This window comes from Eschrichtius robustus, chromosome X (assembly GCF_028021215.1).
Source record: "Eschrichtius robustus isolate mEscRob2 chromosome X, mEscRob2.pri, whole genome shotgun sequence".
In the NCBI taxonomy this organism is placed as follows: Eukaryota; Metazoa; Chordata; class Mammalia; order Artiodactyla; family Eschrichtiidae; genus Eschrichtius; species Eschrichtius robustus.
Genome location: NC_090845.1, coordinates 28,631,479 through 28,775,657, shown reverse-complemented (window position 1 = coordinate 28,775,657; position 144,179 = coordinate 28,631,479). Strand labels below are relative to the sequence as shown.

Genomic DNA, 144,179 nt, shown 5'->3' with positions numbered 1-144,179 from the left:
AATCATTTCATTGCTCATGATTCTGTGGGCAAAGCAAAGCACATGGCCAAACCCTGAGCCCGTGCACGTAGGGACCAGTTAAAGGTGTGGATACAAACCAGGGACCATCGCTGCAGCCATCTACTGCAGAGGGGTTCATTATTTCATCTGTGAGTTCCTTCAAAACTTGTGGATGGATTTTCTATGGCCCTGGTGATTTTTTTTTTTAACGTGAGAGATGATGAGGCTTTAAACAAGGTTCATGAGAAGGGTAATCAGGGGACAGGAAAGTATGTATGTTCTGTTTTGATTTCTATTTAAGTCTAAATTGACTTCAATGTATGCTCATTTTTCCACTGGGAAGAGTTTCGCGTTTTACAAACCAAGAGAATTCATCCTGTAGACTTAATATTTCTATAAAGTAATCATGATCACAATGTATGATCCCCTAGAACCTCACGCTGTTTATAGATCTACAACCAGAGAAGTACCCATTTAAATTTATTTTTTGGTTTACAAGTTAGTTCTCTATTTACATTAAGGAGGCCACTTAATCAATTATTTCAAGTATAAAAGAAACAAATTCTTGTTCTTTTGGTCAATATTTTTATCTCTTCAAAGTGCTCTAATTAGATTACTCGTTCATCCCAAAAATAGTTACTTAGCTTATTATGTGCAAGGAACACAGTGCCATGTAAGATATGGTTTTCCCATTTGCTATCCCCTCCCTATCCCAGGCTTATTCATTCATTCCTTATTCATTCAGCAAATATCTGAGTATATTTTATATGCCAAACGCAATTATAACTCTACATATCAAACTCATACATTCAATCAACAAATATGTACTGAGTGTCAGTTTTGTGCCAGGCACTATGCTAGACAGAGCTCCAAGGGTGAGCAAAGCTCAGCACTCTTTACTTTCTGTAGTTTACAGTGGACTTGGGAATACAGACATTAATCTGAAAAATCACACAAACATGAGTATATTCAATCACAAAATGACATAAGAAAAGCACAATAAAGGAAAAGAATAGCCTGCACTAGGGAGCCACAAAAGCTTTCCTAAGTGATGCCTGAGCTGGGATTAGAGGTCTGGGAAGAGCCAGTGGGGGAACAAGAGAAGAAGAATCCATGGCAAAAGCCACAGCACACAAAAACGCTCAGCGGCTGGAGAAGCACAGCCCGTGACCAGTACTGAAGGAAGGGAGGGGTAGAGAGACGGAGGTGAGAAGTTGTGGAGATGAGACTGGAGGTGGGTGATGGGAGATGGCTCATGCTGTTGAAACTGAGAAGGATCCTGTGGGACCCTCTTGGGTACAAAAAGCTTTTCTGTGTCCCCCATTTCTTATTTGCAGGAAAAGGGCTTCAGCCCCCTAGACCTTCCCCGCGTTTCAAAGGGCAGGTGCAAACAGTTGCTAATCAGGGAAGGGAGGGAACGCAGAAACAAAGGAGCAGCAGCTAAGAAACAATAATGACAAATGCAAGACATGCAGCCACCATTATGGTGTCATACAGAATAGTTTCATCACCCCCACGATTTCCTGTGCTTCATCTTTTCATCCTCCTCTACCCTCCCCCCAAACCTCACTCACCCCATATAAGGAACCAACTTACCACCCCCCAACCCGGGAGCAAGCAAGGGCACCTGTTACTTGTTTTCCCTCCCTCCTTGAGTCCCAATTAAGCCTTGCCTGAAAAAAAGAAAGAAACAATAGTGCAGAGATGGGGCAGTGTCCTTGGTTCCTCCTCAAGGAATACACTTAACAGTATATCTTTCAGTTCTTCTACTGTAACTAAGGCCCCCCTTCCACGTGGAGGATGGTAACCTCAGGCTGAGCACAAGAGTCCTGAAACACCACACCGTTACCTCACCACCAACCAATCAGAAGAAAGTCACACACTCTGCAGCTCTCACCCCAAATACTGCCTATAAAAACTTCTCCCCAAAAACCATCGGCTAGTTCGTGCATTTTTGAGGATGAGCCCCCCGTTCTCCTTGCAGAGCCCTGCAGTAAACCTTTCTCTGCTCCCAACTTCGACAGTTTGGTTTGTTTGGCCTCACTGTGCGTTGGGCACACAAACTTGCGTTTGGTAACACCGTGAAGGGATGTGGGTCACGGTAACTACATGGGCTTTTATCTTAAGATAAATGAGAGAAGCTGAAGGACTTTAAGTGGGAGGGGGACACTGTCAGATTTGTTTTTAAAGTGACTGCTCCGAGTGCCACGTTGGAGCAGAGATTGATGTGGGGCTGGGTGGGTGCAGGAAAATGAGGAGAAGGAATCCCTGTTTCGTAGTCCAGGTGGGAGCCTTGACGAGGGTGGTGCCAGTGTAAATGGAGAAAAGGAGATGGATTTCTGAATTATAGTTGGTAAGAACAGACTCTGGTGATGGGTGTGGTCGGGCTGAAGGAGAGGGAGGTATCAAAGCTGACTCCAAGGTCCCCAAACGGTTCAATAATACCTTTAGTAAGGTTTCTGCCTATATCTATACCCAATTCCAATCTGTGTCTTTTGCCCGCACCAGAAATCATTCTCTGACACCAGCTGGGTACCCTATAAGTCAACTCAATTCTGACACTATCTACCCGGAGACAGCGTTAAGATGCCACAGGTTAAGGGCTCAGTCCCACAAAACTGCTCCCCTTCAGACACCAATCACAAGTCCAGGTTGTTACCTGTGCTTCTGACCCCACTGGCTATAGATCAGATCATGACCCCCTCCTCAGGTTTGATTAACTTACTAGAGCAGCTCACAGCACTCAGAGAAACATTTTACTTACTTGGTCACGGGTATACGACAGAAGAACATAACTCAGGAAGAGCCGGAGAGAAGAGGGTTGTAGGGCATGTGGAAAGGGGTGCAGAGCGTCCATGCCTTCTCCAGGTGCGCCACTCTACTCAATCTTCACCAACCTGAAGGCTGTCCGAACCCAGTCCCTTTGGATTTTTCTGGAGGCTTCATTACATTGGCCACTAGTGATAGAACTCAACCTCCAGCGCCCCTCTCCCCCAGCAATCTGGGGATGGGACTGAAAGTTCCAACCCTCTAATCACGTGGTTGGTTCCCCTGGCAACCAGCCCCCTGCTTAGGTGCTTTCCAAATGAATTCATTAACGTAACAAAAGACACCTTGATTACTCTCCTCACAGGAAATTCCAAGGGCTTTAGGAGCTCTGTGCCAGAAATAGGGACAAAGACCAAACATATATATACTGTATTTCTTATTATAAATCACAGTATCACATTACCAACTTGTTAGAGATGGAAACAACACACTTTCTTTTGCGTAAGAATTGCAGAGGCAATCCATGAGGTCGTCTACAAGATATATCAGTTTCTACTGTGTCATAAACCACTCCCAAAATGTAATGGCTTAAAACAACAATCATTTACTCACAATTTTGAGGTTTGGCAATTCGAGCTGTGCTCATGAGTGGTTCCTTTACTGCTGGCCTCTGGGCTCAGGCTGGTGAATGCAGTCAGCTGGAAGTTTAGCTGACTAAGAGCTCTCAGCTGAGATGACCTATTGGCTGTTCCACCTGATCTCATCTTCCAGAAGGCAAGCCTGGCTTCTTTACATGGTGGTCTCTGGGCTCCAAAGAATAACAAGAGAAGCTATTCCCAAAGGGCTATCACTTTTCAAGCTTTTGCTTGCACTTCATTTACTTTTGACCCATTGGATAATACAAGTCACATAGTGAAGCCCAGAGTCATTGTACAAGAGGATCACTAAGGGGCATGGATATAGGGAGATGTGACCAAATGGGGGAAAATTACTGAAACAATCTGCCACACACGGTTTCATTGTTTTAACGATGAATGACTTGAAAACTGGGAGGATTTTCTATGATCGCAGGGATTTATTTACATTTATGTAGAACCAATACAATGTTACTGCCAACTAAAGAATGTCACTCGTGTGGTGCTCCAAGGACAATGGTGCTTCAAGGACAAAGGACGACCCTGCCTCAAAAAGTTTCAGCGTTACACCCCCTACGGGACTCTTAATCGCCCTCCCTGCCATGTTGCGATGGTTAAGAAATTCCTAAGCCCACCTGGGCTATGGGACCTGTCCCAAATGAGGAAAGGCATCTGGCCTGTCGCACTCCCACCCTATAGAAGGAAGGTGTATGTGCCTCGACCAATCAGTAAACGAAATTTTCACCTCAGACCATTCCTTTGTTTTCTGGCTATAAAAACTGATCAATAGCATATGTTCGGGGTCGACTCTCCCAGACTACTAGGAAGTCGGCCCGCTGTTCTGGAAGCGACCCTTCCCTCTAATAAATTCTATCTTCTTTACATTCTGCCTTGTGTCTGGAAATTCTTTTCCAACCCGCGCTCGGACCACGACAACTCGCCATCTGGCTCTGCAAGGATTCAGTCATTCGCCACTACAGTCGCTGACCTTCAACACACCCTGAAAGGAGTTCAGGGCGGAGATCAGGAATGAGGCACTCTGTGCTCTGGGAAAACTGGCAGAAAAGGACTTCAAACAGATATTTTCAGGAGAAATTTTTATGAAACCAATTTCTTGCATCTTCCCATACTTAGAAAAGCACTAAAATCATTAACTCAGGTGCCTGTTCTTCAGGACTAGCAGTTACTTTCTACCAAGATGTGTGCGTGATTGCACGTAGCCCTTCTCCAAAATCAACATAATCACAAAATCCTGCTCCTTGGAGCAATTCCCCAGAGCTATCTGAACAGCTGTCTCCTGGGCTACAGTCCTCAGTAAGTCCCCAAATAAAACTGAAGCTCACAGCTCCCATGTTGTATGTTTTTATTTCATTCAACATTATCTAGGTACAACTACTACTTGACCCGGTGTTCTTGATCTAGCATCACATACACAGGTGTATCAAGTAAATAGTTTGCTTAGTCAAACACCCCTTATCCCCTGCTAAATCTCATACTTTGCATGTCTATTATTGCCCTGCTATACCCTCAAAACAAGGCAAAATATATAAAATATACAAGATTCAACTAAATCACCTAACAAACATTACCCTTATTTCACCAGACCAAAGTTGGTATTATCAAAAACTAGCCTCCTAACTGTATCAATGCATTACTTAGATATGTAAAGCTCATATAGACAGACATCCCCCTAGATCTGCCATTTACCTCCAACAAAATCAAGATTAAAGTACATTTTAATAATCTCCAAAAGAAAAAAAAATTTCCATACTAATTTTAACACACAATCCAAACTACCATACCGAATACCAATATATCATTTAAATACTTAATTCTTATATATATAAAATCCAACTCAACCTGTTAATGTAGCTTAATAATTAAAGCAAGGCACTGAAAAATGCCTAGATGAAGTTTACTAACTCCGAAAACACATAGGTATGGTCCCAGCCTTTCTATTAATTTCTAATAAAATTACACATCCAAGTAGCTGCATCCCAGTGAGAATGCCCTCTAAATCATAAAAGATTAAAAGGATCAGGTATCAAGCACACTAAAAAGTAGCTCACAACATCTTGCTTAATCATACCCCCATGGGAAACAGCAGTGATAAAAAGTAAGCTGTAAGCGAAAGTTTGACTAAGTTACATTAACTAAACAGGGTTGGTAAATTCACGCCAGCCACGGCAGTCATACAAGTAAACCAAATTAATAGAAATCCAGTGTAAAGCGTGTCAAAGAGTACCCCAAAATAAAGTCCTAGCTAAGCTGCCATAAGCCATAGCTAAAATAAAAATAAGCTACAAAAGTGACTTTAACATTTTTGATTACACAACAGCTAAGATCCAAACTGGGGTTAGATATCCCACTATGTTTAGCCCTAAACCCAAATAATTCTAAAAACAAAATTATTCACCAGAGTACTACTGGCAATGGGCTAAAACTCAAAGGACTTAGCAGTGCTTCACACCCCTCTAGACGATCCTGTTCTATAATCAATAAACCCTGATAAACCTCACCAACCTTTGTTAATGCAGTCTATATGCTGCCGTCTTCAACAAACCCTAAAAAGGAATAATAGTAAGCATAATGATCAGTCATAAAAATATTAGGTCAAGCTGTAACCTATAGGGTGGGAAGAAATGGGCCACACCTTCTACCTCAAGAACATAAAATATTTTATAAGAAAGTTTTTATGAAATTAAAAGCCAAAGGAGGATTTAGTAGTAAATTAAGAATCAAATGCTTAATTGAATCAGGCCTGGAAGCACACAGGCACCGCCCTTCACCACCCTCCCCAAATATCGAAAACTTCTTATAACCTATTAACAAGTACCAAACATGTGTTTGGATGAATCAAAAAGTGTGGCTTAAACAAAAGCACCTAGTTTACACCCAGGAGATCTCAGACTGTATGAACATTTGGAACTAAAACTAGCCCAAACTTCCCACCAAGCTCAACTATTAAAAGTAAATTAAATGAAGCATTGAAAGCAGCAAAAAGCAAAGCTTACCCCTTTTACCTTTTGTATAATGATTTAACTAGAAAACTTTAACAAAGAGAACTTAAGTTAAACACCCCGAAACCAGACGAGCTACTTATGAACAGTTTATAAGAACAAACTCACCTAATGGGCAAAATAGTGAGAAGATACATAAGTACAGGTGGCAAGCCTAAAAACCTGGTGCTAGCTGTGGTGACATAATGTGTGTTCTCAGTAGTCAAGATCAGAGCATAGAATTAATTGACGCTCATCCCAGGGATGTTCTCCTCCTGGATCACCACAGCTCTAATGCACTGATTCCCAGCAAGCTCTCCAGCCCCTGCAGTATCAGCCCCTGTTGGTTTTGTGCTTCTAATGAGGAAACTTGGAATTATTTTTTGGTCTCCATTCTCTTGTATTTGACTTAAAGTGCTTCTGGGATCGCTATACATTTGCTTATGTTAGCTTTCCATTTCCTAACAGACATAATGATTGTATCAGTCAGCTATTAGGATGTAATTGACAAAACAAAATCTGTTGCATACAATAAACACTGATTTTGCTCACATGTCTGTGGACCAGCTGGGGAGTCTGCTGATCTCAGCTCATCTGAGTCAGCTCCACGTATATCTTATTGTCCTTAATCCGCAGGGTTAGCTAATAAGGATTTTTCAGTAATGACTTATCTTTTAAATCTACTGGCCACACTGAGTTCCCCAGTTGGTTGCTTTGCTTATTTTCTAATTTGCCTCTCTCTCCCCTTCTGTCTCCCTCTCCCTCTCCCCTCACCCCACTCATCCGTGTTTAAAATGTGGCTTTTAAAAGGTTTTAAGACACAGTAGCTGGTTTCTTTGACTTTTTATTTCCAATTTTTTTTCCAGTTTTTAAAGTGATTTTTAAAAAGATGCCTTTTCTTTGATCCACTTTATTTATGAAGTTTATAGAGACATTTTAGTTTGTCTATTGTTTCTACACCTGTCAATTGCCAGAACAGGAGGGTAAGAAATTTGTTCACTAAACTAAGATATCAAGTGTATCACTCACTGTGCCCTTTTTATTCCAACTATATCAAGACATTCTTTCCTTTTCTGGTATTATTCACAGAGGAAGGATCATTTTCTGTCCTTAACTTTAAATGAAAGTTCTAGCTAGACATTTATCAAACACCTAGCACTTTCAGAGGCTTCTCAGGCTATTTTGCCAGTTATCGGAGAAGCAATGGCCATGAAAAGAAGCTCTGAAATCTCCCTCAGAGAATCAGTGATGAAAAAATAAATTACTCCTAGAATGGATAAATCTTCTGTGGTTGATGGGATAGGAATTTGCTAATTTAGGGTCACCTACTTAGGTACGATTACGTATGCTTTATGGATTAATCATAAATATTAATGGCAGAAGTTACGGAAGTAGAAAATAAAGGCTTGCAAGTAAATACAGCTGCAAATATTCATCATGGTAACTTTACTGAATGACAGTGAGCCACATTTCTAGGAAGCAAGCCCGTGTCAGACTAGAATATGGAATCAAAGCTCACCCAGTAGGATTTCAGGGCATGTGGCTGAATTGCACATGACCATCTACTCTCCCACCATCATTTCTTGGTAACACTTCTGAATGTGTACATCACCCAGATTTTGGCCCCAGAAATGCATATGGCAGGACAACAGTCAATCATGATCAGAAGAGAGTCAGTAGTGCTAAGAAATCTGGTAGTGTGGTTAAGAGCATTGGCTCTGGAGTCTGACATACTTGGGCCTGAATCTCAGTTCTGTTACTCACTTGCTCTTTGACCTTGGGCAAATCACTCAACATCCCTGAGCCACCGCTAGGGATTCAGGGAGCTTGTCTGTCCTGGGGAAGATTCCAGTCCTAAGATCAGCCTCCTTGAGCACCACTCCACCATCTGCCCCTCCCCACCCCTGCCCACCCACGAGGCCTCTAAATTTCCCTCCTGGGGTTTCTGTAGGAAGAAGAACCTGAGTCTCCCCTCTGGTGGAGACATGGGGCTCTGTGTCCTTTCTTTCCTCACTCACTGCCCTTAGAAGCATTTATCTTTGTACCGCCCTACGCCCAGCCAAGCATAAAACCCTCCAATCGCTAAAAGGAAAAAAAAAAGTACAGCAGAAACAAAACACATTCTAATAGCTCAATAAATTATCTAGTCAGAGTGAAATAGTACTAACTAATTTTAAGGGTATTGATGAGAATTCAATGTGATAATATATGATAAAGTATATAAAGCACTTAATGTGGATATATAATAACATCTCAATAAATATTATTACTATTGTCTACCTCACAGGAGCAACATTTCATAAACCAGAGGGTCAACGCTTGATATTGAACTTCTTGGGCATTTCGCCTTGAAGACAGACAGGTCTAAATTCAAATTCTGGCTCCCCCTTTTTAAGGACATGCAATATTTTTCAGGCTTTGGTAACCTCTTCTATCTTCCAAAAGCTTCCGAATTTGAGGTTGTCTACTCTTACTTCCCAAATGTCTACTTTATATGAGTAGCATTATGCTAATTAAGATATGCAACAGGGGCCTGAATTCCCCGATAGCAACAACACAGGGTGTGTGGCCTCTGTTTCTAGAGCTCTGTCTCTCCCTGTTTTCTTTACTTCCTCTCTTCCCTTTTTAAGTTTCCTGTCTGGCCTCTGGGGGCACTTGACATTTTAACATGGGCACAAGGCATAAAGGCCCCAGAAGGAAGCAAAAGGAAGGAGAAGAAACCCAGCAGACCCTCCTCCTTTTGTAACACCTTATCATTACCATTTTTCCTATTAAAAGATAATAATAGTTAACATTTATTGAGCAGTTGCTCTGTGACACCCCTGTTCTAAGCAATTTGTATGTATTATTTCTTTTAACCCTGACAACTCTGAGAGTTGGGGATTGTTACTGTCCTTATTTTCTAGACAAGCGAATGATGCAAACAAACTGAACAACGAGACAAAGGCCACACAACTAATTATTGTGTGTCAAACCCAGGCAGAGAGCCCAAGATCTTAACCACTACATTCTTTTTTCCCTTAGCTTTCCTCTGTTTTAAAAACATATTTTCTTTTCCTTCAGGATTCTTACAAGTTGTGATTTGCTTTCAGTTTGTTATCTATACAATTGCAATTCTTATTAAACCTTTTAAAAAGTCAAACAATACAGATGTCTATACAGTAAAAGGGAAAGTCCCCTTCCCCATACCCCACTAGGAAAGCACCATTAATTGTTCAGTGTAGACCTTTCTTATGAATCTCAAATAGCATTCTCTACTGACATCACAATGGCCATAGTAGGAGAAAACCAGTACCATGGCGTTTCTAATAGCATGACGATAATATGCAGGAACTATGTCCAGAACTGCTTTCTGAGTTCTGATCATTTCTGTTCAACTTTCTTCACTTTACCTCAACCTTTAAGGAGAATTTAGAAGTAGAAAAGTGACTCCAGAGGCAGCTCCTAGGAGATAAAATGGCCCATGAGCCCTCCTTCAGACCAAACTCTGTGGGAAGCTGAACACTCCAGTGACCAATCACCATATACATGATGAAAATCATTATCCAAGCCACCAGGAGTTCCATCATTCATAAAGTGGCATCCTAAAATGGCCATTCCCAAACCACCAGAACAATCTCTTTTGCAGCTAAAGGTAAATTCTTAGAATGCAATTCATTCATTCATTCATTCTACACATATATATTCAGCACCTACCATGTGCTACACACTCCTAGGTACTTAGGATTAAGAAATAGACAAATCAGAAAAAAACTCCCTGTCTTCATGGAGCATACATTCCAGAGGAGGGTAAGAGAAAAAGACAACAGAGCAAAGTCATTTAATAAAATACATAATGTGTCAGAAGGTGGTAAGTATTATGGAGGAAAAATATCAGAGTAAAGAGTGTTGGATAGGCCTGAGATTTTACTCATGTTGCTTATTTCTCATTTAAGATATTTTCTTCTATGGTCTCAGCTGTTTTAAATATTTTGTGAGATGGAATTTACATAGAGAAAAGTACATAAGATGTAAATATGCAATTAAATAGATGATGTATTATTATAAGGTGAACACCCATGTACCCACCACTCCACTCATGAGCTACAATGGCTGTCATCCTACATGCTTCCCACATGTTACTGTCTGCTATACACTGAAGGTTGTGTCCCCCCAAAATTCATATTGTTGAAGCCTAATCCCCAAGGTGATGGTGTTTGGAGTTGAGTCTTTGGAGATGATTAGGTCATGAGGGTGAAGCCCTCATGAATGCCATTACTGGCCTTATAAGAGAGACCCCAAAGAGCTCCCTTGTCCCTTCTACTTTGTGAGGACGGAGTGAGAAGATGGCTGTCTATGTACCAGGAAGCAGGCCCTCTCCTGACACTGAATCTGCTGGTGCCTTGCTCTTGGACTTCCCAGACTCCAGAACTGTGAAAAATAAATATTTGTTGTTTAAGCCACTAGTCGATGGTATTTTTGTTATCGCAACCTGAATGGACTAAGACATGGCCCAACCCCAATACCCTCCACAGACTTCCAGAGGTAACCACGATTCTGACTTGCACATTAATCACTCCCTTGCACTTTAAATAGTTTTACTACCTACATATGCCTCCCTAAAAAAGATAGTATAGCCTTTGGGATTTCCTCTTTGGTGAGGTGCTTGCTCCATTCCTCTAGCCATTTTTCTAAATTGGGCTGTCTCCCATTTTCTTATTGATTTAGAGAAGTTCTTTTCGATTCTGGATACAAGTTCTTGGTCATATATGATGCAAATATTTGTCCCCTGACTAGCGTTTTCACTTCTTACGATGTCTGTGACAGGCACGGAAGGGGCTCTGCTCACCTGCGAGGAGTGTGGTTAGCAGCTGTTGGCTCCTTTGGGTTCCTTCTCGGTTTCTGAACTGGGCTCATGCTTTTTGGGGTGGCTGCTGGCCAACGACTGAGCAGGTGGTGGTACTCAGGTCTGGCCATTTCTGCCCAATGCGGGGCTCCTCTAACAGTCAGTCTTCCCTCCAGAACTCCCTGTTGGGCTGGCAGAGGTTTTCCACTTTTTCTTTCTGTGCTCGTTGCTGGATACTTTGTCCTGAACTATCTTCCAGTTTACTCATTCTCTCTTCCGAGGTGTCCAATCCTCAATACATTCATGGCATTCTTAATTTTGGTTATTGAATTTTTCTTTCCTAGAAGTTCAGACGGATTCTTTTTCAAACCTGCTTTGCGGATGTTTTCGAGTTTGTCACTGATTTCTTTAAACCTGTTTGATAATATCTGAAATTATAAAAATCTCTTTCTGCTGTTATTTCAGCAGGTTCTTTTTCATGATGTCTTCTAGTGGCACCGTGGACTCCATGCTGCTTGATGCCTTAGGAAAATTATTTCTGGTGGCCTCCAAAGGCCTAGGATGGAGAGGCTTTGTGGTTCGACTAGGTCAGACACCTTGCAGCACTTCCTGTTCAGATTGCATCAACTAAGTTCAGGGCTTGAGGGACCCAGCTCATTGAAGCTATGAGTTCTGTGGGTACAAATCTGCATGAGACAGGCATGTGCCAACTTCTCAGGGACTCTTTTCCTTCTCTTTCTTCTTCTCTAGTTGTGCTCAGAGCCAAGGCAGCCTTCTCTGTAGTCTCCTGGGATAGGGAGTAAGGGTTAGGGTGAGGGTTAGTCCTTATCCTGGAGGTGCAATCTTCCCGGGTCCTTCCATAATGCTGCAGAATCACCTGTAAGACTCCCTTTATTTTGAAGTGTCCTGGTCCTGGACATCTGGATCCCAAGTGTAAAGCCAATTCATCTTTGGTGTTCTGATAGCTTATACCTCGGATTACAGGCTATCATCCCCAAATTAAACATTAACCTGGGAGTTCACTATTGTTTTCTTAGCTCTTTAATACATTTAAGGTATTATTTCAACATTTTCAATGAGGAGGTTGATCCAAATAACCTAGTGTGATAGATAAATATGGCCACAAACTATCTGCAGCTCTTTCTATCAAGAGATGGAAACTATTTTCCCTTCCCTTGAATTCAGGCTGGCCTTATGATTTGCTTTGACCAACAGAAAGCAGTGGAAGTGACATTGTAGGACTTCCAAGCCAAGGCCTCAAGAAGCCCTACAACTTCCACTCCTGTCCTCTTGGAACCCAGCCACCACGAGAAGAATTAAGAGCAACTTAGGTGCTCTGGCTGACAGTCTTAGCTAACTGTCAGATGTGTGACTAGGGTCAACTGGGGCCAGCCAGCTCCCAGCCAACTTGTCACCTGACTGCAGGCCCATGAATGATCCAAGCAAGATCAACAGAACTGCCCCTAATGAGCCCAGGCCAAACTGATGGTCCACAGAATTGTGATCAATAAAATTGCCGTTGTTTTAAACCATAAAGTTTTGGGGCAGTCTCTTATGCAGCAATAGATAACTGACACACCAGCTCACAAGTTATTAAAAACTACAACTACCCTAAACTGAAATTTTGATGCTAACAACATCACTAACTTAATTTTATTTATTATTTTGAGATGATATTTATGCAAAATTTGTTAATAATCTAAGTATATTCTACTTTAGTAACCAAACATTTGATGGCAGAATTGGATTTTAATCTTTTTCCTTTTGATTCCAGAAAATCTTTAAGCATACATGATTAGAATGGCCAAGTCCATTTGGATATACTAAAGCCAGTTGATCAATAAAACATGATAAGAAGAACTCTACCTTCCTTTCTCCAATCCCTTCCCCAAGTGAACTAAAATTAGCTCCACTAAAAGCAATTTTATAAACAAAACTCACTGGACCTAGAGATTATCATACTAAGCAAAGTCAGTCAGAAAGAGACAGATAAATACCATATGGTATCACTTATATGTGGAATCTAAAATACGACACAAACGAACCTATCTATGAAACAGAAACAGAATCACAGACATAGAGAACAGACTGGTGGTTGCCAAGGGGGAGGTGGGGGAGGGAAGGATTGGGAGTTTGGGATTAGCAGATGCAAACTAATATATATATAGGATGGATAAACAACAAGGTCCTACTGTATAGCACAGGGAACTATATTCAATATCCTGTAACAGACCATAATGGAAAAGAATATGAAAAAGAATATATATATATATATATATATATATATACGTATATATATATATATATACGTGTATATATATATATATAAATAACTGAATCACTTTGCTGTACAGCAGAAATTAACACATTGTAAATCAACTATACTTCAATAAAATAAAGTAAAATAAAATAAAATAAAGAAACAAAACTCATTCTTTAACCTAGAAACCTGAGTGTAGAGAAGGGAATAATATAACTCTAAGGCCATTCACTTTGTTTCAAGTTAACATCCTACTCACGTGTTTTGGATAAAAGCCTTTTTAATGTCTTTCTACAGCAAAGCTCCGAAAAGAATTTTCGGAGCAAAAGAATCTTTCACTACATCTTCCTGCTTATGTATTTTTAGCATCTATACATCTACAACTAAATTTCTTACTCATAGTACAATGCAAAGCAGAATAGCATTACCTCTCTTAGATAAAAATTAATTTGGATTACTCAGTTCCAAAGTTGTTTATGATTCTTTTCAGAGTGGTGTATTCAACAAAATTTCTTTGAAAAAATGTTTTATTTTATAGAAAAAGAATTCCATTTAAAATACAGTTTACCCAAAAGATACCTAAGGAATAAATTGTTCAAATTGTTGGTTCAACAACTGTTTTATGATGAAAGGAACTTAATCCTATTTGTAGCTTACTAACATTGATGTGAGTGATCGTTTTTTTCAAAGTATACCTTTTATCTCATACAATTGTATGTGGAAAATGTTTACAAATTATTATGTAAATTAGATTATTCACCATTTTCCAGATTAGTTGCGTTTTATATATATATATATATTTTTAAATTAGTTAATTTTTGTCTGCGTTGGGTCTTTGTTGCTGCACGTGAGCTTTCTCTAGGTGCTGTGAGCCGGGGTTACTCTTCATTGCGGTGCGCGGGCTTCTCATTGCAGTGGCTTCTCTTGTTGCGGAGCACGGGCTCTAGAGCGCAGGCTCAGTAGTTGTGGCACACGGGCTTAGTTGCTCTGCGGCATGTGGGATCTTCCCGGACCAGGGCTCGAACCCATGTCTCCTGCATTGGCAGGCGGCTTCTTACCCACTGGGCCACCAGGGAAGTCCCGTGTTTTGTTATATTTGGATGCTAAAGTGCTTACAGTGGATATATGATCAACATGCTGAAGGACTGTAGCAATAAAGAATATTTTCTTAATAACTGTAAAACTCAATATGTAAGAAGCTAATGACAATGATAATAGAGTTTTAAGAAACTTGCTTGGTATTGAGACAATAATGATGGTATCAACATAAGGTACAATTAACACGATTTTGCCTTGATTTGGTCATATTTGTGGATTGTTATAAAGAGGTTATTTCTTTATAATTTTCTAGAACTGCATAGGTGAAGCAGAAACAATAAAATAAGGAAGAACGAAAAATAATTTGGTTGGTATCAGGGAAAATAATGGATGCACAATATTGCCTTGGAATTGGTTGATTCTACTATGTCATCCCAAGAGTCAACTATGAAGAGAGGTATTTTAAAAAGGCTTTTTTAAGAAAATAGGCTAACTATGAAGATCTTTATGACTGAATAAATTTAGGAGAGTATATAATGTGTAATTAGCAGAGATATTTCAGTTTTTAAATTGTTAAATGTTAAATTATAGATGATGAAAAAAATTATCTATAAATCTGAGTTTTTTCATGAGCTGAAAAGTCTAAGAAAAATCAGAGCTGCAGGAAAGTGTAAATGGATTGATGGCTTCACTTAAGCCTTTGGTTTTTATGATCCTAGCATGAAGGCATCCTGGACATCTCCTATTATCACTACGATGCTTTCATGTAATTATGATTACCCAAAACAAGTACCCCAGCCACTTCTGCAGTACACGCTGATGGAAAGGAAGGCTACTTGAGAAGACAGAAAAGCCTGAGTGTTGAAAACAGCACCGCCTAGGAGGTGAATTTGTTTATAACAAGCCAGCTTTTCAAAAGGTAATCAGTCCCTAGATTCTATTCCACATGACCTCTAGGAAGCCGATAAAAGATTTTAGACTACAAGTGATGGACTTTGGAAACATACGGGAATCTTGTATGGTACGCATTGTGATTGGATATCTGAGACTTTTCAGCAGAAATGGCTCCGCATCCATCCATGTTATAATCACTTAATATTGGCATTACAGTGTCCAAAGTATAACTCAATGAAAAAAAAAAACCATTACATTTGAAATCCTGTCTACTATGACCAGATTAAAGAAACCCACGTTAACACTTGTACCTTCACCAGTTCTTCTACCAGTTGTGGGACACAAATCCTTGGCTTGAACTACACAGTTGTTTGGCGCAAGCCAAGAACCTGGGAATGGGGATTTTCTTGCCTTAGTCTTGAAAGGCAACCTTCTTTCTGGGAGGCCCATGCAATTACCAGTGAGTGCAGTTCAATTAGCCAAACACAGTGATCAAAGTTAATTAGGAAACAGTAATAAGCAGCAACAGGCTTCAGAGCATACTAAGCCCTGTGTGTTAGAGGCATGGTCCCAGGTAGGCCTGGCATACATGGGTGCCTCTTTCTGAGAAGGAGGGAAGGGGCACCTGGTGGCTCTCGTGAACACATATACACACTAGAGACATGGCAAAAATTCCCCTCCAATTATTCTTATTATCTATAACCCATAGAAGTCTATAACCCATAGGATGGCTCTGGTTTTGTGAATTATACCTACTTAACAGAAAATCTTAAGAAATTCTCTTATATTCACATGTGATGATGATACTGAAAATATGTACTCTGTGCGTGTGTGTGTGTTTGTGTTGGGAGAGATGAATGTGTATCCCTGCAGGATACACATATACACACATATTTAACAAAGAGAATGAGAGAATTACCCCAACCTGCAGGATGGATATGTAAACATAACACTGAAAAGTCAAGGAAAAATCTAAACAATTTAGTTTTATTCATTAGTCATGACTCTTCCTTTACAAGTCTATTAGACAAAGCAACTAACTAGCAGTCACATCTCCCCGACTGTGAGTAAAGAGAAGTGAAATATCCAGCCATAATGGGGAAAAAGAAATGCAGCACAGGTGAACAGCTCCCACCAACCCACCCTCTCTGCTTTTCTGGGCACCCCGTCCCTCAGTGTGCCACCTCCCTGGTTCCTACTGTGTATGGTTTACTTCTCCAGACAGACACCAGGGTCCTTGAAGGCAGGTTAAGCCCTCTTCTCTTGGGTGCCCTTGAGCTGCTGGCATAGGGCTGGGCACCTGGTAGTAGCTTATCGGTTGACTGATGTCATGGGGCAGGAGGGATGGGCCTGAAGGGAGGGCGACTGATTCCAGCTGAGGAACGAGGGAGGCAGGCGCAGGCCGAGGGCAATGAATGCCGGGAGGGTGGGGGCAGGAGAGTCAGTCGCTCCAAAGGAGTCTGCCCCCCGCCCCGCCCTAGTGGCTCTGACCTAGGAGCTTGGGCTAAAAAGAATAGTTTACAGAAGTAATCCCTTAGAGGGATAAACTCTTAGAGGAAAACATAGGAAGAACACTCTTTGACATAAATCACAGCAAGATCTTTTTTGGCCCACCTCCTAGAGAAATGGAAATAAAAACAAAAATAAACAAATGGGACCTAATGAAACTTAAAAGCTTTTGCACAGCAAAGGAAACCATAAACAAGACCAAAAGACAACCCTCAGAATGGGAGAAAATATTTGCAAATGAAGCAACTGACAAAGGGTTAATCTCCAAGATTTACAAGCAGCTCATGCAGCTCAATATTAAAGAAACAAACAACCCAATCCAAAAATGGGCAGAAGACCTAAATAGACATTTCTCCAAAGAAGATATACAGATTGCCAACAAACACATGAAAGGATGCTCAACATCCCTAATCATTAGACAAATGCAAATGAAAACTACAATGAGGTATCACCTCACACCGGTCAGAATGGGCATCATCAGAAAATCTACAAACAACATATGCTGGAGAGGGTGTGGAGAAAAGGGAACCCTCTTGCACTGTTGGTGGGAACGTAAATTGATACAGCCACTATGGAGAACAGTATGGAGGTTCCTTAAAAAACGAAATATAGAACTACCATGTGACCCAGCGATCCCACTACTGGGCATATACCCAGAGAAAACTATGATTCAAAAAGACACATGCACCCCAATGTTCAATGCAGCACTATTTACAATAGCCGGGTCACGGAAGCAACCTAAATGCCCATCGACAGACGAATGGATAAAGAAGATGTGGCACATATATACAATGGAATATTACTCAGCCATAAAAAGGAATGAAATTGGGTCATTTGTTGAGACGTGGATGGATCTAGAGACTGTCATACAGAGTGAAGTACGTCAGAAAGAGAAAAACAAATATCGTATATTAACCCATATATGTGGAACCTAGAAAAATGGTACAGATGAACCGGTTTGCAGGGCAGAGATAGAGACACAGATGTAGAGAACAAACGTATGGACACCAAGGGGGGAAAGTGGCGGCGGGGGGTGGTGGTGGTGTGATGAATTGGGCGATTGGGATTGACATGTATACACTGATGTGTATAAAATGGATGACTAATAAGAACCTGCTGTATAAAAAAATAAATAAAATTAAATTAAAAAATTAAAAAAAAAAGTTTACGGAAGTAATCCCTCTGAGAGTGATTAAATAAATTACCATAACTCCTGAGACGAAATAGGACAGCCATTAAGAGTTCTTTGAAAATTATGGGGATAATTGTTCAGTTTCAGAGCCCAATTTTCCCTTCCACAGAAGGTGCTAATCATTTTGATTGCCACCCTACCATTTTATTTTACCCATGTCTTTGTGGTCTTTTAAACACGTTTGGAAGGAAACAAATTTCATCCAATTTTATTATTTAGTGCTTTCTTTCAACCGTAATGAACTAGAACCTGGAATAGAATAAAACAGGTCTTGTGCCTGATTTGAAATCCAATATAATGGCAATGATCTTTTCCCCTTGATATTAAACTTAAATCTAGAATTGAGACTTTTCGGCCCAGAAATTTTCTAGCCTTAATATGTAATTATAAATGCGGTGGGCTGTCAGCAGTGCAATTATCTGTTAAAATTTGTGGAAGGTTCTATATTGGAAATAAGACAAGTGTTGAGTCATGGAATTCATAACAGATGTATGGCTAAACAAGGATATAATTTCTAATACACCTTATTTATTCTGAATATTGATGCTTTATATGAGGTGCTTGAAATAATTGTGCCAGAAGATCAATAAGATTTCAGCCCTTTTAATTGGGAAGGGTGTCAGGATAAACAAAATTACAATAATGGACAGTGAGTGGTGGACTTAGATACATACAGTTAGGAGGACGATACACCTTATATTTTTACTATGAAATATTTCAAGCATACAGAAAAGTAGAGAATATAGTAAATACATCCGTACCCCACCGCTCAGTCAAATCTTAAGATTTTGCTATATTTGCTTTAGCTTTTAATTTTTTAAGAAACACAACTTTTCAGGTTCCAGTGAAGTCTCTTGCCCTGATTCCATGCTCTGCCTTCCAGAAGTAACCACCATCCTAAACTTGGTATCTATCATCCCTATGCAAGTTTCATACTTCTAGTTCAACTGTATGTGTCCATACACATGATAACGTCGTTGTATTGTTGTGCAGGTTAAAATTTTTATATAAAGTTTATGAACATTCAAGATCTATGAAAATACCACCTTAAAGTTTGGGGAAAAAAATAAATGATTTTCTACTCTTCTTTGTAACCTCTTATCTTCTAATTTTTCTAAGAGCAGCATTACTCTGATTTCCAAACAAACAATTTGATCAAAAGAATTAAATGGACAGGAATGCTCATTTTACAAAGCGCTCCCTCGGCTGTTGAGAAACCAGTGATGTAGAGTGTGAACTTGCAAACATTCACTGCCATTTGAAGTAGATTTACAATTATTTGAAGAGGTAGATGACAAACAGACCTATTGTTTCCTCCTATAAACAGTAGTAAAGAAAAGGAGGTGGTGGTAAATTAATGAAAGGTTAAAGGTTTAAAATGAGTTTGAGGAGAAAGAAGATGATAAACAGATGAGGCTAAACCTTCAAGAAAATTAGGAAACAGCATAGTTTCGTAACTAGAAGTCAAGTTACTGGTAATTATAGTGATATGACTTGCTTAATACGTTCAGAAGACCACCTCCTCATTTATCAAGTCTTTGGGGAAAACGAGTTAGCTGCATCCTTTTTATCACTATATTCTCTTGGACAGACCATGAAAACGCCTGGGAAACTGAATGGGAGCCCAGATCTTCTACTTCATCATAATCTTTTATGTATCAGTGACTAAAGCATTTTTCTTATTTCCAGTATTAGATACTTAAAAAATAGTTAATGAAAGTGAAATAAAAAGGAGATAAATTTATTAACCTCCATTTTTCAAGGAGCAAATAAAATTTATTTCCTTCAGAGGGCTCATTTCAGGGACTACAAGTTCACATGCCATCAGGGACTGGTCATGTATATTTATTTTACATAAATGCAAATTAAAGTTACATTTTTATTGAAATATAATTCATATACCATAAACGCACTCCTTTAAAGTGTATAATTCAGTTTTTAGTATAGTCACAAAGTTGTGCAATCATCACCCCAAAAGAAACCCTGTCCATTAGCAGTCATGTCCCCTTTCCCCTCCCCCCAGACTCTGGCAGCCACTAATCCACTTTCTGTCTCTATGGATTTGTCTATTTTGGACATTTCATACAACTGGAATCATACAATATGTGGCTTTTTGTATATGACTTCTTTCACTTTGTGCAGTTTTCAAGGTTCATTTATGTTGTAGCATGTATCTGGTACTTTATTCATTTTTATACCTGAATAATATTCCATTGTATGGATATACCAACTTCCACTTATCCATTCATCAGCTGATAGACATGTGGGTTATTTCCTTTTTGGTTGTTATGGATAATGATGTCATGAACACTCATGTACAATGGCCTCTGAATTTAAGTTCAAAAATTTAACATTAGTTTTGCAAATAGTTAATATATTAACATGGTTCAATATTACACACACTAGCAATTAACACGGTTCAAATATATAACTTTTATATGTTTTTCCCTATTCCTGTCTCCCACATGCCTGATCACTGCGTTCTGTTCCAGTACTATTTAACAGCTTCTTTTTTTTCCCCCCCCCACATCTTTAATGGAGTATAACTGCTTTACAATGGTGTGTTAGTTTCTGCTGCATAGCAAAGTGAATCTGCTATGCGTATACATATATCCCGATATCCCCTTCCTCTTGCGTCTCCCTCCCACCCTCCCTATCCCACCCCTCTAGGTGGGCACAAAGCACCGAGCTGATCTCCCTGTGCTATGCAGCTGCTTCCCGGTTTCTTTATGTGTCCATCCGGCATAGGCAAACATCCTAGTTTTTTCTTTTTTTTTTTCTTTTTTTTTTAAATGGAAAGGTAGCACACTTATGCACTCCTCTGCACCTTGCTTTTTCACTTATCTTGGATGTTTCCATGTTTCTAGACAGCGTCCCCATGCTTTTCTAAAGCTACATGTTCTATATTGTGTGGCTGTAGCACAGTTAATTTAACCAGCCTCCTTTTGATGAATGTTTTGGAGATGATTTAAATGATCTGATATTTATGAAATCCACTTGTAAACTAGTCATATCATAATAAGCAACCAATGACATAAATAATATCAGGTTTAATAATGGGGAATAAAAGAAGCTACTTAATTTTAATACTACACAGGAAAACTGAAAAAGGCCTGAGGCTGCTTTTTAAAATAAAATATTGTTATCCTCAACTATTATGCTGTCAGGTAGAACTAGTTACCTGAAATAGGATGAAAACTGGTAAACAGAGATATTGGTCTAGTTGAGCAACTTGTTTTTAAACTATCTTATGCTTCTCAGAATATTTATCTTTATAGTCCCCAAATTTAATTTAATAGGTCATTTTCACTAAATCTGATGACAGGGAAACCTTTGGAAACACTTGCGAGAGTTTTCTGTCTATGATACTTAACACAATTTATACTTTATCATAAGACCAGAACTAAGATATGTACCTATAAAGTATAGACCAAGTAGCAACCAAGTTGGTTTTAAAAAAGCCACTCAGTTTTCCACTAATTGCCTGTTATGTGACCTTACAAATTGTTAGGTTGCTAGAACGGATCAAGTAAACTTCATTATTTAAATATTATTAGTTAAAACAAGTTATTACAAAGTTCTAGTTAAAAAATAATTTTTGGAACACTTGTAACATTGTTGGTGGGAATGTAAAATGGTACAGCCACTGTGGAAAACAGTATGAGGACTCCTCAAAAAAATTAAAAATAGAACTACCGTATGATCCAGCAGTCCCACTTTTGAGTATATATCCAAAAGCATTGGAATCAGGATCTTGAAGAGATATCTACACTCCCATGTTCATTGCAGCATTATTCACAATAGCCAAGATATAGAAATGACCCAAATGTCCATTGACAGATGAATGGTTAAAGAAAATGTGGTATATGCATGCAGTGGAATCTTGATCAGCCTTAAAAAAAGAAGGAAATTCTACTATTGTTAACAACATCGATGGACCTGGAAGATATTATGCTAAGTGAAATAAACCAGACACAGAAAGAAATACTGCATGATCTTACTTCATGTGTGGAATCTTAAAAAGTCAAACTCATAGAAACAGAAAAGAGATTGGTGCCTAGCAGGGGCTGGGGTGAGGGGGAAATGGGGAGTTGTTCAATGGATATGAAGTCAATTACACAAGATGAATAAGTTCTAGAGATCTGTTGTACAACATAGTGCCTAGAGTTAACAATACGGTATTGTGCACTTAAAAATTTAAGAGGGTAGGGCTTCCCTGGTGGCACAGTGGTTAAGAATCCACCTGCCGCTAAAAATAAAATACAGTGTGTGTGTGTGTGTGAAAAAAATAAAAAAATAAAAAAAAAATAAAATAAAATGTATGTGAAAGAGCAAGAAAAAAAAAAAAAAAAAGAATCCACCTGCCAATGCAGGAGACACAGGTTCGAGCCCTGGTCCAGGAAGATCCCACATGCTGTGGAGCACCTAACCGTGCGCCACAACTACTGAGTCTGCGCTCTAGAGCCCGAGAGACACAACTACTGAGCCTGTGCGCCACAAGTACTGAAGCCTGCGTGCCTAGAGCCCATGCTCCACAACAAGATAAGCCACCGCAATGAGAGGCCCGCGCACCGCAATGAAGAGTAGCCCCCGCTCACCACAACTAGAGAAAGCTCGCACGCAGCAACAAAGACCCAATGCAGCCAAAAATAAATAAATAAATATTAAAAAAAATTTAAGAGGGTAGATCTCATGTTAAGCATTCTTAACACACAAACACAACAAGCAAAGGGACATAAGAAAAATTTTGGAGGTGATGGATATGTTTATAACCTTGATTGTGGTAATGGGATAATGGGTGTATGCATATGTCTGAACTCATCAAAGTATATACATTAAATATGTACAGTTTTCTGTATATCAATTATACCTCATTTAAGCTATAAAAATAGTAATTTTTGAACTTCTATTTACGATTAGGTAGACACTGTGAGGTAAATACTACCTACTAGACTTGCCAATACTGTTACAGTTTCTGTGCTATGACATATTTTGATTGGTGGTTCCTCCTAAATAGCTATCATTCTTCATTCCCACATGATACAAAATACCCATAAGCCAAAGAACTGACCTTTAGGCATTTCAAAAGAAACACACTAAAAAATTCTAAGATATTATTACAGAAGCAAAAATGCATTACTTATATTACTGATTACCTGGAGAACAAAAGGTTGAGGTGTTGGCTATTGAGTTCAGAGAACAATGGTGTACTTCACTCCACCAAATCACCCAGGTAGAGAGAAACTGAAGCAGAGAGTGGAACCAGTAGGTCATGGTTAGGCATGACCACAAGACCCTATTGATAATGGCTGCTGACCTCAGCAGGGTATTTTCTGGATGCTGAGATGGGACACTGTAGTCTTTTCTAACAGAACGAGTAAGGTGCTCATCATTCCAGAAACTACTTCTTCGGCTGTAGGTTAATTCTTCAGAGTGTGCCTGATCAAGTGCTAACAGCTGAGCTTCACGTTTCCTGCAATTTCTTTCTCAATTTAACTTTGATCTAAGTTCTAGTCTGTAAATGAGAAATGCAAGTAAGAATGAGGGTTGATTTATTTTAAGCAAATTTATCATTAAATATCAACGTATATAATTTCAAACATTTATAAATATTGCAATTTATAGAAAATTAATGTAATCTTAAAATTATTTGAACAATGATTTTCACAACTATTTACATTAACTCAACCTACCTTTGTAGAAACATAATTATGTTTAAAAGTATCCTTGCTACAAAGTAATAATTTCATAGTACCTTTCTATAATATTTATGTCACTAAAGTGGCAGCTGTATCAATAAAACCCAGCAGATTCAATAATTTAGAAACAGCATAATCAGAACTGCAAATGAAAGCTACCATTAATTCCAAACAAAACAAAACCTTTTATATTAATATATAAATACTTTCCCATTTTCATCACTGATTGAAGAAAATAATTAGAAGGCAGTATCTTCTTGTTTGTAGTAAACAGAAATTAATTTTAAGATATTTTAAAATTGACATTAAGAAGCTAGATTAGGTAAGTTTTTACAACACATAACATTAAATTTTTTGAGAAATTCTTGGTTTTGGGTGGGGGGAGAAAGAAATTCTTGGTTTTACTGGAAGCCATTTCTATCAATAAAACCTTTTTCTTTTTTCAGTTGTAATATGACAATAAGCAGAGATAACTATCTGTCATCTCAAATAGAAATTTTAATTGCTTATCAGCAATTGATAACATACTTGGGTGGAAAGAGATTCTTGGCTTTTTTTTCCCACTTAAGTATTTTAACCTCTTTTGACATCCCCTCAAAAGGATCCTAAATATGTCTAAAATTACATCAAAGGAAAAATAACTTTATATGAACTAGTGCTTGTATTTGAAAACAATATTTGCTGTAGTATTCCAGTTTTTTCTTTTTTTCTTTTTTAGCATATAAAAGTATGGTATAAGAAATTATAGCCACAATAAAGTACATTTTCTTTTATTGACATAGAACATATACTTAAATTTTAAATGTTGGCTCTTTAAGAAAAAGTTTCTCCTGGTAAATAATATGCGTAACCATTGCCCAAAAATGTATACAGCTGTTTTCTCCAAAATATTTATACACATAGAGGTCCACTTAAGACCAGCCCCATTATAACCTACCGAATACAATGTGCTCTTAATTTATAAATGGGCTACCCTCAGTATATAAAATATAAAGGCATGTATGTTACACATACGAAGTAAGAAATATACAAAGGAGAGACAAAAAGAAAAAAAAGAAAGTGTTCTTCCCTATAAGATTCAGACAGAAATTCAGTGTAATTAGTGAGAACACGTACTCTTTTTATAAATGGGCTACCCTCGGTATATAAAATATATAGGCATGTATGTTAGACATACAAAGTAAAAAAATATATAAAAAGGAGAGATGAAAGAAAGAAAAAGGAAAGTGTCCTTCCCTATAAGATCCAGATAGCAATTCAGTGTAATTAGTGAGACCACGTTAAATACAATATATGAAGAATTTTCAGTTTTGGCAAATACTTTTCAGAGAAATACCTAAGCAATGAGGGTACTAAATTTCCATTTTAAGAATTTAGTAGAGGCTTCCATTTAAACATTCAGTGAAGATGTTGTGGTCTCCCTAATATGCAGAAAAGAGGACTTTGGGTAGGGGGGTCTGTTAAAAAGAAGCAAACAAAAGGTCACAAATTTTTAGCCCGTTAGTAACAGCCCCTTAATCAAGCATGTGTAGTGCAGGAATCAAATCCTGGCCCATCAGAGTTTGAATATATGTGATAAAGATTCCAATGGACAGGATCTGAATTCTTCCTAGATCTTAGAGGGAATGAGGCAGGAAATGATGGCAAAGGAGTGGGTCAGCCCCAAAGGTGGCTGGTCCAATCTTAACTACCGATGTTAAAAAACACACCATATGTTTCTATAGCATTCTTTCTGCTGCATTTTCTTTATTTCAAGCCACAGGTCTACTTGGAGGGTCATGCAGCTAGTGGCTTATAAATAAAATCAGAGTCTATGAGTAGTGTCATCACATTAAGAGACAGAATCACTGGATTCTCTCGATAGGTAAAGAGCTCGCATCTTTGGAATCCATGAGTTGGTAGTGTTTATGGCATACCTAAAATGGGGGACAAAAATCATATATGTCAATAATAATATACATGCAATTCAGGAGTTAAAACAATGAAGACAATTAAATAATTTATTGAGCTAGAAATTCCATATGATTCCTAAATATTGCTTCACAAGTAAAAATGCAACAAATATAACTGAGTCAATTCCAAAATTAGCAAATAAACACTATTGCTAACTGTTTACCAAGGCAAGCCATCCCCATTCTTCTCAAATCTCAGCATATGTTACCAAGAGAGATCCTAAAGATGGCAATCATATCTATTTTGGAAGCCTAGGAATTTGGACACTTACTGTATCCTTTAGCTTAGAGATATGCTACATATCCTAATTTTCATAGACCAAGCCTTTTCATTCTGTACTGGTATCAAAGGGGAAACAGAAGGGGAAAAAAAAAAATCAATGAAAACATTCAGCTGCAATGTTATTTTCTTTCCTTTTCCAGACCATCATTATGCAGCCAAAAAAACTCATGGTAAAGAAAAAAAATAGAACTTTCCCTCAAACAGCATTTAAAAAAAAATAAATTTAAGCTACAGTTCTTCTGGGGAATATTTGGACTGTTCCACCAAACATTCCCAAGAAGCAGAAAGAAAATAAGCATCTGCTAATTCTGTATAGATTTATGTATACAGAAGCCCTTTGTAAGGTGTAAAGCACTAATACCAACATAAGGTACGATTATTATGGAAGCAGAAGATTTGAACAAATTTATCGTGAACATGAAGAATATAGAAAAAGGCAATCTAATTTTAAATTCTCATGCAAGTAACCCAAATTTTATCATTAATTAAAAGATAATTTAATGTTCTGCTAATGTAAATAATTTTCATCCCATTTCTGCTGATGTAAATAACTTTTCATTCCATATTTGTATATAGCACTTTGGTGATGATGTCAAGCTGATTAACGCTTGTCAGATTTCTATAAACAGATATTCTCCCATATTAATAAAAAATTTTATATTTTACACCCAGGTCATCTTCTAATTAATTAAGAAAAATAATTTACCTCTTTCCTTAATTAGGAAGATTGTTAAAACGTTTCACTTTCTTGGCAACATATGAAATACATCATTTCCATTTAGGCCATTAATTTGAAGAAAAACTGAGAGCTATCATCAGCAACATCTTCCAAAAATGATTATTATATTTAAATTAATACAGGTTATGCAATGTGTTTTATAAAATACTGAGCAATTTTACTCTTATAAGAATATTCAGAAGTTAATATGCAAAATAATAATTCAGTTTGAATTTCGACCCCAATTTATTTCAATAATAATTTTTTAAAAAGCTTCATTTCACCAAATGTATTCTCTTAACTAAAATAAAAGTGATGGTAAATTTTCCCTAGCTGTAGAGTTTTACAGAAACTCTGCTAACATACTCTGGCTGAAATTCTTACCAGAATTGAAATATTAAGACTTGTGTAGCAGATTTTCATTAAGTATGAAAAACAACTTATGTACATTTGCAAGCCAATTTAATTGATTTCAAATACTATAAATTTCATCTATCACTCTGAACGTCCTTTCATTTAAGCATTGACAGTAGTACTTTCACTTGTGCTTATTGTTGCAGCTGACAGCAGAATGTAGCCCCTCAAAGAAAATCATCATCTACTAAAAAGAGAATAAAAGCAGAGTCACTGCCCCCAAAGATCAATTGGTCTAACTAATTAGACCTTTAATAGATTTTCCAGGTTCCTAAGAATAGGAAGAAGGAAAAACACCGAAAACTTTCTGCTGAGTCATACACAAATACATTAATGCTAACTAATACAATTGTCTAATGTAAAGAGGAACTGACCTGAGCGGTACCTTGCTCCGATTAACATTACCATGCTACTCACTATAAAAAAGCCCAAGGGTAGACTACAGAAGATACTAGGGTCACCTGTGGTCATCCAAGTAGGAGGGAATTCCAGTCAAGCAAACCAAAAGAGAGACACATAATTACAATATTTGTGTTAAGAATCACATGATAGCAAAAAAAAGTTATAAAAATAGTATATTCATAAAAGCTAGCAAAGAGTTATTACTTCAAATCAAAAACAGAATCAATATTGGAGGTTTATGACAGTCAACAAACAATACAGATAGCATGCCACAAGTAGCCAAGAACATAGAACATACAGACCAACATAAACCTTCCACTGGCAAAGCCAAAGCTGATGGAGAACTTTTTGGGAGGCTGTTGATTTTAGCTTTCTTGATTCTTCCCCAAAAGATACTAAATGAGCAATCCAATTCCCCTCAAATTCAAATTATAGATCCTTTGGCTATCAGAGAAGAGTTATATTCGTCTACTGAAAATGAATTTCAAACCCTACTGGTTTCATTTTCTTTTTTAAATAGACTTGGTGTATAAGGAAATGCACCTGAATATTAATGTTAGTATAATTAAAAAACCAAACTGTATTAATCTACATTTTAAAATATTGCCTGAGAATACGATTGTTTTGATATTTTCCAACCTGAATTCTCTTGGAAGCCCTTCCAAGAATAGATAGATAGATAGATGCTTTTCTTGAATATAAAAATTATATATCTAGAATATTTAACACTCTATGAAAAAATATTTTGGTGGGTTTGGAGTACAAAGCCAAGAAGTCATCATTTATGATAAGCTCTCTCCAAAAAATATCAAACCCCCAATCACTTCTACAACATTTTAAACATATTGAATGTATGTTAAAAATTCTGTACAATCCATTCAAATATAGTTATAAACAAGAAAATAAATATGAATGCTTCAAAACTGGCAAAATGCTTTGGAAATTAAGCTAACATAATATTCTTCCCATAAACTAAACCTATTTAAAGAGGACAAGAGACCAGGTAGCAATTCCAATATCCTTTCAAGATCATCAAAATAGGATTCTGTCTGTACTGCTATTATCAGATAGCTTATTGATAAATCATACAGTTACATAGCTTATATTGCTTAAGGAATACAATCAGCATTTCACTAACTGAATATTATTAGCCTGTTTATTATACAGTTTAGAGACTCTCAAAATATTATACATGAGTGCTTTTCATAAATCTACTCAAAAGTTTTTTCAAACTTTGCCTTAAATCCACTACAGCCCAACTGAAACAAAAACAAAGTTTGAAAAATCGAAAGCTCTCAAAAAATCAAATTACTTTATCATCAATGCTGATGGCAGAAACAATAGAATCATGTAATTTTCTTTTATCAACTTTTTCTTGGCATTTTAAATTCACTGACAGGTAAGGTAAGCAAACAGAGAGAAAACGATCAATTGGTTTTGTGGGAACTTTGCAATTAAAATTATATCTTCAACTGCAAGGAAGGAGAAGGATGTGTGGCATTGACGTGGAGGCAGCTGGGGCAGTGGAGTGCGGGAACAGGTAGGATTGTGCCATCTTATTTTATTTGGCCATGCCGCGTGGCATATGGGATCTTAGCTCCCTGACCAGGGATCGAACCCCAGGCCCCTTGCATTGGAAGTACGTAGTCTTAACCACTGGACCATCAGGGAAGTCCCTATGCCGTTTAAAAAAAATCTAACTTGTCAAAGAAATCATATAACTCATTTTCATTAGCCATTAATTAAGGGCAACCAGGAAATAAATCGAGTGCACGTCTATCTTTCAAAGCAACTAGCACTGTGCTACAAAAATACCTATGATTGAGAAGTTTAGCTATAAAGGGTCTCAAAACTGCAAACAGTCTTAGCAAGAAAGGCTTTGCCACTATCTTAGAAAGAAAGGTGAGTCTCAGGACAAAAGATTTAAAGAAAATGGGTATTAAGCTTAAAGCTTATTTAGGAGAATAAACAAAAGCTTCAAGTAGGAACATCCAGGACTGAAAATACAGATCACAGTGATCTGTGGTACTAGATGATCCCAGAAGCTTCTCCTAAAAGCCAGATACATTACAAGTGGTTCTATACTCGCTTTGGGGTTGGAAGGCAGGCTATATTTCATTTATATTCTCTTCTCCATTAAACTATACGCTTCAATATATTATTGACCATTGTTTCATTCATTACGTTCGAAATCTTGCATTTAGCAAAGAATTAAAATATTATGCCATATTAAAGGCATGTTTAAGGCTGTTTCTATATTAAAGGCAGCTCAGGGCTGTTTACAATTAAATGGTTTACTTAAGGCAAATACTTTCCCACCTAAGAGACTGAAAAAAAACAGTCCTCTATGTTCTGCCAAGAGCATTTGCCAATTATGACATTTCTAATTTACTATGTTTGGTACTTTTCTTCCTCTGATTCCAATGAGTTCTCATAACATACACTCACTAAGGGCTTGGAAGCAGTCTAGGAAGTAGTGAAATATATTCTGAAATTAATACAGCTTTCGGTTGGTTCAGGTCATGAAGACAGCCCCCCAGAAAGGCAAAGTCAGACACTAAGAAGAAGAAGAAAAAAAAAGTCTAGTTGATTTTTTTTCATTAAGAAGAGACTAGAAATAATTTTACTTTTAGAAAACTAAGTTATCAATTGAAGTACCAGGAATAAACTAATAAGGAAAGGTATGGCAGGACAGAGTTAAGTATGTATATCAACATGATAATTTACATTTTATGTTTAGAACTTTAAAGTGTTTTCAAAACATTAGAAACTATAAGCTTATAATAATGCTTTTCTTCAGAGCAGCCTTGCTAAGTATAAATGGCCAGATACTTAAAGAAGCGATTTAACATACTAGGGCAAAGTGGCAATAATAATAAAAACATTTTTACCACTTTCTGAAGACTGAGTTGTAACCCAACCCATTGACTTCATCACAGCTTTCTTCCACGTAGAATAACGAATTTCACTTTCTAGACACAGAAGGTAGGAAAACCACACATAAGAAAGGCAGTTTACTGAGATGTTCTAAGTACCACACTTACGTTCACTCAGCGTTCTTTTTTTTTTTTTTGCTGCACTGTTCAGCATGTGGGATCCGACCAGGGATCGAACCTGCGCCCCCTGCATTGGAAGCATGGAGTCTTAACCACTGGACTGCCAGGGAAGTCCCTCACTCAGCATTCTTGACAAATTGTTACACATATTAAACTGATGTTTGTTACATTGTATTAAGCTGACATGGAGTTTTACCAGGACTCAGATTCCGGAGACTATGGTTGCTAGTGACTACCAGTGACTGGGAGAGAAGCTTGCTTGGAAGTTGAAGGGAAATTCAGCCTGGTCTGCACCATGAAGGGAGATGGCGAAACAGGCTACCTGCTAACACCAGGCCATTCACAAGCAAGTGGTGATGAATCAGAAAGGGGAATCCTACTTGACCTATTTTCTCTTTTTTGGGAGGGTGGAGGAGCTTGGGATATCATACAAAATCCACGTTGACGTTATTTTATACATAGGTTTTTAAAAAGGCTTAAAACCAAATTCAATATATAAAACCTTATTTTCATACACAAAGTTTAATACAGGTATTGGTCAGAGCTTGTGGCTTAGCTTTGTTTATTATGACAGTAAGACAAATATTTAATGCTCATTTATTTAAACTGTTGCTGCTTTTGTCAGGCTAGCCCTGCTGTGTTTAAAAGTTATCAGAATATCCCTTACCCCACATAATCCTGCCCTAAAACTGGCCACTGGCACCAAAGATGATCCGATGCAGACATGAGGGGTCGGTGGCCGATATATCTCCCCTGTCACTGTCAGGAAAGGCTACACTAACAAGCTAGAACTGATAGTGTGGCAGTGTTATCCCCCTACATGAAAGGACTGTAAATGCTAGAAGTGAATGGTAGAAAGGTGATTATAGAAGTTTTTTTTTTTAAAATAGGGAACTATTCCTCTCATTCACATTCATTCAGTGTATCCAAATATGCTTAGTAGCCAAACCTGAAACAGTAGCATTTGCTATCTTATTTACTTTCTCAACTTATGAATAAACAGAAAAGCAAACTCTCTCTCACTTTCCACAGTATACCAATCTTCAATCTTTACAAGTACCCTCACCAAAAGGGAACTACTGTATAGCACAGGGAACTATGCTCAATATTTTATAATAACCTGTAAGGGAAAAGAATCTGAAAAAAAAAGATATATATGTATGTATAACTGGATCACTTTGCTGAACATCTGAAACTAACACAACATTGTAAATCAACTATACTTCAATTAAAAAAATGTAAAAAAACAAGTACCCTCAGCGTTGATCTGAGGTTCAAACCGCTCCATTGTGACAGCTGACAAGTCCTCAGGTTCCAGACTCCAAACGCCAACCCCTTCTGCAGCCCCTGCTGCCATGGCAGCTCCCAGGGCAGTTGTTTCGGGCATCGAGGGCTTCACTGAGGGGAGAGAGCTACATCAGTATCTTTGCAGTTACATATGCCTAAAAAAACCAGTTCTTCCAAAGAAACATTAGTCTTGGAGTTTAAAGGAATGAAGGCTTACTAACCTACTGGGATATACAGAATGTCTGCTTGTAGCTGCATCAGAATTTTGTTGTTGGTCATTCCTCCGTCTACCTGCAAATGGCTGAGCGGAATTCCACAGTCGCGGTTCATGGCGTCCAAAATCTTAAATAAACCAATGCAATGAACATAACTAAAGTACTCCATAGTAACATCTCTGAAAATAGTCATCTTCTACTCAAAAACACTCAAAAGCTCCCCAAAGCCTGCAGAATAAAAATTTAGATTTCTTAGGCTGGTCTTCTAGGCCCTCCTTGATCTGGTTACAACCAACCTTTTCTCTCACCACACCTCTGCACTCACCCCTATATCCAGTCAAGCCAAACAGTTCTATTTTGCACCCTGATTTCCTGCCATGGTGCCTATGTTTGTGCTACTATCCCCTTTGCCTAACATGCACCACTCAGCATCCCCTCAACTGTAAAATGCCCAGCGCCTGGCAGCTAACAGGAACTTAGAAAGTAATGACAGCTGGGAAAAGAACAAAAACTTGCAGTTATTACATTAATGTTTAGGCAGACTTAATTTTTGATTAAATATTTAGTAAGCTTATAAATTTTAATAAATTTCTGGCATTAATATATAATTTGTTTAGGAATAATAAAGGTGGATTAAGTACAAGAAAAGGGCCCATATTTATTACCTCTCGAGTTTGGAAACAAACAGCTTCTAATGCAGCAAAAGCAATATGGCATTTATTGGTGAACTGAGTGAGCCCACAGATGATCCTAAAAATACAAAGATTTTTAAGATTAGAGTGGAATAAATGAGTCATCAACTGGAAATGTCCTAAATATGGAAAGACTGAATTTGGTAGGTAGAAATGTACAGGGGGGGGGGAAAATAGGACATCAGAAAAAACAAAACTGGACATAAACATTAAGTAGCTTGGAAAGTCCTTATAGTCTACAATGCTGCATCCACATACGAAAAAGTTCAAGATCTATCCGAATAGATGACAGTAATATAAAACCAAATCAATATTCATCTAGATGATGTCCCTTTGAGACATAACTTGCAGGTGCTTTGAAGATAAAAGATAATAACACTAACATGAATATGGATATGGTGGGGGCTTATTTGTCAGGTGATTTATAACTTCTTGGAGGTTTTTTTTTTTTTTTTTTTGGCCATGCCGCATGGCATGCAGGATCTTAGTTCCGCAACCAGGGATCGAACCCGTGCTCCCTGCAGTGGAAGCTCGGAGTCATAACCACCAGACCACCAGGGAATTCCCAACTTCTTGGAGTTTAAAGGTTCTGAAATTATACTTGCCAAGTGTAAAAGGTTTCCTCAATACTTTAAAATCGTTTGAAAATAGAAAACTATTAACTAATAAGTTATTAGCTAATATAGTAAATAAATCAAGACTGACAAAAGCATACCTTATTTTCAATTCTTACCCTCTTGCACTGGGCTCCCAATAAGGTGCATATAGCCCTGAAAATGCTGGGACGAAATAGCAGCCATAAGAAGTACCTACTTCTTTAGCAAGTTTTTCTAACGTTAAAAACAAACAAACAAACAAAAATCACTCTACTATATGCTACTTATTTTCGTCAATAAACACACGTGTTTAAAAAATTAGGACAGAGCTTTTGGTTTCCTGTTATTTAGTACAGCAAAATGTTCCTAATTACAGCAGAATGTGAGGAACAACAAAAGCAAATTTCTCCACACTGAATACCCCCCAGTAAAATGTAACCCAGCCCAAGAAATAAAGGAACTGGATTAGTTTCGTTAAGGTATTTTAGCTTATTTCCACTATTTTTAAGGTTGCTGACTAGCAGACGAAGAAGTGGCCTTCAGTGTGTCCCTAATCAGAAGTGTGTTCCTGATTGTCTCACCTTCAGGCAAAATTAAACAAGTAGATGGAGAGTGGGTGGGGGGTTCAAAATAATTATCCATTGTCTGAAAATAGCCATATTAATACATAAATTACAGGTACTGGAGAGTTTTAGTTCTCACTCTAATAAGACTTAAAGCTTTTTCTCATCAGATAAATTTAACTGCAGATTCTGGCAATCTTTGGTGTTCAGTTTTACACTTGGGTGATTTTTATGCCCTACCGTGCCAGTTTATTAATAGCCACCACTAAGGATGTCAATTTGTTTTCTAAATCTTCCCAAAATAGTCTTTTATGTGTAAATCAAACTCATAATAGGGGTTCATATAATTTAATGTCACATACGGGGCAAAGCACATGTATTAACAGATTGCAAGGGGAAAATATTGAAAATTCTTATTATTTAGATTCTAGCCCTTCGTTAGAGCATACTCACCAATTTCCTCAGAGGTCTTTATAATTCCAAGATTGTCCCTGAGCCAGCGAATAACAGCACCGGCTATAGCTACGGAACCCTACGGGAAAAAAGGAATCCGAGACAGAATATACGTTATCACAATAAAAAGTTTTGATTGAGCATATTCTCTGTGTATGACACTACCAGATGGATAAAATTCAAAAATTTCAACATTGGGACTTCTACAAATATCATAAACTAGGTCTTTTACTACACACATTGTTTATCTAGGGCATTACAGAAGTTTTTCACGGGACAGAGAAGAGAGCCCTCCAGTACACCCTTGTGCCTGTGCCCGTAGGTGGACACCAGTGTGTTGAGCAGTTTGCTTCTTGTACAGTTGTTCTATCTGTTGCTAAACTACTGAGGTATATTATCACCCAGAGTACATACCCATCTTATCCACAAAGTTATTGGGAAAGGCCACCCTGAGAGTTTTTTCAAGCCCATTTCCCATAGCTAACATTATATTAAATCTAGCAACCACAATAAAAAAGTTAGCAAAGAAGCTAACTACAAAGTAATTGTTCTTTCCAACAAAATCACCAAGGGATGGGGTGGAGGAGGTTGTATGGCTACGACAATAAGGAAGAAAACACACAGTTTGGAGTCAGATGAACTAGTTTGAGTCCGAGTTCTAGTTCTTAACTGCTATGTGATCTTAGGCAAATTAGTTAGGCTTTCTGAGACTCCATTTATTCACCTATATAATGGTGGTGACTATAACAACAGTTACCTAAAGAAATTACGACGAGGCTCAATACAGGAAGTATACAGGAGTACACAGGAAGGTTCTTACTGAATGTAAATATTAGCTTCTTTAATTCTTTAAGTGTTAAAAAAGTATCAGCCAAATTCCACTGACTGATGTATGGGTAAATAAAATGTAGTATATCCACACAATGGAAAATTATTTGGCCATGAAAAGACATGAAATTCTGCTACAACATGGATGAATCTTGAAAACATTATGCTAAGTGAAAGACCATATACTGTATGACTCCATTTATATGAAATGTCCAGAATAAGCAAATCCAGAGAGACAAAGAGTTGGTTAGTGCTTGCCTAGGGTTGAGGTGATGGAGTTATTCTTTGGGGTGATAAAAATGTTCTAAAGTTAGACTGTGGTGATGGCTGCACAACTTCGTGAATATACTAAAGAACGCTGAATTACACACCTTAAAAGAGTGAATCATGTGATATGGGAATTACATCTCAATAAAGATGTTTGTAAAAAGATTCTGGGGGCAAAAGAAGTATCAGCACAAACCATTAGGAATTCCAAAAAAAAAGTTTTTTGGTTCTGATGCTTCATTCATATAGATTATTTTTTTCCTTCTGTTTTTCTTCATATAGATTATTAATGTAAATTACTTCCACAGAGTCACCCCAAACCAAAACATCAGGTAATATTAAGTGTAGGAAGCAGAATGTTTTTTATATGTCGCCTGCCTCCCTGTCCCCAATGAAATTAATTGAATTACAAATGGTTACCCTTTCTTGCCATCAGTTTTCAGGATGTAAACAAACTAGATGCTGAACATGTTGATACATCCTATCATTCATAGCTGCTGTGAGAACAGGTCACTATATGCTACTGAAAAGCTGGCAAAACATCACAGTTGCTCTTTTTATACAGTGAATTTTCAGCTATAAAAAATTATTTGAGGAACAGATTTGACATCCCTGTGCAAATATAACCAGACTTTAAAAATAGGACAAAGACAATTCAGCAAACACCTGACAAGGGACTCTAACCCAATGTCTCTCCCGCCCCAAAAAAGAAAGTTCTTAATACACTTCCTAATTTTGATATATTATATATTTAGGTACAGAGTGGGACCATCAAGGAGAACTAAGTAAATTGTTTGCTTTTGGAGACAGTAGTTCAACTCTCACACATCCTCTGGAAGCAAACAATTCAGAGATAGTAGCTGCCAAAGGCTAGAAAATATATAAGATTTTCTAGAACAGTGCTGTTTAATAGAAATATAATGTGAGCCACGCATGTAATTTAAATTTTCTAGTTACCATATTTAAAAAGGTTAGATTAATTGTAATATATTTTGCTTAACCCAATATATTAAAAATATTATCATTGCAACATGTAATCAATATAAAACTTGAGATCTTTTATTTGTATATATTTCACTAAGTCTTTGATATCAGGTATATCGTTTATGCTTACGGCACATCTCAATTTGGACTAGCCACATTTCAAGTGCTCAGTAGTCAGGTGTTGCTAGTGGCTACCATACTGGACAGCACAGTTCTAGATCTAAATGGAAACACAGATGTTCTATACTCTCAAAAAGACACTGGTCCTACATGGCATCTAACCACGAAATGTGTATATTTCCAATAGTTTTAGGTGAGTAAGCAACGAATTTTAAAAAGCCACTGAGCTAGAAGTCTAGTGGAGTGGTCTTGCAGCTACCAGCTAGTGGAACTTTATATTTTGGGAAATCAAATGCCGATGTACCTCACTTCCACTGAAAAGGGCAGCATGTTACGTGCTCAATTTTTTTTGAGAGGAAGCAATGTGGTTGCAGTAAAAGGAAAATCAAGGTTTTCGTTAAAGGTAACTGGTTGAGGACCAGAGGGCATTATTTTAGATTAAAACAATAGAAAAAAAATACAAAGCTACTGTCAAGGCTCCAAAAGAAAATTATTCTAAATTTGGTCATCAGGAGTACACAGGAGTGTTTTGTTACTGAACAAAGAAGTAGGTTCAATATAAAAAACACTTATCTGAAAGAAGTATATAATTTTGGTATCAGGATATAATACTTGGTATAGCTTTTTAAAAATTAATAAAAATAAGAGAAATCTCCAAATTCACAAAAGATGTAGTCTTCTGAATCCAGAGGCAGGAGATAAAGTGGAAGATGGTATAACGCTTTGAAGATGGGCAGAAAAAAAGAGTACAGGAATGGAAACCTAAAACGATAGATAGAAGGTCTACTTGCTATCAAATAAGTTACTGTCAATTATATCATAAATATAAACATTCAATACTTCAGCTCATCAACTATAAATATGAATCAACCCTTATTCTAAGTCACGATCCACTGGGAAAGCTGCACACAAACCTAATAGTGGCTCTCTAAGAAAAACATAATAGAAATGAGAGGGTAAAAAGAAGAAGTTCTATGATAACTGGACAAGAGAAATAAATTACTCAAAAACTAGACACACAGCCTGGAAAGTGAAAGGCTAAGGAACAGGCTATGCGAAGATTAGATTAAAAATAATCAAGTAGATCTGATATAATGTCATAGCAGGCAAACATACTTTCCCTCAAAAGCTCCTTGACATGAATGCCACTGCCATGAACAGTATCTGTATAAAGCAGATATTTCAGGATGCAGGATGTATATTACAATGCAGTTATGGTTAAAATCAGTAAGTGTGGAGAAAAATTATGTAAAATTAAGATTATCCTTAAATTGCTTAAAATCAACCATTAGGCACAGTAAACATAGTTTTGTGTATGCTACAGTCATATGTAACACTACATATATAACTTATATTGTACTTAACTTCTGTATGATTACAAATGCAAAATCTAACTCTATAGCATTTTTAATTGCAAAGAAAAGAGAACAGGAGCACAGAGTTGAATTGGGGAAGCATTTAGGAAATGTAATCTGTATCATTAATACTTCGATAACCAGTTAGGGAATTAAAATTAAAAGCACTTATTGCTCAGAAAGTACACTTTCCAAGAAAGTACCTTAGAAAAGTCCATAAACAATGTTTATAGGCCCCCATGATCCTCGCCTCCTGCTGTTCATGGCCTTCCATGATCCTTTCCCTTTGAGTGAGGTGGGACTATGACTTGCTTCTAACCAACAGGACATGTCAAAGGTGATGGGACATATGTGATGATATGCATGTGATTACGTTGCATAAGATTATCACACCTGTTTTCTGGACTCTCTCCCTCCCTTGCTGGCGTTAAGTCCTCACATGGGAAGGAACTTCAGGCGGCCTCTAGGAGCTGAGGGCAGCCTCTGGCTGACTCCTAGCAAGAAAGTGAAACCCCCAGTCCTACAATCACAAGGAACTAAATCTGGCCAATAATCTGCATGAACCTAGAAGCAGATGGAGCCTCAGATGAGACTGTAGCCTCAGCCTACACCTTGACTGCAGCCTGGTGAGACCCTGAGCAGAGGATCCAGCTAAGCTTTGCCTGGACTCCTGACCCGTGGAAACTATAAGATAATAAATGGGTATGGTTTTAAGCCGCTTACATCAGTGGTAATATTGTTATGCAGCAACAGTTAACTAATATATGAGACTTATACCTGAAATGGAAAAACCGGCTGAAGAGGGATGAAAAACTCCAAAAACAAAAACTTAACAATATAATCACAAATCATACCAAAGAGAGGAGAAAAAGGACATTCAAAGAAAACAATGGGGGGATATAAGGAATCCTCTTTGAAGCTCATGTTTAAACAGACAAAAATGGCATAACATAGGATTTGGTATATAAACAATATTTATTAAGTGTCTGCTATATGCCAGCCTCTGGGATAGGGTGGTGAACAAGACAGATAAATATTCTGACCTCAGGGAACTTATATCCTAGTGACAGAATACAGAACATGGAAGTCTCAAATCCAAAGTAAGCTCAAGTTCATAATCAGATTAAAGGCCCCCAAAAGAATTTTGTTTTGTGAAATAACATTAAGAAAAAGAAGATGAACAAGGAAGGGAAAAGCACAGCTTAGGGAAGATAGTGCACAGATGGCAGAGGGAAGGCAGAACTACTCATTCTATTTTGGTAATTCTTGCTCTATTTTGCTTCAGTATCTTCCACCACTAAGAAAATTTTCCAACTATTAAGAGTGGGACAAATTTTAGCAGTTTAATACGAGTTTAAAGTCTCAAAACAACTGAAGCATCATGTGTCCCAATTCCTTTTTACTAATAATGAAATAAGGACCCAGAGATGTTAATATTCTTGGTGATAAAAAAGAGGTAAACATCCCTATCAACAGAGATGGATGAGTCTGCACTTTAAAAATCACCTGTCCTGGGTTTCCCTGGTGGCGCAGTGGTTAAGAATCCGCCTGCCAATGCAGGGGACACGGGTTCGAACCCTGGTCCGGGAAGATCCCACATGCCTGCCGTGGAGCAACTAAGCCCGTGAGCCACAACTACTGAGCCTGCGCTCTAGAGCCCGCGAGCCACAACTACTGAAGCCTGCGTGCCTAGAGCCCGTGCTCCGCAACGAGAGAAGCCACTGTAGTGAGAAGCCCGCGCACCGCAATGAAGAGTAGCCCCCGCTTGTGGCAACTAGAGAAAGCCCGCGCGCAGCAACAAAGACCCAATGCAGCCATAAATATAAACAAACAAACAAACTACATTGTTAAAAAAAAAAAATCACCTCTGTCCCTAACAGAGGATAACAGGCAAAACGTAAAAAGAAAAAACCAAAACAACACATGCTAACTCAAATAAGAGACTAGCATCGACGTGGACAGAAACAGAAATGCATGGCTAAGCAGGATTTGAGGCCACAGGCATGATGGATTCCAATTCATTTTTCTGTATGTGTCAGGGAGCAGGAGTGGTGGCCAGAGCTGACTCCTGCAGAGGAAAGGGATTCGAAGTGCTTTGTGTAAGATCAGGAATAGTGTCAGTGCTTGAAGCCAGGGGCTAGGTAGTGCTTTCCTGCTTGTGTAGCGGTACTGGAAGACAAGCAATTGTCTACGTGCTGACTAAGGCTATTGGCTTAATGGAAAATGAGGCTGGAAGGGAAAATTTCAAAATACATGAAGAAATCTATTATTAAAACATCAGCCATGGTGTTGGGAAAATAGAACAGCTACATGCAAGAGAATCAAACTGGACTACTTTCTCACACCATATATAAAAATAAACTCCAAATAGATTAAAAACTTAAACGCAAGACCTGGAACCATAAAACTCGCAGAAGAAAACACAGACAGTATGCTCTCTGACCTCGGGTCTTAGCAATATTTTTTTGGATCTGTCTCCTCAGGCAAGGGAAACAAAAGCGAAAATAAACTAAAAAGCTTTTGCACAGTGAAGGAAGGTATTGACAAAACGAAAAGGCAGCCCACTGAATGGGAGAAGATATTTGCAAATGATATATCTCATAAGGGGTTAATATACAAAATATACAAAGAACTCAACATCAAAAACAAACAAACAATTTGATTAAAAAATTGACAGAGGACCTGAGTAGATATTTTTCCAAAGAAGACATATAGATAGTCAATTAACACATGAAAAGGTGCTCAACATCATTAATCAACAGGGAAATGCAAATCAAAACCACAATGAGATCTCTTCATACCTGTCATAATGGCTATTATCAAAAATACTACAAACAACAAGTTTTGGCGAGGATGTGGAGAAAAGGGAACTCTTGGACGCTGTTAGTGGGAATGTAAGTTGGTGCAGCCACTGTGGAGAACAGTGTGGAGGTTCCTCAGAAAATCAAAAACAGAGCTACCACACGATACAGCAAATCCACTTCTGGGTATTTTTCCAAAGAAAACAAAAACACTAGTTAGAAAAGATATATGCACCCCTACGTTCATTGCAGCACTATTTACAATAGCCAAGATATGAAAGCAACCTAAGCATCTATTAATAGATGGATAAAATGGATAGCTTTATAATATATATAAAATGGAATATTATGACATCTTGCCATTTGTGAAAATATGGATGGATTTGGAGGGTATTGTGCTAAGTGAAATAAATCAGAGAAAGAAAATATAGCATGTGTTCACTTACATGTGGAATCTAAAAAATAAAACAAACGAATAAACATAATAAAACAGACTCATAGAAACAGAGAACAAAATGCTGGTTGCCAGGGGGTAAGGGGGTAGCAGAATGAGTGAAATAGATGAGGGAGATTAAGAGGTACAAACTTCCAGTTATAAGATAAACAAGGCATGGGGATGTAATATACAGCATTGGGAATAGAGTCAATAATATTGTAATAACTTTGTATGGTGACAGGTGCTAACTAGACTTACTGTGGTGATCATTTTGTAATGTACAAAAATACTGAATCACTATGTTACACACCTAAAACTAATGTAATATTGTAAGTCAATTATACTTCTATTAAAAATTGATTAAATTAAAAAAATATATATACTTTGTATATATACTATATAAATTAGACATTACAGCATATCATATGCTAGCTTGCAAGCATCACTTCTAATGAAAATGTATGGAAGGGGAAAAAATGACATCAGTCAACAAAACGTAACATCTGGAATAGAATTCATTCCAATCCAGTGGTTAGGACTCTGCGCTTGTACCGCAGGGGGCACAGGTTCAATCCCTGGTCGGGGAACTAAGACACTGCTTGTCCGCAGCACCGCCAAAAAGAGAAAACAACAACAACAATACAAAACAGTAACAACAAAAAAACACAAAGAGGTAGATTAAGGTATGATTTCCATGGAAAAAAACCCCATGAATTACAAATCAAAAGAAAAGAGAAATAAAACAAAATCAGGTGGACATGAAAAATAACCAGTTAAAGATTCTAGACATGAAATTACTGAGTGAGATTAAAAAATGTAATAGATGAGATAAACTGTAGAATAGACAGAGAAAATAGGCAAAGTCGTGTTCCCACATACTGCTGGTGGTATTTACACATGGTAATGAAAAAGAATGAAACAATAGCTATATCTAACAACACAGATGACTCTCCCAAATAAAATGTTGAGTGAAAGAGGCCAGATCAAAGATTGCATACTGTATTACTCAGTCTCTCTCTTATATTTTTAATATATAAAGTATTAAAAACACGCAAAACTAACTTCCGTGTTTAGGGTTGCACATTTAAGAGTTAGAATTGTAAAGAAAAGTAAGAAAGGGATCATAATAAAAGTCAGGGCAGGGTTAACTTAGGGGAAAGGGAAGAGGATGTGATTGGGAGGGGCACATAGAAGGTTCCTGGTAGTTTTCTGTTTCCTGACCTGGGTGAGGTTACATGGGTCTTCTTCTTATAATAATTTGTTAAGCTGTACATTGATGTTTTATGCATTTTTTCTATACATGTGTTACATTTCACAATTAAAACATTTTTGTTTTGTTTGTTTTAAAGAGAGAATTTGGAAATGTAAGGTAGATACTGAGAAACTCACCAGGGATGCAGCACAGAGAAACAAAGAGATTAAAAATATATAAAAGGGCAGTTAAGAGACATGGAGGGTGGGTTGGAAGGTTCCAATATCCGTATAATAGCAATTCCAGAAGAGGATGGAGGTAATGGTAGAGAAGCAATATTTGAAGAGATAATTGCTGAGAATGTTCCAGAACTGAAGACAGACTTGTATCCAAGTACCTAACAGAATAAGTAAAAATAAATCCAAACTCAGGCACATCATAGTAAAACTATGGAACATCAATGATAAGGATATAACATTTAAAACTTCCAGATTATCTATCTACAAAGGAACCACTTTTAAATCAGAGCAGCGAAGGTCTCATCAGCATCAAAAAATGGCCAGAAGGGATGCAGATAAAACAACTGAGTTTTATATCCACCCCAGAGAGAGAGCAAAATAAAGACAAACCTAAAAAAGAATAGGCTCACCGCCCCAGACTCTATGAACTATGAAAGGCTATCCCTCAGCAAGAAAAAACTGGGGGTGGGGGGGACGATATAAAAGGTCTGGGACCAAAGAAACGATACTGGACACAGAAATTGACAAAATATGTCAATTGATATGATTTATGATTGACTGAAAAGAAAACAGTATGAATTATTGAATATTTAAGAAAAAGGGGAAATGAAAAATTTAAACTCAATAACCTGATTACGGATGGAGGTTGCAGGGGTAAAGCATTCAAGGTCCTCATCATGGTTGGGTGGTTATTAAAAATACTAAACAATTATAAGCACTCTTAGAAAAATATATAGTTATTATTTTGAAGGTACTACCAAAAAACCCCAAAACAACAACAAAAAATGAGAAATGCGTTATGTTGCTTCCAAATCAGCAGAGGGAGAATGAAAGAAGACTAAAAACTAAGAGGGGTAGTTATAGTTTGTTTTCAAAAAGGGTAGAAAGTTACTTTTTGAACACCTCAGATTGCCAAGCCTAACAACAATCTGTCAAATGAAAGAAATGGGTATTAAATATCCGCTCTGTAAGCACTTTACCCAAAAAGGAAGCAGTGTGACCAGGTGGAATTTGCGTGAATTCACTGAGAATAAGTTTTTCCCACCTAGCTTTATTCTCTGCACTCTTTTTTGATTTTCTTAATTTTACAAAATGTTTGTTAACTGAAAAGAATTCGGAAAAGAAAAAAGATTCTATCTATTGCTGTTAACATACTAGTGTGTGTGTGTTGTGGCCAAGTTGCTAGGTTAGTAGAAGGGTGTGACATATGGGAGATGCAGTGAAAAGAACACTGGACTTGGTAGACTGGAGCCCTGAATACTCAGATTTACAAGGAAGGAGATGGCACAGTGGAGCGGCCTAGGCATCTAGACTTTGATGCCCAATAACCGGGATTTGCGTCGAGGATTGGCTACTTACTAGCTGTCAAGCTACCTTGGCCAAATGACTCCAATTTCACTTGTCTTCTTCATGTATAAAACAAGGGGATAGCAGGGTGCAGCAAAGCCTGTTGTCATCTAATCTACTGCCCCTCTCTGCTTTAAAATTCTATGAAACTAAAAAACAAAATTACATGAATCAAAACGAAATCATAAAGCTTATGTGTTAAGTCTCCAGATGAGACAAAACTGGAAGAGGAACAGTGTGAAGAGTGAAAAAGCATTCAGACTGTGTCAGAACAGGCTGAAATTACTATCCTGAAATTTAACAGGAAGAAACAAATACCTCAATTTAGATTAACAAAAGATCATCTGTGCAAATACAAAATGGCATCGACTTGACTTGATAATAATTCATTTGAAAAAGAGCTAGATATTTTAATACATGCTCCTGGAGCCAGTGATATGATGGGGTTATTAGACTAAATTAATGAACACTCAGGCTAGAGTAGCAGAAACAGTGTTTATGGTCACGGAGGCACAAATCCCACAGTGGGGAATACCTCATTTTATTGTGCTTCACAGGTACTGTGTTTTTTACAAATTGAAGGTTTGTGGTAACCCTGCACAGAGCAAGTCTATTGGTGCCGTTTTTCTAACAGCAACTGGTCACTTTGTGTTTCTGTGGCACATTTTGGTAATTCTCACATTTTTTCAAACTTTTATTATTACAGTTGTTTAAGGTGATCTGTGATCAGTGATTTTTGGTGTTGCTATTGTAATTGTTTTGGGGTGCCATAAACTGTGCCTATATAAGACAGCGAACTTAATGATAAATGTGTATGTTCTGACTGCTCCACCAAGTGGCCGTTCCCCATCTCTCTCCCTCTCCTCAGGCCTCCCTATTCCCTGAGACAGAACAATAATGAAATTAGGCCAGGCTTCCCTGGTGGTGCAGTGGTTGAGAGTCCGCCTGCCAATGCAGGGGACGCGGGTTCGAGCCCTGGCCTGGGAGGATCCCACATGCCGCAGAGCAACTGGGCCCGTGAGCCACAACTACTGAGCCTGTGCGTCTGGAGCCCGTGCTCCGCAGCAAGAGAGGCCGCGATAGTTAGAGGCCCGCGCACCGCGATGAAGAGTGGCCCCCGCTCGCCGCAACTAGAGAAAGCCCTGGCACAGAAGCGAAGACCCAACACAGCCAAAAATAAATAAATTAATTAATTAATAAAAAAAAAATTAGGCCAATTAATAACCCTGCACTGGCCTCTAAGTGTTCAAGTGAAAGGAAGAATCACATGTCTCTCACTTTAAATCAAAAGCTAGATAGAAATAATTGAACTTAGTGAGGAAGGAATGTCTAAAGCTGAGATAGGCTGAAAGCTAGGCCTCTTGCCCCAAATGGTTAGCCAAGTTGTGAATGCAAAGGAAAAGCTCCTGAAGTAAATTAAAAGTGCTACTCCAGTGAACACACAAATGATAAAGAAGTGAAACAGCCTTGTTGCTGATATGGAGGAAGTTTGAGTGGTCTGGATAGAAGATCAAACCAGCTACAACATTCCCTTAAGCCAAAGCCTAATCCAGAGCAAGGCCCTAACTCTCTTTAATTCTATGAAGGCTGAGAGACATTAGGAAGCTTCAGAAAAAATGTTTGGAACTAGCAGAGGTTGGGTCATGAAGTTTAAGGAAAGAAACTGTCTCTGTAACATAAAAGTACAAGGTAAAGCAGCAAGTGCTGATGTAGAGGCCACAGGAAGTAATTCAGAAGATCTAGCTAAGACCATTAATGAAGGTGGCCACACTAAACAACAGATTTTCAATGTAGATGAAACAGCCTTATACTGGAAGAAGATATATCTGAAACTTTCATAGCTAGAGAAGGTAAGTCAATGCCTGGCTTCAAAGCTTCAGAGGACAGGCTGACTCTCTTGTTAGGGGCTAACGCAACTGGTGACTTTCAGTTGAAGCCAATGCTCATTTACCATTCTGAAAATCCTAAGAATTATGCTAAATCTACTTTGCCTGTGCTCTATAAATGGAACAAGAAAGCCTGGATGACAGCACATCTGTTCACAACATGATTTATTGAATATTTAAAACTCCCTGTGGAGACCTAATGCTCAGAAGAGGATTCCCTCCAAAATATGACCACTCATTGACAATGCACCTGGTCACACAAGAGCTCTGATGGAGACATACAATGAGACTCGTGTTGTTTTCCTGCCTGCTAATGCAACATACATTCTGTAGCCCATAGATCAAGGAGTAATTTTGAATTTCAAGTCTTATTGTTCAAGAAATACATCTTGTATGGCTAGAGCTGCCATAGACAGTGATTCCTTTGATGGATCTATTCTGGGCAAAGTATACTGAAAACCTACTAGAAAGGATTCACCATTCTAGATGCCATTAAGAACATTTGTGATTCATGGGAAGAGGTCAAAATTACAACATTAACAGGAGTTTAGAAGAAGTTCATTCCAACCCTCATGGATGACTTTGAGAGGTTCAACACTATTTCTAGGAAGTAACTAGAAATAGCAAGAGAACTAGAATTGGAAGTGGAGCCTAAAGATGTGACTGGGGACTCCCCTGGTGGCGCAGTGGTTGAGAATTCACCTGCCAGTGCAGGGGACACGGGTTTGATCCCTGGTCCGGGAAGATCCCACATGCCAGGGAGCAACTAAGCCCGTGCGCCACAACTACTGAGCCCATGTGCCACAACTACTGAGCCCGTGCGCCACAACTACTGAGCCCGTGTGCCACAACTACTGAAGCCCGCGCGCCTAGAGCCCATGCTCCGCAACAAGAGAAGCTACTGCAATGAGAAGCCCGCACACCACAACAAAGAGTAGCCCCCGCTCACTGCAACCAGAGAAAGCCTGCGTGCAGCAAAGAAGACCTGATGCAGCCAAAAATAAATAAATAAATAATAAAAATAAAGATGTGGCTGAATTGTTGCAATGTCATTATAAAATTGTAACAGATGAGTTGCTTCTCATTCTTACAGACAACACTGTGGTTTTCATTAGCTTTGAATGTTTGTCACATTATCTATACTGAATGAAATGTACTTACTTCTAACGCATAATACACTGGTTTGTCTCTGCCGAGTTTGTAAGCCACTGTGGTCAGAAGGCCATGTTCAGAAAATACACACTATAGGAAAGAGAAAAAGATTTCATTAGTCAGGAAAACAAAAAGATAGCATTAGAATATTTTTAAAGCAAAAATGATCTAGTTACAACATAATTCAATAAATATAACAATTTAGAAAATAGATCTTAAAAGTCAAAATTACCAGTATTAAGAACAGTACACTTAAACAGTACAAAAGTTTATCCCTCGTTCCAAATTAGATTTGCATTAAGAATCTGACAAGGTCCTAGTGTAGATATCCCACTAACACAATTAAAAACACACATATAAAATTCAAAGAACCTAAAATGGTTCTTACAAGAACCATTCAAATGTAGTGATTTTCATCATTTTTTACTGAGCTCTAAATTAAACCCTGATAAAAATTAAATAAAAGCTCCTGACTCAAAAGTAACTTAATAGCAAATTATGCTCAAGTATTATTTATATGAAGTTAAAGAAGACTTTCACTAATCTTTTAATTTGAAAAAAACCAACCTTACGGCCTGTATTACATAGTAAGAAACAGCCTGTTCCATACCTATAGTTGGGGGAAGAATGAACAGTAGGACAATTTTATTAAAAGTAAACGATGAAACATTAATAATACAAAACTAACATTTAACTTAGAACAATAAAAGTAATTTATATTAAAGTTTTAGAAAAGTTCTAAAAGCTAACAAACATCACAGACTCCTTGGAATAATGTTTTAAAGAGCAGTCTAGAAGAAAATGTACTTAGTGCAATCCTAATGGAAAAATGCAAGTATAGTATTTGGCACTTAGTCATAGCCCAGGGCCGTGTTTATAAAATAGCACTGAGTTACAATAAATCCTAAATTCTGTCACACTTACATTGCTACTAATCCCCATGGAGTGAAGCATCATGTCTAACAGGCATTCAGCAATGGGGCGGGCCAGCCTAGCTCCATCATTAGCACAGTCATAAACTTCTGGCATGGAGAGGGGGTAGGTCCAGGGTATAGGAAAGTGTAGGTGGACTTTGGGAAAAGGAGGGGCCCAGAGGGAAAAGCTATTGCTGGTCTACTTTCCCCATTCTCTGCGCAGGACAGGGCGTTCTACCAACACTGGTGGGAGAGTCATAGCCAGCACGTAACACAGCTGCCGTGGAAGAACTGAATTTATTTTGTGACAGCCTTATCAGCAAAAGCTTCGGACTCTGCAACAAATCTGGCGCTTGGACATGAGTGAGTGATTTTGACTTGTGCCAGGCAGATAAGCAGCCCAAACTGATATCAGTAAGGGTCACATGGCAACGGTTTTCAAATGAGTTGGCTGTGACTATCATCCTTGGCTCTCCACAGCTATCCTGCCCTGTTTGGGATTCCCTCCCCACGGGCCTTGCTGCTGTGCTCTGCGACATTCATTAGGGTAGCTGGGAGGAGGGGGAGCGCTCAGCCTAGGGGTGGGCAGCGGGATCTCAGCAGATGCTGCTACCGGTCAGTGCTAAGCCAACAGACCCCCTCAGCTGTGTTTGTCCTGTGGAGCAAACAGAAAGCCGGGGCAATTTTTTCTGATAAACATTTTTCCAGGCACCACTGTTGTGAATAAGAATTAGCCCAAGACCGTCTATCTCTTCTGCTTGATTGTCGGCCTGCATGGGATTCATGAATATCTAAGTTTTCAAAGACACCAGTCAAATAACACTAGGTATGGGTAATAATATATTTACGAATTCAAACACATAAATCGCTACGCCTTTTTCCTTCTGTGACGCTGAAAAAGCTACATATTTTTAAGTCAATCTCCTTTAATAAATATTCGTAAAAATGGAAGTTAATTTTCTGTTCCACACTATTTAAAGGAGAAATCTGTACTGATTTAGTCCCCATATAAACACTCTGTATACTGAATGGTAGTGTACAAGTCTTAAAGTATGAAATTGATGCAGAGGCTCAAGGTACTCAATAAAAGTGAATTCTTAAGTTTGTATATACTTGATAAGTAATTAATGAGCATTATCAACATATGAAGAGACCTCCTTGCTACATTTAGGCCACAGCTTTCAAAACAGTGTACAGGCAATTATTTTCCTCTTAAATTTTATTATTTTTTTCTTCCCAGTCATCAAACATATATGGGGTTTTCAGCATTTACATGGTCTACCAATCCTTCCTCAAACATCCCAGAAAGACGTCTGACTTTTCTAAGCTCTGGAAAGGTAAAGGTTGTTTGCTATTCTCCACGGAGAAGTGGGCCAAACAAAGATGGCACACAGGGGGAGCGTGAGTGGCCCTGGCCGAAGCTGTGAAAGAGGCAGAAGGACTCCTCTATGACACTTAGGGCCTCTGGGGGGAGGAGGCACTTAAAACACAAACTTAACTTAAAAACACAAACAAAATTCCCCAAACTTGGCATGATCCTGTTAACCTCACAAACTACGTACTTCACTTCCCGTTCCTGAATAGTTGCCTTTTTGCAAAGCACATTCTGTCTTGCTGTCTCTATTCTCTACCTACCCGCATCTCTTTTGGCCACTTGCAACCTGGCTTCCATCTTGAGCATTCTACTAAAACTTCATTCTTGGAGGTCACCACTGAAGACCTGATTTCTATGTACAATGGCCTGTTCTCATTCTCAACCTCCATGACTTATTTGTACTATTTTGCACTGCTGACCAAGCCCCTCTCTTAAACAGCTCTACACTGGATCTCCACTTTAATGACTGACTACATTCTATCTGTCTGAATTCTACATCCCTTCATCTCTTCCTTCTTCTAAATATCTCTTCTACCTATATACTTTTTCTTGGTAATTTTATCTATTCTTATTGCTTCAAAAATCACCTCTAAATATGGGCCATTCCAAATCCCTTACTTTTATGCTGAATTCATTCCCCATTACCGTATGTGTGTAATGTACAGTCTACCAGTACTGCCAACGTGTCCCAAACAGAAATTCTTCTACTTGGACCCATTCCCTACTTTGGCTGAATCTAACCACTGGGCCCAGGGGACTAGACTCCATACCCGCTTCCTGTCTCTTGTCCCTCTGTAGCGCCATGGACATCCACCCACGCCTCCCTCAGCCCTCATCCTTCTTAGTCCTTGTCCTTGTTACTGAGATACCACGGTGGCCTCCTCCGTGTCCTCTTTGCCTCTAGTCTCTCCCCACTTTAACCCAGGACTGCCATATCATTAATGAACAGCTCCAGTCATCTCTGAACACCAGCCCACAAACCTTCAGAAGTGTCCCACTGCCTTCAAGAAAAAAATCCTCTGTCTCAAGTTTAGGGTTTCACACCGCCACCCTAGCCTTATTTTCCCACAACCACTTCCCTACCCAAATGTTCTCCACATTCTCTAAATAAAGTCTTCCATTTCCCTGTTTGCATCTTGGTTCAGTGTTCCATGCATTCACCAATATTGCTCAGTCTTCAAAACATCTCATTACTAACAATCTTTTGTGATTTTTTCTCCCCTCCCTTTGAAACCCAACAGCAGTACTTCCAAGTTTTTTACTTTCCAAGTTTTTTACTTCCAAGTTCTGATTTATAATATGATGAACTGTATATTTGTGTCCTTTCCCCTCAGGGAGAGAAACATGAGCCCAAAGATCTTACAATTTGCTATTATTCCCCTCTGCCAACCTGCAATGGCTGCAGAGGTACTCAGCAAGCCCCCCCTAACTTAAATTCATCACTTCGGGACTTGGCTGATAATGCTTAAGGGGGAGGGGAGTATAAACAGAGGGAAAATCTGGCAACTTTATTGGGTGCCTCCCATGTGCTCTGTAGTGTTAGGTACTTGACAAAGAGAGATAGCATCTGATTTACTAGCATTAGGGTGTCTGGCAGAGGACGAAAGAAGGGGGCGGAGGGGACAGCTTACTTTTCTATCATTTCTATCGTTTCTCTGACCCCTGACTCAGCTACCTGGGACCCAGAATTCAAAGAATATGTTTCCAGAGGCACGCTGACTCAAACACTCCTTGATGGTAACCTCAGGATACCATGACCTGCAAAGAATTTTCCCATCTTCCCTCCCAAAAAAACTCTCACACAAATAATGTCACACTTTTGCATGAGGACTTCTGACCCGACCAGAGTACAAGAACACTGAATCTAAAGCGTAAAGACATTCTATTATTGACAAAAGAAGAACGTAACCACTGAAGTAAACATTAATGAGAGAATTAGAAAATCCTCAAGAGAAAAACACTTAAACGTAGATAGTCTCCTGCCAGGTCTATGGAACGCTTCCACACGGAGGACAGTACAGTACAGAGGTAAAGCACCCCGGCTAAACTGAATCAGCTGGATCTGGGTGCAAAGACTGCTGCGCTCACTTACTAGCTTAACCTCTCTGAGAATCTTTCTCATCTTAAAGTGGGAGTAATCTTATCATTCTTAAATATGGGGCTTGTCACGGACTGCATGTATGAGTAGTAAGAAGATGAGATTAGGAGAAAAATGCACCAAATCTCTGCTTCCGTCATTCCTTCTGCTTCTTGTCGAAGGAGAAACTCCAGATGATGGGGAGAAAGCACAGTGCCAGGGAAATAACATTGAAAATCCCACAAAAATATGACTTTATAATTAGTGAGAAAGTCTAGGGCAGGAACACCATGTTGAAAATTGGAAGTGGAAGCTAGGAGTCTTAACCGCTGGACCGCCAGGGAAGTCCGGAGGCAAGAATACTTTAAACCAACATTTAGTTTCTGGATGGAAAAGGTACTGAATTTTATAAATTAAGGTGTTCACAAGCCTCATCAGTTTGTTTACATATGGCATAGTGAATTCTATGCGAAGGAGATGAAGAAAAACAAATGGCGAAAAGTATATATATCTGTACTGGAACTCTTAAGCTATTAATTTTCAGCCTGGATGAACTTCAAAAGCATTTCCTCATTCAAAACACCAAAGGGAAAAGCAAACAAAACACCACTGGTTTTCAGGTCTGTTTCTTAAAACTCACGTGTTTTTGGCTTGTCCATCCTGGAAGCACATTTGTCCCACCAGTGCGGCAGATTGGTCCCCCAAACACTGAAAGTAGACATGACAATAAAGAACACTGACTAAGACGATATTGTTCATTTACTTTCTAGGAGAGCCATAAGATTTATTTTCCCCTCTTTATTTATGAAGGAATGAATTGTCTTATGTTCTCTGCATTGCCTCCATTTGGCCATTTTCCCATGTGTTAACACTCCAAACAGGTACAGGAAAGGAGAGTTAGAATTAATTTATTCAAAAAAATATCTCAATAGCCTACACTGTGTCACAGTGAAACAAGAATTAGCCAATTCTGCTGCTCTTACTCATTTTCCATAGTTAAGGAAGGAGGAAGATTGATTAAGGAAAGCCATAACATGGGAGGGGGCGGGTAGCAGGGAGATGTTTGGTGATGAAACTTACCCCAGATATTGGTACACCTTCCAAGGCCCCAGCTTTCTAATAAAATTTTAAAAAAGGATTATGAATAATCACAAATTTGGCTCTACTAACATAACTGCAACAGGAATGAACACGAATAGCAACATGCCAGAGCATGTGGGCAGACAAGACAAAGCAAGTGTTTCAACTACATGAGTGGTTCAGAGAGAGAGATACTAGAAATATTCCTAGAATGACAAGAAGAGACACGGACGTGAAACACTGGACTGAGAGTCAGGAGACGCGGGTTCTACTCCTGGTTAGTTAGTTAGTCACTCAGCAGGCCACTGAAACTTCTCTATGCCTCAATTTATTTATCTACAAAATGGGCCTGGGCTTATACGCATGCCAAAGGCCATTAGCTCTTTGCTATTATTGTTGTTACTAAGAAAAGACTAACACATCCTTTAAAATGAACATATAAATAGCTATTAAACCAGCATGGAACATGTTTGCTTTGGAAGGCTGTATTTTACCAACTGTTCTTCCTACCCAAACTGCTCTGAAGATAAGTAAGAAACAAGAGAGGGTTCAGGTATTGGGTATTATTTGTTCATAGCCAACATCGTTCTTCAAGTTTTGATAAGCAAGAGTTAATTTATGCCATGAATAGTGGTTTTGACTTTGATCAAGTATGGCCAGCATTCTAGGGAAAAAAATGAGATTTAAGTGACTGTCTGTGGACTTTACCAAACTTAATTGTGAAAAAAAACCCACAAACAACTTACACTAATACAAAGCAATTTGTACTGATATTAAGGAATTAGGGGAAAGGAATATGATCCCTGAAGTACCTGTGATGTATTAGGAAGAGCACCAAACTAAAGCTTTTGTCCTACCCCTCAGTCTGCCATTTGTAAGCCCATCTCCTGGCCTCTGGGAGCTCCTGGTTCCCTATCTGTGACAGTGAGGGTAAGAACAGAAGCCACCTCACATGGCTATGATAAGGAAATAATAGCATGTGTGTGGAAACCCTTTACAAAATAAAAAATCCCCTCTAGCTAGTGGATAACATTTTATTTCTTTCATGCTTCTGGGTTAATCCAAGACCTGTCTTTTATTTACTGTATATATTCTTAGAAAATCTGAACCTGGATAATAAGTGAAGGGCTGAAAGTGAATCAGGAAACCTATAGACTAGATATCTTAATGTATTTAAATACTAAAAGAAGTCTTTGCTTATACTATTGAAGTTATTATCAAACTACCAGCAGAATCTACTATGTGCAGTCAGGCACAGAAAGCGCTCTTTTTTCTTCACAGGGAGGGGGGGTCTCTGGAGGATTCCTGGGAATATCCTCTGGTGAAGCATGCAGAAAAAGTGACAGTGCATTTCCAACTAACTGGTCTGAAAGGTTGGGCAAGATATCATTTAAGATAGATGTTTAGGACATCTAAAAACTACACCTAATTTCCCTATTGTGCTAAAGCCCAAAGCACATCACAACTGTACTTTGTAATAGGGAACATCAGAATTTCTCATTCCAGAAAACTACCTTAGTCTTCCTCAGCCTTATGGAAGACTTAAAAATAAATAAGATTACATTTTAAAAATACCTAAAGCTTGACTAGAGCTTATAATAATTTGGAGGGTCATGGAAGGTTCTAGATTAATCTGCTTAGTAAATGGACTTCTGCTTATCTAAAACTAAATGGAAATGCACTGTATCTTTTCCAAATGAATGGGTAGCATAATTGGTGGGCAACCTACTCACCAGACTATGAGAGATTTTCTATAGTCAGCAAGGGGAGAGAGGGGGACAGAAGCATAATATTTTAAATGCAAGAGAAAACTAGGCCAGTTAAATGTTTTTTTAACCATCCTCTGAAACTGTTTCTCAAGAATAGTTTTTTTTTTCCTCTGACCCAAGTCAATTTATAGGTAGCTATGAAATTATCAAAGCACTTTTAAATCGTAGATAAGCAACGACTATGCTTCCCTTAAAAAATTCCATTTTGCCTTAAAGGGCTTTATTATAAATGAAACATTTAAGAATTCTTGCTTAAGGTTTATCCAGAACACTTAGTGTTCTACTCTATTATTATTATTATTAAGTCTATAAGTAGAGTTTCTAATGTTTTTCATGAAATGTCAAAACATTATTTTTTGGCAATTAATCTAAGACTTTTCTTAATCTTTACCATAAATTCTAGTTTTTTGAGCTTAAACACCAGTTCAAATGCTCCTAGAGGTTTTCATCCCTGATGTGCAATCAGAGATACTCAGTGATGCTAACTGTACTTTTTGCTTAGACTACTTTTTCTGTGGGTTTCAATGAAAGCAATAGTAAAAATGTCCATGATGAAAACCAGTTTAATCAGCAATCACAAATCAGAACAGACTCTTTGCTTTCAGTTTCTTTGCTAAAGTTTTGCTCAGGCTGACAAAGAATCTAATATGCGACATGGTTTGGCCACTAAAGGAGATTCAACAGGAAAAAGAACACCACTAAAATGTGAAGAGACCTTCCCATAAATTAAAAGCAGGCATCACAACTACTAAACAGTTATTTGGATTAAAAGAATAAACTGGCTCAAACATTCCCTTACCACCCTCTGTAGTTAGATTATCTCATTAATACTTTAAAATACTCAAAGAAAAGCCAATAAAGTTTATAATAGATAAAGTTTTTATATACAGTTTTATATAAAGTTTATATAAAATATAAACTGGTAAGAAGGACTCAAGAATTTTAAGTTATAAAACTATTTAAACAATACTAAATTCTTATTTTACATACTGCCAACATTCACAAAATGTACAGGTCTCAAAATATAAAACGTAACACAATTGACTTTTGAATTCTGAATAGTAAAGCCTTTTTTAAGATAAAAATTATTATTATTATCATTATTATTATTTTTTACCATTAGGCCGTAGATCTCAGAAGAACTCCGGACATTTGGAAGAATTTTCATTGGAATTTCAAAAAATCTAAAAAACAATAAGATTGGATATATAAAACTATTTTAAATAAACATCTAGAAACATTTATATGAATTTAAAGGCATGTAAACAACAATTAAAAATGAATGTATTGGAGTGTACAATTAAATAGTAACAACTAAATAAGCCAGCAGTATGCGTGGGTATTTAACACTCTAACTTTATACAAACAAATCAATACAAAATAAAAAGCACACAAAAACCAAAGTACTTTTATAGAGGAACCTAATTTTCCTTGAAAAATAATCAAGACAATTACTTAATTTGGCCTATTTATTATATATGCAATAATAGTCTGTTTTAAAAGAATATACAGGGCTTCCCTGGTGGCGCAGTGGTTGAGAGTCTGCCTGCCAATGCAGGGGACACGGGTTCGAGCCCTGGTCTGGGAAGATCCCACATGCCGCGGAGCGGTTAGGCCCGTGAGCCACAACTACTGAGCCTGCGCGTCTGGAGCCTGTGCTCCACAACGAGAGAGGCCGCGATAGTGAGAGGCCCGCGCATCACGATGAAGAGTGGCCCCCGCTTGCCGCAGCTAGGGAGAGCCCTCACACAGAAACGAAGACCCAACACAGCCATAAATAAATAAATAAATAAATAATTAAAAGAATATACAACATGCACTTGTATATTGTAGTTGAAATATCAACAGTCAAAGTTTGGTGCTCCACTGACATCTGAAAATAGTAAGATTTAGGTTATAAATAGGCAACACACTTGGAAAACTATTCTTAGGGCAAAACACAACTCACTCGCAGAGCTCTTTATCCCATTCCAAAGAATGGATGTTGAAAAGCATCGTCCTGCTTGCATTTGTTACATCTGTACAATGGACACCTCCACTGGCTCCTCCTGTCAAGCTCTGGAAAGAATGAAAAGGACATGTTAAATCTGTACTTATTTGCAATTTAATTCACACTTTGTCAAGAGCCATAATCAGTTGCAGAGCACATAAGGCAGGAGAATGGAACACTTCAATTACTTAATTTTTTAGTTTTCAGCAGTGTCCAATAGAAATATAATGTAATTGAACCACACTGAGCCACATATGTACTTGAATATTTTCTAGTACCTACATTTAAAAAATATAAAGAAGCAGGTGAAATTAATAATATTATATATTTTATTTAATCCAATACATCCAAAATATCCTTTCAATATAAAAAATTATTACTGAGACATTTTACCTTCTACTTTTTGTACTAACTCTTTGAAATACAGTGCATATTTTACACTCATGCACATCTCAATTCAGACCCGCCACATTTCAAGTGCTCAATAGCCATATGTGGCGAAGTGGTTACCATACTGGACAGCAGTTCTAGCTAATTGATGGTTAAAGAAAAAATTCAGTTTTTGTTTTCATCCTCTTATCTTTGGAAGATGCAGAGTCTTATTAAATTTGGCAAAGTAAAATACATTGAAATGCCTGCCTCTTAGGATCTTACTGAACCCTGTGCTGCTGTTGCTGTTCTTGTTGCGTGCGTGTGTGTGTGTGTGTGTGCACGCGTCCATGTTTTGGAATAACAATTCTCATTGGGCTGTGCCTGCAGTGACCCAAGCACATATCCTGAAAGCAGAGTTTTAAACTCTCTAATGTTAATACCCTTGTACCTGAACTGCAAGGACTGCTGCTTCCTTTTATGTAGAAGCAATGAGAAGTAAGAAAGGAACAAAAGTGGAGAAACGGCATCATGCAGGGGCTGCAGCCAAATGTGCTCCCTCAAGTCTCCTGCAGCTCACAGTTCCACATCTTGTCCTAGTCTGGCTCCAGGCAATTGTGAGAATTATTGTCAGAATTATTTCGACTGTGACCGACACGTACGAAAACTGCTGGCCATGAGCACAACGCACAGCATGCCCTGGCCAAGCACAGGGAGGGCTGGAGAAGGCGCCACTTCCTGATAGGGGGTTTGAAAGATCTGCTCTGTGGATCTGGCAAGTGAGAATAGGGGCAGTGTTCCCTTGAAGCTCCCCTGAATGTTGGAAAAGATAATCACATACTTAGAGAAGTGTTTACAAATGAAATTATATGTCTGGCATTTGCTTTAAAATTATCCATGGGGAGAAAGAGTGAGCACAGTTGAAACAAGTTTGGCCACAACTGATTATTGTAGCTGACTCATTGTTCTAGAGGTTCATGACACTATTCCCTCCGCTTTTTGGGTGTATTTGAAAATGCCCTTAATAAAAATAACAGAGAAAGAGAGAGAGAGAGGAGAGAGAACGAACATGTACTTTTAAGATATATAGATATCTGGGAAATGTTTGTTTCTACTCATCCATGTTCAGCTTAGGCAAAAAGATTATATATTAGAAATTTCCACTATGATTTTTCATATTGTGACTTAAGTAAAAGTCGGCTGTGTGATGTTGAAAGCAAATGTTCAAACGTAGCCTAGGTGTTTTATCATGTTAAATAGTAGAAAATAGAAGAAATAAATAAATTTCTTCTAAGAAATGGCTAGTGGAAAAGAAGTACAGTTGACCCTTGAGCAACACAGATTTGAATTGTGCAGGTGCACTTATACGTGGATTTTAAAAATAAATAATACAGGACTACATGATCCGCAGATACAGACAGCTAACTATCCACGGCGGGTCCTAAGAACCACGCCCCTGCACATAGCAAGGGACTGTATGATAGGCAGCAGATAAAGGCTACTTAAATTTACTAATTGCTAATTACCTAAATTAGTTATTCTAAAGGTAATAGACATGAGATGTGGTTTTGGTAATCATCCTCCATTTTTGCTGAAATAAGGCAAGAAAAAATCAAGAAGAAGCAGGCAAAAATGCCTCTCAAATCTCGGAGGCTGAACTGTTCTGCTGTTTCTTGAATGGCTTTTCTTAATGATACTGCCAACTAAAAAGTTTGAAACTCTTTGTAGAAAAAAGATAGGCATTTAAAAAATTTTCTCCACACACATGATATTTAAACATACCCAAATAAGCCATGAATCAACGGTCCCAAAAAGAGCTCTATCTTCTTCAACTGCCTTTTGAACTTTTCTCACATTGTCAAGGAGCCAACGAAGTTTCACCGCACTGAAATAAGTGCTAAGTGGAAGGCCTGTCTTGGACTAAAAACAGTTATGAAATTCAGCCAGGAAATTAAATTCATAACAGCTTAAAATAAAACACCAAATCAAAAAACTCAACAAATCACAAAATATTCAATGGCCCTAAAGGCAATCCTACAGTATTATGGATAAAAATACTTTTCCTATCTCATGGCACAGGAAAGCATGTTCATGAACAAAGATCAGAGTGGTATGTTTGCAGTTCAAAGAGCATCCACGTACCAAGATTAAGAGAAAATTAAATGATACATGCCCTGAAATCTACATAGTTGAGACATAGATGTTAACTTTTGTGATGAGTTAGGATTATATACAGAAGCTAGCCCAAAACTCTGCTTTTTATTTTATATTCCATGAAAGTGATATTTAAACTACTGAAAATCAGAGAGTATATCAATTCATAAACTAATGACCACAACCAGAAGATTGTTTTAAAACATATAAGCCTTAACAATATATTTGTGCGTGTAAAAAATCTAATAAATACATATTCAACACACATATTCAAATAACATAAAATTGGTGGAGAATAAAGTAGAGCTCAAAGACACGCCAGATTAAAGCAACACAAAGTTGTTCTATTTAAGAAAGTAGTTGCCAGTCGAAATATAATGTTGTATACATGAAACTTACATGATGTTACAAACCAGCGTTACCTCAATAAACTAAAAAAAAATAGTATATATATATAAAAGAAAGTAGTTGCCTAAATTCAGCAAATAGATTGAACAAAGGGAGGGTGAACTGAATAAAGGTTAAAGGGTAAAAACGAAACATGGGCTTATCAATCTTCCTTGAGAATGGATCAGGTCCAATTCATTTTTGTTAGTATATTAAACACTATATAAGGGCTGGTGAAAGTGGTTAAGAAAATACATACATCAAAATAATGCAACTATCTTCCCCTTCTTGATCCCTATTCTCATTTATCACCCAACTACAGAAAGTGATCCCTTTTCCTTCTCATCTCCCATGGATATGTTTAGTAAAAAAAGCTCAAACCAAAGGATTTAACACTTTAATGCAACCTTGTAAGTTAAGAATCTTAACTCACAGTTTTCTAGCTTTCCTAGAAAAAAAAGATCAATGCTCAAAAATAATAAAAGGAAATAATATATGGGAATATGCTTCTTTGACTTGAAAGACCAAGGGTCATCCCACAAACCAAATAGTGAGGTAGCATATAAATATCTCATTTTCATGATTGAAGTAGAAGGTATAAAAGTTGCCTAAAATGGCTTTGGAGAGAAAAACATGCACCCCTTGAAGCAAAGTGCAGCTGGAGGTAGGCGTGAAGGCTGGGCAGGTTGACCAAGAGAACAAAATAGGAAATGGGTGAGGGTATACTCAGGACAAGACTGAGGTTATTTGGGTGGGTAAGTGTAGGGGATGGTTTGTTAGACTGCTGCAATTAATGGGATTTGAGCACTAGCTTCAGAACCAAGAACCACAAGAAACTGCCATTTACGAGTCCCACTGACAAATATAAAGGGAATAAACCAAAAAAAAAGAAAGAAAAAAAAATGGAATTTCCTTTTGGACAGTAGGAGAAATTGGCCTTGACCTTGCTAAGAAAAGTACCTCGCCTGTTTCAAAAATTTTCTCTCCCTTCATTTGTCTGAAGAGAGATCTATATAAGGACTGAAAATTAGGCATTTTTTATTGGCTTCTTCACATGAAGAAAGTGGAAGAGGAGTTCAAGTAAAGGCTGGAGTGTCTTCTAGTTTCTCTCCCTGAATCCAGATGCCTAAAAACTCAAAAGCACGCAGAACTTTCTTTGATGGACAGTAAAAAAAAAAAAAAAAAAAAAAAAAGAGAGAGAAGGATTTGGAAAGCACGGTTGAATTATAGGAAGCACTCCGTGAGGAGTATGGTTTAAGCCACTGGGACACCTTATTATCCCCGCCAGCCTATTTACCTTGGAATATTATTCCTCCAATCCACCACAGGGCAAGGAAGATAGAAAGGTAATTATCTGTGGAGAAATATTCTATCAATTGTATCAAATAACTATTGTGCAATAAGATGTAAGGCCTGGTGAAATCTCCATACTTCTTTTGTTAAACAAGCATTTTTATAGTATACTTTTGAAGAGATCTCTTACCTTGACAAAGTTATTATTTCCTGGAATTCTTTTACTAAGACTCTCAACGGTAGACTGGGTTCTTAGGTCAAGCCACACTATAGACCAAAATACAATAATATATATGAAAAACTTCATTTAAAAAAATCAGATCTTAATGAAATCACTGTCAAGGATAGGAGACTGATTAGTTTCCATAAGCAATTAAAATGCTATGGCTTTCAAAAGACAGAAATTAGAAAATTAGAAATGAATGGGCATATTGTTAGAAGAGAGAATAAATTTATGAGGGAGAATTTGAAGCTTTTATGCAAAATTATAGGTCAAGTTAGGAGAACAATACATACCTTAGGGTGCTGATTTTGTATCCTTTTTTATAGAAAAAAATGAAAAAATTGTTTTGGATATGGATTTTCTATGCATAGATGAGTGCAGAGAAAATCTAAATGCTAGGCAGGCTAGTTGCCAGGGCAAAATGCACAGCCCAGGATCACTGTACCATGTATAAAGCATGTACCTTAGAAAAACTTGGTAGCAGTTTGTGACAAAGTAGAGAACCTGATACTATTATAGAGGGGGAAAAAAATAAGATTCAGTTGCTTATGTACAAAATGCTTATTTACATTAAACTCTTTCAAAGTAGGCTAGAATCCAGAATCGCTACAAGAATTATTTAAAGGTCACCATTCTTTCTCCATGCTAGATTGTAAAAAACTCTCCATTTTAACAGATCAATGTTGTTTTCACTAAATAACTATCATCCACTTTCTGATCCCCCTAGTAGAAAGTTCTGTTCTGCTTTACGACAGAAGGCTTGAGAAAGAGAATGCATTAAGTAGTATATAGAGCAATTGCAAAAGGTAAACAATAGGATCAGCTGAGCTTTATTTGTCAGATTTCAGGTTTGTACTTAACTTTTATAACTTTTAATCTGTGAGTGGTCACTCGATATTTTTAGGCACTGACTGTGCTCAGATGCCTCCTAAAAACACTGTTTATTTAAAGGGCACCAGGAAGATTATGCATGCTTGCCCACTACACGTGTGAGGGCTGGCAGCTACTGTCTAGTTTGGCTCATCCTTACCTATACTATTCCTTTCTCTTCATTCAAAAACCAGTTATTTCCTGTCCTGAATTTTAACCAATTCTTTTTAATTACTTAAAGCATCATTTCCCTTGAGGGCTTGCCTGTGCTTGATTTTGACAGTGGCTACTTTGCATAAGAATTAAATCAGGGGCTTCAGGACACTATACTGCTTTCCAAAGGTGGGGAAAACTTTAAGAAAACAAGGCTCATCATAACCAAGGAAACAGGACACAAAGAGGAAGACCATGGAAATACAAGCCTAGCAATGACATCTGCATTTGCTGCCTAGCATCCATTCCTCTTGCTGCTGGGAGCTGTATCTTTAATTCTCTTTAGGAAGTCAACTCTCCCTCATCCTCGGCCTGAGAGTCAACCCTACCCCCAAGGTCTGGTATCGTGTCCCCAGTGAGCGGCTCAGGAGAGGAGCAGATCAGCCTCTGATGTGCTCTGATGTGGTCAAATCAGCCCAACTGAGATCTGTGCTCAGTCTGCAAGAGTCCCTGTTCTCAGCTCAGCTTGGGAGTGTGTAGCTGGGCCTGCTGCCCTCTTGAATAGAGAGCTGAATCGGCCACATCTGGAGCCAACGCAGAAGAGACAGATTTGCAGGGGATCCAGGCGATACTGTCTGACCTGAGAATCAAACAGCACCTGAACTAAGCTACTTGTAGAATTCCTTTTTTTCCCCTTATAACTTCACTTACTTGGGGTTGAGTTTTCTATTACTTGCCCTGTGATCGATACAGCCATTAGCAGCAGCACTGTGGAGTTGGCAAGGTCTCCCATGTCCAGGGAACAAGGGAAATCTGCTTTGTACACAGTGGCAGTGTTGTGCGACTGTGACAAAGGTGGACCTTCCTCACAGGCAAGCAACCCTAGCAGGTGTTAAAAGCTTAACCAGAGGAGTTGGGAAAAGTAGAGGAGGTTGAGAGAAAAGTTTTAAACCTATGACAGGCAGAATTAACAGCACATCTCAATCCTCAAGTGTTTGAAACTACAGTGGGCTAGGGTTTAAAAATCAGTGTATTAATAGTTTCTATTACCTACTTTACAAAAATGAAATAAGATGCATTAGGATGGAAAATGTCAGCATTCACTGAACTCTGTAGGATAAATATTGACCTGTGAAACTTTGTTTTAGTTATGCTGGCTTGTTGAATCATGAGGTAAAATCTACTTCTTACCAAGGGACACGAAAACCACTGCTGTAGGCTTTTTGTTTACTGACTCAAAACCTTCCAGATCAGCATTTTTCGATATTTAAATGGACATAAAAATCACTAGGGAGCTTAAAGATAAACCCCACTCCCAGAAATTCTTGGATAGTAGGTCTGGGGAGGGGGCCCAGAAATATACCTTTTAAATAGATGCCCTTCCCCTTTAAGAAACACTGCAGTGGTTTAAGACTCAACATCAGTGGTTCTGATCCAGAAAGCACACCAGAACCAACCGGAAAACTTTGAAATCACACATCCCGGTCCCTACATTGTAGGATTCTGGTTGCAAGTCCAGGCAAGGAAGGCCTGAGTCTTTCTACCTGTGTTATTCAGTGTTATACTAAAGCTTGAGAACCTCTTTTTTAGGGCATGTTCTTTAGGATACTGAATTTGTTCCAATCATTAATTTAAAAACAAAACTAAAGACAAACTGATGATCAAGTGGCTCTCTGAGTCCCAGGGGCTCTGTGATTCTACTGCTCCTTGACAAGGACTACTTAAGTAATTGGGCACTACACTCCTCACTTGAAAGCTTCCAAGTAGCCACAGTGGTATTTGAAGAATGAACCCTTCACCAAAAAGAGTCAAAACACTGGAGGTGAAATCTACATCTTCTGGCTTTGCCACCAACAAGCTATGTGACCCAAGCCAAATCGTGTTACCCTTCGTGGCCTGGGTTTCCAGAATATAAGACAGTTTGGACTAGATGGTCTCAAAAGTCCCTCTCCTTCCATTATTCCATGATCACAGAAGGCTGGCATAATTTTTACTTTGTTTTTATAACCCAACAGTTTAAAGTAATTAGAATACATGGAATGAATTAGTAAAACTGCCAAAGAGAAAAATGTCAGTGGTCGGTATACTACTAAGCAATTCACAAATGCTCAAAATTAACTGAATTAAGAACAAAAAAAATTAGACAACTCATTAAAGAAGCTAAGATGGCAGAATTACATTTGCAGAATAAGAGACCAAAAGCCAAAGAGAAGACCCCAGGCTGGAGGACTAAGCCCCTCGTGGAGATAATTTCTGAGAACAGTCAAAAGAAGTGCCAGATCCAGATCCAGCAGCAGCAGTCAATTTCCCCCAATGTGTCTGAGTTGGAAGGCCGGGAAGTGAGCAAGGGCCAGAGCACCAATACCTGAGGAAGGGCCAGCAGCTGGAACTGAAGAGCCAGAGGGAACAACGGCAGCTGGATCTGAAGGGCCAGGAGAAACTGGAGCAGCTGGAGCATTAGGAGAGATAATGGCAATTCATGCTGAGATGGCCAGGTTCAAGGTTTGCGTTTTCTTCCTGACCACTTAGGAAATGGTAGATCACATGGGCAAGTTCATCAGGATGAACATTTTCCTACACATTTGAGCGTAGAAAAAGAGAAGGAAGAGACGTGGAGTAGAAGGGGAACAGAGGCAGTCCAGTCAGTCTCTGGTTCAACAGCATTTCCGTTTGGACAAAGACCAGGTAAGTAACTGCTTCTTGTTCAGGATGACTCTTCCCTACCTTGTCACAAATCTGCGTCCTAGTTAGGAAAGTGGCTCAGTTGACTTTCACCCAACCACTGAATTGAAAGGCTAGTGAAGCAGTGAGAAAGTGCATCCCTAAGGGACTTCTGAAAGGAATGCTAAGGAGCATTAGCATTGTAGCAGTGCTACAATCTCTGCTGGGGCCACCTGCAGAAAGACACAAATGGGTGGCTTTGGGAGGGCACGGCTCCAGGAAAGCACTTCCCTGGTAGGGTGGCAGGAGATGAAGTTCATCTCCACAAAAAGCAACAGCATATCTAAAGGGAACAGGGAATTGCTAAGCTCCAAAGTGATTCGGAAAAACATCAGAAAAAGGAAAATAGAGTCCAGAATACCATACAGCCTGTTTCTACAACGCATGTCCCTTACTTAGACCAAATAAATTGGATTTAAATGGTTCAGACCACCAAGTGAATAGGTTAAAAAAACCCAACTTGGGTGATCTGAAATTTTTATTTGTATTAAATAAAGTCACATCCAATATATGTCTGGTGGATTTAGTTTGTTCTGAAAACAAAGTTTTAAGAGTGAAGAAAAATGCAGTTGCCTCAAAGCCCACGGACCAAGGTTAGTTTAGTGATGTAGTGACAGCATAGAGGAAGAAATCATTTTTAGAATATTTAGAAATTTGCATCAGTTTTGGTTAGTCATAACAATAGAAGGGAAATATACCTAAGGAAAAAAAAATAAGCAAACACACTAAAGATAAACTAAATTATTTTCAGTTGACTAGAAGCAAAGGCAAATAATACATCTCCTCTGGATGGTTTGCTATGAGGCGCTACTGGCCTGACAGAAAGGGAGATGAAGGTAAGGCTCCAGGTTTTGGAACACACCCTAAGCAAGGACTGCTGACAGTTATACAAAGTGTTATCGGGTCGTTTTGCCCACAATAGACATTACATCTAGTAAACCAGATTTAATTGCTATGAGGTCATTTGCAATGGGAAAGACGCTGTCCCTCACCTGATGACATTTCCAGAAATCAGGTGGGGCCGAAAGAAACGTGGAGAGTTGGGGAGGGGGGGGTGAATTAAAACATGCATGTCAAACTTTGGGGGCTGAAACCTATTTCAGCTCTTAGGTGTATAAATGCCAAAATGCCAATGGCTGACATGAGTGTGTGTGACCCCAGGTAAGCTCTGCATTTTCCCTAAGAACACCTGTTGTATATAAATCAGCCATTTCATCTGGCATTCCTGGACTGAAAAGGCTATCATCTAATTCAGAACAGTGGCCATGTTCTGAACACTTACTGAAGGCTTATAGTCTGCTAGGCACTGTTTTAAGTGTCCTACATGTATTAACTCATTAATCTTCACCTCAAGCTTATGAGATCCATACTTTTAGTTTCTCCAGCTTAACTGTTGAGGCAACAGGCACAGAATGGTAGTAAATGGAAAAGGCAGAGTCTGAATCCAGAATGAAATCTCTATGATATAGGTACAGTCAGGATGAAGTCATAGTCTTAAATAGAACATGAAAAAATACCTCACAGTTGAAATCTAATTTAGTTTCTTTTTATTTAAACTGGCCAGAGTTGAGGAATTCAATCACTGCAAAATACGGCAGTATTTCTTCATCCAGGATTGAAGGAGATGTAAGGCATTCAAAGAACCATGTAATAAGAGACTTGACAAAATGAAAAATAAGTGGATCGTGATAGGGCTGAATACTCTAGATTTTACAAAAGTAAAAAATCTGCTCCCTTCCATAGCAAAACAATAAAAAACAAAACCACACCTTTGTTGTTTAAGGCCAAGCATGCTTAGGAGGTTTAGCTGGTTTGCCTTCTATGGTTTTCTTTCATGCTGATACTCTGAAACAGAACCCAGTTCCAGAAAAGATAGAAGAATTGAGCTCAATGTTCCTTCAGATCTCAACAGATGACTAACCAGGTTTAATCATTGGCCCAGGGTTAACTAGCATGTAAAAATAAAAAAAGGCAAAGAGGATAACCAATGTTTAAAACTGCCACGCTCTGCAGAAAGAGTTATGTGTCATAGGGAACTTTAAATCCAGTATCTTAAAAAAAAATGTTTGCAATCCCGTCTAAATAAGGAATAATGACTCAGAGACACATGATTTTGTTGGTGGTTTTCTTTAGTATACTAAACTTCTCTTTAGTATATAGTAAAGTATACTGTACTAAGGTATACTAAGTATACCATAGTCACTCAAAATTAGTGACTCTTGCCTTCCTGGATATTAGTCCCTACTACGAATAATATTTTTATATTAAATCATGAATTGTGCTCTACAGAAAGCTACCGAGAGGAGGGTCATATTGCACTAGGCTTGCCGTGTGCACCAATCAACTTCAATAGTGAGTGACGAAACCTGGACAAGAAGAGGGGAAAGAGCTGGGCCATCCTAGTTAGGCCAGAACGTTTCACCGGTAACATTAGTGAAATGTGGATATGAACACACTAAATATCAATTGATTCAAGCCTTCCCCCACTCAACATCTGAACCACCTGTGTAGTTTTGTGCTTCTTTATCAATTTAGTCTATGGTGCATTTGTAAACCCAAACCTTCTTTTCAATACTACTTAGAAGACAGCAAGGCCTGTAGACCACTAAAAAAGAGTTGGTTTTGGAAGGAAAAGGCTTAGAAAAAGGTGGAGAGTGGGGTGGAGGGAATTCTTTGGAAAATAGTGATGAAGATAATGCTAAGAGGGAGAGAAAAAAGTGCCAGAGGGATGAGGAAAACTAAAGGTAGGGGAGAGAAGTCAAAGGCCTGCTTCATTCAGATCCAGGGCCACAAAGCTGCTGCAATCCACCTGTGAGGCCATCATGGTAAATGGCTGCAGTGTTCACCTCGTCTATCACAGAACTAACACATGAATTCTAAAACAATATGAAACTTCTAAAACAGGCCACCTCTACTCTCATAAGCATACCATTATAAAAGATGTCAGTAAACAAATACACCTTTATTGCGAGGAAGAACAAATAGCCTTTCTCAGTCCTCAACTTCTTCACCTAGCCTATTTCATGTCCACTAATAGGCCCCTGAAATTCTCCTCTCTGTTACTGTACTGGGGGTGAGTGAGTGGATTGCTTATCGAGGACTCCGAGCCATGAATATGGCGACACAAAAGGCAATTAAAAAAATGTAGACTGCCCCTCTCATTTGCTTGTCTATAACAAATACTGCTCATCAGTTATATAATTTACTAAGTAAAGAGAGAGAAGAATGAAGAGGAGCAGGATAGGCCTTCAGTGACAGAGATTTACAAGAGAGAGGGACAAGGAAGGAAGAAAACATACAGAGAGAGAGAGAGAGAGGGGAAAAGTAGAAAACCCACAGGCTCTGATATAAACAAAGAAGCTCAAAGACGAAGATATGTAAAAATCTGATTCTGTTTCCATCAATCCCACCTTGTGTTGTTTTAAGATAAAGCTGCTAAAGATTTAATATTGTGTTGATATTCTCAACTGAAAACTTGCACGGAGATATGACACCTTAGTGTTTTCCTAGATGGAATAAAACTGGAGGTAGAATCTACCCTTGTCATTACTTAGTGGCTTCTCTTCCCAGCTAATTACTCTTCTGTCCTCCTTTTCTATGCCCCCTCCTCGTCTATCCTCCAAATTCCTATCCCTAGCCTCTGTGTCACAAAGGCAAGCATGGTGATTGCCTGGTTTGTCACTATATGCCTAGGGGTCATCACAGAACCTGTCTACAGAAAGGTATCTAAACTTCTGTTGAATCAATTAATTTTACCTTCATTCCTATGGTGAATTCTTCTGTAATAAACTGAGACTATCTAAGTTAGCAACTTTTAAGTCTACATTTTGAACAATCTCTTTACAACAGAGCTACAAATTCTAACTGTCCAGAAATGAGCTTTGATTGCAAGTCCAATATTAACCTTGTCCAAGAAAGAAAGCCATTTTTCTCCCACGTTGGTACTCTTTAAATATTACTTAATTTCCTTCCGTTCTCTCAGGCTAAAAATCTTGCAGCCCTGTTTTCTTTTTGCCTCATCTTTATGCCCTATTCAACTGCCAAACATACCAGCTGTATCTTTCCTCTGAAAGGTCTGGCAAAGTTGTCTCTCCATTCTTACCGCTCTAATCCCATTAGCTCATTAGCAGTCTCAATTAAGTCCTTTGTTAGATTTTACTGAAGAAAGTAATCTTGTCCTTTTTAATATAATTACTTACATGTCTGGATATAAATGCTTTCTATTTGTCCTTGCTTCCTGTTTCTACTCCTTTTTCTTTCCTTTCTTGCCTTCTTTTTTACAGTCATTCCATTTTCCCCCTTTATAAGCTTGTGACTTATACATTATTCACTCTTTTACTGCTTACCCTAGAGATTACAACATGCATCCTTGACAATACTGGGACCACAAGACACTTTAACCTCATCTACCCCATATTCCTTTCATGTACTACTGTTGCCATGTAGTACTTAAAATTTTAATATATTTTGAATATCACAATACATTATTTCTTTATACAGTCAAAATTCATTTAGATTGACCTACATATTTACCCTTTCTAGGCCTCTGCATTCCTTCCTGCATTGCCAAATTTCCACCTGAGAACATTTTTTTCCTTCTACCAGAAAAACATTATTTAGTTTTTCTTTTAGTAGGGGTTTGCTTGTAATGATTCCTATAAGTCTCTGTTTGTCTTTGCCTTTATATTTCACCTTCATTTCTTAAGGATATTTTCACTAAATATAGAATTCTAGGTTCACGTTATTGTCTTTTAGCACTTTAAAGATTTCATTCCATTGTACTCTGTTTCTTTGAGAAATCAGCTGAAAGTTTTAGTGTTGGTCTCTTGAAGGTCATATCCTCTGGCTACTTTAAAATCCTTCATTTTATCTTCAGGTCTCAGCATATGTTTGTGTGTGGCTTTATGTGTATTTATCTTGCCTGGGGAATCATAGTGCTTCTTGAATTTGTGGCATGATATCTTTCAACAGTTTTGAAAAACTTTTATCATCTATCTCTCTTTCCTTTTCTTTTGGGTCTCCAATTACAAATATGTTGGACCTTCTTACCTTACCCCATATTCCTCTTAGATTCTTTTCTGTATTTTCTAAACCTTTGTCTCTCTGTGCTTCAGTCTAGATATTTACTTCTGATCTCCCTTCCAGTTCACTAACTCAGCTGTGTCTAATACGACGTAAAACTCAACAACTGAGTTTAATACAGTTCTAGAATTTCGATCTTTAAATTTCCATTTCTTTGCTAAGATTATCACTCATCTCAATGAATTCCTTGAACATGTAGATGATGGTTATTTTAAAGTCTGATAACTCTAATATCAGGATTTCTTATTGGTCTGCTTCTAATGTCAGTTGTTTCTTTTGGTTTTCAGTCATTCTGTTTTGAATGCCTGATATTTTTTAAATAGAAAACTAAAAATTGTAGAAGAAAAAGGAATGAGTAAATAAGCACATCTCAAAAAGTTTTTCTGGTAAAATATTTACTGAAATCCTTCACTTATGCAAAACTTCAACTAACCTAGTTGCATTATTTTAAAATGACAACTCAAAGTCCAAAGCTGCATTTTTACAATTCAAAGTTTAGAGTTTAACAGGAACTTCCTGGTTCCTGCGAGTAGGCCCTTCCTTTCACGAGGGGGAAAACAAAAAGTAAAACCTTAACTAGTATAAGAAGTTGGCTAACATTGGTCTGTGAAAGAACACTCTCCTAGATACTAGTCATTAAAATTGTAATATCCTGCTTATATTCAAAATGGGCTGCTCATGAGAATGAGAACAAAATAAAGCTTTAAAAGAGGTACTTCTGTGTAAGAGAACCTTTGGTTGCAATTCTTTGACCTTTTTTGCATCTTGAATTTTTTATCACAGATACAGAAGACATACTAAATGCTTTCTTGTAACACAACAACATTAAAGACCTTCATTTTTTATTAAGATTATTTCCAAAGGAATTCACACTACTCTTACAAGGCACCTTGTTAGTATATTTTCTGCTTGAATATCACTTTTTTCCAATCAATACTAAAGTAACTAAATATATTACTAAAGTAACTGTAAAGTAAAAAGAGCTCACTCTATAAATCATCCCATCTCTAACAACTTCTGCCTCCACTGTCCAACCCACAACCTGTTACTTTATTGACAAAAAAATTGTGCTTTGCTATTTGTGACAGAATAATGCCTTTTAGCGATTGCATATTTAGAACAAAACTTTCCTTTTAGCAAATGACAGTGTCATTCAGTGCTCAACTGTCATGTGCTACTAAGAGTGAGGCTAAAATATACCCATGGTTATTTACATTTAATAAGATGTGATATCTACTGGTGGTATATTTGAGATTGAGCTTTTGAATCCCTGCTGAAATAGCCAAGTTTGTAGCAGAAGGAGCTCAACTTTTGACATTTCATTTTCATAAGCTCAGCAGAGTCGATTCAAATTTCTAGATGGGAAGAACAAGTATACAAGTACCTTATGTAAAGGTAGAGAAGGGACTGGGGACATCTGTAATCTTGATTTTTGAGGGGAGGAGGAGGTGAGATCTCTTTCAGGTGTCAGAAACAGCAGGGATTATAAAAAGTTCTGGCAACATTGACTCATTTGTATAATACAAATTATCAGGAAGGGGCAAGCATAGGAAAGAGTTAATTCAAATTGGGAATAACTATCTGAAAATGGTAAATATATAACAACTCATTTCTTAGAGGACTCTTCAGCCCAACCCATGAGATTATAGGGAACATGACTACATGCTTTGTTAGCCAGATGTTTTAGTATGACAACACCTGCAAGTGGAGAAAGGCCTTGAGTTTGACATCCATGCACAACAGCTTACCCACAGCATTGTAGAGAGGTTCTCCAGTTAACTTGTCCCAGACTACAGTGGTTTCCCTCTGGTTACTGACACCAATAGCTTTAAAGAGAAAGTTAAACAGAAAGGATTAAAAAAACAAGCAGAAATCTGAGGATAGTTCTCACTTTTTTTTTTTTTTTTTTTACAGGCACAACTAAACATAAAAATTTGAAAAAAAACATTTGGAACGTCTGTAGTGGTATTGAGTTGATTTTCTTTGACTGGCCCAGGAAAAGCGAACCACCAATGTCAACTACTTCTTTTTCTTTCTACAGACTTCTTCCTGCTTCACTACCAGCACACCATGACATGGACCCAGATCAATAGCCAAATGAAAGACTCGCAGGTTGCCTTATAAACAGGGAATGCAATAACTTCCCAAATTTACGATACCCAATTTATCATGCTGAGGAGACCAACAATAACCTCATTCATTTATTTACTAACTGCCACAAGAAATTTCCCTCCGTGTGTGTGTGCACACATGCCTGTATTTTAAGAAAATAGTCACAGATAAAATCCTTCATGCTGGGCAAACTCATATTATGCTTAGTTAGAAATTCAGTTTTCTTCATGTATTTTAATAATATGTTACAAGACATAGAGTTTGAGGGACTCCCCTGGTGGCAGAGTGGCTAAGACTCCACGCTCCCAATGCTGGGGATCTGGGTTCGATCCCTGGTCAGGGAACTAGATCCCACATGCATGCCGCAACTAAGAGTTCCCATGCCACAACTAAGGAGCCCATGTGCCACAACTAAGGAGCTGGCGAGCCACAACTAAGGAGCCCGTGAGCTGCAACTAAGACCCAGTGCAACCAAAAAAACAAACAAACAAACAAAAGACACAGAGTTTGAATCAGGCATAAGTACAGTATGTGATGGCAATTACATTATACTAACCTATATACAACTCAAGGGCTATAGTTACAGTAAGTTACTATAAGTAAAATACCATTCCATACCATCTTATTCAATTCGGCTTGATTTGGCTAAATTGGAGGTTCTCAGACCTGGTTGTACATTAGAATCAACTGCAGAGCTTTTAAAAAATACTGGTGCCCAGGCCCTGACCCAAATCTTCTGATTTAACTAACCTGGGGTAGCATCTGAGCATTGCTATTTTTTCTTAATACTCCCCAGGTGATTCTACTGTGCAGAGTTGCACACACTGGGCTAAAGGATGGAGCTTTTCCACAATTTAAGATTAGGACAGACCTTAAAGGCTACATAATCAACCCATCTTATGCTCAAATCTCTGGAATTGCCTGTTACGTGACCATTCAGACAGCACTTCTAGTGCAAGATACTCACTACCTCTCTCCAGGCAAACAAATCTCTACTTTACAGCTTTGCTATTTAATAAAGAATTCGTTTCCTCATCGCTTCCACCTATAGATCTTTGCTACATTCTTTGGAGATACAAAGAATAAGGTGAATCCTTCTTCCACATGTCAGTCTTTCACACTTGAAGCAGCTATTCTGTCCCTCCAGGCTTCTCTTCCCCTGTCTAGACTAAACAGCTCAATTTCCTTCCACTGCCCCACCTCCATAGGGCATGGTTTAAAGCCCCTTCACCACCTCTCCTAGGAACATGCAACTATCTGTCCAAATTACTCAAGCTGTACACCCAGAATAAGACATACTAGGAATGTTCTGACCAACAGAGAGCTGAAGGGGACCAGCAGCTCCCTTGTTCTAAATAATCTTTATCCAACGCAAATATACTTACTTTATTTAACACCTTTTCTAGAGGTATAAAGATGAATGAGATTCTACTACCAGGAAACCTAGAAGCATAGGGTAAAAGGAAGAGATTTGGGGGTGTTTTTTAAAAAATAGAAGGCCAAAAGGTCTGTAGGAATAAAGGAAGAGAAAGGAGAATGTGGGGGGAAAGGGGTCTGGAAATGAATGGGACACGGTCCTGATTCTTGTAGTGACAGGAGGGGATGGGATTAATACACAGGTGGAGGGAGGAGCCTCAGTAGGGCGGAAGGCTACTGCTTCCCTTGTGATGGAGGGAAGGGGGCAAGAGAGCCAGACATTAAGTACTGGGACAGGAAGTTGAGGAATTTAGACCCCAGAGCCTCAACTTTCTCTGTGAAGTAGGGCGCAAGGTTATCTGTTAAAACAGGGACTGTGAAGCTTGGGTGCTATTCAGTAGAGCTCAGGCTCTGAAGCCAGACTGCTGGGGTTCAAATTCCAACTCCTCTGCTTCCTAGCAGCATGATCCTGGGTCTCAGTTTTATCTTCTGTAAAATGGAGATGATAAAAGTTCCCATCTTACAGGGTTACAAAAAGGAAAACCTAAGTTAATGCATATTAAAACAGTGCCTGGGACATAGTACCCACTCCATAAATGTCACTTATTGCTGCCATTCATTGTCATCATTGTTACACAGAGACTGGAGTACCAGTTGCAAAGAATGGGACTGAGCTAAGTGGGACACATAAAGGAATTCCCCAGCAGCACTGTGGGCACAGCAGAGGCCAGAGACCTCGGCAGGACCTTGGCAATGGTTGTTAAGGTGGAGTATTGTGAACGTGATATGTGACAACTTTACAATGAGGGCTCACAATGAATTCATGGTCTACTAAACTCTCCTATTCTTCCCCACTGCATTAATTTCCCATTAACTAGCTGGCTGATTCCTTAGTTGCAATCCTGGAGTTTCTTTTTTTTTTTATAAATTTATTTATTTTATTTATTTATTTTTCACTGCGTTGGGTCTTCGCTGCTGCCCGCGGGCTTTCTCTAGTTGCGGCGAGCGGGGGCTACTCTTCATGGCGGTGCACGGACTTCTCATTGCGGTGGCTTCTCTTGTTGTGGAGCATGGGCTCTAGGCACGTGGGCTTCAGTAGTTGTGGCACGTGAGCTCAGTAGTTGTGGCTCGTGGGCTCTAGAGCGCAGGCTCAGTAGCTGTAGGCGCACGGGCCTAGTTGCTCCGCGGCATGTGGGATCTTCCCGGACCAGGGCTCGAACCCGTGTCCCCTGCATTGGCAGGCGGATTCTTAACCACTGCGCCACCAGGGACGTCCCAATCCCGGAGTTTCTATTCTATGTCCTTCACGCTACCTTTCTTTATTGGCTCATTCTAACTGGTATTCAGAACATTATCTAGAGCTATTTCGATCTGATTCATTAGTCACAGGTTTCACTCTAACCACTTCTTCTTTCCCCTCTATCTTAATTTGGTTCCTTCGTGCCAAGCAAAATTTTGGAGACACTGTTCATAGGGACCTGAAATCGGCAAATTTTGGCAGGACAACTAAAACCAATGAAACAGGAGTTTGCCAAAGAAATACAACCAGCTATGATGAACTCAATGATTACCAGGTAAGATGATAAATGAATCACTCTTTAGCTGGAAAAAACTCATTTCTTTGCCACTTTGGAACCAAAAACTCAAGTGGTTTTTGAGGTTATTATCAGTGTGGCTCAGGAAAGAGAGCACTGGACCAGGAGACAGGGCAGTTGTGCTTTCATGTTATACCACCACTAAATAGCTACACGACCTGCAAAGGGTCCCTGTTCTCTCATTTGCAGCTAGGTCTAAGTGATGGAAGATCCTTTACAGCATTAGGGTTCTGTGACCTAGAGCTCTATATAGGCAAGCAAAAGCTTGGCCCTTGACAGTGCCAATTCAATAAATTATCTGGGAAAAAAAATTTTTAACACAACTGGCCTGGTATGGAGGGGCTTGTGGAACGTTCTCTTCCTTGGCCATAGGCTGCTAGTTGTTGAGAAGGAAGTGCTGGGTCACTTTGGTTCAGGTATGGGTTTCACACTGGCCAGACACAGAGGAGCGTAGAGCAGAGAGCTGTGTGCTCAGTATTCTTACAGACAGTGCAAGTGGAAGACAAGTGACCTGGACTGGAGTTAATGTGTCATCTTCACGAACACCACAAAAACAAGAGAAAAAAGAATGCCACCTGAGTGGGTCCAGAGGGCCAACATGCCGCAGCCTACCTTACCTGAAAGGGAGGTAGAATGAGGTCAAAATCATGGCCAGGGGCTCTGGAATCTACATCCTGAACATGGCATTCCGCCACCTAGATTATTTACATCACTGGTAATGGATATTTCGACAACAGAGTATGCTACTGAATGCCTCTTACATGTTTACACTGTTTAGACCATGAAAGCTGTGAGGACAGTTCAAGGAAACTGACCAACAATCACTTTGACACAGGACTCATCTCAAACTTGGTGAATGCAACTCTAAAAGAAGTTTGAAGTACTTCACTTAGATGTAGGGATAAAATGAAGGTAGGATATTAAAAAATTGTTAACAAAATATCAAATCGTACATGGGTATTTCTTTTAAAAATCTGCAGTAACAGAAATATCACTGTTACAATTTTCCATTAATCTGTGATTGGATTAACATGTTTCCCCCATTGGACACTGGCACGACCCTATTTGTGCTCCACTGTTTCCCTAGCACACCTAGCACATCGTAGGCACTCTGAGTTTGCTGAATGACTGGTTTTGATTATACTTAGCCTTTTTTTAAGTGAGTCTTATTTATACAAAAAAGGGAAAGTCTGAAAAAAAAAATCAATGTTTCAACACAGGAGTGCTGGTAAATTTCAGAGCCAAGATGACGTGAGTTAAGGAACCACCACCACCACCACCAACTGATGGTTCCCCCTATCTACAGTCAAATTACCTAAGAAAGAAAAAAAAAGTAGCCCTTGAATGATGAACTTGAAAAATTTAAACTCTAAGGAGATGGCAATTACCACATTATGCTTCCACCCTTTACACTAGTAGCATATCAATTTTAGATGACTGGGTTATTTTTTTTCTCCCTTATGAATGATGCAAAGCCAAATTCAGGTAGATATTCTATTTAAACTACTAGGAATTAAAGGGAGATACTTGTAATAACCTAACACTCTCAGACAATTATTTAAGGGAGATTTCAAAAGTGAAGTGCTTTGATTTCTAACAACCTCCCCCCTCCCCAAGCTGTGCCTTATTCTAGTCTTTCCCTCCCCAGTAAAGGGCATCCCTGTCCATCCAGGAGCTCCAGCAAAAACCCCAAGCCTCATCTGTGACCCATCCCTTCCCCCACCCTACTACTCTCTCTGCTACCCTGACATCCAATCCATCAGCAAGTTCTGGCCCTTTCTCCCCACCTCCACTGCTACCACTGTCAATCAAGTCATCGTCCTCTCTCTCAGGACTTCCACGGCGGCCTCCACACTGGTCTCCTTGTGTCCATACTTATGCCTTTACTGTTCACTCTCCACACTGTTCCACACAGCAGGCAGGAAGTTGTTTTTAAACTGCAAGTCAGATCCTGTCACCCGCTATGGCCTTGCTTAAAGTCTTCTCATAGTTCCCTGTGATACTAAGAATAACATCCAAATTCCTAACTGTGGCGACAAGGCCCCATCCACTTCTCAGATTTCAGTTCCTTCTGAAACCCCTTACCCACCCACCCTCACCTGTCACCCTTCTTCCACTGTATTTTTGACATGCTGGCCTTCTTTCTGATCCAGGAATGGGCCAAAATTATTCCTACCTCAGGCCCTTTGCATGTGCTGCTTTCTTTTCCTGAAACATTTTCCCCCCCAGATATTTGCATGGCTGGCCCCTTTTGGCCTTTGACACCGCAGCAAAAGTGTCACCTACTCAGAGAGGACTTCTCTGGCCTTCCAATCTAAAGGAAGCCTCTCTATGCACACTGTAGCATATCACTGGGTTTTACTTTCTGTATGGAACTTTATCTGCATCTGAAATTAGCTGGTACTTATCTGCTCTTATTGTTGGTCTCACCCCCACCAAAATAAAAGCTTCATGAGAACAGGGACTTAATCTTCCTGTTTATTGTTGTATCCTCAGTTCTCAAAGAAATGCTTGCCACTGCATGGGCACTCAAGTATGTGCTGAATGAATGAATTTAATTGAGATAATCATATATAGAGTACAATAGTAAAAATACCTTTTATGTTGGAAATATCAATATTGAGCTGGCCAAGTTTCTCACACGTTTTCTCTATACACTCATAGACAGAATGCAGAATTTCCTTAGGGTCCTGCTCCACCCATCTTCAAACAAAAGAATGTATTTCGTTAGTCCACAAGAGAGCAAGACAGATATAATTTATTTCTCTAGAGATGTTCACTTATGAGGGAGTGGCTGCATAAATTGAAGAAAATCAGATAAGCAAAGCATACCCAATATTCTAAAGAAATGATTTAAAGAAGAGCCTATTTACTTTACATTTTTTATTATTCTTCATACAGTAATTAATCATTTGAAAGGAGGTAAGTAATACCAGGCCACAAATAGCAAATATTCTACCTATTTTTAAATTATTTTTCAAATCCAATAAGAAACTGGTTCCCCAATTCTTTATATTCTGTGGGTGTGATGAATTCTGGTGTACTATCTTTATGTTTCACTAGTCATTAGTCATTTTTAAACAGACTAGATATAGATATTATTCTTTTGATACATTGATTTCCTCATTTACTTACTTATATATTTGTGTATTTATTTATTTATGAAGTAAAACAAATTCTAAAAAGTCAAATAAGTATACTAATCTCTTTTGTCATTTTATTTCCTAAAATGTTTTGTTAGAATTTAGGGAAAAAATTTACATTCCTTCCAGTAACTATTTCATGTAGACAAGTGATTGGTCCCAGTTTTCAGACCCAATCCCAGTGCAATTGTGGTTAAGGTACAAGGACCTCAGAAGGAGGAATGGCTCATAATAAATGAAAAGGAAGAACACCTGGGAGAAACAAATGGCATACTTTTTCTACGCAAAAGTAGAAATGACACAAGTTAAAAGAATCCTATGCTAGAATCTGGAAGTAGCAAGGGAATTCCAAATGCCTTTCTTCTCTGCCTTCCTCAGGCCTGCCTGGCTTTCCTGAGCTTTGAGTTCTGTCTCTAAATTCTCTTTTTCCAAAACCCAATCTCCTTCCACATATTTCTAATTTTTGTCCCTCCAAGTCTAGCTGTTCTCTCTCTAAATTGCACTGGGATCAGGCCTGTGGACGGTCATTCTAATGCTGCTAACATATCAATAGCTTTTATTATTAAACAAAGGAATTCTCTAAAACCTAGGAGAAAATTTTTAATGGAAAATTTGGTAAGACACTGTTTTCCCTCTCTTTCTTAAATTGAAGTAAATTTTACGATGAAATGAACAGATTGAAAGCACACAATTTGTTGAGTTTTAACAAATGTATATACCAATCTAACTAACACCCCAGTCAAGATATAGAATATTTCCATTGCTCCAGAAAAGTTCTTTCATGCCTCTTTCAAGTCAATCCCACACTCCACAGGCAACCACTTTCTGGATTTCCATCATCCTAATTAGTTTAGCCTCTTCTTGAATTTCAGACAGAGCCACGCAGGATGTATTCTTTTGTGGCCAGCTTTTTTCACTCTCCAGGATATCAAAGAGATTCAACCATGTCATTGCATGTATCAGGTCACTTTTGAAAAACTGTCAAACAGTATTTCATTGCTATCGTACTACTGATGGCAGACATTTGAGGGGTTTCCAGTTTGGGCTAGTATGAACAAAGCTACAATAAACATTCATGTAGATAAGTCTTTCTATAGGCATATGCTTTCATTTCTCTTGAATAAATTCCTAAGAGTGGAATGTTGCAGAGGTATGACTAATTTTATAAGAAACTGCCACACAGTTTTTCAAAGTGGTTGTATTATAAATATCAAATTTTAAATAAAATACTGTATAATATATGTATATGTACTATATAATACATATATATAAGTAGTAATATCACAATTACTATATATGAACATTATTCCCCAAAAGGATGATTTTAGTATTAGATAAGATATATGAATGTTTTTTTAAAAACATATCTTTATTTAAGGAAAAAACCCTTACATGCAAATCAGCAAAGCAGCAGTTTGGCAATGATGGAGACACAGAACTAAATGATTTCAAAGTCAACGTGGAATTTCTGATATCTAATACTCCTTTGCTTTATTACTTTATTATCGCTTCCTTTTGTCACTGAATTCCTAAGCCATCAATCATCCACATGTTTTTGCTGAGCTACCAAGTTACTGCTTCTTTTTTTGACTAATACCTATCCCTCACGTCTTCTCAGGAGGGTGTTTGGTTAAGTTTACTTTACAAAAGCACAGGGCAGGCGGGGTGAGATGGACTAATAAACATGATGTACCTTTACATATGAAATTGGGAAACATACCCTTCTCTTGGAAACTCTTGTTTTATTTCCACTTGATGATGACTAAGTAGTTCGGCTGTTTTTGAATTGAAAACCTGAAAAATATATTGCAATATTAGGGTAAAAATGCAGGTAGAGAGCAGAGATGTTTAAAAGTTATTCAGCAACTGAAGTTCTTATTCACTGATAGAAAAATCATTTCAGATGAAATGCCTTACAAGATGTTCTACTTTCTCTTCAGATAGAATCATGTAAGTTATAATGTAGCTTCAGAAATAATAACTTCTCTTTAGATAAATGAAAATCTATTAAAGATAAAGCTAAAGAGGCAATTCCTCATTCTTTAAAACAAATGGTTCCAGGTGTAGGAAATTTAATACATCAACCAATTAATAGTATGGATTTCTTCTAGAGAACAGGAAAACCAAAAATAAAAGAGAGCTGGCCAAATGCTGATAGTGATAGTATAAGGTTCCATTCTGCATCCACCTTGGATGTGGAGACAGGAGTCATAGATGCCCAGGCAGGAAAGTATACTGTGTAAATTCCTTTGAAGGGAAGTGTAACAATGCGTCTAGCTCTTAGGAGAGGTAAGTAGAGCCGTATCAGCAGGGGGAGAAGAGTACCGTGGCATCAAGCTGAGTGCTCTCTGTGACATGCTTGTCATGAATTGCTGACCCTTGATGATAAAACATTAAAACCAATGAATGAAAGCTACCAAAGAAGAAGTGCAGTACAAGCCTCCACAAATTTAAAACCACTAAAACAACACTTCTTAAAAACTTAGCAACCTTTTTTTCAGATATATTTATTTCTCACCTGGGTGTACCTATATTTAAGTATCAAATTACTTAGTCTTTCAGAGTAAGGATTCATATTTTAATTAAAACTAACTTCCAAAATCACTATAATTGCAGCAGTAAAGTCACATTCAATTAAGAAAGTGTTTCCAGGCCTAGGTTTCCTGTGGGAGAAAATTACTTGCTGAATGCAGACTAACAAAGAAAGTAATAAGGGAAAACACACAGTGGGTGGGGTTGCTGCTCCCCTCCCTCCCCACCACACACATCATTTTTGGGGGAGGAAGTAATAAACATAATGAAAGCAAGAAGGCAAATTCTCAAGTCCTTTGAGGAGATAAAATATCTTGCAGGGCAAAGGTTAACTTGATACATCATAAATAAAAGGCACTTGGCTGACGCCCATGTAATAGCCCAGTAATTTACAACTTAGCATTGGGTAGGTCTCTAGGATGTCCATTCCAATTGTCCCATTTTATTTGCTGAAGCACCTCTAGGGCCTAGAATAGTGCCTGGCATAGGGTTTGATAATCAATAAATATTTGTTGAATATCTAAAAAACTGTGGTCTATCAGGTACTTATTAGAAAAAATTACTAAATAAAATGGGAAATGGGGACTTCCCTGGTGGTGCAGTGGTTAAGAATCCACCTGCCAATGCAGGAGACACGGGTTTGAGCCCTGGTCCGGGAAGATCCCACATGCCATGGAGCAACTAAGCCAGTGCGCCACAACTACTGAGCCTGCGCTCCAGAGCCCACGAGCCACAACTACTGAGGCCGCGTGCCACAATTACTGAAGCCCGCACACCTAGAGCCCGTGCTCTGCAACAAGAGAAGGCACCGCAATGAGAAGCCCATGCACCGCAACGAAGAGTAGCCCCCGCTCGCCGCAACTAGAGAAAGCCCGCGCAGCAATGAAGACCCAACAGAGCCAAAAATAAAATAAATAAAATAAATAAATTTTTTTAAAAAATCACCAGTTCTGTATTCATCTCTAAGCCCAAATCCTGTCTCAGTTCCAGATTTTGTTTTTGGTGGGGGAGGGCAATTAAAAACTGAAGAAACAACTTCACATAGGAAAGGAATTCATCACAGTGCAGGCGCATAGCATAAACCCAAAAGATGTTACCACTACTGCTGCTACTACTACTACTGCTACTTATTATTATTATTATTACTACTACTGCTACTATTACTACTTCTATTATAAGAGGAGAATTAGAATTAGAAGTCATTAGCTCTATATTTACCATTGTGCTTAAATCATGGTCAATTGCAGATTTGGAGGAGGGGGACAGTTAAAAAGCTGAAGAAACAAAGAAAATTACTTCTATAAAAATTGTTTTAAAAGGACTTTCTGAAACAACACATGCCTTCTGTCTCAGCAGAAGGGGAGTAGTGGAGAGACGAAGACGAAATGCAGTCCTTACTAAGTAACTGTCTTTCACGCTTGCCTCACTCACCCTATGACTAACTCAGCCATCCCATCATAAACATGCATTCACTTCCCTCCCCATGTGGTTTCCCCATTAGCCTGCTCATGCCATACTCAACTTTACTGTGTGATAAGTAAGACATTCTTCAGGAATATAAACTCCGTCTCTAAAACACTATGTAAATTTGCAGGACCTAAAATAAAAATACTAGCTACAAACATGTTACATTGCAAACTTGACCACAGAAGGCATAATGGCATCTTCCAACAAGCCACAGAAGTAAACACAGCAAATGGCATTATATTTTTCCTAAAAAAGGAAATTATATTAAATAGCATATTCATACATCTAACATAGCTATAGTTGCCAAATTCAACTTTTTCCAAGACCCCGCAAGTTCTCCCTTTCTAGTCTTTCAGTCCAAGAGTTGTAGTCAACACATCAAGCCCTGGAGGCCTCTCTCTGCTGATGTCTATTCATGTAATGAGCACCGACCAGACGCCAGATGCTGTATTAGGCTTTGGAGAGGGGAAAAAAAGACACCATTATGACCCTCAAGGAACTCAAAACTGAAGGCTCTGAACATTTACGCTTATGAGACAAGAGGACAAGAGAGTGTGGCAGCTCTCTGATGAGAACATGTTCTTGCCATGTCTGTAATGTGATGGGCAAGAAAACTAACCAACTTAGTGGGGGCGGGGAACACAAAAGAATCACAGTTACATTTATTATAAGAGGGGCCTCATTTGAGCTATGAGCCAAATTAGTTTTACCAAATTTACTGTTCATTAGTTCCTGGCCCTTAATGGGTGCCTAATACTTATGTGCTGGATACATAAATGAAAGAAAGAAAGCGGAAATCTATCCCTTAACCTTGAGATCTCTAAGTATGATGAGACAACCGGGGTCAAGGCAATGTTTCCTGCCAAAATAAGCACGGAGCTACAATTCAAGTCATTCTTCATAGATGCTGGCTATTGGAACAAAATGGTTACGCAACCATTAGCCATGGTGACTACACCTAAGCCCTGCCCAGGCCCCGCTTAATCTGAGTCACAAGATGATCCAAACCAGCAGTACTTTTTCAAAGGCAACAATTTTTTACATATTGTGAAACCTGTGTCTAAGTACGTTTTTCTTGGTGAAGATTCATCTGTGACCATAATCAGAACTGGTAAATGGCCTTCCCCAGCCTCCCATCTTCCCTTCACAGTGCAGTCAGCCCTCCATATCCACGGTTCCATTTCTGTAGATTCGACCAGCCGCAGATCAAAAATATTTTTTAAAAAATTCCAGAAAGTTCCAAAAAGCCAAACTTGAATTTGCCCTGGGCCTAGCAACTATTTACATAGCATCTACGTTGTATTTACAACTACTTACATAGTATTTACATTGTGTTAGGTTTAAATAATCTAGAGATGATTTGAAGTATATGGAAGGATGTGCATAGGTTTTATGCAAATAATGCACCATTTTATTATATAAGGGACATGAGCATCCTAGGATTTTAGTATCCAGGGGGGTCCTGGAACCAGTCTCCTAGATACCGAGGTTTGACTGTACTCAGGTAGCTCGGGAGCCTAAGGCGGGAGGTGTTAGGAGGATAGTCTTCTGACTGTGACAGACCTGGACTTGAATCCCAGTTCCACGTTACTCTGTAACCTTGGGCACACTCTTCAGCACGGTCTAATCATCTGGGTAAAGGAGCTTAATAATACTACCTACATCATATTTATTATGAGGATTAAATGAGATAACGCTGGAAAAGTCCTCAATGCAGTGCCTGACACATTTCAAGTCACAACACATTCTAAGCCTTTGTTTTTTGGGGTTTTTTTAACAGTCAACTTAATGGGGAAAAAATAAAGTTACCAAATTAAAGAAGGAAGGTGACTGTTCAAGCTGAAGCTTTTGTCTTATGAAGAAATGGCTCCTCCTTTAAACCTGTTACACTAATTCTCTTTCCAAGAAGTTCCTACTCTGCAATCTGGGTAAACACATGCCAAGCCCAGTTCACTTTCCTATCAGACAAGTTGGAAATTTTCCTTTGGTACAAAACACATGCATAGGGTCCCAAGATTTAAGTCTTTGACAACTAGAGGAAGAAACGAACATGTTCTAAAATTGCAGGTCCAAACGTAAAATAGATAGCTACTGGGAAGCAGCCGCATAGCACAAGGAGATCAGCTCGGTGCTTTGTGATCACCTAGAGGGGTGGGATAGGGAGGGTGGGAGGGAGGGAGATGCAAGAGGGAAGAGATATGGGAACATATGTATATGTATAACTGATTCACTTTGTTATAAAGCAGAAACTAACACACCATTTAAAAAAAAAAAGAAAAAAAAAAGAAATTAAGTAATCAAACATACCTAAATCAGAGAGTTTTAACATTTTTTGACAAGATAAAAAAGAAAACCAGATTTAAAATTCAGTTGACCTATAAAAATCTATTCAACAAATATGTATAAAGTGCTCCCTGTAGATACAACAGGTGTTCATTTGTCATGTTGACCAAGATATTTTAAGGAATACAAAGATGAACAAGTCTTAAAAAGGAGGTTCCTGCTTTCAAGTACAGCAGATATACAATAACACGAAGTAGGTGCTAAGAGCTATTAACAGATAAAAAAGAATGCTATAGGAAGGGGGGGAAATTCTGACTAAGGGTTTGAGGAAGACTTCTACCAAGAGATGGCAGTTGAGTACAATTTGGAGGTAGAGTACAATTTGGAGGTAAAATTTGGAGTAAAATTTGGAGGTAGAGCACAATTTCAAGAAGCAGATATGGGAAATTTTCACAGGGAGGAGGCATTTCCCTTGGATGAAAGAACATGAATAAAGAAATCTTGTGTCCCTTATGGGAGAAAGCCAATATAGCTGGCATAGAAAAAGGGAAAAGAAAGCTTAGCAAGGTTATTGGTCTTGTGAATGTTGAATGAGATATGACAATTTAATGAATAATGGTCAGGAAATTATTTTAATACCTTTCACTCTATAAGCTTCCTTATGACAGTTCTTATCTGCTGTATTCTTTCCTGAGAAGGTAAGCAAATATTTTTGAGTCATAATTACAACGTGGAACAATATGACTAGAACAACTCCTTGGGAATCACCTTGTGACTGAAGCACTTATTCAGCAAATCTATTATCTGTATTTTGTAGGGAGTGCTTTAGCAAACCTCTTTCCTTATAACCAAGGGAAAAAAAAAAAACCCTTTCTAAACCATTCCCAAGTTTTTCTCTACTTCACACAGGATCCCTTCACACATGTAGCCTTTTATCTACCTCTGAAGCTTTCTTGCATAGTTGTTTCTCAAGCAGCAGGAAACTTTATTGATCAACTTTTAAACATCATTCTATAAGCAGGATGGCAACCTTCTGAATGTGTACCTTAGCTTACTCACTGAGATCAAGCCACAGTAAACAGCACCCAACTTTTTTAAAGGCTCATGACACTGAACAACTGATTGTGATGATACGAAGTTTTCATTCCTTCCCCACCAATGCAGAAAGATGCCTCTTGGGCAACAAAATCTGAGGGACCAGGAACAACCTGCAGTAGATAAAGAAGATTGCTGGGCTATAGGGACAGCAACAGTGAAAAGTCAAAAGGAAGAAAGGCACAGTCAGGCTGGCAACTAAAAAGGCAGCCTACAGAGTTATGAAATATTTTACCCACTTTCATAGAGGGCAAAGGCTGCATAAACTTGAGAACAACTGCCATGTTTGGTTTGGCCCCTCCAATCCATTAGGAACTAGCTGCCAACATTTAAGAACAGGAAGATTTCACTGAAAACTCTAGACTACCAGCTTTTCTTAAAGAATTTGAAGATCTGGCAGCACGGGGCTAGTGTTCCTGCCTGGCAGCTATAGGTTTCCCCTTAGCCTGAGTCTGCTCTCCAGTCTGCCCTCCTCCCTCTACCTGCCTGGCCCCTGCAGGCATTTGTGTGGGCAATTCTTGAATACGGCTTCAAAACTCAACCCACAGTTAGCGCACTGTCTTAATGGTCTTTCTTAATTTGGGAAGATGGCAGTGATGATTGTGTATTTTATTAATCAAATCCAGTTAGGCTAAGTTTCTTACTTATGATTCAGGATTACTTTATAGACACTTATATGAAAATAAGACATAGTGAAACCTGCCCTGGGTGATCAGAAGGTAAACAATGTAAGAGACGGTAGAATTATGTCCTGGCAGCTCAAACCAGGGTAAGTCATTAAATAAGAACCAAGCTAAAACTGGACTGAAGGCTTTTGACTTTAGACAAGAGAGATGAGTATCAACATGAAGGTACAAATGCAGGTTTTGGTCAAGTGGTCAACTAAACAGAGCTCTGAAAAATATACATATACTGTATGTACAATGTATACATACAGTATATATACATAGTAAATAATGCATGAAAACATGATTTGAGACAAAGAAGTGAAGAGGGAGCTAAGTAGTCATTAAATATTTACATCAACTTGCCAGATTAGTCAAATGTCCACTGAAAGCATGGGCTCTTAAACAACAATAGTTTTTTAAAATTACTTTTAAATTATCTTACTGAAGTCAGTGCTAGATCACTTTAAGAGCAAGTTTCCTAATTGCCCAAAACAAATTAATCAGCAGAAAGTCACTTAAATAGCACTCCATTATGGCAAAACTCTGCTGTCAGACATGGTAAATAAAAAGAGAAATAGAATTTCCCTGTCGCTTTATGCTGTGAAGCGCAGAGAGGACAGTCATCTTTGCAATGGGCAAAGTATCAGAACTGAAATTTACGAATCTTCGAAATTAAATAAAGATTCTGGTAAAAGCAGTGTAGTGTGACTTTTTCCTAATGTGCTCTGCCACTCGCCGCCCCGCCCCCCGCCTTAGCATTCTACCTTCTGCAATGTCTGTGGGAGAGAATGACAAGGCATCATCACGCTAATACTATATTCGTTCCACCACTCCAAAGGACGCTGTTAGGCTACCACAGCCGTGACACAGCTTCCCCCATCCAAGGACGTCCTGCCCCCGGCAGGCCAAATGCTTCTGGGGAAGACTGCAGCAGCGGTCAATGTGGCCACCTGTCCCTGGCTGCAGGCGGGCTGCTCTGCACGGACGCTCGACGAGTCCTAGCTCCCTTCGGGGGAGGAGTCCCCCCATTAGAAGGCGGCCTGGTTCCTCCTTCAAGGCCAGGGCTGCTCAGCTCAGCCGCGGGGGTCTCGAGAGGCCGCGTTCCCCCAGGCCCGGGCGGGGCAGCTCCAGCGTGGCAAGTCCCGCTCCGGGGCTCTTGGCCTCCTTCTCTTGCCTGGCGGCCGGGGCCCCTGGGGACGCGACACCCAGCCCCGGCGTTCCAAGGCTCCCGCCCCGGTTCATCACCTCCTCAGGGGCACCCCGGGCTCACCAAAAAGCGCGTCGAGCTGGTGCCCTGGTCCACTGCTCCCACCAATGGCCCCAAAACTGCTTTCTTCGAGGCTGCCATGAAACCAGCTTGGGGTCGGCGGGCGGTCGCGGCCCGTTTCCCTGGTGACGGCGGCGGGTGGGGAAGGGGCGGGCTGCGAGTCGGGCGGTCCGGGTGGCCGGCAGCAGTAGATGGCTCGGACCGCGCTCGGGCGGCCCCTTTACCGGCGCGGAGCCTTCTCACCCCGCCCCTCCAGCCCAGGTCCCGCCCCCACCAGCATTCCCCACGACTCCGGGGGCGGGGCGGAGGGGGGGGGCGCTGTCTGCCTGGCCGACCAATTACCGAAAGCGGAAAGAGAAGGAACATTCAGACAATCTGAGGTAGCCAGACGTCACGGGGGCGGGGCCTGGGCGCGGCGGAGGCGGTGGCCCGCGCGGCAGGTCACGTGGGCCCGGCGACCAGGCGGCCAAGCCGGCCAGGCCGGCCTGCCGCAGGTCCGGGGCTGAGGCAGGTGGTGCCCACGGTCAGGGAGCGTCTCTGGCCCGCGGAAAGGGCACAACCCTACCAGCGCCCTGGGGCTTCCGCTCGCGGATGGGTCCCAAAGTGCAGAACTGCTTGTTCCTCTGGTGGGCTGTGCAGAGCAAGACGTGAGTCACTCTTTGGACCGACCCTACCGGGCCTTCCCGCGCTTCCCACGCCCCGCCCACTTCCTGGTTCCTCGTCCAAGAAAAGAATAATCCCCTCTACTGGGACTGACCCTATGTAGTGTCACCTTCAGGAGCAGCGCGAATCCTTCGCCTTTGGAGGCTTTTCAGGGATAATGAACGAGGAAGTTCTTTCGGATTAGCGTTTAAGGGAAGCGTTCAAAATCAACCTTCTGGGGCTTCCCTGGTGGCGCAGTGGTTGAGAATCCCCTGCCAATGCAGGGGACACGGGTTCGAGCCCTGGTCTGGGAGGATCCCACATGCCGCGGAGCAACTAGGCCCGTGAGCCACAATTACTGAGCCTGCGCGTCTGGAGCCTGTGCTCTGCAACAAGAGAGGCCGCGATAGAGAGGCCTGCGCACCGCGATGAAGAGTGGCCCCCACTTGCCGCAACTAGAGAAAGCCCTCGCACAGAAACGAAGACCCAACACAGCCATAAATAAATAAATAAATAAATAAATAAATAAAATTTTAAAAAAAATCAACCTTCTGGGGTCATCAGTAGACTATCCGGAAAGAAGTCGCCGGGTTCCTCCCTGTCCTGATGCGCCCTTGCTCCTCGCTTGACCTCAGTCTGATGTCCCCTCCCTCACACGCCCTTTTCCTCTCCCTCCGGTAAATGATGTGGACAGCAAAAGGAGAAAAGAGTCCTGCTTATTTGACCTTGAATTTACCTTGCTGGATTCTCTTAGATCCTATGTTCCAGGAGTTTTCAAACTCTGGACCGAGACCCAGTGTGAGAAATAGCTTACAAAACAACCCCGGGCCTGTGTGCTGGTGTGTGTGTGGTGGTGGTGGGAGGTGTGCGTGCGCGCGCGGGCGCGCATTTATTTATAATTTATGTAGTTACATATATATAAATACATTTTATACATTTTTACATATATTTTAAATGTTTCCAAAACAATATTTATCCTTCAATGCTATGCATTCTGTATCTTTTTTATTCTATTGCATATCATTTTTTAAAAAATGCTGGTTGAAAAATCACTAAATTGATTTTCTAAACCAGCATGCTCAGTCAATTTCAAAAGCATTGTACTATTCCCACTCTCGCATTTTTTTCCACCCCATTTCCCCAATCTCTCACGGTTCTGGAACATCATTTCTATTTTTCCCCCCTCTCGCCTTCCTCTACACCACCTCACTTACTCATCTCTGTGTTTATAGTTTTACAACTCTTGCTCTGGAAGCAAATTTTCCTATACTCTGTCTAGAAATCGAATTCTAGTGTTCCAGATGAGGCCTACTTGTAGAGATGCTGGACTTGGTAACTACTGATAAACTGGCTTGCTTTAGGATAGGAGTGCAGATGAATCAGTATTTCTGAATTTCCTGGAAGAGGAAGAGACACAGACAGGCATACAGGCACATGTAAAGGCACTAGGCTAACTTGCCCCTAAACACCCTGAAAAACTTAATTGACTGAAATAGATAAGGATTTCCTTGACACTAACAGGCAGTAAAAAGAAAGCCACCAGGCTTCCCTGGTGGCGCAGTGGTTAAGAATCTGCCTGCCAATGCAGGGGACACGGGTTCGAGCCCTGGTCCGGGAAGATCCCACATGCTGCGGAGCAACAAAGCCCGTGCACCACAACTACTGAGCCTGCACTCTACAGCCCGCGAGCCACCACTACTGAGCCCGCGTACCACAACTACTGAAGCCCGTGCGCCTAGAGCCTGTGCTCCACAACAAGAGAAGCCACTGCAATAAGAAGCCCATGCGCCGCAACTAGAGAAAGCCCGCGCGCAGCAACAAAGACCCAATGCAGCCAAAAATTTAAAAAATAAATAAAATAAATAAATTTATTTTTTAAAAAGTTAAAAAAAAAAGCCACCAAACCTACCACTTTGATCCATTAAAAGAAAAAAAAAATCCCTGACCATGTTTGAACTTTCACACACTTTTGACTCTCAGATTCTAACAGGACAGCAAACTATTTGTTCAGCAGCATCATGTGATCAGAATTCAGACATTTCAGAAAAAGTGGGGCTAGACGTACACGAGAGATTCTGAAACTTATTGATCCTGTGGTTCCCACAACAGTCTGTGTTCCACATCCTTATTCCTTTCACCAAAACAGAACTTAGGCCACTGTGGAAATGTGACTTACGCACGTCTCATCCCAGATGGAATCTGAACTATGATCCCTTCTTGTCTTAACATAGGCATTCAGAACATCTGCCCAATGTTCCAGAAACTCAAGATACTTATCGGACCCCTACCCTAAAATAACTCACGATTCCTTAAAGACAAATATTTCCTTTCTTGTGTTGGGTCAACTGTAATTCTTGAACAACCTTATGGCTTTTGACTATATAAACCCCTGACTCTTTCTCTTCCCCAGAACAGAACCTGAATCTGTGTCTCCAGAATTGCAATTCCTAAGACTTCCACAAAGCTCTTTGTTTTGCAGCCTTGATACTGATTATTGATACCAAGGGAAGGGTCTTAAATGGCAGAATCCAGCTCAGCCTTATCTCAACTCCACACCCTAAATATTTACTCCGACTGTCATAAACCTATTTGCTTTTATCCTTTTGGAATCTCCCCGTTTGCCTGCCCTCTCTCATCTCTTTAAACCCCAGCTACACTCTGTAAACTTAAATCTATATAAATGTAAAAGTCAACCAATATATCTTCTGATTCCATTTTTCATACTATGATTGAGAAAAAGTAAGAAATAACTGTTGATGACAAATTAATCAAGGGACTTCCCTGGCAGTCCAGTGGTTAAGACTCCGGGCTTCCACTGCAGGGGGCACTGGTTCAATCCCTCATCAGGGAACTAAGATCCCATGTGCTGTGTGGCATGGCCAAAAACAAAACAAAAAAATAATCAATAATCAATCTAAGAAAGAAATGGAAAATTTTATTCGAGCCAACCTGAGGATTATAACCCAGGAGAGAGTTTTTTAGAAAGCTCTGAGGACTGTTAGAAGACACAGCACAGTTATGTTTTTGAGACAAAGGGTGATATGTCCAATGACATATTGACAGTTTGCACAATGCAGATCTACACGTAGAAAGCTAGTAGTGGGTCACTCTGTCTCTTTACAAAATTAAGAAGGAATGTTATCTCCTAAGGAGGTCTGGTTAATGCAGATGCACAATACACACTAAAGAGGAGGGAGGAAGCCCAAACAGGCAGAGAATAATTTTATGTTTAAATTTTTCTTGTCTTGCCATAAAATATGAATTTAATTTCATCATAACAATGGTCCATGTGAAGCCCAGAGTGCATAAGTGACTCGTCTGAGTCCTTCTGTGGTAGAACCAAGACTAGAATTTCCATCTCCTTGACACAAGCCTAGTGCCCTTTGATAGCAACCTGAGGAAACCTAGGAAGAGAAATGGATAAAAAGGAAGAAGGTAGGATGGTCCGCCTTGATCTCCCCAACGCCCATTGAGATTTGAAGGCAAAGCGGTAGAAGAAACACTGGATTGGAAAACTAAGCACCTTGGTCTTGTGTTGGCCCTGGCATTCAACACTTAATCTTCCTAAACTTGAGTAACTCATTGCCTCCCATGTCTTTCTTTTGCTTGTTTGTAAAATTGGGAAAATCACTGACGTGGGTGGGTTAATGTGAGACTGAAGTGACATAGTGTCTGTGAAAGCACTCTACAAGCAGCACAGTTCATCATGAAAGGCAAGATGTAGTCTCACTGGCAAGTGTGTTTCTATCAAAGAAATCCAGAGGTAAAGACCAAGGTCCTTCATGCAAATGATTTAAGTAGGCTGAGTCATCAAAAGCTCACTGTGAAATATTCCTGACTGGTAGAGCAAGAAATCAGTGTTAACTCCCCACCCACCCCTTGGAGAGTCTCTGGCTGTTTCACTTATTCCTCCTCTAGTTTTTCTTGTTCTTTAATTTACACAGAATTTATATAAGCAGAAAGGCTACATTTCCTTAGGGAATTTTTTTTTTTGTCCAGTAGTGCTTCTTGGTCTTTCCATATTGGCCTGTCTTGTTTTTTCTAGTCTAGTCTATTTGGAAAGCTAGCCTTTCCTTAATCTCTCCCTGCTATTCTAATGATTACTTGGATATGGATTGATATAGATACGAAAAAAAAAAACCATAACATGGAAAGTTAGTGCTGGAAAGCATGACAATAAATGGGAGCAGCACTCCTTTATTTTACGGAACTGGGATGATTTAGGCAGATATACGAAGTGCTTTGCCCAAGGTAGCAGAGGAAGTTAAAGACAGATCCAAAATTTAAATATACTTGATAAAAACAGCCAAATTGGGCGCCTTCCCCTCTCCCCATGCGAACTGGACAATCCACTCACATGCATGTTAATAATCTAAGTATAACAACTTAATATTATGTATCACTTCATGCAATGTTACAGCTGTAATAGAGTTAGGATATGGCAGTGATTCTCAAACTTTACGTACATTAGAACCACCTAGAGGACTTGTTAAAACCTGGGCCCACAACCCCAGAATTTCTGGTTTAGTAGATGAGTTCTGAAAATTTGCATTTCTAACAAGCTCCCAGGTGGTGCTGATACTGCTGGTACAAGGACCACAGTTTGAGAACCACTGTGCTATGGGTATGCTGGAATTTCTATTTTTCTAGGATTTGGCAGAACTGTGAGGTATGAGAAATTTGTCTTATGACTTGTGTAGACCTTTTTGTCCCAAATGTTAGTTTTCTGCTAACAATCGAATAATCCACTTAGAATATTGGTAGTAAAGGTTCAAGGCAGAGATTCTCAAACATTAGTCTGTGTCAGAATCACCTAGGGCACTTGTTAAGGATTCAGATTCCTGCCACCTTCTCCCTACCCCGACCCCTCAAATGCAATGTGCGAGGCTCCTTGGTGCCAGGGATTTTGTCCTGATCATTATTATATCCCTAGGGTCTGGGTGTTCTATAAGTGATGGTTGAATGAATGAATGAATGAATCAATCAATCAATGTGATAGACTGTTACATAGGTGGTTCCTAATGAATCATGCCTTTTGATAATAATGTCCTTGTGTTGTAACTTCCCACATTTGTTGGGGGGGGGGATTATTTTAAAGTTTTAATATAGGCTTTGCTGCTGGATACAAAATAAAGGCAGACAACTGTCACAGGTATCATGGGCAGTACATACAAAGTCTAAGCTGTAAAAAACCATTTCAAAATATAAACTTGTTTTTTGGAATACATTGTGTCAAAGCCTGTCCATATTAATGCCTTTGGTATAAAGCGGTAACATTTCCCTTGATAAGCAGACAAAACCCATCCATTACCTTATAAACATTTCCATCTCCTGTAACTACTCTACTCTCACTCATCCAAACTAGTCACAACTCACTTCTGTCCCTTCACAGGTGCAGAGGAGATTTGCCTTGGGCCACGTGACTTTCATGGTCAATGGGAGGTTAGCAAACATGATGCAGACAGAGACTTGATAAGTACTTGTACAAGAAACATATGCCCTCTTGAAACTGAGCCGCCATGCTGTTAAGAAAGCCAAACTAACCAATGAGAAAGCCAAACTAGCCAATGAGAAGCCAAGTGGAGGAGAACTATGGCATTCTAGCTGACCAACACCAACTTCCAGATATGTGAATGAAACCATCTTGGATATTTCAGCCCCAGCAGAGCTCCCAGCTGATTGCAGCTGTTAAATGAGTGGCCTAGTTGAATGAGTGACCTTAGCCAATATCACCTAAGGCAGGAAAACCAGATACGCTCAGCTGGTTGACAGAGTTATGAGAGATAATAAATGGTTGCTGTTTTTAGCCACTTGGTTTTGGAGCAACAGAGAAATGACACAATGAGTACATTTTGGTGTGATCTCTATTCCTCACAGAATTTAATTCTTAGTCATATTTGGTGACAACCAAGACACTGGCTCTTTTGGAAAAATCAAAGTATGAGCATCCAGAAGCTTTCTTGTTTTCCAAAAACTTTCAAGTGATGCAAGTTGAGAAGCCTTCAATTTGAAAACCTGTTCCTGATAAGGTTCTGGGGCAGGGATGATACCTGGAATGCCTTTGAAGTCTTGCTTGGGTCTGTTAAGGGCAGTGGTGCTTAAGGTGGGACCACTGTCACTTTGGTTGTTTTTGTTTCCTTCCCCCAGCATCTGTTTGGCCCTCTAGTCTCACATTCCTCTTAAATCCCTCACACTTTCTCTTTTGTGTGCTTGTTTGTCTTTCCCTTTTTATATGCTCACCTCCAAGCCTCCAGTGGCTAATAGAAGACAAAGATGTATGTTCCTTTTTATTTTCTGCCTTTTGCCACTATAAAGATGTAAAAAGTATGAATAATGACCAAAATGCAGTCAAAGTAACCACAATTATGTTCAATATTGTGTTCAATTATGTTTGTGATTAGAAATTATGCATTACATTCATAATCATGGGGCAATGACTTTTCCAGCGCTCCATTCACACATTCATATCAAACAGAGACAAGAAAATTGACTTAGTGCCTTTCTGACAAGTCTTATAGTAGGCACAAAATACATGTTGAATGGATGAAGGGAATTCACTAATCTCAGTGAGATTACAATAATTGATTTGCTGATTCTTTGAAAAAAAATGTGTGCTCTTGAAAAGAAAAGGTAACTTTACAGTTTATTTGTTTAAGCTCCCTATTTACACTTGACTAGGAAAAAAATTGGAGGAAAATCTATCATTTATCACTCAGTAATGGCATGTAAGGAAAGAGGAACAGTGATCTTAGTTGAAGTATATTCACTGTTCTTTTAATGGGAGACTATTCATTTTTGAAACATTCCACTGAAATCATCTGTGTCTTTGGGGAAACTTCTTACGTGTGAAGAAACATATGGATTTATTTTTTTAATTAAAGGATTGGAAATAATTTTTCAGATTACCTAGCTCAGCTGAACTTATCAGAGTGGGAGAAAATAAAGGCAAGAATCTTAAGTCGCTTGTCCAAGGTCGCTCAAATGTATGAAGTTGGTCACGAAGTGGTGAGATGCACATGTGTGTCTTATGAATTTGCTACTATTCATGAAAAAAGAACTCAGAGTATATGCCAACCTACAATGAATCAACAGTACTACTTTCCAAAGATACTGTAAACATATAAACATTATATATATTAATTATTGAGCCATCAGTGAAAAAAACCTGTGGCTTCTTTATTTATTTATTTATTTTTGGCCACACTGTGGCTTGTGGGATCTTAGTTCCCTGACCAGGGATTGAACCCGTGCCCTTGACAGTGAAAGCACAGAGTCCTAACCACTGGACCACCAGGGAATTCCCTGTGGCCTTTTTTCAGAGTTTTTCTACCATACTTTTTGTACTCCATTCTCCCAAGGCCCATATCTCACCACTGTACACAAAACCTAGGTCTTCATCTCTATCACCAATCTATGTTACAGAATGAGGAATTAAAAACCATAGAGAAACACCAGATGCTGGCAAGGATGTGGGGCAGCAGGAACTCTGATTCATTGCTGGTGGGAACGCAAAATGGTACAGCCACTTTGGAAGACACCATGGCAGTTTCTTACAAAACTAAACGAACTCTTACCATAGGATCCAGCAACTGTGCTCTTCGGTGTTTACCCAGAAGAGCTGAAGACTTATATCTACACAAGAACCCGCAGCAGATGTTTATAGCAGCTTTATTCATAACTGCCAAAACTTGGAAGCCACCAAGATGTCCTTCAGTAGGTGAATAGATAAATAAACTGTGGTACATGCAGACAACAGAATATTATTCAGCGCTAAAAAGAAATGAGCTATCAAGGCCATGAAAACACATGGAGGGATCTTAAGTGGACATTGCTAAGTGAAAGAAGGCAATATGAAAAGGCTACACACTATAGGATTCCAACTATGTGACCATCTGGAAAAAGCAAAACTATGGAGACAGTAAAAAGATCAGTGCTCGCCTGGGGTTGTGGGGTGGGGATGTGTGGGGATGAATAGGTAGAGCACAGAAGATTTTCAGGTCTGTATCGTTACTATAATGATGCACACGTGTCATTAGACATTTGTCTAAACCCACAGAATATAACTACTAAGAGCAAACCCTAATGTAAACTATGGACAGTCGGGGACAATGATGTGTCAACGTAGGTTCATTAGTTGTAACAAATGTACCACTGTGGTAGGGGATGCTGGTAACGGGGGAGGCTGTGGTATGGGGGCAGTGGCCATATGGGAATTCTCTATCCTTCCTGCTCAATTCTGTTGTGAACCAAAAACTGCTCTAAAAAAATCTATTTTTAAAAAAAAACTGTAGAAATAGTTCTGATAGATATGAATGGTTCTGTCCCCTACTTATCCTCCTCAGCTGGCTGTATGTATGTTACTGAGCATTCATTACTTTGGTTGAGAAATCACCACTCTTTCCCTCCCATTGCCATTTCGATTCTCTGGTCTCGACCTCCTTTACTTACTTACTTACTTACTTATTTATTTATGTATTTATTTATTTATGGCCAGCGCCTCGAGGCATGCACGATTTTAGTTGCCCGACCAGGGTTCAAACTCAAACCCATGCCTCTGCAGTGGAAACGCGGAGTCCTAACCACTGGACCACCAGGGAATTCCCTCAACCTCCTTTACTTTTGACCACATTGCTTGCATTGGGATATTTCCTTGCTTATGATAAAGTAAATTTTATCAGAATTCTTTTTAGTTGTATTTTAATAAGCTTATGAATTTAATAAGTTTTTTAAGCTAAGGCTATTTTAAATATTTTGTGCAAATTGGCACATCATGGAATCACTAACTTCTGGAGAACAGAGGGTTTTTTCTTCCTTTTAAGAACAGTTGGTCCCCAAATCCCTGCTATTCAGGAGAATTTCAAGAACACTTTGTACTTACATTTTCAAACATACCTTAACTTCTCCACTCCCCTTCATGCCCTTTTCCCTAATTGCTGGTTCATGACACTACAGTGCACAAATGGAAAGTTTCTCTTTGTAGTTCATGTCTGGAAATGATGGTGATGTCACAATCATTGGTTAGGCAACATAGCAAGAGGAACCTGGTTAAGGGGAAAATAACTTCTATCTGTAAATTAGTATTTGTACAGTGAAGAAACCATGAGTTTGTATGACTCTCCTCTCATGACCTCCTTTGCTTTTGGATGGGGTGAGAGGACATCTCTGCCCATTAAAGAGGACTTGCTTTGATGTAGTGCCAATGTCTAGATACTTTGAGATGCCTGCATATTCCACAGGTGACAGAGTCCATATTGCTTCATCCTTTAGAGATCTCCAGTCTGCTGGTCTCACAGATATGGACACCCACACTGGCATATGTGTTCAGAAATAGAGGACAGAGTGATGATTCACAGCTATGTGGTTATGAAGCTTAAAGGAACAAGCCCCATTTCAAGTAAGGGTGTGATGCCTTCTGTGGTACCCTCAGTGAAGTGTTTTGCAGCAGAATAGCTTTTCCCTCTATAATTACATTTATTATTTGGGAGCCTTCTCTGCTAAGAAGTATAAGAGAGCTTGTTATGTGGATTGCATTCAGGAAAGACTATTTTCAATCTTTTGATATTTTCCCCCTGTTAATTCTACTGATATTCTTTTTTTCTAAAGGAGGGAAGGCAGATTATATATTCCAATGAGAGTGAAAATACTACAGATACTTGTATATTTGATAACATTTTTCCTTTCTTTTTTTAAAAAACTGAGGTATGATTGACCTACAACATTATACTACTTTCAGGTGTACAATGTAATCATTCGACCCTGCAGACACTGTAAAATGATCACTACAATAAGTCTAGTCACCATCCAGCACCATAAAAAGTCCCCCCCAAATTTTTTTTCTTGTGATAAGAACTTTCAAGATCCACTCTCCTGGCAACCTTCAAACATGCACGACAATGCCATTGACAATCATCACCATGCTGCTCACCATACCCATGACCTATACTTTTCACAACCAGAAGTCTGTACCTCCAGAACCCCTTCACCCATTTCACCCACCCCCCAACCTTCCTTGCTCCTGGCAACCACCACACTGTTCTCCAAATCCATGAGTTGTGTTTTGTTTGTTTTGTGTTCTAGATTCCACATGTGAGATCATACAGTATTTGTCTCTCTGTCTGACTTATTTCACTTAGGATAATGCCCTCAAGTTCCATCCATGTTGTCACAAATGGCAAGATTTCATTCTGTTTTATAACTATTTAGACCAGTATTTCTATGGCTTTAGAGTCGCACGAGTCTCTGAGTTAAAATCTTGATCTCTTCTAAAGGTATGTAGGACAAGTTGTAGCAAACTGGAGGTTTTCTTAGACTCACTCCTTTAAAAATACCACTCCCTTGGCCTTTGGCCTTTGCTCACAGGTCCTTCTTTAGCGATATTCCCTCCTCCCTCCCTGCCCATTGTAGTTTGCCCTATGTTGTTGCAATAATGGCTTCCAATGTGTTCACTCCTTCCTGTATCCAAGCCCTTGCTTAGTCTCCATCACCCTGGTTTACACTTGACCAGGTGACTTGCTTTGGCTAAGGGAGCAATAGTAACTATGACATGAGCAGAGACTTAAAACAACCTTCTTCATTTGGGCCAGGGCTCCTTTGTTGCTCCTTTGGTAGTCCTCAAAGTACCACATGGAGAAGACTGGGCTAGCCTGTTGGAGGATGAGAGACCTCATGGAGCAGAGACAAGTCATTGCTACTGAGGCCCTACTAGAAAAACCAGCTTAACAATCACCAGGCATGTGAGTGAGGCTATCCTAGAATGTCTAGCCTCAGCCCAGCTGGCCTCGTCCAGAAGAGCCATCACAAATGTGCCAGTCATCACAGGTAATCCACAGAATTGTGAACTAAATAAAATATTTTGTTATTCTAAGCCCCTAAATTTCAAGATGGTTTGTTAGGCAGCAAAAGCTACGTGATACACAGTCTCAATCAGTTTGGTTTTCTATCATGTGAGGGAATACCGATCACACAACTGGTTGCTCATCTTTCCTCTTCTTCCATTAAGGGCAATATCTTAGTCCAGTTCTTTAGTTACAAGGAACAAAACCCATTTAAGTTAGCTAAAAATAAAACTCTGTGTGTATATATGTGCGTATGTGTGTGCAGGTGCACATGTGCATATGCTAAGTGAGGTAAGGGATGGTCTTTTTGTTTTTTGGCTGTGTTGGGTCTTTGTTGCTGTGCGCGGGCTTTCTCTGGTTGCAGCGAGCGGGGGCTACTCTTTGTTGCGGTGCGCGGGCTTCTCATTGCAGTGGCTTCTCTTGTTGTGGAGCACGGGCTCTAGGCGCACGGGCTTCAATAGTTGTGGCTCGCGGGCTCTAGAGCGCAGGCTCAGTAGTTGTGGCGCACGGGCTTAGTTGCTCCACGGCATGTGGGATCTTCCCGGGCCAGAGCTCGAACCCGTGTCCCCTGCATTGGCAGGAGGATTCTTAACCACTGCGCCACCAGGGAAGACCCTAAGGGATGATTTTGATGACAAAACAGACAACGTCTTATACACAAGACCTGCGGCTCAACCAGGCTTTATGTTTGCTGGTGCTGGGAAGCCTCTGAGAAATAAGTCTCCTCTAATCTTGTTTTTTCTTTTTGTTTTTTTGGTCTCTCTGGGACTCTTCTCTGAAACTCTTTGAGCATCTGTTCTGTTTTCCTACTTAATTTTGAAGACTAGCTTTCTCTGTTTATTCATCAAGTTGCACAGGGCTTCAAATGACACCTCAGTCTCCATGTCTAGAAGACTGCATCCCTTATTGATTACAATCTTTTCCAAATACAAACCCTCAAAAATGTAATTGACCCATTTGCCTACTGCTTATGAGTAAGCTTCCCTTTAATCAAGTGATCACCCTGATTGAGTCATCAAGGGTGACATGGGACAGATAGGTTGGGCAAGGACTCTGTGCATCTGCTGGTTGTCTTGAGTTCTGCTGATCTAGGCTGGACTCGGCTGGGTGCCACTGCTTCAAGCTGTGGCAGCTCAGGTGGCCCTTTTTCTCACTGCTAGTTGTGTATTGGATAGGGGAACTCTACTCCATGTGTATTCTTTCCTTCCTTGCTTCAGTGAGATAGCTTGTCCTTAGGCATGTTTATCTCATGGTGACGGCAAAAGTGCAAGAGAACAAATGGAAACGTGCAAGGCCTGTTAAGGCCTAGGCTCGAAACTGTCACACTGGCACTTCTATCCAGATATCATTCATCACAGCAAGTTACATGGCCAAGCCCAAGGTCAAGGGGCAGGGAAATCCACTCCACCCATGATGAGACCATGACAAGTGTCTGCCTGCAGGTAGGGCTGAAGAATTGGGGCCAACAACGCAATCTAATACACCTTCCCCTTTTCACATCTTTGATAGGCTCGTCTTTGGACCAGCAGAGACGGTCATGGTGGTGACTAATGGTGAAGAGCAGGAAGAGATGGATCCAGGGGCTAGAAGAACTAGTCTGTAGGAATGGCTTCTAAGATTGTCAGCAGCAAAAACGACACAGTTTAAAGGGACCTGGTAGATATGGGCTTGCTCTGGTTCAGCACTGTTATTCCAGGAGATCCAATGTGGTACCACAGTTGCAATCTCTAGGCCATGACAAGACCCTACTGGAGAGGGCCAGCCAGGTTGTTCGGGGCGGAGCCATATTAGTACCCTGGAATGAGAACACTGCTGTGTATATCAGGAAAGCAACACGGACATACGGTCATATACCTGGCTGACACAGAAGAGGTCAGAGTCAAGGTGGCAGCATGACAGCAAGCACTGGGCCAAGGTTAATAGCACAAGACTACTTCAGGCCCCGGAAGGTTTGCTTTGGTCAGGCTTGGCTAGGGCCAGACATGAAAAGTTATTAAAGGTCCTCAGGGCCTGGCAAGAAAAAAAAAAAAAAAAAACCAAAACAAAACATGGACTAACTCTGTTAGCTCACAATCTTTTTTCTGTCTCATAAACCCACTGCCTCTAGCCCTTAACCTGCTATACCGCTTGTCTAAATGATTCAGTCGGCAATTATCATGTTCCGCCTTATCTGGTTAATTTGTCAAGTGTGGATCATGTGAAAAATCATATGTGACTATTTAAAATAATAAAAATCAGGGCAGGCCCATGCCCATGTGGTTGGTTCTGATTGTTTAAGGAACAGAAATTAGGGTAACAAAGTCAGAAGACCCAGTATGTGTAAACTGATGGTAGGAAGAAGAGGCAATAAAAGTAAATCATTAGTAGGGGTTTACTCTGATAGTCCCAGAAGAGGCTCCCAATACAAGTTAGTTACTAATGGTGGAAAAGAGGCTGTGCCCTGACTGTAAGCGGAGGAGAAATGGGGGCGGAGCCTGTTCCGAGCACTTAGGGGAAGAAATGGACGTTGGCCAAGCAGCAGTGGGAACTCTTTAAAACTTCCTCATCTCTGAATTCAGAGTAAGCTCCTGTTTATTTTTACAGTCTCATCCTCCACAACTTCCCCATCTGTACTCTACCCACTGCCAACGAGCGTGCTTTCTGTTTCCCAAAGACATCCTGCTCTTTTCCTGTTCTGTGCCTTTGACTGCTCTGTTCTCACCATCTAGGATGCTGTCTTTCCAATTTTTGCTTATCAAATTATTCTCATCCTGCAAGGCCTATCTCCAATTCCACTTCTTCCATCAAGTGGATTCCTCAAGCAAATATGACCTCTTCTTACTTTAACTCCCATAGAACATCTCACAGCCTGCGCTGTATTATTATTTTACTTGTTTTATCCATCCTTTCTCTCGTCTTCCCTCTGTATGACTTATCTGTTGGACATCCTATATTTTATCTGGACTTCCAAAGATGCTTGTTCTCAAAGTCTCTGCCCTCAGAAGACTCTCGTTGGTCTAGAGGGAGATGTAGACACGTGAATGGGAATTGAAACGTGTGGTAAAGACTAAACAGAAGTAAGCATAAGTACTATGGAGCCTCTAAGAAGGGAACTCTAGCCAGCCTTCTAGAGCCAGAATCCGGAGGGTAAAGGGCAGAAGTCATTCAAGCAGAGTCAGCAGCATGTGCAAAGACCCTGGGATTATTCACAAATTGCTGCAAGGAGCAATACATTAAACATTTATGTTTAGATCTTGGTAAATTAATAACCAGAATGTATATCAATTATATAAAAACTTTCTTATTTGTCATATCTTCTGGCAACCTTCAATAAGCTATCATTCATTGCAATTTATAAATAAGGAAACCAGGCTCAGGGTTTAAATGATTAACCTGGAGTCAATCAAATTCAAAGTAGCAGAGTAAGGGTGACAACATAGGTCTTCTGATGCCAGAGCCATTCTCCTTCCTCTATATTCTGCCTCTCAGATCTGGCTCCTCTTGAAAGGAGAGAACTGGGCAAAAGGTCAAGGAGAGGCTGTAGAAGAAAAGTTAGGAGCTGGAGGATAAATGACATAACCTTCACAGTTTTGGCCCAAGACCAACTCTGCTTAATAAAGTATACAAAATCCAATGTTGGTAGTTGATAGACCAGAGTGCCTTAATCCCTTCCCATGGACTCCCCTGCTTTCAATTGTTGGCACTGCCTTTCACATAGGTAATAAAAAGGGTGGAGGTAAAGGATGACTTCTAACCTACTTAAAGAACTGATGTGGACGCAGTGATGGCAGCCAGCAAGAATATTATAACATTCAAGTGTGAAGAATTATTTTGGAGTTGCACAAATCACCTGACTGAAATTCTAACCTCAGTACAAGTGACATCCCAATGGTGAACTTTTTAAAAAAATAATAGGATATTACTATATTCTAACTCAAAACAAAAAGTTTGACTTCATCTCCACTTAACAAATACACATGTGCATATACATATATAACATTTAAGAGGGGTAATAAGGGTAAAAATCTAGAGATTGCTGTAATTCCAAAAATTCTGGTCTTTACAGAGATCAGCACTGCCACCCTCAGTAAAAGGTGGAAATTGCAATTATCTAGTAAGGACACTATATCCTTAAATTAAATGTAAATCGCTTCCCTACTTAACAGCCTTGAATGATGGAATATTTGTGTTGGGTAAAACCCTGGAGATCACGCCTCATTTTCCACATTAAAAATTAGATTCAGAGAAATTTGATGATTCTGCCAGGTAACATTTCTTTAGGATTTTCATATGTGTGATGCCATTTCATCACTGAAATCTCGCAAAGTAGACAAGTGGTATTCCAATTTTACAAATAGGAAGACAAAGCTCAAAGAGTTTAAGCCTTGCTTTTTTAGCACAAGAGTAATAAATGACTGTGCCAGGATTTTTGTGCTTTTCCCTGTACCATGTGACCCTTCATGAATTTTTATTGATCTGAAGGAAATGACAGTTAAGGAATAATAATAACAAAGAAAAAATCGGCATTTCACTGTTTTCTGATGCAATACAACAAGGAGGTGGAAAGAGTTCTAGATTGGAGTTTGAGACTTATTTCCAGCAGTTATTGCTGAGTGACCTCTGGGCTAACTTCTTACATGTGTTCATCTCTGAAGTCACAAATCTGGAACTTGACCTGCCTCCCAAGGTTGGTATGAAGCTCAAATGAGATAATTGATGGGAAAATGCTGTGTAAACTAGAAAACGTTAACTGATTATATGGTGATTCCAACAGACTACTTAACAGAACTTGATTATCTGTAAACTTTTTATGGAAAAACATTCAAGCAAGCAATGTTTTTACAAAAAAAGGTTAAAGTGTAGGATTTGCTCTGCCAAACTTTTAAATGACTGTCACAATTTTCTGGAGAGAAAACAGAATGATGAAGTAGAATAGATATAAAAAACAGACTAAAAACATTTTAAGATGGCAATATATAGCAAGTCAAGTGACACAAAGTAATAAAAATGAATCACTAATAAATGTGCTGAAGAAAATGGATAGGAATATGAAGAAAAATTAATTTATAGTAATATCTTATATCCTAAATATATTTCAAATTAGAGTTAAATATTAAAAAGCCATCTATGACCAAGGCCAGAAGAAAATAGAATCATAAACCTTAAATTGGTTGTGAAAGGGAGATAATTTCTTGATAGTTAAACTAATAAAAATATCTAAGGTAAAATGGATAAAATAAGAAATGAAATGTTTTCCCACAACAATGAATAATAAAATGAAAACAACTGAGTGAGAAAGATATTTGTACTTGATATGTAGGAATAAAAATTTTGGATCCAAAATATGTAAGTAAGAGAGATACTGGTTTGTAAAGGCAATAACTACTTTCTAATGGTAGCAGGGTCAAAGAATATGAATGTACAGTTGCATAAGAAAAAATCTATATAGTAATCAAATGCTTATTTATTTTTAAATTTATTTATTTTATTTGTTTATTTTTGGCTGTGTTGGGTCTTCGTTGCTGTGTGCGGGCTTTCTCTAGTTGTGGCGAGCGGGGGCTACTCTTCGTTGAGGTGCGCAGGCTTCTCATTGCGGTGGCTTCTCTTGTTGCGGAGCACGGGCTCTAGGCGCATGGGCTTCAGTAGTTGCGGCACGTCGGTTCAGTAGTTGTGGCTTGCGGGCTCTAGAGCGCAGGCTCAGTAGTTGTGGCGCACGGGCTTAGTTGCTCTGCGGCATGTGGGATCTTCCCGGACCAGGACTTGAACCCGTGTCCCCTGCATTGGCAGGCAGATTCTTAACCACTGTGCCACCAGGGAAGCCCCAAATGTTATTTAACAGTTAAGCTCCCAGAAGAACTTAAAATTTTGTGAATTAGAGCAACTATAAGGTATCATTGTAACTATAATTAGTAAAAAATAAATCAATTTAAATAGATCATTGCTTGACAGGGTTGTGGGAAAAAAAGATATTCTTATACAGTGCTGATAGAATGTGCACAATCTTTCCCAAGGAAATACTTCAAAAGAAAAGAAAAAGACCATCTTGTAGAAAGACGTTTACATTTGCATATCATATTCCAGGCAAAACTGGGAAGTATCTGAAATACTGTGGAGAAATTACTAGGCAAACTGTGATCTGTTTGGGTAATGGATTAATAGTCCCATTAGAAATGACAAATGTTTGGACCATATAAATATATGTAAATAAATATATAACATAGTGCTAAGTAAAACAATGTACAGATGTTGATGCCAGCCTTATAAAATTTATAGTATAAGCAGTAGGGTTGGAAGGGACCCTGTTGGTAAATAACAAATTTTATTTATTTAATGTATGTATGTATGTATGTATGTATGTATGTATGTATGTCTGCGTTGGGTCTTCACTGCTGTGCGCGGCGAGTGGGGGATCCTCTTTGTTGTGGTGTGCGGGCTTCTCATTGCGGTGGCTTGTCTTGTTGCAGAACACGGGCTCTAGGTGCGTGGGCTTCAGTAGTTGTGGTTCACGGGCTTAGTTAAGCTCTGCGGCATGTTGGATCTTCCCGGACCAGGGATCGATCCCGTGTCCCCTTCATTGGCAGGTGGATTCCGAACCACTGCGCCACCAGGGAAGTCCCATAACAAATAATTTTAAAATGAAGGTTTCTCCTCTCATTTAATTATTTTGGTTTGACTTTATTTTATACCACGTATAGACATAAAAATATGAAAATACATTAAAAGTCAGAGATAAAATTCTTCTTTGGGGCTGTGGATTATTATTATCTTAAACTTTTTTTTCACATCTACAAATTGTGGTTTATTTACTGCTATAGACTGAATTTTTGTGTCCTCCAAAATTGGTCTGTTGAAACCTAATCCCCAATGTGATAGTGTTTGGAGGTAGGGCCTCTGGGAGATGATAAGGTCATGAGGGCTCAGCCCTTATAAAAGTCCCCAGAGACCTCCCTTGTCCCTTCTGCTGTGTAAGGTTATAGTGAGAAGACGGCTATATAAACTAGGAAGGAGGCTCTCACCAGACACCGAATCTGCTGGTGCTTTGATCTTGGACTTTCCAGCCTCCAGAACTGTGAGAAATAATAAATGTTCGTTGTTTATAAGCCACTCGGTCTATGATATTTTGTTATAGCAGCCCAAATGGACTAACACATTTATTATTTATAATTGTGATACCCGTTGATCCTTTTTTCCTTTATCAATTCTATTTGTAGACTTGGAACTAGATATACTCTTAGAGATTATCTAGTTAAACCTTCTCATTTTGAGAATAAGGACACTGAGGCCCAGGGAGATTAAGGGATGCCTCAAAGTGACAGAGCTTGTCAGTTGCAAATTAATATTTAGACTATGTACAAGTATTACTTATTTTCTTATAAACAGATTTGTCATACCTCCAAATGAGCACATTATCCATCAGAGTAACTCAATGTCAAAAGTATTATTACCCCAACCTTGTGCATAAAGAAGTGAAAATTGAAATAATAAAATGCTATGTATCTAAGATTAGTAATAAATTAAAATATATTATGATATCTAGTGATGGTGAGAGTTTAGAGAAACAGACATTCTCATATTGTGTTGGAGGGAGTGTCAATCGACAGCAGTGACTTCTAGAGGGCAATTTGGCAAGAACTACCAATCATTTAAATGCTCTTTTCATCCAGAAATCCCACTGCTAGGAATTTAACCTAGAAATACACTTGGAAAAGTTCTTCAAAGTGTTTTCAAAAGGATGTTCATTACAACATTATTGTATAGGAAAAAAAGAAATCACTAAAGCATTGATTAATTGGAAACTGGTGAAATAGATTGGGAACATCCTTCACATGGAGTATGATATAACCACTAAAAATGAGACTTTGTGTGTCAAACTGGGAAAACTCCATAAGATAAATTATTAAGAGAAAAAAAGGTACACAATCATGAATGGTCCCTGATGTGTATGGAACATACATATACACACACACACATACAAACATACACACATACACACATATGTATGAATTCTAGAAGAGAACACATGAAACTTTGAAGAGTAGTTGCCTTTGGAGAAAGGGATATGGAAGAAGAGAAAAAGGAAATCTTTTACTTAACATCTTGTCCCATCTGTACAGTATGGATTTTCTACTCCTTTACATCTATTACTGATATTTTGAAATTGTCAGCAGAGTTTATGTAGGTTGTGGAGTCATGGGTCAATATTTTTTTCTTTATGTTTCTTGTTTTAACTTTAGACTTTTCTGTATATTTTTCTTTATATTTCCCTGATAAAAAGAATAAATATTTTAACTTTTATATTGAGTTACATCCATGTGAAAGTACCTGGAAAAATGTCCATGGAATTTTATGTGAAAAAAGCAAGTTGCAAAAGTGAAATTTTTCACTTAAAAAAACCTGGGGAAGGATAACTATTACATTATAACCTTGGACGGGCAGGATTAGTGAGGTAAAACAGAAAACTTTTTAAAAAATAAAAATCCGATAAAGTAAAAGAAATATATATTAAAAATATCACCAAGAAGCCATATGGGACCTGTATTAGTTTCCTATCGCTTCTGTAACAAATTACCATAAACTTAGTGGCTTAAAGCAACATACACTTATTATTTTACAGTTCTGAGGTCAATAGTCCCAAATGGCTCTCACTGAGCTTAAGTCAAGGTGCTGTTAAGGCTGCTCTCTTCCTGGAAGATCCAGGGGAGAATCCCTTTTCTTGCCTTTTCCAGCTTCTCGGGGCTGCTTGCATTCCTTGACTCAGGCCATCTTCAAAGTAGGCAATGGCCAGTCTAGTCTTTCTCATATTGCGTCACTCTGACAGTCCCCTTCTTCCATATTTAAGGACCCTTATGATTACATTGGGCCTACTGAACAATCTAGGAAAATTTCCCTATCATAAGGTTAGCTGATTAGCAACCGTAATTCAATTTGCAACCATAAATCCCCTTTGCCACGAGATTAGAACATGGGATGGCTCAAGGGATTGGAACATGGACATTTTGGGGGGACCATTATTCGGCCTACCACAAGACATGAGGACATTGGCCACTTCCGGGACTACAGAGGGATGCTTCCAACGTGAGCCAGAGGGGTTGGAATGCTAGTAATTTATAGAGGCTGAATGTGCTTTTATAACCTCACACTGACAGTGCCTCTGTCTAGTGTAGCCTAAAGGAAAACTTGTTATGCTAGTTTGGTACTTGAGTTGAACCTGGGAAGCAAATAGGACTCCCAATTGTTTAATTCCTTTACCTTTTCTCCCTTCCTTTTATTTTGAGATGTATTTGTTGGCCCTACGTCCGCATCAGTGCTTTTGCCCTTCTGTGGAGTCCTTCACCCACCAACACAACCACATTCTTAGTGTGAAAATACGCTGCCACAGTACTCTGCCCTTGCCACATTTCCTGAGAAAGTTCCACCACTCACAAAAGCCCTTGCTAAAACACCCTTATCATCATCACTCTTCACTGACAAAAGATATAAGTTAGCAATACTTATTTGAGGTGCACATGCGTGATACACCCAAAGACACACATACACAAAATTTACTCTAGAGGTTTAGGTGAGAAAAGAAAAAGAAAATACAATTTGACTTGAAATAGAAACCCCATGCAAAGTTCAGGAGTAAAAGTTAGTTTGTGGATAATAAGAGAAATTGCTTCTGTAATTAAAATCATACTGTTTAGGAACATCAATTCTTTTCTAAGGTCCCAGGTGCACATTTCCGTGAACAATTATATATAATCCTGCCCCCCAACCCCCAAGCTTAATCTTCCCTTCTGATTTTGTGGCATTAGTAGTATCCAACTCAGAATTTGAAAACGAGGTTTAAAAAAAAAATCACCATCTGAAATTGAGGTAATATGGATCAAAATGGGGGAGATTAATCACGAACAAGAGTGATCTACCTAGAGAGGTGGTATGGGTTAGGAAGGTTATGAGGGAACTAAGCCAGAACTTAAGTGCAGGTCTTTGAACTTCCAGTTCCAAAAGTTTTACTCTTTAAAGTGGAGATAAAATGCTGACTAGTTGCATTGCAGAAGGATGGGCAAAACTTCAAGGCTGAGATGGCTGTCCAAATAGAATCCCTCATGGGTGGCAAAAGATAGGATTAGAATCTCCTGTTTGGGAGGGCACTTCCTGAATTTGCTCTACCCGGTATTAGGTAAAGGTGTGGGGCTATAGCAGGCTCTCGGCAAATATTCACTTGTACTATTCTTTTTATCCTGGTTTAAAGGTGAGAAATATTAGAAACCAGGTGACAGCCTCCACGGTGGTTGGTTCCCAAGGAAACCATGTCAGGAGAATGGGGGTTGAGGAGGGGTTGGAGTGGGATAAGGTGTGGAAGTTATGCATGGCATTGGGCACGTGAATCCAGGGAAAGGCATCTGAGAGACACACAATTACTGTGTCATTTTCAAGGCAATACATGAAGAGCTTCTTTCATCTGCATAGGGCTCCTTATGTAATGTGGCCGTGTGTGTTGGGTAGGGGGGATGAATAGGGAGCACATGCTTGCCTTTCTTCAAGCAGGCCTACAGGAACATTCCTGCCACCCCTGCCTCTCTCTCCCGTCTCCTTCCACTCCACCCACCAAGAGGAAAGACGGGAAGCAACAAAGTCCACTTCAAACTACACTTACTAAAAAGCCAAGTACCCTTGTGTATTTAGCATATGTTACTTAAATACGTTGCTGCTGTTGATGACATAACCTGAAAATGTTATGTAATCTGTTTGTGAAATGCACAGCAAAGAAAGGTAATATCTTCAATGGCAATCGTCTGTAAGTTCTACACCTATCTTTTTCTCCCCTTAACTCAAAGAGTGACTGTGTATCAATTTGCCCACTGAGTTTGGAATCCAGAACAAAGGGCACATCAAGTAAAAGACAAAAGAGTTTTCATTTTGCTAAAATCTAAAGAAGGTCAACCGTATGACTTTTATAAAGCTTTATTTCCTGAGTTAATGGAAAACATCTTTAGCATCAGAAATTTAATGGTGCCATGCTTTTTTTTTCTTTTCCAAAAAAGGTTTATGTCATGGCTTATCTTTCCTGTCTGCATGTCCTTATGTTATAAATCTTAAGTTTGCACTGTGCTTATCCTGACTATAGGTCCTTTCAGCAAGGAAAAACATATTGAGAAATCACAAATCATTGCTCTGTTTACATTTCTTTCTTTTTTTTTAACCTGCTTTTTTTTTTTAATAATAAATTTTAAAATAATAATCTAATCTATGCTAAGGTAACAGGCCTAATATGTTAGGGCAGAGCTACAGATTGTAATCTCTTACAAATTTACTTAAAAGATTCTGCATGATGTTCTCCATAAACATAGGAAAATAAATCCACACATGACAGCTATAGTACCTGCTAATTTTTCAAACCTAGCTGGAAAATGAGATCTACTCTTCTCCCACCAGTGAATTTCGTAGATAACAATAGGGAAGGAGATTGGGAAGGGACCCAAACGTTCATAGAGAGACATTAAGGCACAGTTACATGTGCAAAGTTGGTATTCAATCTGTTTACATTTCTATTATAAGAGTTGAATATTTGTTTTAAATAAAATATTACTTTCAGTCACCTCTTTTAATGAAAGTCATTTAGTGAAGCCACTTCAAAGCTACGAGAACATGAAAATTGTGTCTATTTCTTATTCCATTTTATAGCAGGAATCAAAGTTTAGTCAATGCTCTAACTTGCAAAAAAACTCTAACTTAATAATGAACTAAATTTTTTGTGTGTTTAATCTTTGTTGGGCAATATTTAAGGAATTTAATTGTTCTTTGGAAATTAAGAGGTAGTTATAGAAGACCAAGTGGGGGTGGGGAAGTCCAAAAACTTCGTTTTAAGGCCATAACTTATTAACTGAATGACCTTGAGCAGTGGATTGATCTGAATCACCTCTTTGATCTGAATGATATGAATTGCACATGAATTGAGGAAGTGGTAGCTGTAAAATCCTAGCGTGGAATAATTAGTATACTAATTAGTTCCCGAGAAAGGACTCTAAAATCCTTTCGGCCTGGGTTCAAATCCCAGCTCAGCTGTCTACTGAACTGTGACTTGGAGTAAATTACTTAACCTCTCTGTGCATCACTTTACCATCTATAAAATGTGGATGAAAATAGCACCTACCTCATAGAATTGTCATGATGATTAAATGACCTAGTATATGAAGGACACATAGAAAGTACTATGTAAGAGTTAGTTATTGTGCTAAGACTAGTTTTAATGTATAAATTGGTTAATGATCAATAACAGAATAATTTGCCGCATATCATGCTCGCTCCCAAGAAGAAAAAGAGAAAAAGAAAAGACTCCTTATGGATGACAACCAAAACCATCTACCCGCACAGCTTACTGTCCGCAATTATTAATGTGACTTTATTCCTCCGTGCTCCACTGTCTTCATCGCCATAATTTACTATCTCCGCAGACTCTTGCCCAAGAAGATAATATTTGCAAATAACTTTATCACTCATTCTGGGAACTTTCTGAAAGACACATTACATGCCCAGACTTTCAATTCCTTGCCCTGAAAATCCTCACCTTGCTATGTCCACCAACCTTAAAACTGTGTTACCATATATCACAATTCTTACCTAATCCTAACCAAGACTCCTCATCGAAAGGCCTTCCTTAATCCAGACTTCCAAATCTCATAAATATCCTGATTTTCCCCTCCCCACCTAAGATTCTGCCAAGGTTGCCCTTTTTTACTGCAGTAAGAATACACTCAAAGCAGCCACATAGCACAGGGAGATCAGCTCGGTGCTTTGTGACCACCTAGAGGGGTGGAATAGGGAGGGTGGGAGGGAGGGAGATGCAAGAGGGAAGAGATGTGGGGATATATGTATATGTATAGATGATTCACTTTGTTATAAAGCAGAAATTAACACACCATTGTAAAGCAATTATACTCCAATAAAGACGTTAAAAAAAAAAGAATACACTCAGCTATGTCTTGTCAGCAAGTCATCTCAGTGATATTTATGGGGAGCCAGTATTCCACATGGATTAGTGAACTCTGGAACTGGAGTCAGAAGGTACGAGTTGAAGTCAGAGCTCTGCCACATGGGCAACTCACTAATTTTCAGATGCCTCTTCTGTAAAATGTATGTATATAAATGCACATGTATGCATATAATGTAATAAAAGTGCCCACTACGGTATGTGGTAAAGAACACTTCATAAATGTTTCTTACGCTACCCTTCCTTTTCTTTTTGGTTGCCTGTTGGGGAAGGTTAAGCTGGGGAAATGACTATACTGTTAGTCTGTTCAAGCCACCATCTCTGGGTAAATGCTCCTGGGCTCCTAGTAAACCACGTTATAAACATAGCCAGTGAGAGTTGAAGAGCCTGGAGGATAAGGATACTTCTTCCGGCCTGAGATACCATAGTTTTCTGAAGGGAAGGCACACGGGGCCCAGAGCAAATGCTAAACTGTTCTTACCTGCAGAGAGCTAGTAGCTGACTCAAAACCTTACGGGTGGAGGGCTGAGGAGGACCAGTGCATTCAGCTCCCTGTTCCTCAGAACATGGTGGGTATGTGGGAGGTGTGCTCTGCGGACATTTCCCTAGGCCTTCATCACCTTGCTCACTGACTCCTCCGCTCCTCCTTTCTCAACTCCTGTGCCAGGTATTGATACATTGACTCTAAGCTTCAAATACACCCTTTTCCCCTGCTATGGGAAAATGGGTCTGGACTTTTTAAGATCTTCTTCCTTTGCCAGCTGCACAATGTGAAGCTTTGTCAGTAGAAGGTGCTGGAGGGACATCGCGGGAGGAAAGGATTTTGGGTCATGGTCTGATGTGCTTGCTCAGCAAGCTCCTTCAGGATGCTGGGTGGCCCCAGTGCGGGTAACTTCTCCAGCGCCCAGCTCCCGCGGTGCACGGAATCCAGCAGCACCGACTGTCCAGAAGCTTCCCATCTGCAGTGGTTTTATAGCAGAGTGACTCTTGTGAGACACCTCCCTGTGACCAGCTTCCCAGGAATCCTAGAAGACTCCTAGAGTGGGTTTCCAGCAAGTTCTGCTGACATGACAACACAATGACTTCTCTGTCATCCAGTGAGTCATGGCCATGACTTCTTAGCAAGCTCTGGATTGGGTCTAGGAGTGGCGGCTGCTTCTACATCTCCTATTCCTAGATTCTGTAGAGTTCTCTTTACCTTTTACTAAGCAATCCCTTATTACCCCAACTTCTTGTGATACTTAATGATTCTTTAAAAAATTTAATTAGGCATTTTTATTTCTTTCTCTGTGAAATGCCTCTTTGTATTCTTTGCTCATTAAAAAAACCCCACTTTATGGAAGTATGACTGACATATAAAAAGCTGTAAATATTTAATGTATACAACTTGATGAGTTTAGAGATAATTATATACCCATGAAACCATTACCACAATCTATGCCAATCACTTCCAACAGTTTCCTCCTGCCCTCTTCATTTATTGACTTATATTATATGATAAGAACACTAAACATAAAATCTATCTTCTTGGTATACAATGGAGTATTGTTAATAATAGGCACTATGCCGTACAGTAGATGTCAAGGACTTATTATTTTGCATAACTGACAATTTGTACCCTTTGACTAATACCTCTCTATTCTCTCTCTCCCCCAGCCTTTGGCAACCACCAGTATACTCTCTGCTTCTATGAGTTTACTATTTTAGATTTCTCATATAAGTGATATCATGTAGTGTTTGTCCTTCTGTGTCTGCCTTATTTCACTTAACATAATGTCCTGCAGGTTCATCCATGTTGTCACAAATGACAGATTTCCTTCCTTTTAAGGCTGGATAATATTCCATTGTAAATGTATACCATATCTTTTTTATCCATTCATACATAAATGGACATTTAGGTTATTTCCATTTCTTGGCTCTTGTGAATAATGCTGCAATGAACATGGGAGTGCAGATATATCTTTGAGATCTGATTTCCATTCTTTTGGATATATACCCAGAAGTGGGCCTGCTGGACCATATGGTAGTTCTATTTTTGAGGAACATCCATATTGTTTTCCATAGAGGCTGTACCAATCTACATTCCCACTAATAATGCACAAATGTTCCCTTTTCCCCACACCTTTGCCACTTGTTATCTTTTGTTTTTTTGATAATAGCCGTCCTAACAAGTGTAAGGTAATATTTCACTGAGATTTTGATTTGAATTTCCCTGATGATTAGTGATTAAACACATTTTCATATACTTGTTGGCCATTTGTATGTGTTTTTTGAAGAAATGTCTCTACAGTCCCTTTGCCTATTTTAAAAATTGTGTTTTGTTTTCTTTTGTTTTTGCTATTGGGTTATAGGAATTCCCCATATATTTTGTATATTAACCCTTTATCAAATATATGGTTTGCAAATATTTTTTGCCACTCTGTAGGTTGTTCTTCCTTTTGTTGATGGTTTCCTTTGCTGTGCAGAATCTTCTTAATTTGATGTAGCCCCATTTGTCTATTTCTGTTTTTGTTGCTTGAACTTTTGGTGTCATATCAAATAAATCATCACCAAGACCAATGTCAAGAAGCTCTCCCCCTTTGTTTTCTTCTAGGAGTCTATGGTTTCAGGTCTTACTTTTAAGTCTTTAATCTATTTTTGAGTTAATTTTTGTGTATGGTGTAAGATAAGGGTCCAACTTCATTATTTTGTATGTGGATATCCAACATCATTTATTGAAGGGGCTATCTTTTCCCCATTGTGTGTTCTTGGCACCCTTGTCAAAGATTATTTGATTATATATGTGTAGGTTTATTTCCAAGCAATTTGGTTCCACTGGTCTATATGTCTATTTTTATGTTATGACCATACTGTTTCAATTAATGTAGCTTCATAACATATTTTGAAATCAGTAAGTGTTATGCCTTCAGCTTTGTACTTTTTGTTCAAAATGGCTTTGGCTATTCGGGATCTTTTGTGGTTCCACATAAATTTTTAGAATTGTTTTCTCTATTTCTATAAAAAGTGCCATGCAGATTTTGATACGGATTGCACTGAATCTGTAGATCACTTTGGGTAGTACGGATATTTTAACAAAACTTCTTCCAATCAATGAACATAGCATTTCTTTCCATTTATTTGTGTCTAACATTTTTCATGAATGTCTTACAGTTTTCAGTGTACAAGTGTTCCGTCTCCTTGGTTGAGTTCATCCCTAAGTACTTTATTCTTCTTGATGCTACTGTAAATGAGATTGTTTTCTTAATTTCCTTTTTGGATAGTTTGTTGCTGGTGTTTAAAATGTTGACTTTATATCCTGTAACTTTAATGAATTTATTAGTGCTAACAGATTTTTTTGGGCACGTGGGGAGTCTTTAGGGTTTTCTACATATAAGATCATGCCATCTGCAAACAGAGACAATTCTACTTCTTTCTCTCCTGTTTGGATCCCTTTTATTTATTGTTCTTGCCTAACTGCCCTGCCTAGGACTTCCAGTACTATGTTGAATAGAAGTGTTGAGAGTGGGCATCCTTGCCTTGTTCCAGATCTTAGAGGAAAATCTTTCATTATTTCACCATTGAGTATGATGTTAGCTGTGAACTTTTCAAATATGGCCTTTATTGTTTTGAAGTAAATTCCTTCTTTATCTTATTTATTGAGATTATTTTTAATCATGAAAACGGTGTGGAATTTTGTCAAATGCTTTTTCTACTTCTATTGAGATTATCATGTGATTTTTATCCTTCATTCTGTCAATGTGATATATCACATTGATCAATTTATATATGTTGAGTCACCCTTGCATCCCACTTGGTCATGGTGTATGATCCTTTTATTGTGCTGTTGAATTCAGTTTGCTAATATTTTGATGAGGATTTTTGCATCCATGTTCATCAGGGAAATTGGCCTGTAGACTTCTTTTCTTGTGGTGTCTTTGTCTGGTATTGGGATGATGCTGGTCTCGTAAAATGAGTTCGGAAGTATTTCCTCCTCTTTTCTTTTTTGCAAGAGTTTAAGAAATATTGGTATTAATTCTCCTTTACATATTTTATAGAATTCACCTGGAAGCCATCTGGTCCTTGGATTTTCTTGGGAGGTTTTTTATTATTGATTCAATCTCCTTATTAGTGATTGGTCTATTCTGATTTTTATTTCTTCATGATTCAGTCTTGGTAGGTTGTATGTTTCTAGGAATTTATCCAACTCTTAAACGTTACCTATTTTGTTGGCATGTAACTGTTCACAGTAGTTTTTTATGATCCTTAGTATTTCTGTGTTATCAGTTTTAGTGTCTCCTCTTTCATTTCTGATTATTTGTGTCTTCTCTCTTTCTCTTTTTTAGTTAGTCTAGCTAAAGGTTTGTCACTTTTGTTTATTTTTAAAAAAGAAACTAGCTCTTAGTTTCACTGATCTTCTCTATTGTCTTTCTAGTCTTTTTAAATTTCTTTCTGCTCTGATCTTTGTTATTTCCTACCTTCTACTAACTTTGGGCTTAGTTTGTTATTCTTTTTCTAGTTCCTTGAGGTGTAGATTGTTTGAGATATTCTTTTTTAATGCAGACATCTGTGCTATAAACTTCCCTCTTAGTATTGCTTTTGTTGCATCCCATAAGTTTTGATATGTCCTGTTTTCATTCTTGTTGAGATATTTTCTAATTTCCTTTTTGATTTATTCTTTGATTCAATAGTGGTCAAGAGTGTGTTGTTTAATTTCCATGTATTTGTGAGTTTTCCAATTTTCCTTTTGCAATTGATTTCTAATTTTATTCCACTGTGGTCATAAAAAAATACTTAGAAATATTTCAGTCTTCTTAAATTTGTTAAGACTTATTTTGTGACCCAGCATGTGATCTCTTCTGGAGAATGTACCATATGTACTTGAGAATGTGTATTCTGTTGCTGTTGGGTTGGATGTTCTATATATGTCTATTAGGTTCATTTTGGTCTACAGTGCCATTCAAATCTGCTGTTCCCTTAATGATTTTGTCTGGAAAATCTAACCATTTTTGAATTTGTGTTAGTGAAGTTTCCTAGTATTATTATTACTGTCTATTTCCCCCTTCAGATCTGTCAATATTTGCTTTACCTATTTAGGTGTTCTGATGTTGGGTACATATATATTTACAGTTGTTCTATCTTCCTGTTGAATTGACAGTTTTATCATTATGTAATTTTTTTTTGTCTTGTGACAATTTTGACTTAAAGTCTGTTTTGTCTAATATAAGTATAGTCATCTCTGCTTTCTTTTGTTTATCATCTGGGTGGAATATCTTTTTCCATCCCTTCACTTTCGGCCTATATGCATCCTAAATCTAAAGTGAGTCTCCTGTAGACAGCATATGTTGTTTCTTTATACATTCAATCACTCTGTATCTTTTGATTAATGGCTTTAATCTATTTATATTTAAAGTAATTATTGACAGGTAGGACTTACTATTGCCGTTTTGTTCATTATTTTCCTTCTGCTTTGTAGTGCTTTTGTTCCTCTCTTCCTCTTTTGCTGTCTTCCTTTGTGATTTGATTTTTTTTGTAGTAATACACTTTGGTGATTTTTAATCATCTTTTTTACTTCTACTGTAGTTTTTTTGTGTGGTTATCGTGAGGCTTGAATAGAACTTCTTATAGTTATACTACTCTATTTTAAGTTAATAACAACTTAACTTCAATTGCATATGACATTTCTACATATTAACTCCACCTCCTTTATGTTATTAATACCAGTATTTACTTCTTTTTATATCATGTATCTACCAACAAATTTTTGTGCTTATGTTTATTCTTAATGCCTTTGTCTTTTAACACCAGGGTTAAATGTGTTCTATGCACCACTATTACAGTATTACATTATTCATATTTGTCTATATATTTACTTTTACCGGTGAGATTTATACGTATATATGCTTTTGTGTTGCTATTCAGTGTCCTTTCATTTCAATTTGAAGGACTCCCTTTAGCACTTCTTGTAAAGCACGTCTAGTGGTGAAGAATTCTCTGTTTTTGTTTGTCTGGAAAGTTTTATCTTTCCTTGACTTTTAAAAAAAATATTTACTTATTTATTTATTTAGGCTGTGCTGGGTCTCAGTTGTGGCATGCGGGATCTTTAGTTGTGGCATGCATGTCGGATCTAGTTCCTCGACCAGGAATCGAACCAGGGCCCCCTGCATTGGGAGCGCAGAGCCTTACCCAGTGGACCACTAGGGAAGTCCCTCTTTCTTTGACTTTTAAAGGACAGTTTTGTCAGGTACAGTTAGTATTACTGGTTTGTAGTTATTTTCTTTGAGCACTTTGAATATATCATCCCGCTCTTTGCTGGACTGCAAGGTTTCTGCTGAGAAATCTGCTGCTAGTTTTATGGGAGTCCCCTTGTATGTAATGAGTCACTTTTCTCTTGCTGCTTTCACGATTCTCTTTATCTCTAACTTTTGACAATTTATTGGCATACCTTGGAGATACTGTGGGTTTGGTTCCAGACCACCACAATAAAGTGAATATCACAATAAAGCAAGTCACACATTTTTTAGTTTCCCAGTACATACAAACGTTACAGTTACACACAAAAACAACTAGAACTGATAAACAAATTCAGCAAGGTAGCAGGATACAAGATTAACATACAGAAATCTGTTGCATTTCTTTACACTAACAATGAAATATCAGAAAGGTAATGTAAAAAAAAAAAACAATCCCTTTTACAATCACTTCAAAAATAATAAAATACTTAGGAATAAACCTGACCAAGGAGGTGAAAGACTTATATGCTGAGAACTATAAAACACTGATAAAGGAAATTGAAGATGATTCAAGGAAGTGGAAAGATAGCCCATGCTCTTGGATTGGAAGAATAAATATTGTTAAAATGGTCATGCTACCCAAAGCAATCTACAGATTTAATGTGATTCCTAGCAAATTACCCCTGACCTTTTTCACAGAACTAGAACAAATAATCCTAAAATTTCTATGGAACCATAAAAGACCCAGAATTGCCAAAGCGATACTGAGGAAAAAGAACAAAGCAGGAGGCATAACGCTCCCAGACTTCAGACAATACTAGAAAGCTGCAGTAATCAAAACAGTGTGGTATTAGCACAAAAACAGACATATGGATCAATGGAACAGAATAGAGAGTCCAGAAATAAACCCACACACCTATGGTCAATTAATTTTTGACAAAGGAGGCAAGAATATACAATGGAGAAAAGATGGTCTCTTAAGCAAGGGGTGTTGGGAAAACTGGACAGCTACATGTAAATCAATGAAATTAGAACACACCCTCACACCATACACAAAAATAAACTCAAAATGGCTTAAAGACTTAAATATAAGACATGATACCACAAAACTCTTAGAAGAGAACATAGACAAAACATTCTCCGAAAGAAATCATATCCATGTTTTCTTAGGTTAGTCTCCCAATGCAATAGAAATAAGAGCAAAAGTAAACAAATGGGACCTAATCAAACTACAAAGCTTTAGCACAGCTAAGGAAACCATCAACAAAATGAAAAGACAACCTATGGATGGGGAGAAAATATTTGCAAATGATGCGACTGACAAGGGCTTAATTTCCAAAATATACAAACAGCTCATATGACTCAATATCAAAAAAACAACCCAATCAAAAAATGGGCAGAAGACCTAAATAGACATTTCTCTAAAGAAGACATACAGATGGCCAATATTCACATGAAAAGATGCTCTACATTGCCAGTTATTAGAGAAATGCAAATCAAAACTACAGTGAGGTACCACCTCACACTGGTCAGAATGGCCATCATTAAAAACTCTACAAATAACAAATGCTGGAGAGGGTGTGGAGAAAAGGGAACCCTCCTATACTGTTGGTGGGATTGTAAATAGGTGTAGCCACTATGGAAAACAGTTAAGGACTCTCCTTAAAAAGCTAAAAATAGAGTTGCCATATGATCCAGTAATACCACTCCTGGGCAAATATCTGGAGAAAACTCTAATTCAAAAAGATATATGCACACCCCAGTGTTAGTAGCAGCACTATTTACAATAGCCAAGACATGGAAGCAACCTAAATGCCCATCAACAGATGAATGGATAAAGAAAATGTGGTGTATGTGCGTGCGTGCACGCGCGCGCACACAGACACACACACACACACACACACACACACACAAAATGGAATACTACTCAACCGTAAAAATGAATATATAATATCATTTGCAGCAATATGGATGGACCTAGAGGTTATCATACTAAATGAAGTCAGAAAGAGAAAGACAAATACCATATGATATTACTTATATGTAAAATCTAAAACATGATACAAATGAACTTATTTACAAAACAGAAACAGACTCACAGACATAGAAAACAAACTTACGGTTACCAAAGGGGAAAGGGGGGGAGGGATAAATTAGGAGTTTAGGATTAGCAGATACAAGCTACTTTATATAAAATAGATAAACAACAAGGTACTACTGTATAGCACAGGGAACTATATTCAATATCCTGTGATAAACCATAATGGAAAAGAATACACACACACACACACACACACACACACAGACATATATATTTGAATCACTTTGCTATACACCATAAATTAACACAACATTGTAAATCAAATATATGTCAATTTAAAAAAAAGTTACGGGAATTCCCTGGTGGTTCAGTGGTTACAACTCCACGCTTCCACTGCAGGGGGCATGGGTTCAATCCCTGGTCAGGGAACTAAGATCCCACAAGCCACATGGTGTGGCCAAAAAAAAAAAAGTTATGTTTACACTATACTGTATCTGTTAAGTGTGCAATAGCATTATGTCTAAAAAAAAAGTACACACCTTAATTAAAAACACCTTATTGCTAAAACCATCATCTGAGCCTTCAGCAAGTTGTAATCTTATTGCAATAGTAACATCAAAGAACACTGATCACAGATCACCATAACAAATATAATAATAAAGTTTGAAATATTGTGACAATGACCAAAATGTGATACAGAGACACGAAGTGAGGAAATGCTGTTGAAAAATGGCACTGGTAGACTTGCTCTATGCAGGGTTGCCACAAAACTTCAATTTGTTAAAAAAAAAAAAAAAAAAAGCAACGTCTGTGAAGCACAATAAAGCGAAGCACAATAAAACAAGGTATGCCTGTAACTATAATGTGTAGTAGTATAGACCTCTTTAGGTTCAACCTGTTCGAATCTTTTGGGTTTCATGAATCTGGATGTCCATTTTCCTCCCCAGATTTGGGAAGTTTTCAGTCATTATTTCCTTTAATAAGCTTTCTGCCTCTTTCTCTTTTTCTTCTCTTTCTGGGATTTCCATGATGCATGTATTGATATGAGGGCTGGGATCTCCTATTCTGCTATCTTGCTGATGTCACTTCTCATTAATAATTCTTTATGTCAAACTTCCTCTGTGTGCTTTTTCTTTCCTGATTTGACTCAGACTGGTATGTTTCCCAAACCATTTCTCTCTCTTTAGTCTTCTCCTTTGGTGTAAAGGGTAGGGCAAGAGAGAGGCCTTGCCCTAAGTATTTGCCAAATTCCCCAGTAGAAATAATTAAGTCACAGCACCCATTAGTCTCTTCTGGAGCTTTGCAGATTTTGTAGCTTGAGGTACCCCTAATTTCAATATGCCTTTCTTTTCCTTCTAGTTACCACTGCTCTAAGGCAGATAAGCTCAGACTGTGGTGGTCTCTATTGTTGGAAAAGGGTCATAGAGAAGGGGGACATGAAGAATGACGAGCTCTAGCTGATCTTCTAGAGAATTTAAAATCAAACACATCCTGCCTTCACAAAAATTAATTTTCTTCCAAAAGTCTGTCTATAAGAGACAAAAGACAAAGGCCTATAAGCGAAGTCCAGTTTTCTCTCTAATACATACTGGACTTTTATTTATTGGGAAGTAACACTTCTGTTTTATTACCTTAAAAGAACACTTGCCTTCTCTCAGCTTTAATTTACGTTACAAAGCATGCCACATTATTTGATAATAACTGGTCACAATGATTGCAATCTCTTTCCTCCTTGAAATGTGTGTGTGCTTATGTATCTTTTAAATTTTAAATTAAAATAAGTTCAACTTAAGGAATAAAACAGGTTACTGACAAAATATATTTAGAAATAATTTATAAAATGAGGAATTATTACCATTTATTTCTAAAACTGCTTCCCCTTTTTGTACTAACTTTTCAGTTGGTTGAAGTTATTTTTACATTCTTTTAACCCACAAGGCAGCTGGTCTTTGACCATGTCTCTCATTCTGTTCATTACTTCTGAGTCTTTTGCACTGATGCCAAAGCACCAAATGCAACTGAACATCTTTAGAATACAAGCTAATTTACTGCAGAAGAAAACTTTTATGTTATTTTTAATAGCTTTATTGAGCTATAACGGACATATAATGAAGTTCACATACTTAAAGTGTACAATTTGATGTGTTCTGACATATGTACACACTCATGAATTCATCACCACAATCAAGATAATGAACATTTTACTCCCAAAAGCTTCTTCATGCCCCTTTGTAATCCTTCTCTCCTGGACCCTCCATCTCATCTCTCCAGGCAATCACTGATGTATTTTTTGTTGCTATTGATTAGTTTGTATATTTTAGAGTTTTATGTAAATGGAATCATATGGTATGTACTCATTTCTGTTTGGTTTTTTTTAAACACAGAAAAATTACTTTGAGATTCATCCAGGTTGTTGTATGTATCACTAGTGCATTTCTTTCTATTGTTTAGTAATATTCCATTGCATGATACATCACAATCTTTTGATTCATTCACTTGTTGATGGACATCTAGAATATTTTTAGTTTTTGGTTATTACCAGTATAGCTGTAAAGCATGACGTTTGTATACAAGTCTTTGTGTGGATATATGCTTTTATTCCTCTTTCATTGGGCAAATAACTAGAAATGGAATAGCTGAATTATATGGTTGGTGTATGTTTAACTATTCGATAAACTGTAAAAATGTCTTCTGAAGTGACTGTACCATTTTACATTTCCACCAGAAATGTGTGAAAGCTCTAGTTGCTCCACATCCTCACCAAAACTTGGTATGGTCAGTCATTTTAATTTTGGACATTCTAATAGGTGTGTAGTAGTAGCTCATTATAATTTTAACTTGCATTTCATTGAGCTAATGATGTTGATCATCTGTTTATGTGCTTGCTTGACACCCATTTATCTTCTTTGGTGCAGTATCTATTCAAATTATTGCCTATTTTTAAATTGGGTTGTTTTCATATTATTGAGATTTGAGAGTTCTTTATATATTCTGAATACTATTTATCATATATGTAATTTGCATATATTTTCTCCCAATATGTGGCTTGTCTTTTTATTCTCTTAACACTATTTTTTCTGAAGAGCAGACGTTCTTAATTTGGTTGAAGTCTAATTTATCATTTCTTTTATGCATCATGGTTTTAGCGTCATATGTAAGAAATCATTGCCTAACCCAATGTCACAGAGATTTTCTTTCATGCTTTTCTACACAATTTATGGTTATCGGTTTTACATTTATGTAGCTTATCCATTTTTAGTTCATTTTTGTATATGATGTGAGGTATGGATTGATGTTTACTTTTTTACACATGGATATCCAACTGTTCCAGCACAATTTGTTGAATAAACTCATCTTTCTGTGTTGAATTGTCATTGCACCTTTGTCAAAAGTCAATAGACCATGTGGGTGTGGGTCTGTTTAGGATTCCCTATTCTGATCAATTGATCTACTTATGAATCTTTACACTAATACCAACTGCAATTTTATAGTAACTCTTGAGGTCAAGTGATTATAAGTCCTCCAACTTTTCTCCTGTTTTTGAAAGTTGTTTTGGGTATTCTAGGTTATTTGCATTTCCATGTAAATTTTAGAATTATCTTGTTAAGATTTACAAATAATCATGCTGGGATTTTAATTGGGTTGCTTTGAATTGACATCTTCAGAATACTGAGTCTTCCAAGCCATGAACATGGTATAACTCTCTTTTTATTTTTGTCATCTTTAATTTCTCTCAGCAATGTTTTTTCGTTTTTGTAGTTTTCCATGTACTGGTATCAGACATTTTTTCATCAGATTCATTCCTAGGTATTTTGTATAGTTGCCCCTATAGATATTATTTTTATAATTTCAATTTTTAATTTTCCTTTTTTTAAACATTAAAAAAAACTTTTAATTTTTAATTAATTTTATTTATTTATTTTTGGCTACATTGGGTCTTTGTTGCTCTGGGCTTTCTCTAGTTGTGACGAGTGGGGGCTACTCTTCGTTGCGGTGCACGGGCTTCTCATTGCAATGGCTTCTCTTGTTGTGGAGCACGGGCTCTAGGTACGTGGGCTTCAGTAGTTGTGGCATGCGGGCTTCAGTAGTTGTGGCGTGTGGGCTCTGGAGTGCAGGCTCAGTAGTTGTGGTGCATGGGCTTAGTTGCTCCACGGCATGTGGGATCTTCCCAGACCAGGGCTCGAACCCGTGTCCCCTGCAATGGCAGGTGGATTCTTAACCATTGTGCTATCAGGGAAGTCCAATTTTAAATTTTTCATTGCTAGTATATAGAGGTACAAGTGATTTTTGTGTATTGAGCTTGTATTATGCAACCTGCTAAACTCACTTATTAGTGTACCTTGTGATTCTATACGCTTTTTTTTTTTTACAGAGAAAAGTACGTTATTTGTGAATAAAGACAGTTTTATTCTTTCCGTCCAATGTGGATGCCTTTCATTTCTTTTTCTTGGCCTCTTGCACTGGCTACAACCTCCAATACAATTTTGAATAGAACTGGTGAGAGTGGATATCCTTGCCTTGTTCCTGATCTTAGAAGAAAAGCTTTTAGTTTTTTACTGTTCACCATTAACTGAGGTTAGCTGTAGGTTTTTCTTAGATGCATTTTATTAGGTTGTGGATATTCCCTTCCATTCCTAATTTGTTGAGAGTTTTTACTGATTAATTTTTGAATGTTAAACCAACCTTGCATTCCTGGGTGAACCCCACTTGATCATGATGTGTTATCCTTTTTATATATTGTCGGATTCAATTTTCTGGGGCAATCATAGAGGTTACCTAGTATGTTTCCTGTCTCAGGGATTATTGTTCTTCATTACCTAATGTCCAGTGTTTTGAAAATTGTTGTTTCCTAACTCTGTCCTTGTAAATCTAGACCCTGTTACTCCATCTTGGCTAGAAGCAGAAGTCCAAATGCTGCATTATTAACATAAACTTTGAAGGAATTGTGATAAAAAAAAATAACTACCTCTTTTTGATTACAAGCCAAAATAAGGTGTATGTTTCCATACTAAGAAATGACAGAAAACACTCAGGAAGAGAGTAAATGGAAATGGAAATTCACTGCTCAGGAGGAGACATCTTCAGGTTTGAGGAAGTCAGACTTTGATAGTTTTGCTAACTCTTTTATTGGAACAACAAATTAAACATATTTTATAGGGAAAGCAGAAATAGCACTTCTTTCATTGATATTATTTATATTTCTATTCTAAGAGAAGGTGTTGTTGGTATGTATACACACACACACACACAGGAATGGGGAAACACAGTGAAAGTAAAATAAGAAGAAAAACCTTTATATCAATTGGTGTACCTCACGCTGAAATCCTTTAAATTGAACCTAGGCCCTCCAAAAATCAATGCTGGTGTCTTCTTATGGGTTAAAAAGACATTCAATATTCATAGAATTGCTCATCCACAACTTTTAAGATAGGTATACTTGTTACTGATTGTCCCACAAGTTCAGGAATACTTCAGCTTTGAGAATACATTCCAACTATTACAATTCTTACTTCTCCTTAAATGGCAAGGCAGAATTAAACCTCACTAGCAAAAGAAGTTGTTCCAGACATACTCGGTGTTTACAAACAGAAGCTTGTGGGTGAAGACCATGTCTCCTTAACTTGTCAGCAATTTGATACTGCATTTATAGACAAATTAGAACGGCCTAAAAGCTAGAACTTAAAGAATTATATCGGCCTAATTTAGCTGTGGGGCCACTGTCCTAGAGTATTCCTTTTATTTTCCTAGGGGTTTTGTTTAACTTTTCAATGATCTATTTATTAATTCACATAACAGTGCTTTTAAAAAGGCCTTGATATACCATATCAGGATCTGCTTGAAGACCCAGGCCCAGTAGGAACAAGCCACTACTATGATGCTTTCCTGTAGACACATCTCTTTTCATGTCTGCAGCAACTCACTTTTTACGATGTAAATTGAGCTCCTTCTGAGAGAGGTATGTGAACTCTTTGTGCTCTAGTCATACTTGATCATTTTATTGGGTACAGATCCAGGTGTAGGCAACAATCATTATTTTTTATCTTAAATTTCATCTCCTTTGAATAGGATGAAATCTCAGCTACCAGAGCACATTAATACAGCAGTTTATATGCATGACAGTTGCCTATGTCAGTCTGAGATCTTATGACTCACATTTTCCTTCAATGGACTTCCCATTTCTTCAACACTTAATATTTGTGGAGCAGCTAAATTTTTCTGCTCCAAAGACCATTAGAAGAAAGACAACATAGTTTAAAGCGGTATTAACAAGAGAGCATACTTTGAGCTCTAGTTTCAGATTGACCTAAATTTAAATCTTGGCTTTTTTTTAAAATAAATTTATTTATTTTATTTATTTATTTTTGACTGCGTTGGGTCTTCATTGTTGCGCGCGGGTTTTTCTCTAGTTGCAGCGAGCGGGGGCTCCTCTTCATTGCGGTGCACGGGCTTCTCATTGCGGTGGCTTCTCTTGTTGTGGAGCACGGGCTCTAGGCACGTGGGCTTCAGTAGTTGTGGCTCCCGGGCTCTAGAGCGCAGGCTCAGTAGTTGTGGCACACGGGCTTAGTTGCTCCGCGGCATGTGGGATCTTCCCGGACCAGGGCTCGAACCTGTGTCCCCTGCATTGGAAGGTGGATTCTCAACCACTGCGCCACCAGTGAAGCCCTAAATCTTGGCTTTATTACTTACCAGCTGTGTAATTTTGCCTCAGTTTCCTCATTTTTAATAAATGGAATATGACTAGTATCTAATTCATGGGGCCATGAAAATGAATAAAAGAAATAAAAACATGTAAAGGGCTTAGTAGTGTGCCTAACACATGGCGAGGGCTTCAGAAATTATATTTTTGCCTCAGATTAAAACCAGAACACTGGGAATGTTTTCAAAGGAGTGTTTTGTGGTCATCTTTGTATTTTCAAATAGATGAAAATTTCTGATTTTCCTGAGAAAATAACAAATGGAAGTAGGTTACTGGGATTTGGTGACCTTGGCCCTCTCAGGATGATTTTGTCTTAAACCACAGCCTCCCTTGTTTCCTCTTGAGGCCCCATCCAACATGGGCTTTGTTCATTCCTCGAACACACCGTATTTCCTCTCAACTCTGAGCCTATAAGCATGTAGTTATTCCTGCTCAGTTTCTTCACTCCCAAGTCTCAGCCTGGCAAATTGCATCTTATTCTAGTCTCAGTTGAAAAGTCATTTCCTGGGGAGGCCCTGCCTGATCAGGATTAGGTCAGGTTCCCTCTTATTATCCACTCCAGATCACCTGTATTTCTTCTTTTCTTACATTTGTCATAACTGTTATTACCTGTTTAGGATCTTACTTCCACATGACACCAGGAGATCCCTGACCCTAGGGACCTCCAGCTCTTTTCCCATGCCTAGCACAGGGCCTAAAGAAGAATAGATGCTGAAAAGTATTTGCTGAAATTATTGAGATGAGGCCCCATGACCAACAGTGCAACTCAGCCGGTAAGTCCAGTGTGTAAGTTTTCCTGTATAACAAACCACCCTAAAGTGGAGTTTGTTCATTTAAAACCATGGCCATTTTATTTCCTCACTATTTGGTGTGTCAGCAACTTGGGCTTGTGTCAGCAATCTGGATCAGCTGGATAATTCTTTTGCTGTTCTTGCTTTTGGTCGTGCATGTGGCTAGTCATCTGGGGGGTTGCCTCTGGCTGGATGGTCTCACACAGTCTCACTCACACTTCTAGTAGTTGACAGTGGCTGTCAACTGGGTCTTTCTTTCCCTTGGACCTCATCATCAAAGAAGTTAGCCTGGGATTCTCCACATGTCTGTTTCAGCATCCCAAGAGGTGAGAACAGAAGCTTCAAGTCTCCTGAGGGCTAGCTTGGAACTGGCGTGGCATAATTTCTGCTGTATTCTATTGGTTAAAGCAAGTCGTAAGTCCATCCCAGATTCAAGGGGTGAGAAAATAAACTCCACCTCTTGATGGAAGGAACAGCTACATTGCAAAAAGTATGTCAAGAGTTATATTGCAAAAGGTATGCATTCAGGGGTAGGAGTAATTTTTGTGGTCATCTTCGCAAACAGTCTACCACATCCATTCACCAGTAGTGCAAAAACAGCCTAATTACCTGGCAAGTGAAGGGGGTTCAGACAAGGCACACAGGACAGAGAGAAGTGGGTTTGTATGTGACAGGAGCAAGCTAGGTAATAAGTATGTACCTGGTCCCTGAAGTGAAGGGGAGAAAACTTTGTAGACAGAGAGGGGTCTTCTCATAGAGACCAAGGGTGGAAAGGCACATTTGAGAGAGCATCCGATCATTTTACAGAGTAGAATCCTGAAACAGAAAGGATGGAAAGGATTGCAAAGACTACATGACAAATGGAGTGCCAATCTGAACTAACTTCAGGTTGGAGAAGTGGAAAAAGGAGACTATAGAAAGCTGACAGGAGAGAGCCTCCAAATCATTATTTGAGGTTTGGTTAGTAACCCCCGAGGACATCCTTTTACAGCACAGAGTAATGACACATGATTACTATGATGATACCAATTCATCAAAAACAATTTATATTTAAGGCTGTCTGTTAAAGAAATTAGTAATTTATTTAGAATAATTTCCATCAAACATAGCAACACCTGTGATTTTAATTCATAAGGGATTAAATTATTTGGAAATTTTTGAAACATTTTCATATGGAAAACATTTATTCTACAAATCTGGTGAAGAAGTGGAGTGTTACCATTTTTCTATATACTTATTTACCTGGTATTTCTTCTTAAGCCCAGAAATACAGGATAGAGATGACAATGTGATTTATGCCACTGGAGTTGTGTACTCAGGTTCATGCTAGTGTTGTTCAATGCACACAACCATATATGGTGTAAACCTACTTTCACGAGGGCATCACTTACCTCCACATGAGCATATGTGGAGTCCAGAAAATTCCATGATATAGACTGATGGTAATGGCTTTCCTTGAGCTGTGTAGTCTACCCAAGCACCAATGAGATAAGTCTACATTCATAGGACTATCATTTATTTCTACATTGAGCATATGAGGAATCCAGAAAATTTATGATTTAGAATGTGATGGGAATGGCACTCATTGAGTTATGCAGTGCACCTGACTGAACATGGAATAAATCCACCTCCATGTGCCCATATTAATTACCACTACACTGAGGATATAAGTAACCCAGAAAGATATATGGTCTAGATCGAGAAGTAAACCACCTCCATCGAGTTGTGCAGTGCACCCAACAGTACACAGAATATGTCTACTTTCACGTGTCCTTCACTAACCTCCACACTGAGCATGGAGAAATCCAGAATGAACCATAGCACAGACTGGGATGTGATTGGCACTCCTAGAGTTGTGCAGTTCACTCATCTGTATATGGATTTTCTTTTCTACCTTCACGTGGTCACCACTTACTACCACACTGAATTTACTACCACACTGAATACACAAAGTATCTTGAAAGATTCATGGCTAATATTAGCATGTTAATTGCACTCCTTTAGTTGTACAGTGCCCCAAATGTACATGGAATAAATATACTTTAATATGGCAATCACCTACCTCTACATTGAGATGTGTGGCGTCAAGAATGACGAGTAGCATAAACTTTGATGTGAATGGCAACACTTGAGTATGCAGTACATACAGTCCTTCGTGGAGTATGTTTACTTTCATGCAATCATCATTTCCCACCACATGAGCATATGAAGTGCCCAATAAGACCAAGGGAATAGACTGTGATTTGAAGGGCCCTTCTGGAGTTAGTGCACTAAACCATACATGGAATAAGTCTATTTCTATGCGGCCATCACTTAGCTCTACTTTGAGGATATGAGGAATCAGGAAAGAACCATGAGTACAGTCGACTCTGATGTGAAAGGTACTTGTTTAATGTACAATGCACACTATCATTCAGGAATAAGTTTACTTTATTGTGGCCATCCATTACCTTCACACTGAATATGTGAAGCATCCGAAGAATCTATGGCCTGGATTGTGACATGAATGGCACTTCTTCATTGTGCAGTGCACTGAACTATACATAGAATAAGTCTGCTTTCATGTGGGCATTATTTACCACAACTTTAAGAATGGAGAGGTCTAGAAAACACTATGAACTAGACCAAATAGTCAATGAAATCCATTTAGTTGTGCAGTTCATGCATATAGGTAGTGAATACATCTACTTTGATGTGGTAATCTCTTACTTGCATATTGATCACATGAGGAGATCAGAAAGATGTATCGTATATAATAGTATATAAATGGCACACTGTGAGTTGTGCAGTGCACCCAAACTACAAAACATATTTCACTTTTATGATGCCTTTAGTTACCTCCACATTGATCATATGAGGAGTCCACAAATATTCGTGGCACTAGACTGTTGTATGAATGGCATCCCTTGAATATGCAGGACAAAGAACCATTCATGGAATAAATCTAGTTCAATGAAGCCATCATTTTCCTTTACATTGGGCATATGAGCAGTCAGGAAAGATCCATGATATAGACTGATGTGGATGGCAACCTTTGGGTATATAGTGCATACAATTTTGCATGGCACAATCTTTTTAAAAAAATAATTAACATAACATTATATTAGTTTCAGGTATACAACATAATGATTCAATATTTGTATATATTGCAAAATGATCACCACAGGTCCAGTCACCATCCATCACCAAACATAATTATGAAATTTTTTTTGTCTCGTGATGAGAACTTTCAAGATCCACTCTCCTAACTACTATCAAATATGCAATACAGTATTATTAACTGCAGTCACCATGTTGTACATTACATCCCCAAGATTTATGCAGGGGACACGGGTTCGATCCCTGGTCCAGGAAGATCCCACATGCCACGGAGCAACTAAGCCTGTGCACCACAACTACTGAGCCTGCACTCTAGAGCTCGCGAGCCACAACTACTGAGCCCATGTGCCACAACTACTGAAGGTCGCGCGCCTAGAGCCTGTGCTCCACAACAAGAGAAGCCACTGCAATGAGAAGCACGTGCACCACAATGAAGAGTAGTCCCCGTTCGCCGCAACTAGACAAAGCCCATGCGCAGCAATGAAGACCCAACACAGCCAAAAATAAATAAATAAAATTCTTTAAAAAGTGGAAATTTTCACCTTTTGACTCCTTCACCCATTTTGCCCACCCCCATGCCTATCCCCATCTCAGATAACCACCGATCTGTTCTCTATACTCATGAGATTAATTTTTTAAATTCTACATACAAGTGAGATCATATGGTGTTTATCTTTTTCTGTCTTATTTATTTCACTTAGCACAATGCCCTTGAGGTCCATCCATGCCATTGCAAGACTTCATTCTTTTTCATGGCTTAATAATATACCACTATATACATATTTCACATTTCCTTTACCCATTTGTCCAGTGATGGGCATTCAGATAGTTTCCACATCTTGGCTATTGTAAAAAAAAAAAAAAATGCTGCAGTGAACACACGGGTGCATGTATGTTTTCGAATTAGTACCCAGAATTACTTTAGATAAATACCCAGAAGTGGAATTGCTGGATCATATGGTAGTTATATTTTTAATTTTCTAAGGAAATTCGTGGCTGCATCAATTTACATTCCTACCAACTGCACAAGGGTTCCCTTTTCTCCACATCTTTGCCAATACTTATTTTTCTTGTCTTTTTGATAACAGCCATTCTAACAGATGTAAGGTGATATGTCACTGTGGTTTTGATTTGCATTTTGCATAATCCTTCTTTACTGTGGAAATCACGTACTTCTTCATTGAGCATATGAGGAGTCCAGAAAGATCTATGTCACAAATTAGGATGTGGCTGACATCTTTACGTTTTGTAGTGCACCAAAATTTACACAGAATAGATCTATTTGGATGTGACATTTACCCCCCCATTAAGCCTATGGGTTCAGAACTCATCATGTGATTGGCACTGCTTAACTTGTGCAGTGCACTCAACAGTATATGCAATAAGTCTAATTTCATGAGTCCATCATTAACCTCAACATTAACTACATGAACAACCCACAAAGATCTGTGACATATACTAGAATGTGGCTGTCAGTCCTTGAATAGTACAGTATATCCAACTGTAAGTGAAATAAGTCTAAACTCACATGATCATCACTTACCTCCACATTAGCATATGAGCAGTCCAGAAATAACTATGGAATTTACCAGACAGTGAATGGCAATTCTTCAGTCATACATTGTGTCCAAATGTACAAGGATAAGTTTGTTTTCATGTGGCCATCATTTACCTCCATATTGAGAGCATATGAGGAGACTAGAAAGATCTGTGGCATAGACTAGGATATGACTGGCACCACTTGTATTTTGCAGCGCACCCAATATACATGGCACAATCTAACTCCATATGGCCAACACATACTTCCACATTGAACATATGAGAAATCCAGAAAGACTCATGGCATAGACCGTAATGTGAATAGAATCCCTTAAGTTGTGGAGCGCACCCACATTTGATGAGATCATTACTAATGCCACATTGACCATATGAGGAGTCCAGAAAATTACATGATATATACTGGAACGTAAATGACACCAACTGAGTTGCGCAGTGCATCTATGAGTACTTACCTCCATTTTGAGCATATTAGGAGTCCAGAAAGAAACCTGGCATGGACTGTGCTGTGAATGGCATCCTCTGGGTGTGCAGTGTTCACAATCGAATATAGGATAAGTCTTCTTTTATGTGGCCATCTCTTACCCCCACACTGAGCATATAGAGTCCAGAAAGGTCTGTGGAATAGAGTAGAATATGAATGGCCCTCCTTCAGTTGTGCATTGCACCCCACCATACGTGCAGTGCCTACTTTCACGTGGTCATCACTTACCTTCACACTGAGTATAGTAGAAATTAAGAAAGACCCATGGCACACTGTGATATGACTGGTGCCCCTTGATTTGTATAGTCCTTTCAACCAAACATAGACTGAGTCTACTTTTATGTGCTACTCACTAATTCACATTCCCATACGGGTAGCCTGAAGAATTTATGGTGTAGACCATGATAGAAATAGCATCCCTTCAGTTGTTCAGTGTAGTAATCTGTACATGGTAGGCCTCTTCCCAATATCTATCCATTCTTTTTCTTCCATGGAGTTTAAAGTTCTGATTCCCTGAATTTTAGCCAGATAAATAAATATCAAAATAAAAATATTTCTCAGCCTCCATTGTAACTAATTGTGGTTACGTAACTAAATTCTAGACCATGTGTGTAATACATGTGAAACTTCCCAAAAAGTGTCTTTAAAGTGAGGTGGATGCTCTTCCCCTCCCTTTCCCCCTCTTCCGCAAACTTGAATGAAATTATGATAGTTGAGGCTAAAGCAGTCATCTTTGGACATGAGGCAGAAGCTATGTATTGAGGATAGTGGAGCAACAAACTCTAATGGGCTTGGACCCTTAATGATTGTAGAGTCACTATATGAGCTCTGGACTGCTGCATTTGACTGCTCACTTGAAAGCTATCTTGCTTAAGTCATTGTTAATTTTGGATATGAGTCACACACAGCCATTCCAAATCCTGTGATGGTTGATTTTACGTGTCACTTTGACTAGGCTATGGTGCCCAGCTGCTTGGCCAAATACCACTTTAGATGGTGCTGTAAAGGTATTTTTCAGATGTAGTTAACATTTAAATAAGTAGACTTTGAGTGAAGCAGATTACTCTCCATAATGTGGGTGGGCCTCATCCAATCAGCTGAGGGCCTTAAGAGAAAAGAGTGAGGTCCACCTGAGAGGAAGGAATTCTGCCTCCAGACGGCTTTTGGACTCAAGACATTAACTTTTTGCTGGATTTTCCAGCCTGTGAGTTTTCCCTGCAGATTTAGGACTTTCTAGCCCCTGCAATCATATGAGGAAATTCCTTAAAATATGCAGAAATTCTCTCTCTCTGTCTCTATTTATTCTGTTTATCTGGAGAACCCTGACTAGTATACCAACTAATTCAGTTTCCAATATATTTCAGTTGAGTATATATGTTTTTACAGGATGATGACAAATTTTAAAATTACCAAATGTAGAAACCAGCTATAAGCCGACAGTGTGACTTTTGGGTAAGCCACTTTATACCTCCAAAATTAGGTAAAAATAGGTAATAATTAGCTAATAACATTCGCTCTACATTTATCACAGAGAACAAACATTTGAGAACAAAACAGTTGTGTTTGTCTGGCAACCAAAGCATTTATGAAAGCACTTTTAAATATTGGAAATAAACATGTAAAAATTGTAAATAAATATGAGATCATTATTTCTGACATCTAAAACAAGTTATTTATCAACTGTCAAATAAAACTTATTAAACACCTAAAAAGAACAGACTTTGCAGCTTGTAAAGAGAGATTACTCGATTTTCAAGGGATTCAAACAAAATTTCAAATGTATGCTTGTAAGATGCCATTCATGACTAGGATATTTTGTCTGGTTATTGGGTTGAGTAGAAAGGGAAACTGGTATCTGGGTGCTCACGCACCCAGTTGCCCACCATCAGGACTTTAAAGGGGTTTTGGAGGGCCTGTCAAGGTTGTATACCAAGAGGCATGCCTCTTCTACCTCTACCTGCGTAGCTGGATCTTAGCATCAGGAATTCACTAGCTCGTGGAGTATTTCCTGTCCTTTACCTAAAGGGGGGGCCTGTTTCAGGCCTGTTCCTGTCACTTCTCTTGGTTACAAAGAAACAACTTAAAAAACAAAACAGAAAGTCCTTCTATTTTTTGATGTATTCCATATACATAATTATCAATATTTGGAGTTTTGCCTCATTATATTTGTGGCATCCTCAAACTCCTTTTGTTATGAGGATTTGATTACCTCTGTCTCAATTCTCCCTAATACACACCAACTATTCTTCTGTTAACCCCATTGGTTTCTGCACAGAAATATCTTCCTCGTTCCTAACAATCTTCCTCCCTATGCCACTATGCCATCCCTAAAACTGATCATGCACTCATCACACTAAAGCTCTTATTCTCTGGGGTATCTCACTCCTTGGCATCCCTCCTGGGTCTATGCATTTTTCTTACCTATACATGTTCCTAATAGCTCCTAAGCAGAATCTCTGTTGCAGGGGAAATCTGGGATTTAGCTTGCTTAATCTTAGGTATAATTGTCATTATTGTTCTTCAGGCCATTCTTGCCATCAGAAAAAGGTTAAGGGCCATCTCTTTTCAAGCGATATTTGGAACAAGCCTGCAAGAATTTTTAAGATTAAGTTTTGGGGGAAGGGGAATAAGTAGTATAGAGATATTGTACAAAAGCGTAAAAAGTTCCCTAGGCACCTAATTCTTTTCTCTGGAGGTAACCAAAATTCCCAGTTTCATGTGAATTCTTCCAGAGATGTTCTAGCATGTAAAACATACACACACACACACACACACAGGGAAGCATATTGCACACACATTATGCAAGCTCTTTTTTTCACTTAATATATCTTTTTTTTTTTTTAAAGATTTATTTATTGATTGATTGATTGCTATGTTGGGTCTTCGTTTCCGTGCCAGGGCCCTCCCTAGCCGCGGCAAGCGGGGGCCACCCTTCACCGCGGTGCGCGGGCCTCCCACCATCGTGGCCCCCCCCGCTGCGGAGCACAGGCTCCAGACGCGCAGGCCCAGCAGCCGTGGCCCACGGGCCCAGTCGCTCCGCGGCACGTGGGATCCTCCCAGACCAGGGCGCGAACCCGCGCTCCCCGCATTAGCAGGCAGACTCCCAACCACTGCGCCACCAGGGAAGCCCCACTTAATGTATCTTGAAGACTGTTTTGTATTAGTACACATACAGCAGCTTCATCCTTTTAAATAGATGCATTATGCTCTGCTGTATAGATGAACCGTATTTATATATCCAATTCCTTATTGGGGAACACTTAGGCAATTTCCAGTCTCTTGCTATAATAAAAAAATGCTGCAGTGGATATCCTTATACATACACCATTTCACATACATGTGAAGATATCTGTATGATAAATAAGTAAAATTGCCCAGTCAGAGGGTTTGTGTAATTACATTTTTTATAGATATCTGTGACCCTTTGTGTAAGGGAAAAAATGGAGGGCTTCCCTGGTGGTGCAATGGTCGAGAATCCGCCTGCCAATGCAGAGGACACGGGTTCGAGCCCTGGTCTGGGAAGATCCCACATGTCGTGGAGCAGTTAAGCCCATGCGCCACAACTACTGAGCCTGCGCGTCTGGAGCCTGTGCTCCGCAACAAGAGAGGCCGCGACAGTGAGAGGCCCGCGCACCGCGATGAAGAGTGGCCCCCACTCGCTGCAACTGGAGAAAGCCCTCGCACGAAACGAAGACCCAACACAGCCAAAAATAATAAATAAATAAATAAATTTTTTTAAAAAATGGAATCACTTTTTAGTTCCATTTTACATTTCTCTGATTACAGTGAAGTTGAACATCTCTCAGCAAATTTTATAAGGACTTCATGTCGATTGTTTCATCTGATATCCAGCTGCAGTCTGAACAAATCCTCCATTGTTCTAGAAAACCCTCCTCTCTTCAATGTCTACTTAGGGAAGTCCTTAGAGGCTGGGAGCTATTTAGCTGAAGGGTCCCTTAGTAGCGAGACCCTAGATAGTACAGCATCACCACTGCTTCTGCCCTCTGTTTCTCATTTCCTCTCTTCCGATGCACTGATGAGTATCTCAGTTTTTTCTACCCGAGGGTTATGGTATTTTCAGCTCCTTGTGGAAGGAGGCCACTAGAAGTTCCTTCTACTTATCTTGGCTGGCCAGAGTTTTTAGGCTCTCTGTGTTGGTCAGTCAGAGAAGCAGAACTACTAGATTTTTTACATACACACACATACACATATGATTTGCATACTATAATTTGAACATTATAATTTGCATATTATACATCATCTGTATATTATACGTTATATATAGTATACATTCATTGTAAAGATTTGGCCTTATCCAATTGTGGGAGCTAATTTTAGAAATCTACATGAGGCTGTTGATGCTGGAGCCTGAAGGCTTCAGGTCGGCATTTGGGAAGGAAACGAACATGAAGTAGGAGAAACAAGAATAAGCTGGGAGCTGTGAGGCTGAGCTGGAACCCAGGAAGGTGGACGGGAACCTTTGTCAGTCCCTCACAGCCTTTAAGCTACCAACCTTGATGATGGAGGCTCCCGAAGGAGAAGCTGGTACCTCCTGCACAGCTACACACACACTTGGCCTGGGAGTCAGAGAAGCTGGAGGCCGATGTGACAGAAGCTAGAAGACCTATGGGCCCTCCTGCTGCCACACGCCAAGCAGGTGATCCAGCAGAGAGGTGACGCATGCAGGAGCTGCAACAGTACCTCACGCCCCACTCTGACCTTCTGAATTAAAGAGAAAATGACTGCTATTCTACTTCCACCTTCGGAAAGATGTGCAGAACGTCTCATGATCCCAGCTAAAGTGGAACTATGCAGGGAAGGAAGTTCTGGGAAACACAGTTTCAGCTTCGCTGAGTTGACACAATACGAATCCTCCACCATCCTTCCGAAGCAGCCTTGTCATTCAGGTGTATGCTCCCCACATTTGGAGACTTGGACCAAGCTGTCGACCATACTTAAGCAGCCTTCCCACCAATTCTCATCTTGGGACCTCATCAGTCAGTTTTTACTGTGTACCAAACCACGTCAACACTTAGTAGTTTAAAGCAACAAACATTTATTATTTCTGATCTCTTGTGATTCTGTGCACCAGGTGGGTAGTTGCTCTTCTCTGGTCAGGATCTGCTGGAGGCTGAGTGGTCTAGGACATCTTCACTTATTCAGAGTGGTCAGACTTGCTCAGGCGGCCTCAGCTGAGATGGCTTGTCTCTGCTCCACTATCCATTATCTCAGTAACTCAAATTGCACTGGCCCCATTCTTTGCGGCATAGCCAAGGCCTCTAGCATCCTTCCACAGTCTTAAACATACACCCAGGTTCTGAGTCTTGGTTGGGGGTCTCACATAAGCTCATCACTTGTCATCTCAACTTCTTCCTCTTCAGTATTCTTGTGGATATGTTTCCCACAAAGCCACTGCAAGTTGGTGTCGACACCCTACCACAGATGGTGACGGCCACACTCCATGAGAATTATGCTGCTTCTGAGGTTCTTAATGCTACAAACCCTCAAGGCATCAATATACCATCTTGTTCCCTAGAGTCCTTAATATACCAAAGCCAGGTGCTTTTTACATGCAGAAGTGGGGAGAATATCTACCCTCCCCCACTTGTATTTCATCTCCTGGGCACTGACCCAGGCCTGCTTGTGCCTCTGGGTCAACATTTCCTTTTAAAACCAGTTCCTCAGCTTCTGCCTACATGCCATATTCCCAATGGTAAGTCACGAGTCCAGGAGCATGGAACTTGTATCTGAGACAGATATCAAGCTGTCCTTTTCATTACCCAAAGGCGTATTTGTACAAAGAGAGACCTCCTGACCTTTCTTACTCCTCAGTATATCAGCTTAGCCTGAATGCCAGCTCAAGTGAAGGTCAGGGTCATGGCTCACCAGGCATGCTAGGTCCTTCCCAGCGGGGGTCTCTCCCCTGCTTTCCTGGCTCTTCTTCTGTTCCTTTCACATTCACCCCCAACCTCATCCTTCCCCCTAACCTCTAGGTCTCTGTGCTCTTAACTACAGTGAATTATTCACTATTTCCTCAATGTGCATCAGCTGTTAGATCTCCTTAACTTTACTCCTACTGGTCTCTCTCCTTGAAATATACTTTTACCAATTTCTATTGTACTTGGAGATTGCTTCTTCATTCTTCATGACTCAGCTCCAGTGTTTATTCACCTGTTAAATCATCCTCAACGTTTCTGGCCATAACTAGTTACTCTAGTAGCATCTTTTAAAGTAATTTTCCTACTAAAGTATGTATGATATTCTGAGTTGAAACTATGACTCAACCTTGGCAGTCTCTAACTGGGAAAGTGGCTTGATGGTAGGAGCTATCTCCTACCCTCTGGCACTGGGGATAAGGTAAAAAAAAAAAATACTTAGAATGTGAATGATCAAATGACTGAACAGATAAAGAAGGAATGATGTAGAAGAAAAGATAGCATGTAGGAGGTAGATGACAATGCCACAGTTGAAGGCATGCAGAAATGACAAGTGTTGCCTTAGTTCTGGGAGTGACAAGTTATTTCAGAAGACTAAGAAGGGGCTCTGCTGGAATCCCTGATTTCTTGGTCAAGGTGCTTTGATCAAGGTGCATTTGAGGGGAGGAGGCACAGTTCCTGAAACTGGAACTTGTCCCAGTCTGGGCAGTGGGCTGAAGGTATCTGTATACTAGCGACTTGGGAAGGGATGTCCTAGGTGATGCTGAGCTGAGACTATCCTGAGGAGGGGGCTCTTAGGTCTTGGATCTCTTAGAGGTTTGAGGATGTCTGGATAGATACAAGCTGTGCCTTGTGGGTACGTATTTATAATAACAAATGAGGCACTCAGTATACAGTACTGAATGAATAAATAATAGAAAATAGCTCTAGCTTCAAACTGGGCAGCTATTAGGAAAATATACATGGAAATGTTAATGTACATTTCTGTAAATAGTTTTTCCCTGGCTTTTCCCCTGTTCCTTGAATTTCTATAATTTTGTCTTTTATATATGGCAATATTCCAGTCTTTTTTTAAAAATTTTATTTATTTTTGGCTGCATTGGGTCTTTGCTGCTGCACGCAGGCTTTCTCTAGTTGCGGCGAGTGGGGGCTACTCTTCATTGCGGTGCGCGGGCTTCTCATTGCGGTGGCTTCTCTTGTTGCGGAGCACGGGCTCTGGGCACGCGGGCTTCAGTAGTTGTGGCACGTGGGCTCAGTAGTTGTGGCTCGCGGGCTCTAGAGTGAGGCTCAGTAGCTGTGGCACATGGGCTTAGTTGCTCCGCGGCATGTGGGATCTTCCCAGACCAGGGCTCGAACCCGTGTCCCCTGCATTGGCAGGCGGATTCTTAACCACTGCGCCACCAGGGAAGTCCTCCAGTCATTTTTAAAAGACTGTTTTTTAGAGCGGATGTAGGTTCACAACAAAGTTAAGTGGAAAGTACCGAGAGTTCCCATTCACTCCCTGCCCTCACAATGCTCATTTTATTTTCTACTCTATTATTTTTCAAATACAGCAAAACATATCCATTATAAGATAGAAACCTCAAATAAGCAAAAAGGGAGAGGAAGGAAATATCTTCCCATATAATATGTTCTAAAGATAACCACTCTTAATTTTTGGCTATGCTGATGTAGATAAATATTTTTCTTAATAATCTTGCTTATAACATAATTGAGTAGAAAATAACTTTTCTTATACACTACACTTTTATTTTTTAAAGATCTACTCTTTTTTGTACAAAAGGTAATTCATGTACATAATACCAATTGCAAAAGTCACCAAAGGGTATACAGCTTCTTCCATACCTTCCCAGATATAACGTATGTATTTAGAACTGTGTGTGTGTGTGTATATATATATATATATATATATATATATATATATATATTTTCCCCCCAGACAAATGGTAGCTCACCCCAAACATCATTCAGCATCTTGTTTACTTACAACAGATCTTAGAGCTCTATTACATTTCAGTTCACTGCAATTTTCAATACTTTTGCTAGGTGGCAAGAACTATTAAAGTCAAAGATAACTTTTTTTGAGTAAGACCAATTAAGACAAGCAATAAAGAGAAGCTGATGCCCTGTGAATGATACTCCAAACTGCTAATACAAGGAGGCACAGAGAATGGGGATTAGGCAGACAACAGGAACTATGCAGTGGACGGTAGGGAACTGGCCAGAGGCCGGGGAATGGTGGGCAAGAAGTTGGCCAGTTCTAGCTGGGAAGAGAGGCTGCTGGGAGAATGGGAGTGGCTGAGGTGAGTGACCAGAGATAGGGAGGGAAAGAGAAATCCATGGAGAAAAAAGAGCAAGAACTATTGAAATCTTAAAGAATCTCTGGTTTTGTTCTACTTTGCATGTGTAAAGGAGAAATTTCTGCCTAGCTGCAATCCCCAATTTATGCTTCATAGCACATCCTCATGGCCTATCTAACCCAGTTGCTGTCCTAGCTGGTTTTGCCTCTTGCAATCCTCCTTTGCACGGCAGGGCTGCCCTGATATGATCCCTGATATAATCTCCTTGAGGAGATTCTCAAGGCCAGTCTGTACCTGTTTTGTGTGGCTCTGCTTGAGGTGACTTCTTTATCAAAGCTGGGACAGATGCCGAGAAGCAAGCAACCTCCCCTCTCCTGAGACTCTTCTAATGCTCTCTCAGGGGGCCCAGAACCTTCATTCAGTACCTTTCCTAGTATAGTGCTGGAGCTTCCACTTCTCACAGATCCTCTGTTCTTTGCCTAGAAGTGGGAAGTTTTGGGAACTGCTCCCTGCTTTCTGAGGGAACAGGTCTTCTGCCAACCTTCTGAGGGGCCCAGGCTAGACTTGTGTTATAATTCTTGGGCTGGGGATTTCTGCTTACCCCCACTGGCAGCGCTCAAGTCGGATCAAAGTATTTGTCTCTTGTGTAAAAGTAGGGATTTTATTTTGTACAATGCTAAAATAGTTCTTAGGACAGGCTCTGTGTTAAAAAATATATTGAGTAGCTAGAAATAATGAGTAGATAGAAATGTGGGGAGGTTCCCAGGCTAGCACAGAAAAGCTTATTTAAGCCGAATGAAGGTGGAGTCTACGTTAAAAGAACTACAGATCAGAACCACTAGGTGTAGCAATACTTCTAGGGGAAATGTCCTCAGAGGTTCCTGACAGCTCTAAATGGGACAGCAGATCCTTCCACTTCCAAGCTCTCAGTGGAGTCCTTCTGGGCAGAGAGTGGAATTCTAGGGTTGCAAAATAGAGCCTACAATGGGGAGTGGGAAGCCCTAGGAAGGAGAAACCCATACTGGGTTTGGAACTGAGTGGCTGCGGTGGGCATGAGGGAGTTGATGAGCCTGGGAAAAGGAAGGTTCCTGTGGAGAGGATAGGTTGGTTGTCTCTTCCTTTTTCGTCTGTCTCACCAGGGAGCTTCTGTGTGTGATAAGCAGAGACTGAAACCCTTAGGGGGAAGAGGGCAAGTGGGAGGAGAAAAAGGAGGAGGAGAGGCAGCTAAAACGTTTGGGGTCCTTAGTGACAGAACACAAGCTTCTTTTCCCTACTTTCTTGCTGGTAGATGCCACTGCCCCCTGAGGGAGGGTTTCCCTGCCCCTAAAGTCCCTTCTCTTCTTGCAGAGACCCTCCACCCTGATTTGACCTGGGAAAGGCAAGAAGGTGCAATCAGGATTTGGGAAGGGAGACTGAGAAAAGATGGAAGTGTGGCAGGAACGTAGAGTCAGAGTCGACAGCAGTGTTCGCAGGAAGTGACGGAGAGGGGACAAGGGAGGCAGTTCCTTGAGCACACATGGAAGGACCAAGTGGGGCGCGGCCTGTTTGCATTTTTATGCTTTTTCATAGGTAAACATGAATAACCTTTCTTTCGAGATGAGGAGTCTTCCACTGGCTGGAGAAATGGAGTTCCACTTAGGAAAAAGAGCTTTTGTCTTGGGAGTTAACATATAAACCCGTTCTAGAGGACTGAGTAACAATACCACGGCCATTATTTTTAGAAAAAGGAAATATACCCCAAGATGACTAATTCTTGTGGTGGTAAATGGTGAAGGAAATGGTTCTATTGTTACACCCAACGATTGTTCCACTGCCCTGGCCTTCTCCAGGAACAGGTGTGCTCTTCGATGGGTGTCTGTCATATGCTCAGTATGACACAGACCACATCATTTTCCCATCTGCAGACCACATCCTGATCTTGAAAATCTGAAATGTAAACTGAACTATGCTCCTTTTAGGACTCTATTCTTAGTGACTTATGTGAATTAACTTCTTGCCTAAATTTCCACACACTTAAGAAGGTTTTTCCACACATGCTTTTGCCTCTCCTTGAGAAAACGAAACAAATAAACCAAGACCTTTTTATCACATATTTTATATGCAAAGAGACAAACATATTTGTTTCATGTATTAAGTAGTTCAAAAAACAATTACAAGTATGCTAGTCATATATGTAACAATGTATATGTGTGTGTGTGTGTGTGTGTGTGTGTGTGTGTGTATATATGTAGATGATTTTAGGTTTTTCTCATTAGTGTTTTTAATTAGGGGATATTTTAGCAAAATTGTTTTGAAGTCAGTCTTCTTGGGTTAAAATCCTAGCTCTGAAGTTATTAGCTCTGTGTCCTTAAAGGCTAAGTAACCTCTCTGTGTCTCTGTTTCCTTGTCTAAATAGGGCTAACATGGACCATGATGGCAGGATTAAATGAGTCAATACATTTAAAGTTCTGAGAACAGTTTTTAGAATATATTAAGTGCTCATTAAGTCTTCGTAGCTGTTATTTAAACCTAAAATAGTTCACTAGAAGGAAAATAACTTGTTGCAGTGGCAAAAGAACAAGCTTAAAATCAGGAAGATCTGGATTTGCATCTTTAAATCCTGGTCCTTGCTTGATCTAGAAAATTATTTAACCTTTCTGAGTTTCAATTTTCTTATTTGTAAAACAGGAATAATGATATCTACTTTGTGAATGTTACTGTGAGTCTTAAATAAGATAAGTAAATAACACGTTATCACATGATCTTCTAGTCTCAGTAATATATATGTAAATGAATGAATTTAATTTTATTAAGTCTTGACCCTTGAGTACAGTTTAAAAAATATTCTCTGTAATGAAATGTGAAGTATGCAGAAAGCACTTGGGCTACATATTGAAGTAGAACTGATGCTTCCAGGAAAAGCACTTGAGTGATTGAGTTGTGGGTTGAACTAGCAGCTTGTCTCAGGAAACACCATTTTTTCCTGAAAGAGCAATGGACAAACTATGGCTATACAGATTTGGAATTTTAGCAGATATTTTCTTGAAAAACAATGGAGTCTGTCACTCGAGGAAAACAATTGACAGTATATGTTGACAATGACAAAATTCAAGTTTTCAAATGAAAATTAAAATTTTTGAAAACTTGATCCACTATTATGAAATGTGTCAGCATTTGGAAGGGCCACATAACTTAATGGGTCAGTATTCTTTCAAATGACTGGTGCATGATGTAAGAAAATCATGAATGAGCAAAAGATACATTCAAAGTATGTTACCTTGCACCTGTCAGAATGGCTATTATCAATAAGACGAGATAATGTGGAGATTTCTCCAAAGAAGACATACAGATGACCAAAAAGCACATGAAAAGATGATCAACATCACTAATTATCAGAGAAATGCAAATCAAAAGTACAATGAGGTGTCACCTCACACGGGTCAGATTGGCCATCATCAAGAAATCTACAAACAATAAATGATGGAGAGGGTGTGGAGAAAAGGGTACCCTCCTATACTGTTGGTGGGAATGCAAATTGGTATGACCACTATGAAGAACAGTATG

The 144,179-nt window shown here is 39.0% G+C and overlaps 1 protein-coding gene across 5 annotated transcripts; it reads right to left on the bottom strand.

Moving 5' to 3' along the window:
* Window positions 1–25,546: 25,546 nt before the first annotated feature.
* Window positions 25,547–87,345, bottom strand: GK (glycerol kinase). 5 transcript variants are annotated; one of them, XM_068533019.1, is made up of 22 exons: window positions 87,097–87,345; window positions 79,502–79,575; window positions 77,235–77,341; window positions 71,264–71,341; window positions 64,078–64,161; window positions 60,657–60,733; window positions 58,415–58,552; window positions 56,222–56,331; window positions 55,391–55,457; window positions 54,238–54,255; window positions 52,505–52,540; window positions 52,065–52,132; window positions 47,626–47,668; window positions 47,068–47,148; window positions 34,452–34,530; window positions 33,573–33,669; window positions 32,813–32,897; window positions 32,154–32,274; window positions 31,900–32,043; window positions 30,481–30,561; window positions 27,562–27,648; window positions 25,547–25,736 (listed from the first exon to the last, which is right to left on the bottom strand). In XM_068533019.1, the coding sequence occupies exons 1-22, from the start codon at window positions 87,172–87,174 to the stop codon at window positions 25,726–25,728; spliced, it is 1,764 nt and encodes a 587-aa protein (XP_068389120.1). In that variant the 5' UTR covers window positions 87,175–87,345; the 3' UTR covers window positions 25,547–25,725. The 5 variants fall into 5 exon arrangements, with proteins under 5 accessions (XP_068389120.1, XP_068389123.1, XP_068389121.1 ...); XM_068533022.1 differs by lacking the exon at window positions 27,562–27,648; XM_068533020.1 differs by lacking the exon at window positions 54,238–54,255.
* Window positions 87,346–144,179: the final 56,834 nt, after the last annotated feature.

Bases quoted from the DNA above. Each gene is read 5' to 3' on its own strand.
- GK (XM_068533019.1), bottom strand. From the start codon at position 87,174: ATGGCAGCCTCGAAGAAAGCAGTTTTGGGGCCATTGGTGGGAGCAGTG. The intron at 79,576-87,096 runs GTGAGCCCGGGG...TATATTTTTCAG, and splicing joins CCAGCTCGACGCGCTTTTTG to GTTTTCAATTCAAAAACAGC. The intron at 71,342-77,234 runs GTATTTTTACTA...TTCTCTTTAAAG, and splicing joins TGATATTTCCAACATAAAAG to CTATTGGTGTCAGTAACCAG.